Here is a 144,179-nt window from a genome sequence, read left to right as displayed (position 1 = left end):
TTTTAACAAAATTTGTTGATTATTGGAGATCCTCACACTCTTCCTTTTGGATCTAGTGTCTTGGATTTTGCACCTTGGGACTGAGGTGAACTGTGAGTGAATCTCCCTACTATTTACTTAATATTTTTTTGTATTTAGAGTGGTACCACTTATATTGAATATTTGTCCTTGTGGCAGCACACACTCCCATTTTTCTCTTCTTGTTTGTTCCCCAAATGAGGGACAATCGTGTACATTCTGAGCTTCTGAATAAAATGAAATGAGCCGATTATAAAAATATTCCATACAGTAAGATTTTGAAATTCTGCTAAAAGAAGCTTTTCTATTTATCTTGCATCTTACTCAGCGGTTTATGTTTTACAACGATATGATTTGTTTTTCTTTCCTGCAAACATAATTGGGCATGTTTATTACAAGTGAGGAAACTATCGAAATTAAAAGAAACTAGAGGGAGATAACTCTGAGAGAGCTATCATTGATGCAGAATAAAAAAGGATCTAGGAGGCAAGAGCAAATATTCCCATTTACAGCAGCGCATTTTATTGAGCCATTATGGCACGGCAGCTTGGGTAGATATTTCCTATAATAAAAACCAGAAGGAAAAGGCAGAACCTTTAAAAATAATAGATGCAAATTAATGAGCAATTACTTGTGGGGAAAAATAGGATAATGGAGTAATGGATAAACAATTATCCAACAGTGATAATTTTAAAAATGTAGGAGGCTGTATTTTTTTTTAAATAAAATAATAGGAAGAATAAATTTCCAAGCACAAATCTTATGTACTGTGCACAGTGATGGGCTAATCTGTCCCATTTTACTTTGCTGAAAAATTTGCAAAATAGCAAAAAGATTGCGAAATGCATTGAAGTCAAAATAATTTTGACGCGCAACAATTTTTGACATGGCACATTTTTTGTATGCACATTTTCATTGCGGTTTTGCAAAAAACATTCATCGGCAGCGAGACGCAGAAATCCATGCCTGGCAAATTTATTCACCCATCACTACACATGTTAAATAAAGCTGTAGATAGGTGTGTGCTGCCCTTTTATTGGTGCACTATTCACTGCATTAAAGGGGCAGATTTATCAAGGGTCGAATTTTGAGTTTATGGGTGTTTCTAAAAACTGGGACAAATTTGAAATTTATTTAAAAAATTATTTTTTTTTAAAAATGAATGAATAGGGTCCAACTGCAAATTCAAATCTAATTCGATTGAATCCAATTCGATTTTTTTCACCAAATTTATTTATTTATTTTTTTTTATTTTTATTTTTTCAAAAGTCCACCAAACAACTACACATTAATTGCAGGAGGCTAAAACACCAATTCGGCAGGTTTTAGTTGGCGAATATCCGCATTTGATTTTGATAAATTTCGAAATTCAATTTTTTTTTTTTAAATTCAAATAAATTTTGGACTATTCCCTATTTGAATTACACTAAGGGGCAGATTTATCAAAGGTTGAGGTGAATTTTCAAATGAAAAAAAATTAGAATTTCGAGTTATTTTTTGTGTACTTCGACTAGGGAATAGTCCGAATTCGATTCGAATTTGAATAAAAATCGAAAACTCTAACATCAAAATTTATCATGTACTGTCTCTTTAAAAATCTGACTTCGACCATTTGCCATCTAAAACCTGCCAAATTGCTATTTTAGCCTATGGGGGACCTCCTGGAACCCATTTGAAGTCAATTGGTGGATTCTGAAAAATGAAAGTTTTTTGGGGAAAAACCTAGAATCAAATTCAATAGAATGCACTATTCCTTCATATGGTATTCGTACGATTCGAATTCGGCTGAAGATAGACCTATTCGATCGAAAACTGACCTATTCAACCCAAAAAAAAAAAAACCCTTAATTTCGGTTGCTCTTTTTGAATTCGAATTTCAAAGTTTTTTCAATTGGAAATTCGACCCTTGATAAATATGCCCCTAAAATAGACTTGAAATTCGAAAAAAAATTCTAATTTTCAATTTGACCCTTGATAAATCTGCAGGTTGGTGGGGCAAAGCTCCACACAGTGAATAAATGTTTCGGATGTTGAAAATAGTTTCCCATACTAGTAAGATGGATTACTGTATGGAAATGACTACGTTGGACCTGCATCGACTCAACAGGCAATTGGCTTAATCCTGCAATGAGAAATGTAATAAAATCTGCAAAGTTTGCTACAATCTAGTTGCCAATAGGAATGAATCAGCAAATAACATATAAAGACCTAATTGATTGCTATGGATTACAATACCTAAGCAAAAGATTAGCAATATATTGTTGGACCAAAACTGGGCACCAGTTATATAGATGTCAGGTGGCACCCTAGATTCCAGACCTAACAGCACCCGCAACTTACAGAAGTGACATTTCTATTCTATGTGTACTGTATATTGTGAGTGGCTCCCTAAGCTCAGTAAGTGACAGCAGCACAGAGCATGTGCAGTGAATCAGTTGAAAAGAAGATGGGGAGCTACTGGGGCATCTTTGGAGACACAGATCTTTACTGCTAAAGGGCTGTGGTTGCCTTGGGCTGGTACAGAAGCACAAACATCATGTACAACATTTCTACCAACTTCTTTAGTTAGGCTTTAGTTCTCCTTCAAGATGTGGTAGCAAAACAGTTGATGAGATATATGTTTCTAAGACACAAGTGAGACGATGATAATTAATGTGCAGAATTTGAATGAGCAGAATTTGCTGCTATCTGATGATTGCTTTACCAGGGGACCTTCTCTACAATGGACTATTAAACAGATGTGCTCACATCTGGTGTGGTCAAAGTTGCCATTTCACTAATGGCTGAATTGATGTGCAAATCAGAACTGTATTAAAAATCAATTAAAGAAAAGACATTATTCAAGTCCTGAACGTTCCAGAAGTTTCCTTTGTGAATAAGACAACCGTTAAATCTGTCCACGCAAACCATTTCCGTCACAGTTTTACTTTAATGCATAAAATAAAGAAGATATTCCCCTTTCTCAGTTCACTTTTTCGTGGACTTTTCTCCCTGAAAAAACGGAATCCATTTTAACACCAATTGAAATGTGTAAACTAGACGGTCAGAAATACAGAAGTAAGAAACAGTTAAAAAACACTAAAACCTAAATGTTCCTGATGCGACTGGATCTGAGATTAAAGAAAATGAAAAAAGTACTGATGGATTAAATGACCAGCTCCCTGAGACATCTGATAAGACTATCATATATACCCAGGCTACGCTTTGGCTGCCTAAGCATAATACATTTTTTCTGGCTCTGAAGTAAGGACTTATATTGTGCCAAGAAAAATTAAAACCTTATCCCAAGTTTGCCTGGTCTTCTTGTTTGAAGAATCATGATAAATCACTATAAAGGGCCATTTATTTGCTGGTGTTTATCATTAAAGGGATACTGTCATCGGAAAACATATTTTTTTCAAAACGCATCAGTTAATAGTGCTACTCCAGCAGAATTCTGCACTGAAATTCATTTCTCAAAAGAGCAAACAGATTTTTTTATATTCAATTTTGAAATCTGACATGGGGCTAGACATTTTGTCAATTTCCCAGCTGCCCCCAGTCATGTGACTTGCGCCTGCACTTTAGGAGAGAAATGCTTTCTGGCAGGCTGCTGTTTTTCCTTCTCAATGTAACTGAATGTGTCTCAGTGGGACCTGGATTTTACTATTGAGTGTTGTTCTTAGATCTACCAGGCAGCTGTTATCTTGTGTTAGGGAGCTGTTATCTGGTTACCTTCCCATTGTTCTTTTGTTTGGCTGCTGGGGGGGAAAGGGAGGGGGGTGATATCACTCCAACTTGCAGTACAGCAGTAAAGAGTGATTGAAGTTTATCAGAGCACAATTCACATATGTCTAGCCCCATGTCAGATTTCAAAATTGAATATAAAAAAAAATCTGTTTGCTCTTTTGAGAAATGGATTTCAGTGCAGAATTCTGCTGGAGCAGCACTATTAACTGATGCTTTTTGAAAAAACATTTTTTTCCCATGACAGTATCCCTTTAAAAAGTAAAACTTCTAAATGAATGATCAATGTACTACATAAGCAATGAAATAAAAGATGTACACGTTCTTCTGATGACTTAAAAGAATGGCGGTTTGGAGCATATCAGGAAAGGTGCGGGGTATAATTGGTCGCTTAGAGATTTGTGGTGAAATCACTAAAACAAAAGAAATCCATGTGAAACAATAATGTTAAATTATTACTCTGAGCTCAGATGTTTATGACAAAGCTCTTCTGGACAATAAATGCGAGCAAATAAAAATGCACCGGGTTTTAACATCCTTTTTGTAAACGAGTGCCTTCATCAGTAGTGATGGGCAAATTTATTCGCAGCAAATTTCCGTGTTTCAAAGCCAGCGAATAAATTTGTGAAATTGCTGTGAAAATTTGCATTTTGCAAATGTTTCGGCGAAGTGAAACAGGAAAAATTCACCCATTACTATTCATCAGAACATCAAAAGGACCAAACTTGGGGAGAAATGCACATAAGCATTAGAAGCAAAGCCAAAAGTTAAAAAATCCCTACCCTTTATAGACCCCTGATCCCTCCTCTCCCCAGTCTAAGGGGCAGATTTATCAAGGGTTGAATTTCGAAGTAATGGGAGTCTTTTTGAACTCCCATAACTTTGAAATTCGAAAAAAAAAGACCAACCGAAATTTATTAAAAAAAACATTTTTTTTTTCAGGTGAATAGGCCATTTTCGTTCGAATTTAAATTGTACAAATCGAAGTAACATTGTGTTCGAATTTGATTCAAAGTGTTTTTGAGTCCACAAATTGACTCCAAATGGGTTCTAGGAGGTCCCCCATAGGCTTAAACAGCAATTCAGCAGGTTTTATGAATGTTTGAAGTCGAATTTTTAAAGAGAATGGTCAATATTCTAATTTTTAATTTTTTTTTCAAATTCTAATCGAATTTAGACTACAGCCTAGTCGAAGTACACAATAATAGCTTGACATTTACATTTTTTTAATTCAAATTTAGGCTGGGGAGAGGAGGGGGTCTATGTAGGGAAGGGGGGTAGTTTTTTTTAACTTTTGGGTTTGCTTCTCCTTTAATAATTGCACCACATATTTAGCACTGACAGAGCTTCATTGTTGCTTCATACTATCTGTCAGCAGCTTTAGCAGTAGTCTTGTAATGATAGGAGAGCTACAGATTATTGATGAGGAGGTCAAAGTTGACTACAGTTACCCACACTTCAGTTTGGTGTGGGATCATAACACAGAGATAATATAATAGAAATGACTATAGAACAAATTAGTTTATCAACACTTGGCAAATTTGCACCATGACAGTATCTCACTGATGAGCTCGAATGCATTTCATTTTCAAATAAAATTGTTTGAGTCCACTCTTTCTGTTGCTACTTGGGGTTGTTGCAAGAGTAGAACATGGGTTGGTTCCAACTAGGGTTGGGGCCTTGAAGGAAGGAGACTTGGCAGAGGGTGGAGCATATAACAGTAGGGACTGGACAAGTATTTCAGGGGTGGAGTCAGGGGTGCTTCGCATATGAGGCAAGTTGCCTCAGGCGGCAGCGCCCCACTAGGTACTAGGGGCAACAAAAATGCTGCTCCTGGTACTTTAAGAGCGAATTTCCGGGGGAGGGGGGGCAGCAGCAACTGCTGCTGCCTCAGGCGGCAGAGGGGCCAGGATCGCCCCTGGCTGGAGTGGGAGATGATTCAGGGTCAGGAGGAAAGGCTATGACATTGCAATTGCGATTGACTGCCCACTGCTCCATTAACTTCAAAGTCTTGTCCAGGTTTCCTAATTTGGAAATCCAAACATGCAGTTTTCACTTGGAGAACCTTTCCAAAAACCAGGCTGTCCAGGTGACAATTGGCAGGTAACAACCCTAGTTTCAAAACTCGGAGCTTTAGACTTCAATATGTTATTAGTCCACACTGTCTTCTCCTGTGTGCTCTCCTCTTCACACTGGTTTAATCATAAGACAGAAATGGGGGCCAGACCCAACTTTTTAAAGTGAAATGTAGCAATATTACAGCATTTTCTTAAAAAAGTTTTTTCCCTTCCCACCCCTAATTTGCATATGCAAATTAGGATTTGGATTTGGTTTGGTATTCAGATGAATTTTTCAGGAAGGATTTGGGGGTTCGGCCGAATCCAAAATAGTGGATTTGGTGCATCCCTAGTATATAAAATATGGCATTTCCAGCCATATTAATTTTCAGGGTTTAATTCTCCCTTAATAGTACACCTGCCTGATGCTGTGTTGTTTTGCAGCTGCTTCTCATAACTTTGCTGGGTTTTAAACAATGAGGTCCCATGTAACATACAGCACAGAAATGATACATTTGCTTTTTTAATAAATACAGCCCATATTAACACTTGGTCATTTGGTTTCCATTCATGTTCAGTTTAATATTAATTTAGCCATGGGAAACTCTATTGAAGTTTGAGCACAGGTGCAAGAAAAACCTAATGATGGATATTGTTTGTCCGCTAGGTTGTTCAGGCAAATTCTCTTTCTCCTTCTCAGAGATCATTATCCACGTTGGGAGGAAGCGCAGCCTTGTGGTAAATTATACTTTGTTTGATCTTTGCCTCTGCCAATAATATTCCTTCATGAAACTAAATTTCACCAGTAAAAACCCATTTTTCCATTCCGTTGCACTTTTGCATAACGCAGATAACTTAGCAAAAAATATCAAAGAAATAAAAACAGCAAATCTTACACATTTTGAGTACGGAAACCGCACACGATCATCTTGCATTATATAAAGGATTTGCCAGGGTAGGAAACATAGTTAGACCAACAGCAGTTTGCTCTCCTTTCACATTAATTGTTCCTCTCATACTCATCTGACTTGTACAGGTATGGGATCCGTTATCCGGAAACCCATTCCAAATTATGGAATGGCTGTCTCCCATAGACTCTATTTTAACCAAATATTCAACATTTTTAAAAATGATTTCTTTTTTCTGTGTAATAATAAAACAGTAACTTGTACTTGATCCCAACTAAGATATAATTAATCCTTATTGGAAGCAAAACCAGCCTATTGGCTTTATTTCATGTTTATATGATTTTCTAGTAGACTAAAGCTCCCCATAGGCGCGACGATTCTTCTTGCCGAGTTTAGCGAAGTCCGACCAATCCTTCGAAATTATCGTGCGGTTAGTGGGATTTGAACGATCGTACATCTTACGATTTTTCGGTCGACATCTGTCAGGAAATTGATCGGCCAGGTTAAAAAATCTTTGTCGGCCCCAGTGCAATCTATATATGTTTGCAGGGCCAAGCAGACAGCTCCCCTTTGTTTTCCTGGCAAATTGGTCTTTTTAGTTGATGGTAAATTCCTACAATCGTTCCGAGAAAATCGTGGTCTCATGATGACGATCGGATATTTTAAAAATCTTTACATCTATGGCCAGCTTTAGGGGGTTATTTATCAAAGTCTGAATTTATCTCAATATTTTCTGCTACAAACTCCAATCAAATCCGCTCGGGTTTTTTTGTGCTTGTTTATTATTAACTTTTCCCGAAAATTTGCTTTGCGGGAATAAATACCATTTTCAAGTTTTTTTCAGAATTTTCATCCGATTTTCACAATCTTTTTAGTTTTTTCACCTGAAAACTCGGATTTTTGACCAAAAACTTTGGGTATTGCACGAAAACCAGCGCACATCAACAAAATCATTTTGATTTTTATGCAACCTCGACAGGTCTGAGACGCCAGATTTTCAGATTCTGGCTTTTCCATCCTCTGGGTTTAATAAATTCTGAAAAGTTGGGATGTTTTAAAAGTCAGGTTTTTTGTGTGATTTTTGCATTCGGAGCTTAGTAAATAATCCCCTTAAGGTGGGAAGATCCAAATGATCTGTTATCCGGAAAACTCCAGGTCCCAAGCATTCTGGATAACAGGTCCCCATACCTGGTATTTCTATTTACTCCTTAGTAGTCATGTAAGTCATATTTGTGGTTATGAAGAAAACGGCAAGCACTCCTGGAACCACTCGTAAGTAAAATCAGCTTTTATTCAGTCGGTTAAAAACATGGAATCCTGACGCGTTTCGTATCTCACCGATACGTAGTCATAGGCATAATGAACAGAGTAACATGTCGGCTTATTTAAATTGTTAAACCGGAAATGACATATAAGATGACACTATATTTAAATCTCAAATAGGTTTCATTAACCATTTCGTGTACATCCATTTTAAAATGTTAAATATAAAACAAAAATTACCCAAAATGTTTTCAAATTAACTGAAGAAAAATTTTCAAATTTTCTTTCAACTTGTCTAGCTATATAGCCAAATAACCTACTGCTGCAATGTTGCTCAATCCATGTTTCCAAAATGTGTTAATCTCTTAAACAAATGTTGCATTTTTTTAGAGCAACTAGTTACAATTTTGTTTGTTGCATTAAGACTTTTCTGAATGCTAAAATTAGCTATACTTTCTTTTCAAAGGAAACAATATGTTGAAAGTTGAACTATAACCTTCACTATGGATTGAAAACTAGAATATATACACCAGATAATAATATATCATAAACGAATGGAAAATTATGAAAAATATGAAAAGCTGAAAACTCAGAAATTTAGAAAAATGCAATAAATGAAAAATGCAATAAATGAAAAATGCAATAAATGAAAAAATTGAAAAAAAGGGGGGGGAAAAAAATAAGTAAAGACAAAATACACAAAATATTAATACAATAAAGACAGACACTTCACATATATTACTTGTTTATGTCCTATTATGTGAAGTCAAACACAGCAAGAGATATCGAACCTACAATTCAAACCCACTGGCTGTCGCGTTCCCAAAGAGAATATCCAAAAGGCTTCCCTATGGAGGAGTTTGTCCATTAGACTCCCTCCTCTATATGCGGGCTCGACTTTCTCTATGCCTTGTATGGTAAGTTTTGTGACATCACCGCCATTGCACTCTAAAAAATGTCTAGATACTGTCGTTAATTTACTTTTTGATATAATTTGATTAATGTGCTCTCTCATCCTATCTTTTAATCTTCTTGTTGTACAGCCAACATATTGAATTTTACACTTAGTGCAATTCAAAAGATACACTACCCCTTTACTATTACAGTTTATGTAGTTCTTAATTTTGAAAGTCTTACCCAAACTATTGCTCACAAAATCAGTAGAGGTCGTGATCCTTTCACACGTAACACATCTATTAGAACCACATTTGTAGGTCCCCTTTACATCCAACCAAGTCCTGTTTTTTCCTTTTCTTTGAACAACACTTGGGGCCAACAAATTCCCTAAAGTAGGAGCACGACGAGTAACAAACTTACAACCATTACCCAAAATGGCTTGCAAGTCCATATCGCCATATAAAATAGGCAGGTGCCTCTTTATTATTTTTTTAACTATGGGATATTGTTTACTGTAGGTGGTAATGAACATCGGCATTTCTTTAACCCCTTTTTGCTCATTCCGGGTTTTGTTACTTAGAAGAGTGTTTCTATCGAGTTCTAGCGCTCTTTTAAAAGCTGATTTAAGTGAGTCTAAGGAATAGTGTCGAGCTAGTAACCTGTCCCTAAGCTCAAAAGCCTTATTTATGAATTCGTTATCTGTACTGCAGTTCCGGCGAAGTCGTTGGAACTGGCCAAAAGGTATGGCCTTAAAGACATGAGGTGGATGACAGGAATCTGCTCTCAAAATGGTGTTACCAGCCGTTGCCTTCCTGAAGACAGTGCTCATAATCTTGTTACCTTCAAAAGATAACTCCAAATCCAAATAACTAATTTTTGTTCCTCCGAACTCACTAGTGAACTTTAAATTACAATTGTTGATATTTAGATCAGCAACAAAATTGTCGAAGTCTAACTTCGTCCCATGCCAAATAAACAATAAATCGTCCACATATCTTTTGTAAAATTTAATATTTTGCAGTTGGACAGAAGTACCTCCAAAAATGTGGGTTTCTTCCCACCAACCCATGTATAGGTTGGCATAGGTAGGTGCGAATTTCGCACCCATCGAAGTCCCACATTTTTGGAGGAAAAAGGTACAATCAAACTTAAAGAAATTATGAGTGAGTAAATACTGAAGAGCTCTCAGAATAAACTCTGCCATTGCTACCTCATAATTACTGTAAGTATCTAGATGGTATTTTACGGCTTCTAAGCCTTTGTTGTGAGGAATACACGTATACAAACTAGCTACATCGATCGTAGCCCAGTTTAAAGAAGAACTATCCCAAGGAAAACTATCCAAAATCTGTAAAACATGCTTAGTATCTCTCAAATACGAATCCAAACGTTTAACCAGTGGTTGCAATAACATATCAACTAATTCAGACAAGTTTTCATTTAAAGATCCGACACATGACACTATAGGTCTGCCCTCTGGAGGAATTTTTTTCTTATGTATCTTGGGCAGATGATGAAAAATGGGAATATTAGAGTTTTCAGGCACCAGATGTGCCTTCACTCGATGATTGTATACTCCATTCACAAAGCCTAACTCCACTAACTGTAACAATTCATCTCTAAATTTCTCTTGTGGATTGCCCTTTAAGACCTGATAGGCGTCCACATCATACAATTGTCTTTCCGCTTCTTTTATATATTCCCCTGTATCCAAAACAACCACCTTACCACCCTTATCGGCTTTCCTTATTACTATATCTGAATCAGATCTTAAGTCAGACAACATTCTCTGTTCATTTTCAGTTAAATTTGATGGAGTTCTCTTAACCGAAGTTCCTAATCTTATTAGTTCCTGTTCTACCAGATCTTGAAAAACATCTACACAAGTGCCTCTAAAGTGTATGGGATAGAAATCAGATCTACCTTTAAGGTTATTTAAATCAGTAGCATTTACACCGGTGACTTTTTGAAAACCCTCATCTGTATCCATCCTTAAAGATCGTAAAGTAAAAAGGGTTCTTTCATCCTGAAAATCAAAAGGGACTTCTGGTATGACCGTATTATGGTTAAAAGCCTGTACCTCAGATACCAATGTAGGGACCTCACCATCAGAAATACCACTTAGACCCTGATCAACTGTCTGTTGGGAGGCATGTTCTAAAACCCCTGCTGCATCAGCTTCTAAAGCCCTTGCTATGTCAGCTTCAGATTTAAAGTACTTTTTCAAAACTATTTTACGAATAAATTTATTAACATCAATGAGAGTCTCAAACACATTAAAGTTCTTCGCAGGAGAAAAGGATAAACCCTTAGCCAAAAGCGCATAATGATGTTTTGTTAAATGTTTCTTTGAAAGATTCAATACCGATTCTTTTTGAACTTCTTCTTCTGACTCTTCTCCATGTATTCTGGATGTCCATTTCTTACTTCCCCTCCTCCGTCGAATTCTAATCTCTGGCCTTGAGTCCGCGTGTTGTATTTCTTGGGATATTGTTGCTTCATTTGTGATGGCTCGTTTTTTCGCTTTGAAAGTCCGTAATTCAGATCCATGTCGTTTTTTGTCTCCTTTTCTCTCACACTAACTTCTTGTCTCCTAATATCCGAAAAGGCTTCCAAAGCCCTTGTATTACGTTCTTTCTGTGAAAATGTGGAGGAAGAAGGAGAAGAACAATGGGGAGTATCCGTTTCCAAACAATATGAATCATCAATGCTAGAAAAACTGACATGCTTAGATTTTTGTGGCGGCTTTAATATGGACCTCGGAGTTCTGTATCTGTAATTTGTTTGTACCTTTCTTATATACACAGTACCCTCCTCGTAATCCTTTCTGTCTCTATTAAACTTTTTTACTTTACGTAAGATTATCTGATCTTCCTCCTTTTTCATTTTATCATTATTCTGATGATTTAACTTAACACTAACTTCCTCATTAACACTTTTTTCAATTTCATTCCGCACAGATAGAATATCTTGGTTAATATTAACTAAATGCTCCTTTTTATATTGTATTAATAAATTTATTAGAACACATGAACAATCTGTTAATGCGGCATTCCATCTAATCATAAATTCATCATTATCTGGTGTAAAAGTGGGATGTTTTCTAATTCGTAAGCCACGTGGAATCATTTTCGCATCCAAATATTTTTCCAAAGTGGCTATGTCCCACCAAGTGCGTAATTCCTTAACAGAAAACTTTTCTAAGTCTGAACTCAAAATCTCAAAAGTTTTGTTAGGCTCAAGCGACATATCTTTCTCAAAAGCCTCATGCAGTCTTTGGAGGCGCAGACCTTCTGTATTAGTCGCTTGACCAAAAGAAACTTCATTTGTATGTGACATAATAAGTATTACTGATTCAAAAAGAGTTCAATTAAAAATGCCTAAATTTAGATGTGAGGACAACTGCAAAAGGAAGCCGACAAAGCTACAAATAATGATAATTAATACAAAAAGAATTTTTTGTCGGCCCAAATAGTCCTGTATCTATATATAAGAAACGGGAAAAGACAAAACGTCTTGTGCATGTACAAAATTAATAAAATTATATTCAGAGGAAGGTGAGAACGAAAATCTGTCTCAAATGAGCTCACCCTTGAACTCTGTTGACCCAGGTGTATAGGGAACCCTGGGTCCTGCACATGAATTCAATCCTTACTCACCCCAGCTACGGGTTCGGGGCGATGCACCCGGGCCACCCTGCATATTTGGTGAGTGCTATTTCTATATTAAGCCGTGTTTGAGTTAATTGCGGGATTGAATTCATGTGCAGGACCCAGGGTTCCCTATACACCTGGGTCAACAGAGTTCAAGGGTGAGCTCATTTGAGACAGATTTTCGTTCTCACCTTCCTCTGAATATAATTTTATTAATTTTGTACATGCACAAGACGTTTTGTCTTTTCCCGTTTCTTATATATAGATACAGGACTATTTGGGCCGACAAAAAATTCTTTTTGTATTAATATTTGTGGTTATCCTTTATTGTTCAATTTAACATTATCTTTGTAGCAGAATCAAGTACAAGTAAAGGAAAGTTTTAACTTTAAGCGAGTTGAAATTGTATTTCTTATAATTAGGGATATTATTCTTCCCTACAATATACTGGGTACTGATTTGTTTTTGTGATAAACTACTGGATCAAGTGCTGTATGTTGGCAATAAACTCAATCCAGCAGTGTCAAGTGAGGAAGATTCTGTCATTTATTTCTGGGCCCAATTAAACTTGTTTCCGTGTTATCAGTGGGTTATAAATGTGGACGCAACTATTTCCCTCTAAATGCTTTATATTGTTAATGGAATATATACATTTGTTCTGTCGGGCTGATTACTTGCTAACACAACAAGAGAGATACAAATAAACATGCAATTTGTTTTATAGCCGTTCGGTTTTCCCCAGAGGCAAGTGCACTTAAGAGATATCATAAATCACAAGGTAGATAGGGAGAATAGAATTACATTTACACAGGACGCGCATATTCTAATATTAGCCAATAATTGCAGAAAAATACATGAATTATTTAGGAATAAGGCAGCTTGTTTAATACATTGGATTTGGAGGTTTCTAGTTTATTAAGCCCTTTACTAATGTACGGCTGATAAAAGTTAATAATAAAAATATGTTTTGCTACAGAAACAATACATACGGTATTTCATATAATACAGATATGGGATCCATTATCTGGAAACCTCTTTATTCAGAAGGTTTCAAATTATGGGAAGGATTATTTTAATAAAATAATACATTTTTGTTTTCTGTAATAATAAAACAGTAGCTTGTACTTGATCCCATTTAAGATATAATTAATCCTTATAGGCAGCAAAACAATCCCGTTGGTTTTAGTTAAAGGGATACTGTCATGGGAAAAAAATGTTTTTTCAAAATGAATCAGTTAATAGTGCTGCTCCAGCAGAATTCTGCAATGAAATCCATTTCTCAAAAGAGCAAACAGATTTTTTTCTATTCAATTTTGAAATCTGACATGGGGCTAGACATATTGTCAATTTCCCAGCTGCCCCTGGTCATGTGACTTGTGCCTGCACTTTAGGAGAGAAATGCTTTCTCAGTGAGACATGGTTTTTTACTATTGAGTGTTGTTCTTAGATCTACCAGGCAGCTGTTATCTTGTGTTAGGGAGCTGTTATCTGGTTACCTTCCCATTGTTTTTTTGTTTGGCTGCTGGGGGAAAAAGGGAGGGGGTGATATCACTCCAACTTGCAGCACAGCAGTAAAGAGTGATTGAAGTTTATCAGAGCACAAGTCACATGACTTGGGGCAGCTGGAAAATTGACCATGTCAGATTTCAAAATTGAATATAAGAAAATCTGTTTGCTCTTTTGAGAAATGGATTTCAGTGCAGAATTCTGCTGGAGCAGCACTATTAACTGATTCATTTTGAAACAAATGTTTTTTCCCATGACAGTATCCCTTTAATACAGCAAAGCCCAGGTGCCAAATCTCAATTTAATAAACAACAATGGCAGCCATTCAGCCACCCCTCATGAACATGACCAACCCACCACACTGGAACATAAACCCTTTAACACAATTATAAATAACATTTCATTTAACAACATATCCATGCACAGCAGCTTGAACAACAAACAACCAAACTAGGACAAAGAACTAACAGCCCCACTTCAGAGACTCTTATTCCTCCACCCATTGACTCATGACCCCCAGTTACTGCACCTTCCACCAAGTTCTTATGCTCCCATGACCTCAACTCCAATGACTCTACTAAAAACTTTTAGGGGATTTGTTTTCCATTTTTAAAACATCTTATTTTCCCATTTGAATTACTGTTTTGTTCCTGGCTCTCACTTTATATTACAGAATAGGTCAGATTCCTACTGAATAAGTCCGATTAAGGCCATGCCAGTGATGTTATATCTGCACAACATAAGAGAATATTTTTCTGAGTAGAGACAAGTTAATTAAGCAGGTGCTCATGAAACAAAAGTCAGATCAGCACAATTTAAAAATGTATATGTTATATGAATTCATTTAATTGATTCAATAAAAATATTCTGTTTGCCATCTTAATGTCGCTTCATTGTTGTAATAAAGATTGAACCTGTTGTTGAAAACTAACTGTTGACAAACACAGACAAATGTTAGATTTTTTTATTTATTATTAAGGTTAATATTTTCAGCTATTTTCTATCATAAAAGACACACGGGCAGATTTACTGAAGCGCAAAGAAGACGTCGCTAACGAAAATTCTCCAGAAATACAATCCCCAGGGATATCGCCAATTTACTAACAGGCGTAGAGGACAATTTGCTTGCGGAAGACACCGTTGCTCGAGCAGTTTTACCAGGAGAATTTTTGCTCAGGCGAACGATGGTTACACCACAAATTCGCTAAAGTTTGAATTTTTCCATTACGTTACCCTTTTTGTCAGAGAGTAAAAAAAAAAAAAACTTTAAAGGGGTGGTTCACCTTCAAACAACTAGTTGTTTTCAGATAGATCACCAGAAATAATTACTTTTTCCAATGACTTTCTATTTTCTATATGTCACCGTTTTTCTAATATTGAAGCGTAAAGTTTCATTTTTCACCTTCTAAAGCAGCTCTGGGAGGAGGGTCGCCGATCCTGTAGACTGATCTGAATTGATACATTTAGTTGATACATTTCTTATCTTTGTCCCCATTTCTTATCTGAATTGATACATTTAGTTGATACATTTCTTATCTTTGTCCCCATTTCTTATCTTTTCATTACAGGCAGCTTTTGGAAAAACAGTAAAAAATGAGTGCTGTTGGTAAAACCAAATAATCAAGGGGCAGATTTATCAAGGGTCGATATTCGAGGGGTTAAAACCCTCGAATTCGACCATCGAATAGAAATCCTTCGAATTCGAATATCGAATTCAAAGGATTTAGTGCCAAAATAAGCATTCGATCAATCGAACGGTTAAATTCTTTCAATCGAACGATTTTCATTGATCGAGCAAAGGATTTTTATTCGATGCCAAATACTAAGAAAATGCTTGTAGAAGGTCCCCATAGGCTTATAATGCAATTCGGTAGGTTTAACTTGGTGAAGTATTGAATTCGAAGGATTTTTAAAGAGACAGTTCTTCGACTATCGAATGGTCGAATGATTTTTAGTTCGAATCGTTCGAATCGAAGTCGAAGGTCGTAGTAGCCTATTCGATGGTCAAAGTACCCAAAAAATTACTTCGAAATGCCAACTTTTTTAACTTCGAAAATTCACTCGAGCTTAGTAAATCTGCCCCAAATGTATCAAAAGTATTAACTCTTGTCTATTTAACAATCTCAACATCATGCTATGGCATTTGTGTATGTATCTGTTTAGCTCTTTTTACGGTGTCTGTGGGACCACCTAGGGTTATTATTAATTTTTGGCAATCTTCCGGTAGTTACAGAGGAGTAATTGTAGGAGCTGCAGACAAGGTTGACCTTTGTCTATATCGCAAGGGTTTTGCTTAGTTTATATTTACAAATAATTGAGACAGAATTATCTAATTCATGGCCATGTGATCTCTTGTCTAATCAGTTAGAAAAAACCTATGTTGTTGCCCATAGCAATCAAACAGATTTTTCTGGCATCGTCTAGTTGATGTGGTCCTTGTCCCGTCAGCCCTCAATGTTCGGATTAATCCTTTATCTCCCTGCCGTTGGTGGGCATATCGGGGAAAGACCTCGCCAAATGAGCAGATCTTATCGTGTACGACCACCTTAAGAAAACAAAAACAAAGATCTGATAGGAATCTATGGGCAACATCAACGGTGATTTTGTCTTCGATGTTATTAAATAGGCCACTTGTATTTATGTAAAGGTGAACTTCCCTAGAAAGGGTTGATCTGGTCCACGTGCCAGACTGCTAATTCCTAATTAGGTTATACTTTATCCTGAAGTGTCTTCTGTAGTAAACAACTTTTGTGGACATTTTGGTTGAGGGCATTCTATAGCTTTATGATTCATTTCCTGTTCCTGTTTCCCTGTTCCTGTCTAAGCTCAGAGCAAGTGCGGAGCAAGACTGCACGTCGATATTCTGAACGTGAACCCCATTATATTTAATAACTTCCTTACAATAGATGCACAGGGACAAATTCACTAAGATTCGAAGTTGCGCCAGGCGCAACTTTGTCACGCTTCGCCGCACTTCGCCAGGCGTAGTTTCGCCAGCGCTCCGCAAATTCACTAAAATCCGAAGTTGCGCACAGGGGATATTCGAAGTCGAAGGATTTCAATTCCTAGTCGAATATCGAGGGTTAATTAACCCTCGATATTCGACCCATAGTGAATCAGCCCCTAAATGTTTAAAGATCGTTATAGAAGTCGAATTATAAATATCTCATTCCCCTCCTTTATCTAAAAGAATAAATACAACCCCCAGCCTCCCTCTGCCTCCCTTCATATTCCGTTGTGCTCAGTGTGTATAATGATTAACAAATTGCTATAGTTTTGCGCACTGTTACAATATGTGTAGAATAACTATTAACTTTTATTTTTGCCCGATTTATAGATCGCCTGTTGGATAATCTGCAATGATTCTGGCTACTTTCAGTTTTCATCTGTTTCATTCTTTTATTAATGCTCTTAGGGGCCAATTCATTAACTTCGAGTGAAGGAATAGAAGAAAAAATACTTCGAATTTCGAAGTGTTTTTTTGGCTATTTCGACCATCGAATGGGCTACTTCGACCTTCGACTACGACTTTGACTTCGAATTGAATTATTCAAACTAAAAATCAGTTGGAGGAAGGATTCGAACTAAAAATTGTTTGACTATTCAACCATTCAATAGTTGAAGTACTGTCTCTTTAAGAAAAAACTTCGACCCCTTAGTTCCCCACCTAAAAGCTACCAAACTCAATGTTAGCCTATGGGGAAGGTCCCCATAGGCTTGGCTAAATTTTTTTGGTCGAAGGATAATCCTTCGATCGTTGGATTAAAATCCTTCGAAACGTTCGATTCAAAGGATTTAATCGTTCTATCGAACGATTATTCCTTTGATCGCTCGATCTAAGTATTTGCGCAAAATCCTCGACTTTGATATTCGAAGTCGAAGGATTTTCATTCCCAGTCGAATATCGAGGGTTAATTAACCCTCGATATTCGACCCTTGATGAATTTTCCCCTTAGTGTTGATCTATAGTCCAATTGCTATTTTGGAGTAAGGAAGGAATTTTCCCCCTTTGCATAAGAGGTTTTTTTTTGCCTTCCTCTGGATCAACTAGATGTTATGTAGCATTTACTGGAGCACAGATTTGAATATGATGGAGGGACGTCTTTTTTTAAAACCTTTAATTGAAGACTTTAATAAGAATTCTTACGTACTGTATAAGAAAGAAACCATCATCCTAAATAATATAGCTAAAATATATTTTAGTGTTTTTGTGAGGTTTTTTCCTTTTTTTTGCAATTGACAAATTTATTTAGAAGCACAATTAAATTACTCGTGATATTGCCACCTTACAGCAATCTGCAGATAATCACAATCAAATGTAATCGTTGTATGAAGTGGTGTTTGTAATTTTTGAGATTTTTTTAGTTTGCTAAATCTCAAGAGTCTGAATATGAAAACCACAGACTCAAATATATAACTCCTGAGATTGAATAGTTTCAAAGCTTTATTCCATGGTGCTCTTGACACAGTTCAACAGATCAAACGTTTCGGGACCACAAGGCCCTTCATCAGTAAAAAACTTTATGGTAGACTTGGAGATGGAGACTCTACCTCCTGGAGAGTGTTGTTCACTTGTTTGGCTCTTGTGAAGGGCTTTCTCTTCACCATGAAAATGATTCTGAGATCATCCACCACTGTTGTCTTCCGTGGACGACCAGGTCTTTTTGTGTTGCTGAGTTCACCAGTGATTTCTTTCTCACGATGTACCAAACTGTAGATTTTGCCTCTCCTAATATTGGAGCAATTTCTCAGATGGGTTTTTTCTGTTTTTGCAGCTTAAGGACGACTTGTTTCACCTGCATGGAGAGCTCCTTTGTCCTCATGTTGTCTGTTCCACATACAAGCGCCCCCCTCAAATCAACTCCAGGGTTGTATCTGCTTCATTGATATTGACATAACCAAGGAATTGCCCCCACCTGCCCATGAAATAGCATTTGAGTCAATTGTCCAATTGCTTTTGATCCCCTGAAAAAAAAAATGATTTTGTTAAAAAAAGGCTTTAGTTCCTCACATATTTATACAATCTTTTTGTTCAACCCGCTGAATTAAAGCTGAAAGTCTGCAGTTCAACTGCATCCGAGTTGTTTCATTTAAAATTCATTGTGGTCATGTACAGAACCAAAATTAGAAAAAAGTTGTCTTTGCCCAAATATATATGGACCTAACTGTTTAATCCTCTATTATTAACTGGTGCATACATTATTGTAATATCTTCATACTGTACATAGCAGTGTAAACTGTGTAATATAAATACAGTGGAAACAGATTGTCAAAAAACAGTGATAAAATAATTTAGATGATAGAACAGTTGACATGATGATATTTACATTAAAGACAAATAAAAGAGATTGTTGTTTTTAACGACTTGCTAAAATATCCTGGAGCAAAAAAAAAAGAAACAGAACTATGAGCAAATTATTTCCTATTGCTATTTACAAATTAGAAAACGTTTAACAGCTACGTCAGTGCATGATTCGTTAGGACTTGAGATAAGATAATGAAAGCATTTGATTGGCTGATTATTGTCAGTCCAGTTTCATTTGCATATAAACCTTTTATGGTAGAACTCCATGGGCAACTCTCAATGCGATACTGACCGTTCCGACGCGTTGAGACTAATCGCAGGTGTCATGCCGGATGCGCTGAATCTAAGGTAAATAATAGAAATGTCGGATGTTGTCACTGCGTGCGTACGACATGACTGTCGGATGCGAACGCTGCATGTTGCATCTTCATGCGACAGTCGCGTTGTGTTGGATGCACGCAGCGACAACATCTGACATTCCTGTTACTTACCTTAGATTCACCTAAGATTCACCTGCGATTAGTCTCAGTGCGTCGGAACAGACGGTATCGCATTGAAAGTCGCCCGTGGAGTTCTACCCTTAAAAAGGCGGAGGTCGTTGGAGTTATTCAAAGCAGCACAGAAGTTCAAGCAAATAAATGAGCGACATTAACAATGGCAGAACTACAGAATCAATAGACACGGGGTTATGACTGTCTGGATTTGTTAGTGGTTGACAAATGCCGCCATTATTATACATTTTTTGTGTACAGAAATTGTGCATGAGTCAATATCATAGCGAGAGTTAATTGCAGTTAAAAAAAAATGTTTTATATTACAGCCAACATAAAAATGGCTTTATGAGCATTTCTCCAGGGTTGATGGTCCATGCCCAGTGTTACCAGTCTGTAATATAAATCTATTGAGAGAACTGCTGACACTCTCTTCGTTTTCTGCTTCACTGATTAATTCCGCAGATATCACGAGTGTTTGATGGTACAACATCATTTCAGTTTTTTTATTATAATGTTTTAATATGACAAACTCTACCGGCTTGAGATAAGAAGTAATCGCAAATACATTTACCATTGTCTGATCTATGCCAATAAAAATTTAGGGGGTTCATGACAGGTTCCCACAGAGGGTTTTGGGCAGCAAAATCTCTTAAAGAGGTAGCAAACAGGTAATAATAAAAGCAGTTTTCTTTCCAAAACAACAGAAATGTCTTTCAACAGCAGTATAAGTAACAATAACAAAAAGGCAGTCAAATTCCAGAACTTTCATGGCCGTTACTGTGTGTGTACAGGTAGGTAGGATCCTTGGGGGCCAATTCACTAAGGGTCGAATATCGAGGGTTAATTAACCCTCGATATTCGACTAGGAACTAAAATCCTTCGACTTGGAATATCGAAGTCGAAGGATTTAGCGCAGATAGTATGATCGAACGATCGAAGGATTATTCCTTCGATCGAACGATTAAATCCTTCGAATCGAACGATTCGAAGGATTTAAATCCAACGATCGAAGGAATATCCTTCGATCAAAAAAAGTTAGTCAAGCCTATGGGGACCTTCCCCATAGGCTAACATTGACTTCGGTAGCTTTTAGATGCCGAACTAGGGGGTCGAAGTTTTTTTTTAAAGAGACAGTACTTCGACTATCGAATGGTCGAATAGTCGAACGATTTTTACTTCGAATCCTTCGATTCGAAGTCGTAGTCGAAGGTCGAAGTAGCCCATTCGATGGTCGAAGTAGCTCAAAAAAAACTTCGAAATTCGAAGTTTTTTTACTTCGAATCCTTCACTCGAAGTTAGTGAATCGGCCCCTTAGTGTCAGGATCCCAGACTCAGTCAGAGCTGTTCAGACGTTATTATTTACTAAACCTTGAATTCATCTTATTTGGTTGGAGTTTTTGGGGCAAAAACTGGTATCTTCAGTGGAAAAAAAACTCACATTTTTTGAGATTTATTATACCCCGGAGTTTTTCCTGAATTGCTCGATTTTATCTGGCTTTTTCTCAAAAAGCCTGAAATAGTTAGATTTTCTCACTAAAAATTCGGATTTTTCACGTTTTTTTTGATTCGGACTTTGATAAATAACCCCCTTAAAGTAAGGCTGAGAAGGAAATAAAAAGACTGCAATCCCATAGATAAAATGAATTCCTTAGCTCTGACATTAGCACAAATGATTTGCTTTTGATAGGGAAAGTTCTCAAGTACAAAATAAATCACATTTCATCAGTGTCCATACAATGGTTACAGTAGAAAAAAAACAAGAAATAATTTTGTGAACTACACAGTAGTTTTTATCGCAGTCTGTACATATAAAAGGAGCCCCTTTCCTCAGTAAGTGCTGTGACTGCTGTAGTCTAAAACCCCTTTTTTGAAGAAGAGAGAGAACTTGGTGTGTTTGAAGAGGGTGTTTCCCACCTTATCGATATACAGAGGGGACTTCAGCATCACAGAGAAAAGGTTTTCGAAAAAAAAATCTTATAACGGGAATAAACCAATGTGAATAATACTTATTCTGCATGTGCATGGATAAAGCCAATCACGGTGCGGGTGGCTGGCTATTTATTGGGGGCTGTTGTACATCAGGCCAACAGAGGTGATACATTTCCAAAGAGCTAATGTGTATAGAGGGCAAGCTAAATAAAGAAGCGACAGTCAGGTGATAAATGTCTTTATTTCAAAAATCGTTATAAAAATTCAGAGCCAAGACCTGTCAAATCATATTCACCAATGACAACAAATGAATTGGCTTTCCTGAGCATAGTGGCCCAGACGTGACAGCTTGTCATTCTTTGGACGGGCTCCGTCAAGCACTAGCCAAACGGTTTGACATGAATTATCCTCAAAATCAGCTGGACACATCAACAAACCGGAGCCTGAGTGATTAGCTGGAGTTATAGAAGCAAATAGCTGAGCCGCAATGATATCCGTGGCTTCTTTTTAGCGCACAGACATTTCTTAAAAAAAATGTAACATTTAAACACATTATTATCAAAGATCCCCAAATCCCCAAATTACATACATGTACATATACACACACATAAATATACACAGGCACATTTCACCTCAGAAAATGGCTTTACAGATAGCCGGAGACATCTTTTACTTTACTTTTGTTACAAAGTCAAAACATTTCCTTGTCAGTAAGAAACACATTGAAGGTGAAGAGTTCTTCTCCCAGCATGTCGATATAGATTGGTGGATAATCTATTTCAGTTATTTTGGATTAAATGCAAGTCAGTTTAGACAGCAACATTAATATTTCATTCATCTGGTTTCAAGACTGTTACACCCTTCTGCGTGGATTTCACAAAGAACAAGTTATACAATGGAAAATGGGACAGTTCCACAACAAACCAGTGTTAGATGTTTTACTAGCAAAAGTGTAAATGAGAAACAATTTCAATCTTAATGGACTTCATAAGCCATTGCACTGCATAATCAAGTATGATTTGGGCCCCAGTCCGTAAGAGGGGTATAAATGAGTTGGAGAGACTGCAGAGACAGGTAACTAAATGGGTAAAAGTGATGGAACCATAAAACTATGAGGAAAGACCGTCAAGGATAGGTTTGTTTTCTTTGGTAAAAAATACACTTGTATGATTACTGTTTACAAGTACATTAGAGGACATTATAGACAAATAGCAGGGGACCTTTTTACCCATAAAGAGAATCACGTACCAGAGGCCTCCCCTTCAGACTAGAGGAAAAGAAGTTTCATTTAAAGGAACAGAGTAGGGGGTTCATCACAGTGAGGACAGTGAGGTTGGGGAATGCACTGCCGGGTGATGTTGTGATGCTGATTCTGTTAATGACTTTAAGGGGCACATTTACTAAGCTCGAGTGAAGGATTCAAATATGAAAAACTTCGAATTTCGAAGTATTTTTTTGGGTATTCCACCATCGAATAGGCTACTAAAACCTTCGACTTTGATTCGAACGATTTGAATAAAAAATCGTTCGACTATTCAACCATTTGATAGTCAAAGTACTGTCTCTTTTATAAAAAACTTTGACTACCTACTTCGCCACTTTAAACCTACCAAGCTACAATGTTAGCCTATGGGGACCTTCCCCATAAGGTTTCGAAGCTTTTTCGGATCGAAGGAAAATCCTTCGATCGATGGATTAAAATCCTTTGAATCGTTCGATTCGAAGGATTTCATCGTTCGATCGAACAATTTTACTTCGACCGCAAATGGCCAAATTCGATGTAAAAAAACTTCGAACGATCAAAGTATATTCAAAGTCGAAGGATTTTACTTCGAGGGTTAATTAACCCTCGATATTTGACCCTTAGTAAATGTGCCCCTAAGAGTGGCTTGGATGATTTCTTGGACAAGTATAATATCATGGGCTATTTAGTGGGGCAGTTCATTTTGCGTATGTATTTGTAGATATGTTAGACATAGTAGTCTTTGTCTTACATTGACATATTTAAGTCAATAATCAGCTGAGATTAGGTAGCAAAAAGTTTGCTCAAAAATGTAAGTCTTTTTTTTTTTTTTTACAAACCAGAACTTTACTTGAATGGTTACTAGTTACTTACTAGTTATGTGCACGTGGGTTTGGGCCAACTTCCACACGCAGTTTAAACAGGGGAATGTAACCTTCTTGGGTTTACCCATAGAGATGGGTAAACCCAAGAAAAGTACATTCCCCTATTTAAACTGCGTTTGTTGTGCATCAATTATCAAAGTTGATGTGATTAATCACCCACTGTACGGGTTAATGAACCCTCGATATTCGACCATTAGTAAATGTGCCACTATATGTACTATATATAATATAACAGAAAGATATACTGTAAATAAGTGTTAGAAAACCTACATTTCCCACTGTACTCGGCATTGTCTCTGCCCATCTACATTTATGGTAAAACATGATTATGTGGGCAACATAGAAAGCTGCCAGGAAATTATCTTGAGGGGGAAAAAAATGGTTGGAAAATCTATGTAATAAATTACTGTCTGGCTCGAAGCATAAATTCCCCATTGATTAATCACTAAATGGCACTTGATAAAGCCGCGTAATTGCAGATGCATCTTGTTCTTCCGTCACCATCATTAACAAAGCTCAGTTTTACAACGAGGATGCCATTCTGTCTAAACTCGTTCCATTTCATCTTTAATGCATTAAGTCTCAGATAAATAAGCCGACACCAATTTCGCAGTGAGCGTATAGCGCCTCTGTATCCCATCCCCAGCCTCCGACTGGTTTTTATTAGCAAGCATTAATCAGCAGAACTCCTGTCTGATTAGCTGAACGTCACATTTAATCAAACAAAGCTATTGCTAAACCAAATTACAACTACTTCCGAATTAATACAAGATCTGCCCTGACATCTTAATTGTAACAGGTTGAGGTTGTTCCTTAAACAGAGCGGTTTTACTTACTGAAATAAAATGATTAAAAATGAACTTTACAGGTTTCCACCCTCTCCCAAGGCGATGGCAGTGGCATTGGTCAGTATATTAGTGGGAGCTGCTATTGCAAGTTTGAGTGACTGTACTTGAGTGGGACCAACATTCTACACCCAGCAGCCCACACTTCCATCAACTTTCATAAATAAACTTAAACTTGCATGTTGCTCTTGCTCACAGACAAGTTAAGCCCCATGTTTATTGTATAAATATAAATCTCAAAAATTGGGCAACTTTAGTGTCAAATTGCAATGCATTTATCAGCGACATTTTTATAAATAAACAATTGCATCAGCCTACATCATATATGATTTTTAGAATGCCTTAAAGGAGAAGGAAAGGTTAAAAGTAAGTAAGCTTTATCAGAAAGGTCCATCTAAATACACCAGTAAACCTCCAAAGTAATGCTGCTCTGAGTCCTCTGTCAAAAGAAACACAGCATTTCTTTCCTTCTATTGTGTACTCATGGGCTTCTGTATCAGACTTCCTGCCTTCAGCTTAAACCTCATTGCCCTGGGCAAGAGCATGCTCAGTTTGCTCCTCTTCCCCCACCCCCCTCCCTTCTCTACTGTAATCTGAGACCAGAGCAGGGAGAGACTCAGGCAGGAAGTGATGTCACACCACGTTAATACTGCAGCTCCTATCCTAAACAAACAGAGAGCTTCTAGAGCTTTTTACTGAGGTATGGTAAAACATTCTACAGAATAAATATAGCATTCTAGCTTGCACTATTGCAGTTAATCTATTAGCAATAAAATGCCTCCGTAGCTTTCCTTCTCCTTTAAAGGGGCTCCCCTTTAATTATGTTATAGGATGGGTAATTCTAAACAGCTTTTCATTTGGTCTTCATTTTTTCTTTTGTATAGTTTTTGAATTATTTGCCTTCTTCTTCTGACTCTTTCCAGCTTTCAAATGGGGGTCACTGACAAATGATCTTCAAAGCTATAAATTTATTGCTACGGTTTATTACTCCTCTTTCTATTCAGGTCTCTCTTATTCATATTCCTGTCTCTCGTTCAAATCAGTGGGGGTCATTTATGAGATTTGGGCAAATGTGCCCATGGGCAGTAACCCATGGCAACCAATCAGATTGCTGCATTCATTGTTCTACTTGCGGCTGGCTTTAAAAAGCTAATCACTGATTGGTTGCTATAGGTAACTGCCCATGGGCAAATTTGGTCAGTGTTGATAAATGAGCCCCAATGCATGGTTGCTAAGGTAATTTTGCAAGTTGGAGAGCTGCTGAATATAAAGCTAAATAACTCAAAAAACACAAATAATAAAAACAGTACTAACAGTTAATTGAAAGGTGAACAACCCCTCTAATAAAACATTTTATGGAGATTAATATGCATGGATTACTTTGGTGTGCAGAACTTTATATTTGAAAAGTGAGTTTACAAAATCTCTTTCTGACCCTTTGTTGCAGTAAATAAACAGTTAAAATGTTGGCATTAGGAGTTCTATAAAAAAAAACTCTCCAATTTGCCTCAGAGGGGAAAAAATTCCTTCCTGACTCCAAGATACAATGGGACCAGTCCCTGGATCAACTTGTACTATGAGCTATCTCCCATATCCCTGTATTCCCTCACTTGCTAAACACCATCCAACCCCTTCTTATACCTATCTAATGTATCAGCCTGTACCCCTGATTCACTTCCCAGCTCTCCCTGTAACACCCCTTTCCCTCCTCTAATCTCATTGGTTCCTGTCTGCTGGGAGGAGCTACTGGTGAATAAAGCATCCAACCCCTTCTTATACCTATCTAATGTATCAGCCTGTACCCCTGATTCACTTCCCAGCTCTCCCTGTAACACCCCTTTCCCTCCTCTAATCTCATTGGCTCCCTCCTGTCTGCTGGGAGGAGATACTGGTGAATAAAGCATCCGACCCTTCCTTGTACCTATCTAATGTATCAGCCTGTACCCCTGATTCACTTCCCAGCTCTCCCTGTAACACCCCTTTCCCTCCTCTAATCTCATTGGCTCCCTCCTGTCTGCAGGGAGGAGCTACTGGTGAATAAAGCATCCGACCCTTCCTTATACCTATCTAATGTATCAGCCTGTACCACTGATTCAGGTGGCCAATAAAAGGGCAAACAAGTTGTGAAACAAATTGTTTCGATCTAACAAATCAGTTTAAGAAAAAATCTCGAAAACTCACATTGAAAAATTTGACTGATAAAAGCTAGCGAGGTTCTTATCCCATTTTTTTTTGAATGCCAGTAAATCTGCCTCCCAAGGCTTGAATTATTATGGATGAGAACTGTTAAATAAAAATCTAAATAGCTCAGAAGCCACAAAACATCAAATCAATTGCAAATAGTCCCAGATTATCAATCTCTACCTCATTCTTAGGGGGTTATTTATCAAATTCTGATTTTATCTCAACATTTTCTGCTCCGATCAAATCAGCTCGGGTTTTTTATGCTTATTTATTATAAAATTTTCGTGAAAATTTGCTTTGCAGGAAAAAAATCTTTTTCACGTTTGTTTTCTGATTTTTCACCCGAAGACTCTTTTTTGCCTGGAAAACTTCAGGGTATTGCACGAACCCATCCTTGGGGTTTAATACATTCCGAAAAATTTGTGATTTATGAAAGGTCCGATTTTATTTTAAAAAAATCACACATTTTTTAGATTTTTAGATTTTTAGTAAATAAACCCCTTAAAGTAAATTTAAAAGTGAACAGCCCATTTTAAACCAAGTCATTCACATGCAGTATAAATTAAATTTAGAATAGTGTAAATTAATAAATGAAAAAAGTAATAGTTTCTACATTCTGTTTGGGGGCAATATACAAGATTTACTTTTTTATTATTTTCAAAAATGTTGAGATATTTGCTCACAGCAATTTCTATGTGAATATATTTTATGCCGGATACAATTTCAGCCAGCTCCTGTATCATAAGGTTAAAATATTATTCAGCATTAAAGTTTACCTGACAATATGATTCAAAGTGAAGATAAAGGGGAGAGTCTATTTCTTATCTGGCTATAACGGTATCATAAGCTATGAGTTCACTAGCTTTGTCTATACGACTAGTAAAAGGCTGATTCACAATCTCATTAAAAAGGAAAATATTGGTAAAAGATGAAATACCAAGAATATTTCCAATGTAACTTTTATTCAGAAAGCGATGCCATCTTATACTGAGTTAATTACTTCACCTTCAAGGCTGCAATGGATTACAAGACGTTTGTCGCCTGTTTTTGACAGGGAGTTCAAATGTAGCTAAAAGAATAAAGTGCAGCAGACTTCGTCTACAGCCGTAGGAAATGTCTGGCTTTGCTTTCTTGTCAGATATGAAAGAAGGAGCTTTGCCGCAGTTTTACTTTTTGAAGACTTGACAAAAGTTACTCCCCAAAACCTTTGGAAATATATAAAACCTCAAATTTTCTAAGAAAATAAAACTGCCAGCAAATCTAAGATGGAAGAAGAATTCATAGTGCTATTGCTATGTTTTAATATTTATTAAAAAAAAAAAAAAAAAACTCTTTGAACACATTTATGAAAAAAAAGTTGTATAGTCCATAAGCTGAGCTTGAGAAACATCAAAAGAAAAGTTAGTATGAAGTTAATATCATGTAAATAGATCAAGGACAGATCTTTTTTTTAAAAAAAATCCAAGTTGAGGTAAATGCTAGTCAAAAAGTAAAGACCAAAGACTATGCTCTATGCTTGGCAACTAGTTCAGTTTTGTCATTTAACTCATTTTAATTGATACAGGTATAGGATCAGTTATCCAGAATGCTTGGGACTTGGTGTTTTCTGGATAAGTGGCCTTTCCATAATTTGGATCTCCATACAGTACCTTAAGTCTGCTAAATAAACTTGATTTGAGTGATCCATTGATGTGCCTGTTCATTAAATTAACTGTATGTGTGTCTCCACCCAAGAAAAATTAAAAACTCTGTTATTTAGGCATCTGATGAACAAAAACGTATTGGTTGCTTACTGAAATAGCTAGAACCGTATTCTAAAATGTAGTATTCTTTATTTCTCTAAAACTGTAAAAATTCAAGACTTATCAAGGAGCAGATTTATCAAGGGTCAAATTGGAAATTTGAATTTTTAAATTTGAATTTTGAGTTTATATTACTGTAATTCAACTAGGGAATAGTCCAAATCTGATTCTCAAATTAAATTTGCTCGGATTTAATTTGAGTTTGCTGGTCCTTCCTATTCGCCTGAATATTAAAAAATTTATGGGAGTTTTTATAAACTCCCATAAACTCTAAATTCGACCTTTGATAAATATGCCCCTAATATGCCCCTAAGTGTAAAAATCCTAAAAAACTGTAATATGAAAATGAGTTTAATCACGATTAAAGATTACACTCATTTTCCATAAAAGCAGAAATGCAATAAAAGTTATTAAAAGTTCATACTATAAAAATTATGAACGGAAAATAAAGGTTAATGATGTGCTAAAAAATATGAAAACCTCTAAAAATTTGAGTTTTTTAGATAATCAGAAAACATTTAAAAGTGTGAATTGATTAAAAATTAGTCCAACAGGTTCAGCACAGCTCCCACTGACTTGGTGCTGTTTTTTTTTCATGGCTTTTAAGCTTAGGGGCATATTTACTAAGATTTACTAAGGTTCAAACGGTAAATTCGAATTCTCAAATAAATTTTTGGTCAAAACTCGAATTCGCACAATTCGAATTTAAAACCACCAACTCCAGTTTGAATTTGAATGTGAGATTTATTACATCTTGACCCTGGAACAGTTCTAATTTGACTATTTTCCACCTAAAACCTGCTAAATCCATGTAGAAGTCAATGACAGAAGTCCCTTGAACTATTTGAAGATGTTAATAGTAGTGATGAGCCAAATGTCTGCCAAGTTTCGTTTTGAAAATGACACCCCATAAACTCCAATCGGAGAAAAATAATGTTGCGCGTCAAACACATTTGATTTGAGTTTTCGGATGGGGACTAGTTGATTGAATTTTTTCATAAATAACATACCATTCAAATAACCCCCTTAATAAATCACAATTTTTTTTGTGGTGACCTGTTTGTGGCATCTTACCTAATAATATAATGTCCATTGCAGCGGTTATTTTCCATGGGTAAAACTCTGTATAATATTAAAATGTTATCATGCTGCACAGAAAAAAAATCATTAACCTTTTGAGGGTGGTGGGGGATGGTTCCTTCCTGATAGGAATTTGATATGCTTTCAGTGTCATCAGTCTTTTGAGGATGACAGTTTAAAGGTTGAGTGTCTGAGTCACTAATTTTTCATGATGATAAACCGTTTCATCCGTATTCATGATTTAGAATATGAACATACAGTCACTTTTCATCTAAGCTGTCAGCAGCCCTCTTGCACTGGAATAAAATCTCACAGATATGATAAGGAAACCGGTTATGGTCACGACTGAGATAGATACAGATCGCTGCATCATATAACAGACATGTCACGGGCTTCAGTAAAGGAGACAGCTGATTTGTCAATCCTGCCCTTTATAAATCACAAACGTCAATGAATTGTTATAAACATAGAAAGGGTACAGAAAAAATCAACCTAAACTTCCTGGATAAAGAGAAGAACAAGCAACATAACTGGATACTCATGGTGTTGCCGTTACAAGAAATGCAGAAGGTTCTAAGCAGAACAGAGTTTTCCATCATTTCAAAACTAGCCAAAATAGCAACATATGCTACTTATATTCAAAGCCCTTCACTCCTCTGCTCCTCACTACATTTCTTCTCTCGTCTCACTATTCATTCCTGGTCGTCTTCCCTGCTCTTCTCAGAGCCCCTTCTCTTCACACCATCCCCATTCACTGCCCCCTCTCATCTCAAACCCTTGTATCTTGCTGCTCCTTACCTCTGGAATTCCATCCCTGAATTCATCCATAAGGAATCCTCTCTTAATCTCTTCAAGAAAAAACGAAGGGGCCCATTTACTTAGAAGGTCCCCATAGGCTTCCTAACAATTTTCTGATCGAAGGATAATCCTACGATCGATGGATTAAATTCCTTCGATCGTTCGATCATAGGAATAGCGCTAAATCCTTCGACTTCGATATTCGGCATATTGAGGGTTAATTAAATGTCAATGTCACTGTCTATAGCCTTCAGGGATCCAAGGTATTCCACAGTACGCTATAGACAATGTTAATGATTTTTTTAATAAGTTCTTCTTCCGGTTTATTCACACTGATATTGATAATGATCGGTATGAACCACTGCCTTGTTTTGCAATTTTTTTATCTGAATTTGATAGATTTAGAACAATTGAGATAAACAGTAATCTGAATACATTGATTGATTCAAAAACATTTAAAGAATATCATGAATTAGTCAAGAATCCATAATGATGTTTAGTGAATCTGACTCATATAGTGTAGTACTGTGACCATTTTCATATCTAACATAAAGGCACTAAACATGAAGATATTCACAGTAAACAAACACCCCAGCACAACCAATAAATGTCATTCACTAGATATTATAAATTAAAGGTATGCATTGAATGTCAACCAAAAAAGATGCATGGTAAATCTACATGGATTTCATATAAGAACTATCCAACAAATCCAAAGAAGGTTTATTTTTGAAACAACACTTGATAAAGGGCGTGCAGCCCGAAACATTTTGTGGGAATAAAGCACTATTTGCAGCAAGTTCTGCTCATATCTAGTATAAGTAATTCTAAAACAACTGGACATGCTGAGTAATCAAGAAATTTCAGCTTCTTCAGTTAAACTGACTGGTATGGGAAGTACCTGGAATATAAACTCTTCCACTAATCCAATCACAATGGCACATTGTAACTCTTCAGAGAGGTGACAGTTGAAACTCACAGAGGTGTGATTCTGTGGGGTTACTGTGATAGGATTACCAAGGTAATTAAAAAGAAAATTGAATTTCCTTGTAGTTTAGGGGCACATTTACTAAGCTCGAGTGAAGGATTATACTTCGAATTTCGAAGTTTTTTTTGGCTACTTCAACCATCGAATTGGCTACTTCAACCTTCGACTATGACTTTGAATCGAACTAAAAATCGTTCGACTATTTGACCATTCGATAGTCGAAGTACTGTCTCTTTAAAAAAACTTCAACTACCTACTTCGCCACCTAAAACCTACAGAGCACCAATGTTAGCCTATGGGGAAGCTTTCCTTGCTTTTTTTGATCAAGGGAAAATCGTTCGATCGATGGATTAAAATCCTTCGAATCCTTCGAAGGATTTAATCGTAAAAACGAAATGCGGTAAATCCTTCAACTTCAATATTCGAAGTCGAAGGATTTTACTTCGAGGTTTGAATATCGAGGGTTAATTAACCCTCGATATTCGACCAATAGTAAATGTGCCCCCTAAGTATCCATTCGCTTTACTCAATCACTTTGAATTGTGAAGAGGTATAATTAACAACCAGTATAATTATTGACAGAGAAAAAGGAAAGCCACAAACTCCACACTCTCCAAACTTCCTAAAATTGATTTTAGAATAGTTATAAAATTACCAGATTTTTCTTAAAGTGCCAATATCATCCAATGCATAAATCAACTTTGTGCCAGCACACCAATCAATTCATTAATAAATTGTTTTAAATAAATTTAATTCATTAAGTGTATAATAAATGAATTCAATAAAGTGCCTGTGCTTATATATAAATATTAAAAAGTGAGTTTATAATTATATCAATTAAAAACAGTGCCAGCAATTCATGACTTAAAGAATGGAAACAGAAAATAGTGTAGAGGTAGAGTTGTCCCGAAGGTTACTAGCTGCTGATATTTTTAAGCCCTGGGGCACCACAAGAGGAGGAAGGCAGGACACTGAGGACTGTGGTCTTTTGTTTCTGCTTATCTATCCCTTAGTAAGAAGTCTCCCTTCCCTGAAAAACCACAAATCTCCAGTGCCTTGTACTAAAAGTAGACAGTAACTGTAGACAGATTAGCTGGGGGCCAGGATTAGCGAATTGTTCCAAACCATCAAAAATCATGAAAAATCTGCATTTTTTTTAATTGATGTATATTGCAAAGTTGCTTGAAATTATGTGTACTTTTGTTTTTGTCGAGTTCCCCTTTAATGATACAATTCACCAAATCAATCTCCATGAGAAAAGGAGCACTGGCTATCCCAAATTCAAGGGTATTTATTTGATCAAATGACTTACTGGTAACAATAAAGTATATTAAACCTTTTTTTTTTTTAAAGAATTATCTCTAAGGCGTTTTACACATGTTTTCCCCCGCATTCCCCTGGAAACAGGTTAAAATGTCGGTAAGAGGCTTAAAGAATTCATTTGACCTTCAGAACCTTAAATAAATAGAACGGAGATAGCCAAAGTTATCGTAAGACAATAAGATAGAATAAAAGTGAATTTTTACCAGTCCAAAGGGAAAAGTGATGCCAAAAAAGCATCTAAAGCAATGAAACCCATTGTTTCAAAAGCAAATTATTTTAGTGAAGACCAATATTGAATAGACTATTGCTAAAGAGGGTAAAATAAATACCTCAAGTGTATAAATGGCAAAATGAAAATGAAACTTTCAATAAAAGATCAGGAAAATAGAAACTGTTAATGGGAATAAGGAAAGATTAACTTTTATGAGTATTTTGAGAGTATAAAAGATAGATAAAAGGATATATGTGTTTCCTGTTGAGGGACATCAATTCTAATCACCTGTTCAATGCAGGAAAATAATAAATAAGGTTTAGACTGATAAAGCACCTGGGCCCTTGTTTAGCTCAGAACCATGACATAAAGATGCACAAAGGACTGTCCAAGTGCTAAGCTGAGCAGATAAACTTCACTTATAGGCCAATATTTTTATTTCTATTCACTCCATTTTATCAGTGACACAAGACTACTGTAAAGCCAATATATTTTCCCTTCAAAAAGTAATAATACAACTGCCAGGAAATTAAATATTCAGGGAGGTCCATTGCACACAAACACAATTTTATGAGTTATGTGTGTCAAACATTCAAAGCTACAGGGAAGATTTATCAAAATTCAATTAAAATTTTTGCCACAAATTTTGAGGGTCACAAATTGTGAATTTGAATTTGTCTCCAATGTATTAAGCACAAGAAACATGAAAACGTGAATATAAAAATTCAGCATCTAAAAGATTTTACATCAATTTCTATTGGAGTTGTTAGCAAACAGCTAAAAAAAACTATTTTTCAAGATCGATCAATGCAAAACAAATTGTACTGGCAGTTCATTAACAAAAAAATTGATTGATTCAGAAGATGCAGACCTAGTCCTGTATATGTGAAATAATCGGTTACACCATAATTTAGCAAGTTAGAGCCTAATTTGTTGTTTCGGAGCAAGAGATCAGATTTTATAATGGTGTATATGCTTGAGAAAGTGGAGTTGTAAGTAGGAAATGGGAGAGGTTATCAACTGTAGAAATATATATGATAATAGAATCTATGAGGACCATTTGCTAACAACTGAATTACAAATCTTAAAGCATTCCTGGTTTTCCTATATTTCTAAAAATTTTAGATTTATTAAGTCTAAAAACCACGAAAACCTCAAAGGCTAAACTTCACCAAGTAAAAGTTTGTCAAGGTGTTATAAAAGTCAATGGGAGCAGCAGTGATCCTATTGGTACAAATTGTCCGAAAAAGTAGAATTTTTAGAGGTATTTTTTTCAGATTGTCAGGGCTCTTTTCGTTAATACTTTTTGTGATCAGAACTTTTTAAAATCTGAGTTTAGCCGTAGTTTCTATCTATCCATCCATCCATCCATCCATCTATCTATCTATCTATCTATCTATCTTCTATCTAACACATTCAAGGACTTAAAAAATTCATAGTATAATTATATATCTATAAGCTGAATTCGACATACTTTTAAAATATGTTTCAATCATTAGAGCTGAAGAGCAGTGTATGGCAAATACATTTACTTTATAATTAGGTTACATGAACAGGTTGCAAAAATATCAACTTCCTACACTGTAATTTACATATAAAACAAATAGGGATAAAGTAATAAAAGCGGCAAAGTTGCCCTACGTCTAATAACCCATAGCAACCAACCAGAAGGAAACACTGAAATGTCACGTTTGGAAAAAAAAAACATCTGATGCTCTGGGTACTAGTTCTAGGGCAAACTTTGTGAATTTATTAAATACCCCCGAAATCTTTATATAGTGTTCTGTTGTGCTTTGCCTTTTATTACAACCAAATATTCAGAGTATATTTAATAGATAGGTTTCATAAATAGGACTATTCCTGTAGTTAAGTTAATGATTTATTTGTGAGTCCCTCAACCTAACCTTCTTACATCTACTTGCCAAAAACAACAATCAATGAGCCACTGACAGATTTTACTTTGTCTGATTTAAAGGACATGTAAAGGCAAAAAAATAAAATCCCGTTTTTACTTTCATTAATGAAAAAGAAACCTATCTCCACTATACTTTAATTAAAAAAATGTGTACCGTTTTTATAAGAAACCTGACTGTATGCAGTGAAATTCTCCCTTCATTTACTGCTGTGGATAGGAATTGTCAGACGGTCCCTAACTGCTCTGCAGGGAAACAATCATACTTATGAACAGCAGGGGGAGCCCCCGCCTTACTTCCCAGCCATGCAGAACTCAAGCAGCTTTGTTTATGACGATCCCTAAGCAGCCCAGACCACACTGAGCATGTGCACAGTCTTGGTCTTGCAAAGATGTATAACAAAGCTACAAGATGGTGACTCCCTGTAGCCAACTTTGAAAGCATAAATTATTTGTTTGATTAGGCTTGTGGTGCAGTAAGTTCATGTTTATGTTAAGTATACAAAATACAGCATTTTTAGCCTTATTCTATTTTATACTTTACATGCTCTTTAAGCACAAAAAATTTGTAAAGTCCAGCGTCCAAACAGCATGGCTGAGTTTTCTCAACACAAAATAAAATATTAGCTTAATTAACCACAACAATAAACCATTCATATCTCAAAAACAATAAAAAGAAATTACCACTGTATCGTGAAAAAGAATGACCATCCATTATAATGTGAGGATATGTTTATAGTAACAAGAGTTCCCCGTTATGGAATTTTGTTTGTAATGTGATCGAGTCCTGCATTATGCCATTTATTACTTTCAATTTCAACAAATCATTCAAACCTCTTGCAGTTTAGGCTGTGCATTCATAATCAAACGGGATATGAAATTATAATAGCAACCAGTAATTATGCTTGTGTTGTGGGATAATGTGAGAAAACAAAATGATGTGCAACGTTTACAGCATCAGCTCTAAAAAGAAGAGATAGATTAGTATGTTCAAGAGTAATCGTCAAAGTCATTTACTCTGCCAGAAGTACTCCATCGAGGGAATAGAGTTTGCGCATGAGTTGGAAATGCTTGATTTAATTCTACGTGCTTTTATCACAATGTGTCAGAGTGAGCCAAAGGAACAGAAATAGTACACAAATATATTAGGATAGAAAGGGATGAGCACTTTTTTTTTTTACTTATCAAGCTTGATGTACAGCAACACAACTCAAGATTAAAATAAGCTTCTGTAGGAAAACACCAATAATTTGCCAACTATATAATAAATAAGATCAGCATTGATGAGGATGTTGAGTACTATTTTGCAATGTTTAAAAGACAAAGAGATTAAGAAAACCTTGTGAGTTTGTATGTAAACGTTGTTGAATACAAGGCAATTAAGTATTGGGTTCACTCCATCTTAATTGTGTCCAAGGAATGCAGCAGCTACATTCATTTAAGCATCTCCATTTTAAAACACACAGAAATAATAAGGCCTGGCAGCATTGTGTGTGTGTGTTCTGAGGTATACAATAAAAAAGAAACAGCCCAAGCATGTCCACTTAAACCATGTCCATCCAAACAATACACTCAGTTTCATCCAGATAGATACCCCATATATATTTTAGTTTCAGGATAAAGTAAACATAGATTTCTGTGAATTCACATTCAGATATAAAACAGGCATTAACTACAGTATTTTTATTAGAATACTTAGGGGCTGATTCACTATGGGTCGAATATCGAGGGTTAAGTAACCCTCGATATTCGACTAGGAATTGAAATCCTTCGAATATCGAAGTCGAAGGATTTAGCGCAGAAAATTCGATCGAACGATCGAAGGATTATTCCTTTGATCGAACGATTAAATCCTTCGAATTGAACGTTTCGAAGGATTTTAATTCAACAATCGAAGGAATATCCTTTGATCAAAAAAACTTAGGCAAGCCTATGGGGACCTTCCCCATAGGCTAACATTGAGTTCGGTAGCTTTTATCTGCCGAACTAGGGGGGTCGAAGTCTTTTTTAAAGAGACAGTACTTCGACTATCGAATAGTCGAACAATTTTTACTTCGAATAGTTCGATTCGAAGTCATAGTCGTAGTCGAAGGTCGAAGTAGCCCATTCGATGGTCGAAGTAGCCCAAAAAAACCTTCGAAATTCGAAGTTTTTTTACTTCGAATCCTTCACTCGAAGTTAGTGAATCAGCCCCTTAATATAGGAAGAGGCACCTAATTAAATGTCCTTTTGAAGATTGCCATTACATAAACATAATTCCACTGTTAGGACTTTATAAAGACCCACTAGAAAAGGGGGCCTACAAAATCTTGCCCTAAAGGGAAACATTATATTAAAGTCCAGTATATAGATTGTCTATATGGTAGATGTGATTCTACTTGACTTTTCCAGTATGTCTTGTAAGATGAAAAGAAATGGATTTTGCTAGGAATTAAGGATATTCATGTTTCACTCACCTTAACAAGTTTAGCAAAGTGAGTGAGATAAGAAACAAGGTAAAAAAAATAAACCCACTCTGCACTAGTTTCAAAATAAGCAATTTTATTAAAACTGTATATACTTCTAGCTACAGAAAACTGTACAACATGAAAAAGAAAAAAAAGGACATTTTGAGATGCTGTTATCCCTTAAACCTATACAGTGAAGTATTATTTTTGTAGTGTGTTGTCTGTGAGCTCAAAGCTGTTTGATTACTGCACGTTTTCAAAATAACCCACGATAATTTATAGGGAATACCTACATTATTTTGCAGCACACGCTCCCATACAATACAGACGGAACTAGGCAATCTAGATAGTGTACTTGCTTTTTACATCTAAGGATAACAAAAAATGTATTAGCTTAAATATCCCTTTAGAAAGCTTTGTGGATTGTCTCGTTGTTACTCTTTGGACATATGAAGAGTATATGATGATAGTGGCTATCTTGCAAACCTGAGATACATTTGACTGGCACTAACATCTGTATACACATATACTCGCCATTCCATGTGTCATATTCCTTCCTATTCTTTTCCATATTCTTTAGCTGAACTCAGATGAATTGGCCATTTGTCCATTTCCAATGGAAAAAGTTTTTGGATGGAAGTTGAACACTATGCTGGGTATTTTACATTTAGACTGTGATTAGTATTTTTAGAAAACATAATGTGTTGGTAAAATCTATTTTAGAAACGTATTGGGAAAATCTATTACATAAATATGGCTGTCAAACAAAAGCATGCATGCGGGCTGAGGCTCAGCCTGTGAACAGTTAGTGACACAAAGCCAATAAGCACATTTGAATGGTCTCTTTTCTATTTTCAACTCAGGCAAAGTATGTGATAAGCAGTCTAATAAGTCTACAGGGAGAACATTCTGAAGCCCATTCAACAATTACACAAATGGATGCCTAAATACTTTCATATTTCCGCACACTTCTTGCCAATTCTGGTCACTGATAGTCATCAATGTCTCTTTCCTGGGAGAGAGCTCAAGTATCATGGGCTGGTCTGGTTCTGCTGAAACCATATGTGATGGGACAAAGGTGTAGAGTTTAACATGTTTCAATGAATGACGTTCTGTTGCGGCACATGGGTCACCAGTGTTTGTCATTGGCAGGTGCAAATATTTTGAAACCTGGATGTCTTTAATTAGAGAAAGTACTTGACTGAAGCTGTCCTAATAATTGCATTAGTGCTTTGCTTGGTCCGCAACTTCCTTTATTGTTGGCAAGTGTGTGTTTTTATAAAGATAGGATCATTTATTAGAAAAGACGTTGAACACTGTATTGTCCGGCATGAACTTATCCGCTTCCTCTAAGTTAACTTTGTTACCATAAAATTCCCTTTTCTCGTAGAATACTTGTAGGACTTTGGTAGAGAGAGAGATATTTTCTTTAAAATGATTTTCACAAAGCATATCAGTCTCTGATAGAGAACAATGACTTTTTTCCATTAAGTCTGGATTGCATTGTATCAGCAATTACTCTAACAGGGGATGGAATGTATTGCACAGAAGTCCAGTCAGATTCTGTTTTCAATAAATCCTGGTGACAAAGTAGGTTATCTGAAAGCTTTACTAGTGTCTGGTGACAACATGCACATGAGACACTTTCATGAGTCCTCTGACGCAAATTGGAGAGGCTTCAGATGGTTTTTTTTGCCTTCCTCTGGATCAACTAGCAGTTAGGCAGATTAAAAAAAAACTAAAAGGTTGAACTTGATTGACGTGAGTCTTTTTTCAACCTTACTTACTTACTATGTTACTATGAGAGCACTTGCTGTTGGAAACGTTTTTACTAAAGAGTTGACTCAGTTCATATTCTGTGTCAGCCAGAACTTCAAAATATTCACTAATGGATGATCTGTATCTTCCTTTCTCATTTCCTTTGCTGAAATATTTCTCTTGAGAGTCTGAACATGTTTTTGAAAAGTCAGCATGTGCATCAGTCACTGGAGTTAGGTGTGGATACTCTGTTCTCGTCAGCTTTGGCAACTCAGAAGTGGTTTTAGTTCTAGGCATAGGCACATTAAGGAATTTCTCACAATGTTGTACATTCTGTTTAAAAGTTGGAAAATGAAACAATCCAATCTGCTCCCCTAGGTAATGATCTGAGTTTATTCAGAATATGCTCAATTCCAGACAAGTCACCAAGTGATTAAACAGATTAAGAAAACATTGTTCCCATTGCTTTATTTGTAAACACTGTAAACCACCAGCCAGCAATGTCAAAAGATAACTTGTGTGGTAATAAAATATTTATTAGTAGTAATTAAAAAAATTATGTTAAAGGACAACATACTTTCAAACATTCTGTGCACTTACACGCTGTGTACCTTGCAATTTGTTAAATGCCCACTACTACCTGCAAATCCAATCCTTAAGTCTGTTGTACCTTGGTTCTCCTCCTATCTCTTCAATCATGCAAGCAGCATCTTTCATTCAAAACCACTTCCCTGTGAAGAGATGCCACATGGCAAACCATAGCATTATAGTGTATACTTCCCTGACTCTCAAAATATACTCCATTTCACACTTTTATTCAAGACATTGTCTCTTTTTCTTTTGCTTTCATCTGCTAAATCTGGGACCTCATTTCTGGGAAACCAAAAACATGTTTACTCTGTTATGCTACAAAACCAATGTTGTTCTACAGATGTCCTAAATGCATACATGTTGGGTCTTCTTTGTGATACAAATTTTGGATGGCCTCTTGAGCCCAAAATATTGTTGCCTATGGTTCCAGGAATATCCAAAACAATAAATAAGTATTTATTCCCAAACGTAACCCTAATTGTCCCACCCCATCCGCTGCTTTGCACACCTTTAAGGAGAACAATCTAAACACTGTTCTATGAAGACTGCATTCACCTTACAAACTACCATTGGCTCCAGAAAGGACCAAAAGCAAACCCTACCAGATATATTAAGACAATAGGTGCAATTTTTAATGACTGAGAATATTAAAAGGAAGGCACAAAAATATTATGTCCATTAAAGACATAAATTGCAGGGAAATATGGCTGACCTGACGTGTTCCAATTTAGAGAATTGCAAAAGACTCCTCAAAAAAACCCCCAAATCAATATTTTTAAAAGTAAAAACATTAACATTATGGGGCAGATTTACATAGGGTCAAATATCGAGGGTTAATTAACCCTCGATATTCGTCTGCCGAATGTAAATCCTTCGACTTCAAATATCGAAGTCGAAGGATTTAGTGAAAATAGTTCGATCCATTGATCGAACGATTATTCTTCGACCTAAAAATTTATAGAACGCCTATGGGGACCTCGGTAGGTTTTAGGTGGCAAAGTAGGGGGTCGAAGTTTTTTTTAAAGAGACAGTACTTCGACTATCGAATGGTCGAATAGTCGAACGATTTTTTAGTTCGAATCGTTCGATTCGAAGTCAAAGTCGTAGTCGAAGGTCGAAGTAGCCAATTCGATGGTCGAAGTAGCCAAAAAAAAAACATTCGAAATTCAAAAATTTTTTTATTCTATTCCTTCACTCGAACTAAGTCAATGGGCCCCCAAGGTTGCAAAGTGTATTCAAACCCTTGTCCAGTTCTTTCATTTTACTGATTATTTAAAGGTTGGTTTCTGAGTTTTTATTTTAAAACAACAAATGTGCAATATACAAACAAAGTCTGTTTTGTTTATGGATAGGCTTAATATAGAAGGATGAGTGGAGAACTTCTGGAGGAGATTGTTATACATCACTGATTGTTATACATAAATAATTTCCCATAATGGATCAGATAAAACGCTTATATTTGATACATTTTTAAAAAAAGCAATATATTTTTTTTAAAAAACTGCAAAGATTGAATGGTTCTGAAACATGCAGGATCCCTCATTTGATCACTGATAAATATTAGTCTCAATTTCTTTATGTAATTATATACTCTACCAGTGAACACAAAAACGTTTTTTTCTGTTAATACTGTGTATATAAAAGATAATGCAATAGGTTCTCCTATGCAAGGAATCCGTTCATAATGAGCTGCTTTATATGGAAGAAAGGCAGTGAGCATTTATTTCTGAGAACCCATTTATGACAAAAATATTAATTAGTGATTCTTCAGAAATGTTACAAGAAATTAATAAATGCATTACCATTTCAAGTAATTTAGAAGTGAGAGAACAAAATGTAACAAAGCGATATTTGATGGAATAATGCTTACCTCTCTCTGTCTTGCTCCAAAGCCTTTTCTTTTGCTTCTAATGTCGCCTGCAGACCGGCCTGTTCCTTTCTGTTTTTCAAAGCGGCAAGTTTGCGTTTTTTTTGTTCCTCAATTTCCACATCTATAATTGAATGTCGCTGAAGTGCAGAATGTTTTCTCTCCGGTTTAGCAACAGCTTGTTCTAGGGCTTCTCCGTACTGTTTTTCTCTTGATTCAAGAATATCTTTTTATTTCCCTTAAAGAAAAAAAAGTTTCTTGTAGCTGTTGTAATTGGTCCCTGCTTGCTCTAAACTGGGTGAGCTGATCAGCTTTTTCTTCAATCTCCTTTTCAATTTTATATAATGTTTTATCCAACCCAAGCAAGCCACTGTTAAGCATCTCAGATGTCCTCTGCTTTTCATCTAATAAGGCGGGTAAATGAGTTTGCTTTATGTGATTAAGCTGTCTTTCTTTATAATGAATTTGCTTTTCAATCTGTTTTATCATTTCCAGTTTGTCTGCTATTTGTGGTGTGACCATGGAAGACTCCTCATCTGTCTTGTGCAGTTCTGTGTTTTCTACATTTGAAATGTATAGTCTTGAAAGAGTATCATGATCAGCTTTGATTTCTGGATCTTCTTCCCCCTCTGATCTGGCTTCTTTAGCTCACAATACATATTCTTTAACATCCTCTAAAACACCAATCCCTTTTACTAACCTTGACACGTCCCCTCTTTTGAAGAGTTGAATCATTTCTTGTTTTTTCCTGAAGCTGCTCTTCAAAATGGGCCACAAGCTTAAGTTGTTCTCTTTTTTTGTTCTTCTAAACTCTTCTTTTCTGCTTCTTCAAGTATTGACCATCCTTATGCTTTTTTAGTTTTCCCAGTTCTCTGGATATTTCCATTTTCTCATCTTTTTCTGTAGTATGAAATTCCGGAAGTCTTTGAGGTTCTTCTTGAACTATGATAAAACATTCTTGTTGTTGTTTCTTTTTTGCAGTTCAATCTCTTGTTGTTCTCTCAACCTCACCTCCTCAAATTTACTTTTTCGGCTAGTAAATCTTTGAGCCTGAAATCAATGTCTAAACTACAACATTTTAAACTTTCTTCCTGCTTACGAATTTGCAGCTGAACAATTTCTGTTTCTTTTACGCTGAGATTAAACTTCTTGTTGCATTTTTTCCAGTTTGGCTTTTTCATATTTTTGTTTCTTATCCATTTCTTTAATTAATTTTCTGTACAAAAACAGAAAGACATTACTTCAGATGATAAAAGTTTAAAGCAATTTATGTTAAGAAATTCAAACATATATATACAGATGTGGTATTAAAGGGATGGCAAACTTCTAGACTCCATTTCCCAGAATGCCATGCATCTCTGATTAAAATACCTATAAAAAGGATAATCATTGTAAACTCAGATAATCCTAGTAGTGTACACAGCATTGTGGGAAATCTGGTTCAATGCCTTCAGAATATACCTAGCAGAACACAGCTATAGGGATATTTGACAATAAGATTGGTTTAATTTATCAGCCACAGGAGAAATGATGCTCAGGTAACTAACTAGATTTCATATATTATGGCACCCATGGAATTGTGACTCCCAATAGCAGCCTCAATTTTTTTTGTCAACATCATATTATGCCTTATAATTACTAGTGAATGACTAATAATACCAATCTATATTCAGCTCTGTATCATTTTATGTTCATTCATGTTCATCCACTTATGGCTGGTAACATATATTTTTCTTTCTGCTTCGATTTATTAGACTGTACAACTGGGTATGAACAGTTTCAGTAGATTTATATTGTGAGCCATTTTATATACTATTTATTTTATTTGCTCATCTTTCCCTTTTTCTTTTTGTTGATGTGCATACATGAATATCAATTTATGTCTTTAAGAGGTATAATTATTTTTAACGGGTGTATTTTTTATAAATAAAAAGGTGCAGGGAGCCCAGTATCTTTTTAAATAGGATAATAGTGTTTCTTAAACTTGATATAAACCTCCGGAACATTGGATAGTGTTAAAGTCAGTCAATAAGGAACACATTCATCAGAGGTATGAAATAATGTGTATTACATATATTATGCAACTGTTTTAAGGGGCACAAGGCAATGTTTTGAGAGTTGATATGTTGAATGCATCTGTGCAACTGTGCCAACCACTGCTTACTGTAGGGCATTTTCAAGTAAACATAGATATACCCATACCAATAGCTATGCCAAAACAATGGTGTAATAATCAGGGAGGCACTGAATCCAGGATTCAGTTCGGGATTCGGGCTTTTTCAGCAGGATTCGGGTTCGGCCGACTGAATCTGAATCCTAATTTTCATATGCAACTTAGGCATGGGGAGGGAAATCGCGTGACTTTTTGAAAGAAAACAAGGAAGTAAAAATGTTTTCCCCTTCCCACCCCTTATTTGCATATGCGGTTTCGGTTCGGTTTTCGGCCAAATCTTTTGAGAAGGATTCAGGGATTCGACCGAATCCAAAATAGTGGATTCAGTGCATCCCTAGTAATAATAAAATGGGGGGTATTCATTTAATTGCTATTGCTGCCTGTAATAGGTCCCAGTCTATTGATCTCACTAGTCTTGTGCTGGTGCCTTGACACCATCAAGAACATTTTTGTAAACACTGAAATGAGCTGACAGGACAAGCACAATCACATACACTTTCAACCTTGATGTTTTATGTTTATGGAAATGTACTTTTTATTTTCCAGTTTTTCTAGCTCTTCTCTTTGCTGCCTCTCAAACTCCAATCTAGTAACAAAAGACAACACATATAATAACCACAGAATATATGCATTGTGCGTGAAATGAACGAAGACCATAAAAAATGTATTCATGGAAATTATAAAAACAAGTGGTTTTGTTTCCGTTTCAAAGAAATAAAAAATGGTTTGACCGAGGATACTTATTGGGTTTCCAGCTGCTGGGCACATCTATTAGAAAGTTGAAGTGTAAATGAATGAAACTATTTAAGTGGTAATGTTAAATAAGATAGATAAATGATTAGCAGAGTCTTTGCGACTTCACAACATTCAGACATGGCAATCAATACAAAGAAATTGAGTTTCTCTGCCTTGGTCCTTTTACAGGGAAAAGGCTGAGTTAGAGAGAAAGAAAAGTGGTAAATTAAAAAAAGAAAAAAGAAAGAACATGACATTTTAAAACAAATTATAATCCCCCACAGGAGGAGCAGGAACAAAACATACAGGAAATATTGGGCAACACAATCTTGTATCTGAACAGTATTACTGTAAAGGTGTAATAAGGTCTTCAGATTCTCTTTCTGCAAAATGTACATATTAGAACTTGTATGGATAAGTCTGGCAATACCTTCTCGTGAAGACAGCCACACATATTGCTGCATCAGTTATTCCATATTTTTATTATTCCTATTTTTTCATATTTGTCTTATTGCTGCAGATCCAAGGCAGATATGTAGCAATGAATACCTCTTGTCTTGTGCTCCCTAATACTGCATTTCACCCAAAGAAGTGCATTGTAATGTTTCACTTGGGTGTAACAATAGCTCATGAACCCTTTCTCCAACTGGCGGCATCAGAACCAATTAGTTGAGCAAAAAGGGGCCAATTAGAGGCCTATTTACTAAAATTCAGATTTCTGGGTTATTTTCTGTTTGTGAAGATTCTTATTCATCCAGGCCATGGTATATCTTTAGAAATAAGTCAAATCAACTGTACTTGCTGTGTTTCATCAGTCATCCAATGACTTTCATAATTCCAAATTACTTGTAATTCCAGAAAGATCTTATTTACAAGTCATTCAAAATTGAGAAAGTCAGTCGGATGACTGGTGAAATGTCTTCAAGAAAAACAGCAAGTCGAGTCGATTTGACTTATTTCTACAGATTCTATTTCTATTTTTTTACTAGATATTTGTGTTTTTTTAATTTCTCTAAAACTTTTAAAATGTGAGATTTCTAAATTATAAAAACAACGAAAAACTCTAATATAAAACTTCTCCAAGCAGAAGTAGACGAGGTCCTATACAAGTCAATGGTTGCTGCGCTGATCCTATTGAACCTCTTTTTTTTAGTCTTTTAACTCAATTTTTTTTAATCATTCAGTCTTTTAATTCTAGGTCTTAGATAATATTCAGGTTTTTTTCCATTTATACTTTTCATATTCAAATCTTTCAATTTTAAACTTTCATGGCATTTAGGATTTTAGAGAAATAAGAGTTTCAAAAAGATCTAAAAAACACTAAAATTCGACCTTTAATAAATGGGCTTTTAAGTGATATTTTGTTTTTCCTAGGATTTCTTATATAGTATTTTGCTACATATTTCTTTTTCCACTGGTAAATTATGGGGCTGAACTGAAGTTATTGTTCCCCTGAATTAAAAACTAAGAGCATTTCCTATTCACATAGTCCACTTTGCCAACAATTCTAAATTACATGGAAATTTTTTTTTACCATTTTATAAAATGCCTAGAGAAGTAGTGTTAAATCAACATCACAAAGAACCATACAAAACATGGTCTTGGGTTTTAATTTGATACACAGAAAGTCATTTTTAATCTTTGCTCTGTAGTAGGCGATTTAAAACAAGAGAGTAATACGAGTAATATGGATTTTACTTTGGTTTTATCTAAAAATAGCAGTCTGTACTAATCTTTTATAAGCTACTATAGCACAAATTATGTTATTGAAGATAACACCTTGAAATACTGATACTGGCCAAACGTCTAATTTCTTTCACCACAATGTATGCATGTTTTCTTTACTATTTGTAACAGGTGAGTAATACCCCTGCTCCCCTGCCACATTAAGGGGCAGATTTTCAAGGGTCGAAGTGAATTCGAGGTAATTTTTGAAGTAAAAAAATTCGAAATTCAAAGTAATTTTTTTGGATATTTCGACCATCGAATAGGAAACTATGACTTCGATTTGAAGTAAAATTGTTCGAATATTCGATAATCGAAGTACTATCTCTTTAAAAAAAACTTTGACTTCAATACTTCGCCAAATTAAACCTGCCGAAGTGCTTTGTTAGCCTATGGGAACCTTCTACAGCATTTTTCTAAAATTTTTAAGTCTAAGTAAAATCATTCGATCGTACGATAAAATCCTTTAATCGTACGATAAAATTCGAATTTGAAGTAGTTAAATTCGATGGTCAAATTTCAAAGTACTTTTAATTTCGTAATTCGACCCTTGATAAATCTACCCCTATATACAGTGCATTAAAAGTTACTGTTATAATATATTAAATATATAAAATTAAACAATTTTATATATTTAATATACAAACACAGTTTTACACATTGCTAAATTAGCATTTTCTTAAATTAAATTTAAAATTCAGAAAACGGGACAACTCTCCCCCAACAATCATACAGGACGACTTGATTTGGGGCAAAAGAAAGTTACTGTAATACCCCAAGTACTCTTTTGTTCAAATTGTGAATTTCTCAATTTTTATGGGTCCAAAAACATTGAGCAGTTAAGAGTACAAAACATTATAATAAAGAGGAAAATATGTGTGTCAGTTCCAGCAGCGGTCTATGCACATAGTTTAAATGGTTGGGAGAAGTTTTTCTGATAATAAATTTTTTAGGGAACTTATATATACCCTAATACATTCAGATATATGATAATACATAATTTTTTTGTTTGTTAACCTCCATGTTTTACATATGTGAATGTATACAAGAGTGGTCTATACTGGGGACCGTGGCTTCGCTAATTCAGAAAAAGCAGCTCTATGAGTGGTCATAAAGAGATGGAGAAGTTATTATTGTTGCTCATGAAAAGGACTAACCATGGCAAACAATATAGTAGCTTCACTTTTTATTTCAATGTGGATTCATGTGTGTCTATAAAATACATAGCACACAAAATGTTGGTTTTTTCCTATTTAAAGAAAAAATATTTGTAGAAACCTTACCGATAGCTGTTCATTTTCTTAAATATAAATTACCTATTGCTTCAAAAACTGGTAATTTCTTGATGCCCTTCCGCCCCTTTAAAATGAATTATCCTTAATAAAACCATCTGCACATGTAAAAAAAAATAGTTTGAAAACCACAAATTGAATAACCAAAGCACAAACAATACTTGAATATATTCAACACACAAATATGCAATAATCCATAATAAGCACCATTGCTGATAACATTTCTGTTCATACTGGGAGACTAGAATCCAATTTGAACAATCAACCTTAATAAATGCAGTTTGGGTCATGTTATAAGTTATTTATCTTAAGCTTTGGATAAATAATATGACCTGCTGGATAAATAATATGACCTACTGTTAACCCATCCTAAAAGGTGCAGTGGATATTTGAAGTAGCAAAATAAATATGATGAAGCGATGCAATTAGCTTTGCTAAGATCTTCCAATTAGTATTAAATATAAACATCTACAAAAGCCAACCTTTTCCATTATTTAGTGAAATGCAGCGATTCGAGTTCTAGACCAAATGTTAAAAACTCATGGATACTAACAAATCATGGATTAAACTTGTTGACTATCAGGCTCGAAAGGCATCATCATTTGAAGCAATGATGAAAAAGAATGTGGCTATCCTAGGGGCATATTTTTTTTTGGTCGAATAGGTCTGTTTTCAATCGAAAAGGTCCGTATTCATCCGAATTCGAATCGAAGGAATAGCTGTAACAGTACCTGTGTAGCGGGGTCGCCCGCCGCGCCATCGGCGGGGACGCCCACCACATGGTCCGTCTTCCCCGCTGCCGTCTTAGGCCGCGCTAGCGTGTTTTCGCTGGCACCGGCTCTCTAGGGCACGCGCGGCTGCTTTCTATTTAAAAGCGTAGTGACACCAGTGCGCAACGCCGTGAATTTCAAACGGTATAAATAGCTGCCCAGCATTGCGAATGGTTGCCCGTGATAGAACTCTGTTTCTAGTGGTTTCTGAGCCTAGTGTGTCTGATCCTGTTATTCTGATTATCTTGATTATCCGCGTTCGACCCTGCCTGTATCCTGACTACTCTGAACTCTGAATCCTGATCCAGCCTGAACTTTGACCTCTCTCTTGCCTGATCCCATCTGTCTGATTTTTACCCGGTTTTGACCCATAGCCTGTCTGACGATCCTTGATATCCGCCTGCCTCGACCCAGCCTGTCTGACCATCCGCCTGCCTAATCCTTTTGTACCGTGACCTTCGGCCCAAAAGACTCTGCTAACAGCCGTGCCCCTTTTGCCAGCCAGAACATCTCGCCTTGTACCCCTCGTTAAGTCCAGGTGGCACCCAAGTAAGCTGAGGGCTCCTTCCGAAGCCCAACAGTGGTCACACTTCTGGTGAAGCCAAATCTCATTTTCTTAGACTTTGCTAAAGCATTTGATACAGTGCCACACAAAAGGTTACTGGTTAAATTAAGGAATGTTGACCTGGAACATAGTATTTGTACCTGGATAGAGAACTGGCTAAAAGATAGACTACAAAGAGTGGTGGTAAATGGAACATTTTCTAATTGGACCAGTGTTGTTAGTGGAGTACCGCAGGGCTCTGTACTAGGTCCCTTGCTTTTCAACTTGTTTATTAATGACCTGGGGGTGGCCATTGAAAGTACTGTTTCTATTTGTGCAGATGATACTAAATTGTGCAGAACTATAGGTTCCATGCAGGATGCTGCCACTTTGCAAAGTGATCTGTCTAAACTGGAAAACTGGGCAGCAAACTGGAAAATGAGGTTCAATGTTGATAAATGCAGGTTATGCACTTTGGCAAAAATAATATAAATGCAAGTTATACACTAAATGGCAATGTGTTGGGAGTTTCCTTAAATGAGAAGGATCTTGGGGTCTTTGTAGATAACACGTTGTCTAATTCTGGGCAGTGTCATTCTGTGGCTACTAAAGCAAATAAAGTTCTTGTATAAAAAAGGGCATTAACTCAAGGGATGAAACATAATTGTGTCTCTTTATAGGTCCCTGGTGAGGCCTCATCTGGAGTATGGGGGCAGTGGACTCCAGTCCTTAAGAGGGATATAAATGAGCTGGAGAGAGTGCAGAGACTAAGTGCAACTAAACTGGTTAGAGGGAGGGAAGAGTTAAATTATGAGGGGAGACTGACAAGGTTGGGGTTGTTTTCTCTGGGGGAAAAAAGGCGCTTGTGAGGGGACATGATTAGACTTTACAAGTACATTAGAGGACATTATAGACAAATAGCAGGGGACCTTTTTACCCATAAAGAGAATCACGTACCAGAGGCCTCCCCTTCAGACTAGAGGAAAAGAAGTTTCATTTAAAGGAACAGAGTAGGGGGTTCATCACAGTGAGGACAGTGAGGTTGGGGAATGCACTGCCGGGTGATGATTCAGTTAATGACTATAAGAGGGACTTGGATGATTTCTTGGACAGACATAATACAAAGGCTATTGTGATACTAAACTCTATAGTTAGTATAGATATGGGTATATATCATTTATGTGACAGTAGGGAGGGGTGTGTGTATGGGGCTGGGTTTTCATTTGGAGGGGTTGGACTTGATGGACTTTGTCTTTTTTCATCCTGATTTAACTATGTAACTATGTAACTGTGTAACTATGCCCTATTGGATGTATTTATTACGTATATTACGTAATATATTTTACAAGTTCACAGCTTCTGTTTATTCGGTTCACTCATCCACAGACTTTACCACAAAGAGGAGTAGAAAATGTTAGGGTTATAGTTGGTTTCCGCAGCCTGTCGAAAACAAACACAGATTTTTGTCTGGCTATTTGTATGAGCCTTTTCCTTACACATAAATTGATCCTAATTTGCTTTGTGGGACAGTGGCAGCTAACAACAACGATTCAAGTGCCTTATAGTTATTTAAATATACTATTCCCCTGAATTTGTGCAACTTTCTGCTTACTAAAAGGGCAATGGAAAACAGGACATTTTGCTCACCACTTAGGGGACTGTTTATCAAAGGTCGAATTTCAAATTGAAAAAACTTTGAAATTTGAATTCAAAAAGACCAACCGAAATTAAGTCGAAAGTTTTTTTTGGTCGAATAGGTCCATTTTTGATCGAATAGGTCCGTATTCATCTGAATTGGAATCGAAGGAATAGCGCATTCGATAGAATTCGATTAGAAGTTTATCCCAAAAAAACCCTTCGATTTTTCATCCACCAATTGACTCCAAATAGGTTCTATGAGGTTCTATGAGGTCTCCCATAGGCTAAAACAGCAAATCGGCAGGTTTTAGATGGCAAATGATCAAAATCAAATTTTTAAAGAGACAGTACATGATAAATTTCGATATTCGATTTTTTTTTTCAAATTCGAATCGAATTTGAAATATTCCCTAGTACACAAAAAATATCTTGAAATTTGGATTTTTTTCATTCGAAAATTCACCTTGACTTTTGATAAATCTGCCCCTAAATGTTGCAGTAGTCAAACCACCCATCCTTGCAGTAGATTGCATCCCTGACTAAAATAGGAGGCATCATGAGGCAGGTACAGCAGCCAAGCTCGGTTTAAAAGAGACCAGCGGCACCGCCCATCACTTATGGTACAGTTAGGTATTTTGATAACCACTGTCAAATACCCAGTGAACAACATGAGCAATGAGGAATATTTTATTACATAAGTGTTAATGCACTTGGGTCAGGCAACATTTCCTAATCTTAACTCATCTCAAGGGTAAAAGCTTTCCTTAAGCCTAACAAGGTCTAAATTACTTTGTCCATATTGATCAGGCACAAATTATATATATTTATATGTCTGACTGTACTTTTGTTAATGTTGTAATTGCATATATTATGTATTCACATATAAGACCATGTAGGTATCACGGATCTTAAAGGAGAAGGAAAGGCTAAAACTAAATAAGCTTTATCAGAAAGGTCTATATAAATATACCAGTAAACCCTCAAAGTAATGCTGCTCTGAGTCCTCTGTCAAAAGAAACAGCACATTTCTTTCCTTCTATTGTGTACTCATGGGCTTCTGTATCAGACTAACTGTTTTCAGCTTAAACCTCCACGGCTAGGGCTTGAGCATGCTCAGTTTGCTCCTCTCTCCTCCCTGCTGTAATCTGAGCCCAGAGCTATGAGTGAGCAGGGAGAGACTCAGGCAGGAAGTGATGTCACACCAAGCTAATATGGCAGCTGCTATCCTAAACAAACAGAGACAGTGTCTAGAGCTGATTACTCGGGTATGGAAAAGCATTCTAAGTAATAAAAATGATGTTCTAGCTTTCACTGTTGCGGCTAATCTGTTGGTAATAAAGTGCCTTGGTAGCTTTTCTTTTCCTTTAACATGTTATGATGACCAGTTAGTCTGCTCTTAAGTAGACATAAGACGGACTGGGGGAGTCAGGGTCCACCGGGGCTGCCACATCAGGGCCCCCTCCCCAGTCGCAAGCTTCCCTCCCCAGCAAACCCCCCTCTGTCCTCTCCTGCCCCCCTCACGGTGCTACTTCACGCTCATTTGTGAGCGGGGCAAGTGGGCAGAGTGGGCAGGACAAGAGGGTGGAACTTGCAGAGCAGGCCAGGCAATCGGGCCGAGGTCAAGAGCTGAGGGAGAGGAGGTCACACTATATGGAGTGGGTCTGGGCCCACCAGGTTTTTTCCCGGTGTCCCGGGGGCCCAGTCCGATGCTGGACATAAGCTGTTTGCCATATTTGTACCATGCACACAGCAAATTTCTTTTTAGTGTATGAAAACATTAAAGTCTGACTGAATCTCACTAATCAACAGAAAATTATACTAAGCAGCTATCTTAAGCCTAAACTAGATGTTGTCTTGGTTTAGTGTTTTAGTCAGATGTGTCTCACAGCTCAAGGTGGAAACACTTAAATCTGGAATGAAATCTCTGAGGTTCTCTATTTATTGTCCGTCAGTACCACCATTATGTGATATGTGACTCGACTTGTAAATTCTGTCATTAGAGAACTTCACAAACCTTCTCTTGATATTGACTTAAAAGGCTAAACAGTATATTATATGATATTGTCTCTCTGGGTAAAGAGATCTTGTTTCATCCGTATTCCCAGCTCACAAACCTTTGGAGACAATCAAACTTGGCTTCAGCACAAAAGCAACTGTATCTTAAACCTGAAGAAGATTTTCTGTTCAAACAATGTACTGGAGCGTGAACCTGCTGCATCTCTTTTCTCTTTCTCTTCCAGGCATGTTATACTGATCATTTACAGCATTTATTGCTTTTTATACCAAGTAAAACAAGGCTACACCTGGGAGATGAAATAACTATTCACATTCTGCAAACGAGGCTTCAATCTCTGACAAGAAATTATAAAATGGAGGTTTTAAATAAACAAAACAAACTGAATAACTAATGTTTCATTGATAATCTATAGAAATACAACAGTAATATTAACAACTTGCAGTCTGTGTTTTCCCGACCCACTCAATACTGATGTCTATTCCCATATCAGAATGGTTCAGTGCCTTGAAAATGAACTGATTTTAGATCTATAATTGTGAATATTCAGCTTTTTTACTCTCTGCAATAGGTTTTGCTGGTATACTCTGATGTATATTCTATTATTTTACAGAATGACATTACAATTAACCAGGTAATCATCTACCATAACTATACCATCACTTATATTTCTAATGAACATTATTTCAGTAAATTTGACAGCAGTTTTAAAGCATAAGTAAACCTTTTTTTCCATTCTCTCTCTCTAAAATTACTCTATTCTCCCTCCATTTAGTTTTGTTACAAGCAGCTAAACTGTAGCTATTTCCTTGTCTAACTTGAAGTTCCACCTCTTGAGCTCCAGACTATGACCTGAAAGAAGTGCCTACTGAGCATGCTCACTGCCTCTTAGTGATGTGGGGGCTGGCCCAATACCCGCGGGTCGGGTGGGTTTGGACTGACCTCACTCACTACAACATTTGCCGGTCACTGGCGGGTTCGGGTTGAGCTCTTCTGCCTGCTCTCCCCACCCATGAACTTACACTGACAGCTTTCAGTTTAACAGGTGTGCGACTGTCCACTCCACGCCTTTTGTGATATCATCAGTGGGGCGGCAGGGCGTCTATAAAAGGAAGGCAGACGTCCGGCCGATCAGGAACATGCAAGTTAGGGCGCAGGTCAAGTTTTTATCGACCTCCATCACTACTGCCTCTGCTCCAATGGAGAGGGAAGGAGCACTCAGGGTGGAGCTTCACACTAGACAAGGAAGTAGCTAAAAAGACTGAAATTCAGTTGCTTGTGATACAGAAATTAAATAAGTGCTTTTATTGGCTCAAAATAGACATCAACGTTTCAGCAATGTTTCCGGCCACACTGAGCCCTTTATCAAGCTTAATAAAGGGTCCAGTGTGGCCCGAAACTTTGCCGAAACGTTGATGTCTACTTTGAGCCAATAAAAGCACTTTTCGTGCGTTATAAAACTGGACTGATGTGCTAAAGTATTCTTGGATTCCTATGATTCTGGCTGACCCTGAGCAGGTGGTCTTATAGAAACCTGAAAAGGTTCATTGGTAACCGGTGTGCACTCTAATTTTGTGTGGAACAGAAATTAAATAAGACTAAATAGAGGGAGAAAGGTATGTTTTTCGGAGTGCTATTTAGAGTAATTTTAGGGGAGAAAAAAAAAAGAGCTTACTTTTCCTTTTAATTCAGATATTAAGAAACAACTACTTAGCACTTCGTGCCAGCTATCTCCTCACATCCGGCATTATTGCTTCCCTTTTTTGTGTCAAGCACACTAGACAAATCAAATTAATGGAAGTGACCACCAGAAAACCCCCTTCTTACATTTAAGGACCCTCTCAGATATGGGTTGTAAAAGGAGAATGACTAACTCAATCATGAGCACAAACATTCTGCTTAGGAAATGGACACAAAAACCAGTACAAATGCTTAGGAAATAGAATAAACTTTTTTTTTTTTTTTTTTTTTTTTAAACTGGCCGTCTACTGGCCAAGACCATCATGCTTTCAATAAATGTGTAAAAGGGAGTTTGATGAGGCCCACTGTCTCTCTATCTGTCTCTAAAGCCACTATATCCAGCTCCTCTACTCGAGCCGTCTTCAGGAAGTCCTGAAGACGGCTCGAGTAGAGGAGCTGAAACGTTGAAATAAACTTTTTTTTGTGTTTATTTGAAGTCCTTGGCGTGCGGTTTGTGATTATTGATATATATATATACATATATACACATAGTTGTGTACATGTCACAATAAAATCGGTACGGAGAACATAATCCCATTTACACACCTCTAAGCATAGTGGCCCTATCAAAAAAGTGAGCTATTTATACAATTGTTTGTGGAGTTTTTATTTTATTTACTAGAACAAAAATATTTATCCACACCATAACTGAAACTGAAGAGCACTTGGAATTTAGCAAGAACAGAGGGCATCAATCTGGAACAATACCAAGGTTTTTTTTTTTCTTTTTTACCAAAAGGGCAACAAGATTATAAATATATGAGCTATTTCAGAATCAGGCAAGAAAGCAATTTATCAAGTGTAGGTGTATTAAACAATTTAGGTTTATCTGCTGAAGCCAAATGAAACATAAATCCCAAAACAATGAAATAAAGTCCATGGAATTGCACATACATACAAAGCAAATAAAAAATGCATTTACTCAGTTTTCTTTTATATATTTTACAAAATGTGTTCTCAGAATCTAAGCCAGAATCACAATACTGTATGTGAAATAAAAAATGGGAAACAGCAGATGAACATAGAAATAAATAGAATAAATAATGAGATAAATTCTGCTCTTTCATATGTAACACACCATCATTTACGTAGGTGGCATGGAGAACTTTTCAACCAATTACTTCTTGTGTAGAGGATTTAGAATTCAGTTATTTCTATACAGTACGAGTGCCCAGACTGATCTACTTTTATTTAAGTTATGGAATTAGTTTCTACTACCTTAAATCTCCACGCTGCCATGGAACAATAAGGACTCTGTCCAAACAAAGCCCACAAACTGTAATGGGTTTTACAGAGCTTAAAATAATCATGATAATTCACTGCACAAAATGTGAGACCAAAAGCCCTTCAAAACAAAATACAGCCATATGAAAAATTTGGGAACCCCTCTTAATTCTTTGGAGTTTTGGCTGAGCTTTTAAAGTAGCAACTTCCTTTTAATATATAACATGCCTTATGGAAACAGTAGTATTTCAGCAGTGACATAAAGATTATTGGATTAACAGAAAATAAACAATATGCATCATAACAAAATTAGACAGGTGCATAAATGTGGGCACCCCAACAGAGATATTACATCAATACCTAGTTGAGCTCCTTTTGTAAATGTAACAGCCTCTAGACGCCTCCTATAGCCTTTGATGAGTGTCTGGATTCTGGATGTGGCTATTTTTGACCATTGGTCCATACAAAATCTCTCCAGTTCAGTTAAATTTGATGGCTGCCAAGCATGGACAGTCTGCTTCAAATCATCCCATAGATTTTCCATGATATTCAAGTTGGGAGACTCCAGAATATTGTACTTGTCCCTCTGCATAAATGTCTTTGTAGATTTCCAAGTGAGTTTAGGGTCATTGTCTTGGAATATCCAACACCTGCAGCAGAACTTCAACTTTGCGACTGATGCTTGAACATTATCCTGAAGAATTTGTTGCTATTGGGTTGAATTCATCCGACACTGGACTTTAGCAAGGGCCCCAGTAGTCCCTGAACTAGCCACACAGCCCCTGAACTAGCCCCATAGCCCCACAGCATGATGGGACCTCCACCAAATGTGACCGTCGGTAGCAGGTGTTTTTCTTGGAATGCGGTGTTCTTCTTCCGCCATGCAAAGCGCTTTTTGTTATGACCAAATAACTCAATCTTTGTCTCATCAGTCCAAAGCCAAATTTGACAAATAAAAAGATAAATCAATAGTGAGACTAGTTACTGAAGTTACCAAGTGATTTAAAATAGAGCAAGACTTGAAAAAGTAACCACTGATGTGTATGGCTCAACAAACCCCCTCATTGGTAACACTAGCTCTTCCAAATAGCCTAATATACACTTGTTGATTTTCCAAGCTACTGAACTCTCAAATCTTTTTGTTAGTCATAACCAATTATAGCTCAAGCCCGGGGAAGTGCTGTTAAGCTATCTGTGCTTTCAAATGTTCCAAGAAAGACCTAAGATCAGTTCAGATATGTCATATTAAAAGACTTTCTGGATATGGAAAAAGAAAATGCCCAAGGGCAGGTATCAGAATTACAAATGTAAAACAGCTAGCTGACCAAAACAATTAAATGTGTCCCTAAAGGTAGAAAAATAGCTTGATTATCAACCTTGCATGATAGTTTTTGAATCTATTTTATGAGCGAGGCTTCATTTCTTGTAAACCCTTGCAAAGAATCTCAATGAACAGGATAATGCTCCTTCTTTATACAGTTTACAGCTTTAAACAGGTTGGAACAGTTACATGGAAATTAGGGATGCACAAATACACTATTTTGGATTCGGCTGAACCCTTAAGGTATTCGGGATCAAGTACAGGTATGGGACCTGTTATCCAGAACACTCTGTACCTCGGGTTCCTGATAAAGGTTCTTTCCATAATTTGGATCTTCATACCTTAAGTCATCTAAAAAATCATATAAACATGAAATAAAACAAATACGCTGGTTTTGCTTCAAATAAGGATCAATTATCTTATACATAATGAAAACTTTACCCCCTTAAGCAACAGATAGTTTATATCAAATTAAGTGGCATATTAAAGAATCTTACCAAACAGGAATATGTATTGAAGTAAATATTGCTCTTTTACATCTCTTGCCTTGAACCACCATTTGGTGATGGTCAGTGTGCTGCCTCAGAGATCACCTGACCAGACATACTGCAGCTCTAACTGTAACAGGAAGAGATAACCAGACCAGAAATACTGCAGCTCTAACTGTAACAGGAAGAGATCACCTGACCAGAAATACTGCAGCTCTAACTGTAACAGGAAGAGATCACCTGACCAGAAATACTGCACCTCTAACTGTAACAGGAAGAGATCACCAGACCAGAAATACTTCAGCTCTAACTGTAACAGGAAGAGATCACCTGACCAGAAATACTGCAGCTCTAACTGTAACAGGAAGAGATCAGCTGACCAGAAATACTGCAGCTCTAACTGTAACAGGAAGAGATCACCTGACCAGAAATACTGCAGCTCTAACTGTAACAGGAAGAGATCACCTGACCAGAAATACTGCAGCTCTAACTGTAACAGGAAGAGATCACCTGACCAGAAATACTGCAGCTCTAACTGTAACAGGAAGAGATCACCTGACCAGAAATACTACAGCTCCAACTGTAACAGGAAGAGATCACCTGACCAGAAATACTGCAGCTCTAACTGTTGTCCTCAGCACAATACAGTATCTGTGTACGTACTGTTCTCAGCATAACATGTTATTCTCTGCAGTTGTTACTACTTACTGATAAGCCATGTATCTTTTCGCAGGATGTGTCTCGTTTCTATGCCTTAGACCAAATACTTCTTGTACGTCAGCACGTTGGAATGTTCTTCGTCCTTGTACTCAATATAAGCTGTTGTAATACTACCAATCAACTGAACTTGTTATGAGTCTCACTGCCTGCTAGTGTCTCTCTGTACAAGCTCCTGGATCAGAGGAACGTACGGACGTGCTGTGAAGGTGACCCCGGGCGTCAGTAGCAGGTTACCCCAACAATGCCTATGGCTAAAATATAAATGTATATGTAAATGTCTGATATCCAACCATTATACGTTCAGCTGTTGCAAATCTACAACTCCCAACATCATCTGGAATGTCAAAATCACTGTTATGAAATGACTTATTAATTAAAAAGATTAATGCAATCCCAACATTAAATGGCTTTCTAACCTTGCCTGGTATCAGTCATCTGAGGGCTAAACATTACCTACCCTAAAATGCAGAGAAAACAATAGCCCTTTGGCAAGGGTTACTAACACAGATTTAAAGTACAGTTTATTCTGGATAATGGATCTTTCCATAATTTAGATCTTCATATCTTAAGTCTACTAGAAAATCATGTAAAAATGAAATAAACCCAATAGTCTGGTTTTGCCTCCAATAAGGATTAATTACATCTTAGTTGGAATCAAGTACAAGCTACTGTTTTATTATTAAAGAGAAAAAGGAAATCATTATAAAAAAATGTGTATTATTTGGATAAAATGGAGTCTATGGGAGATGGCCGTTCCATAATTTGGAGCTTTCTGCATAACGGGTTTCCAGATAATGGATCCCATACCCATACAGTATTTCATAATTCTTCTTGGAGTTACAAGAAGACAGAGGAAAAATACTTTAAAAAACATGGCAGTCTACACATGTGAAGAGTATAGATGGCAATAAACAGGTTGACATTAGTTGTCAATCCAGACTGAGCCAGCAATTTACTGGAGTGTGTATGGGATCAAACCAAAAGTCCATCTCTCCCAACTGGTTGGCATAATCCTGTTACAATCCCATCATTGTTAAAATTAGCCAAATTAAACTAATCTGGATGGGAAAATTCTGCAAATATCAGGTTATTTGGCTATTTCACTATTAGATCTTTATGTGTGTGACCAGCTGTAGAATATGAGGAGTGTTCTGGGTTGGCAAGAATTTGGGATGAAGTGCAGGTTTCTAGCTCCCAATGTCCAGAAGCCAATACTTCTGTCACTGCCTATTTGTGTCTTATATCCTGTGCCTTCATCAGTCCTCCCTATTTGTCTCTTCCACTTTTTTCACTTACTCAACTCTGTCTAAGAAATTTCATGGTGCGTGCTGCAAGCTTTATTTTTTAAAAACACAAATCTGTAGAAGATTAGAAAATCCAGTTCTCCAAATAAAAGTGAACTGGGAACAGAGCAACACTTGAAAGCCGTCTATAAATCACTGTTTGGCCTGTCACAGTCAGCTTCTCAGTGGCCCCACTAGGTCGATTACTTCCTCTATCTCAATACTCTGAGAAGCAATGAAATGTGTCATTCCAAGCAACAGAAACGCATATATCCAGGCAGAGCTTTATTCACCAGTAAAGTATCCCACTGCAGATTATTATGATTCAGAGATTACAAAAAATAATGAGGTAAAAAAAAAAAAAATCTTCATTGATTTTAGGCGCTTTCAAAATCTCAAAATGGAAAGATCAAAAATAAATGAAGAAAGAAAAGGACATTTGGGGAAAGCATTTGCTCAAGCTGCAGTAGAGTGAAATTGAATAGTTGAACACCTTGAACACCTTCAACGATCCAGTCTGCCAAGCACAGGAGATATTGCATTATCCACATGATTGGGCATGATAGATTTTTCGGAGAAGCAATGTCGCATCAGATTTTAAATGCTTTCCTACTACACCTTCAGGAAGAGAGCAGCAAAAATGAAGAATATTTCCATGATGAAGGAGGTAAGAGCATTTGTGAAAAACAATTATGTTGCTTATATGGAGGAGATTAATTACATAAAAGCACCTTGAGTTGATTTTTAACTGTGATATGACACAATAATTACCTTTTTGGCTACAGAAAAATAGATTGGCATAAAACAAACCTGTAGCTTTTCAACTTTGATTGAACTACATATTGGAGCATCAAAACCTGGATGCCCACAGGTGAAACAGCCCTGGCAGAGATTGTTATAGTACTGTGTTATGGTAATATCGGTCAAATTAATAATTATTTGGTAATATGAGACCCAATTCTACCAATGACATGATTAATTTACCCACATCTCACTGTTGAACATGCTTGGCAAAGGGAATTCATGGCCAAGACCCCTTAGATTAGAATGACCATCCACTTTCAGCAATAAATCATTACAATGAAACTGATACTTCACATCATGACAAAATGTCCTACAATTGTTCCCTCATGAAACTTTACAAGTTCACAAAGTAGTAAAAGTGGATGATAACCTTAAGATTATTTTTTTTTGTATTATGAAAACTGTAATTATCTGCACCAGTTGGCACCCGCCTTTCATGTTCTGTTCATTTTTTATTTTCCATTCTACCTCCCTACAGCCTGAACTTTAAACTGCTTTGCTGACACGAAAATCAGAAGAAGTTTAGCAACAAACAATGAGGCAAGAACAAAACACATAGCATGCAAAGGTTTCATCTGTTTCATACCAACTGCAACACTGACCCATTCTCAGGCCGGATTTGTGGGCAGGCCACAAAAGCCTGGGCCTAAGGAGGCATACCGCCCCCAAAAGCCGAATCCAGTGTCGGAATGGGATGCCAGGGGCCCCCCAGAAAACCTTAGACCATGGACCCACCGGGAAACCTTAGAGAGTGGGCCCACTTTCCAAACTATTATTCCTCCTCTCTCAACCTCTTTATTCTGCTAGTCATTTATATATACTTACTATATTTTTCCATTATTAAGCATTTTTCCCCATAAAGGAATAGGTAAGGACCATGAAATATACTAAATGGTAAGAAGCAAGAGGGCCCACTGACACCTTGGGCCACTGGGAGTTTTCCTGGTATCCCGGTGGGCCAGTCCAACACTGGCCGCATCTGAACTAGGGACCTGGACAGGACATTTTTAAAGACGGTTGTAAGCGGTGTGTGAGGGGTGTGCAAATGGGTCAGGAACTGGGGGGGAGCCCTGTCCATTCTTAGGCCCTTACTTTTCATATCATCTTAAAGGAAACTCTTTGCTGTGGACAGTTATTTGCTATATAGACTCCCTCTGGACCGCTACATTTTTGTTTTCCAAAAATGCTCAAATCTGCTTTCTCTTGCCTCAAAAGTTATTCCTCATTGAGCACTTTGTGACTTCCATTTTTTTCAGTCATCATTTCCCCACCCACTGCCCCTGCACTGCAACAATCCCAAGTTAGACAGAACGTACATCTTAAAGGGAACAGGACAAAACATGTGTGTGCATGTGGCAGGTCTTGGTCTAGCTCAGGACTTGAGAGGATATTATATAGCTAAACCCTTTAAATGCAGATGATTAAATACTGTGATGCTGGGGAACAGTTGTACACAGTAACTAAATGGTGAAAGCACAAACTCTTTATTTGCTCTTTCAGGTGAACATCATTCATTTTTGGGGTTTCCTTGTTCTTTAAATACCTTATTCATAACCTGGCATGAGGCCATAAAAAAGTGACGGCCATTTCAAATTAAAATATTCTTTCCAGTAGTGAAGAATGTTTTTGGTGCAATTCAAGTGCATATTATGTACAAATACATAATCATCACTTTTACAGTTTCTTATCTTTCTATAATTACTATAATCTAATGAAGTAAAGCAGGGTATTTAGGACAACCTACAATAGGTAAGGCAATATATTGTGAAGTATAATATACGCATACAAGACCTGTTATCCAAAATGCTCGGGACCTGGGGTTAATGGATCATTCCATAATATGTCTATTTAAAATCATGTAAACATTAAAGGACATGTGAAGGCTACATTTTCCTACCATGTATATAAGTTGGGCACATCTTCTCCACCCAAGCCACATCATTTGTACTGCGTATACCCCCTCCATTTACCAACCTCATCACATTTTCCTAAAACAATAGCAGCTTTCACCCGGCGGCCATTTTCCTTTTGACACATCATCAGTGACATTGACTTTATGCAAGTTTATGCAATGCAGAATGCAGGTGTACACAGGCACAACATACTTAGATAAAAAGTTATGCTGGGGTTGAACTCTACAATGGTTAAGCTGAGCTCAGAAAAGGTGGTTAGGAGAAAAAAATAGGATCAGACCGCTAGAGTTTATATGGGAACCAGCAATGCTATCTTTTCCTTGGCTGTTAGACTGGAGGTTGTGTTTAGTAATCTTATCTGAGAAAAACGGTGCATTCTCATGAGCCAACAGCCAAAGTCAATTTCTGTGGGAGAGTGGGTTAGAGGAGGAGAAGGAATTCTAAGTGATTAAGGTGATGCTGCAGCCTAACGGTTAACCTTTTAACAACCAAAGTGGCAGGTATGTAAAGATTTTAAAGAGACTGTTCACTGATTAATTTTTTGTGGGGAGGATTTACGTGTCCTTTAAATAAACCCAATATGATGGGTTTGCCTCCAATACGGTTTAATTATATCTTAGTTGGGATCAAGTAGGAGGAACTTTCTGAATAATGGACCTTACAAACAAACAAATCCTACTACAAAACGTGTGCCATTTAGAAATGTTTGTACTAAGGCAGAAAGTAAACATTGTTCAATCATCCAAAAAAAATGAAATGTCTGCGGTTGACTTTATCTTGGAAGAATTAAGTTATTTACACAACATTATATGCACTCTTGAAAATATCCTGCCTTGAAACAAATTTACACCTGTTGCTGTGATTACCTATTAATTTTACAGATTGAAATGAAGGTCAAAAACTAATTAATGTTGTCAGGTGCGTGTACTTCTGAGCTTGAGTTCTATTTTCAAGCAGGATCACTGGAACAATTTCAGAAAAATAATTACAGCATAATTACAGAATGTTTTGTTCATTTGCTGCGCCGAGTACTTCTAACTGGAGTTACAAAACAATTAAACCAAAGCAGGTAATGTCACCCGTTTATCCTTGTCACTTTTGTAATGACTAATCAAAAGAAAATATTAAAATTAAAAAGTTCAAAACAATGGATAATGTCGCCATATTTATTTTTTCTCTCTCCCAAAGAGCGTAACTGAAATAAGCCTACTGCAGGCTGTATCCATTCTTTAGCAGAGTGTATAAATTATACAGCATTGTATTTTTGGACAACTACACAGTTTACAGTACTGTAACAGGAGAAATGAATCAACATTTGACTTGTTTAAGAGAAACGGTAGGATGTGATGCAGCAGGATAGTTGTTTTTCACTGGAATGCAATTTTGGATTTAGCTAATGACATTTGCTTCATAGCAATTTACTTTATATACTTTCCTACCTCTGCAAATACTGCTGACCCCTACCAGCCAACCAGTAGAGGTGGCAACATCATAGAGATACATCAATAAACATGTAATCTGCTGTTTCTCACTTAAATACCTAAGGTTATTCTCAGCATAAGGCCATTATAATTCTGGTTCAAAATGCCCTGCACTCACGCTGGATCAAAGACTGCTCCAGAGTTTTGTGTGCTAAATGCTCAACGCAGTCCAACTACTGTCATGAATAGCAACTTGGCCAAGGAAACCAAGGCCATACATAGCAATGCAACATTTTTGGGGCATTACTTTCACTACTTTATAAATGGGACAACTCTAAAATTAGCTGAAATTATTTCCACTTTTGGTCCGCTACGGCACCTCTGAAGACTGTTCATCACCAAAAGAACCTCAACTACATCTATTAGCATATTCAAAAGGGCCCCATTTGCTAACCATAAAGTTGAGATTTTGAAATTTCACAATCTCAAAAAATTCTAAATTTAAGTGAAAAAAACCATGAAAACCTTTTATGCCAAACTTTGCCAAGTAGCGGTTGTCAAGTTGTTATAGAAGTCAATGAGAGCTGTGTTGATCTTGTTGGATTTGTTGGATTTTTAAGTTTGTCCATTACATTACAGTCATTATAGAGTGTTCAACAATGGCAATGTTTTATTTGTCTAGATGCAGAGATTTACTTTCCCCTGTGTTCTGATTAGGTCAATCCACACCTGAGCACATTCCTACCCAGGTTACACCTTATGAATACTGTACTTTCAGAGAATGTGCAGGTCAGCCCATTTTTCAATATTATTGGAACTTCACTTGAAGCTTGCATGAAGTTGTTTTTTCCTAAGAAAATGCGCATTGACAGCCGTTTTAAATAGGTTTAATTTAGGCAAAGTATTGTCTTGATTCCCACCTCCAGTTTTGAGGATAAGCAAATGAAAAGGAAGCCCAAGGAACTCAAGTTAACAGTTAAAGGCTGAAATTCACAAATTAGAGGCAACAAAAGATTAAACAGGTCTTGCATGAGTAACAGACATGGTAATATCTGAACATGAGAAGTAAAGGTTTTTGTCAATAAAGAAAACCATACACAGGCCATGGTCAGGTTGGGATAGATATCAGCAAGGGCATTATCCAGCACCAGTGTCAGGGCCCAAAGGCACAATTTGGAGCGCAGACCAAGGAGGAAGCAAATAGGCAAACACAGTTCGCGGTACAATGGATTAGGCAGAAGAATTGTCAGTTCAGGCAAAGGTCGGTCCAGGCAGCAAAGAATCAAGGTTGAGGTTTCAGGCAAAGGCCGAGAATAAAGAATCAATATTTAGAAAACACCCAGGAACTCTAGATAGAGGAACCTATACTCGGGCGCTGAGAGAACCTTCTGGTGGATTTTCGCAGGACGTGTCTGCACGTTTTAGACACCAGCGTCTGCACGTTTTGGACACCAGCGTTAATACGCTACACGAAAACGCCAGCGTCACACTGGCGTCTGACGGCCGCATGGCCTCTTCTGGGCGCCGCCATCTTGGACGCGCCGAGGACGCCATACAACCGGAAATTAAACAGACACTGACAAACAGGAATTATTAAGGACAGGTCAGAAGAAGGACTCTAAAAGGGAGACAGAAGTGTAATGGTAAAGGAACAGATAATGCAGAATTACTCTCAAAGTCATACTTACAATGGGGATGGGTTAATGGTAACTGAGGTGCACATGGAGAGGGCCTATTGTTAGGGACTTGGGAATGAGCTGCAACTGGTTTGAGAGAAACATGCATATCCTACACCAACTTAATATAATGAAACCATTAGTCTGTTTCTATACATTTACATTTATAATTGACACATACATTAAGGTATGTCACAAAGCATTCTACTTAAAGGACCAGTAACATCAATTTTTTTCGCATTTTCTGAAGAGCAGCACAAGTGGAGTTTCGGTAAGTTATTTCTTAATAAAGACTAAGTGATTTCAAAGTTTAAATGGCTGCCCCATGGCTACACAGCACCTTGTTTATATAAACTATAGTAGTACTTATCTGTTATCTACTGTGTATCCTGTGCTTGAATGGCTGCCCCATGGCTACACAGCAGCTTGTTTATATAAACTATAGTAGTACTTATCTGTTATCTACTGTGTATCCTGTGCTTGAATGGCTGCCCCCATGGCTACACAGCAGCTTGTTTTTATAAACTATAGTAGTAGTTATCCGTTATCTACTGTGTATCCTGTGCTTGAATGTCTGCCCCCATGGCTACACAGCAGCTTGTTTATATAAACTATAGTATATAAACCAATACTGTTTAACCAATACTGTGTGTGTGTTATTACTGTATTCCCAGTGGGGGCACCCGTAGGTGCATTCCCGGATCCCACTAGGTGGAGGCACTGCACTAGTAAGTACCAAGTACCCAGTCTCTCTCAATATCACTGCGGAGTGGCTCAGGTTTGTCCCGTGTCATCAGGTAAGCGCCACACGTGGAGGGTAACACTGACAAAGGGGTATCGAAAGGGCTACAATTCTTATGGCAGAGAAGTACTTTATTATGCCTATTATCTTTAAAATCGGACATTGCATGTTTTTTTTAATGCTATTAGGAGTCAGAGTCAGTAAATTTTTGGCGACTCCAACTCTGGATACACAAAGGGGCCCATTTACTTAGTTCGAGTGAAGGAATAGAGGAAAAATAGTTAAATTTTCGAATGGTCGAATATGGCTACTTCGACCATCGAATGGGCTACTTCAACTTCGAATCAAATTCGACTATTCGACCATTCGAATACCATACTGTCTCTTTAAAAAATTCTTCGACCCCCTAGTTCTCCACCTAAAACCTACAAAGGCCAATGTTAGCCAATGGGGAAGGAATATCATTCGATCGATGGATTAAAATCCTTCGAATCGTTCAATTTGAAGGATTTAATCGTTTGATCAAACGATTATTCCTTTGATCGTTCGACCCTAGGTAAATGTGCCCCTTCAGACTCCGAGACTCTGACTCCAACTCCACAACTCAGGCTCTGCTACTATAACTTAATCGTAATGCTCCTCACAGGAGCTTACAATCGAAGGGTCCGGTAAAACAAATGCTCAACAGTTATGTGATTCACATCAGAGGTCTTGTTTTTTTAAAAACATAGCGGAAACTGAATAAATCCAACATTCAGATTTCACCACCTGTTTCACAGAAGCCGTGACGATTTTTTAAGCAATTTCTGGAAGAATGAGAAGCATCTTTTGCAGAGATGTGTTACGAAAGAGTGCTTTTCAGTCACAATTTTAAATGATAAATAGTTAAGATATGATTCTCCGTCCAAGAAAGTATAATGAAAATCAGAAGTATACATTGGAAGTCTTGATTGCAGTTATATCACTTTCTAAAACTCATTTTTTAAATGCCACAAAATCTAATTGTCTCTGTGAACTTCTTCATCACAGCCACTCCTAAATCAAGCTTTAGTGAAATTACCATCGCTGTGATCTTTTATATCATGTACACGGACTGAACGTGATACCGTTATTAAACCATCATTCTGCAAAAGTTTAGTTCAAGACCAAAATAGCAGCAAAGGAGAAAATGACTCTGTGGAGCACTGATAGCAGGTCTGGTATAACTAGAGACTAAAAGGGGATTGCAGGGGCGCTCCAAGGCTAATTAAAGTATAAGTATGTATATTTGTGTTGGACTGTTCCCAATGCTATGGTCCAAAATATGCAACTTAGTTAGAAGTTGTAATGAAAAAAGCAGGTATGAAATGTAAGATTTCCATATGGACTTAAAAGGGTGGTTCACCTTCAGGTTAACTTTTAGTATATTATAGAATGGCCAATTCTAAGCAAATTGGTCTTCATTATTTATGTTTTATAGTTTATGAATCATTTGCCTTCTTCTCCTGACTCTTTCTAGCTTTCAAAAGGGGGGTCACTGACCCCATCTAAAAACGAATACTCTCTAAAGCTACACATTTATTGCTATTGCTACTTTTTATTACTCATCTTTCTGTTACGACCCTCCCCTATTAATATTCCATATTCTCATTCAAATGAATGCATGGTTGCTAGGGTAATTTGGACCCTAGCAACCAGATTGTTGACACTACAAACTGGAGAGCTGCTGACTAAAAACCTAAATAACTCAAAAAACAGAATATCAGAATATCGCTCCCTATATCATACTAAAAATTAACTCAAAGGTGAACAACCCCTTTAAGACATCTTAGTACAGGCATGTGCTGAATTTTGGGAAGGCCACCTCTCATAGAGCTCATTTTAAGCAAATAATTAAACATTTTTTAATGTCCTTGTTGTCTGTAAAAAAAAACAGTAGTTTGTACTTGATGGTAATTAAGATGCATCAATCCTATTGGGTTTATGTAATGTTTAAATGATTTTAATTACTTAAGGCATGAAGATCCCTTATCTGGAAACTCCCAGATCCCAACAATTCTGGTTGATAGATCCTATACCTGCACAGAGAACTGCACTTTTTTCCCCTCTTAAATTCCCCTCTAAAATTGCAGGGAATATTTTCAAGTGACGAGTCTTATATTATAAAAAGTGATAATGGACATCCCTGTCTGGTAATGGTCCCTGTCTGGTCGTATCTGATATAAGGTGTTAAGATAATCATTAAAATTATATTATTATGCCATTTCTTCCAGGGTTGTCTCAAGCCTATTCTATTCAAGGCTTTTTTCAACCAAAAAATGAAAGCCTCAATTTTCCATTTGTTTCTATTCTAGTCTGTTTTCTGTTCTCTACGTGGCACAATGTCTGCCCCTTTAAGTCACATAAGTACGGTTCATACTGGCATCTTTCTGTGTGGCCAAGAGCAATAAAAAGGAAAAGGAATGGAAGGAAGTAAAGAACCATGTACCTGTGTGTGTGCGAGAATTTAAAATAATGTAAAATTATTTTATTTTACATGTATTATCAGCAAGGTCTGTATTTGATTTGATTCTTCTAAACTGCATGGGATCTAAAGGGCCTACTTATAAAGGTGATGTTACATTTTCAGAAAAACTACAAAAATCAGGGTAAAACTGATCATATTATTTATTAAGTGGTGGTGGAATTTTTATGCAGAAAAGAAGGAAGTTAGGAAGTTTCCTTTGTGACAAAATTCAGAATATAAAGAGGCAGATATTGATGTGAATGATGACATCTGCAAAGCTCTAAAGAAACATGAAGGTGCTATATAATAAAAAAGAAATTTAAACAAAATCTCCCATTCACAAATTTATAATGGAAAAAAGGCATGTTTTTATACCTCTATTTTACACTGCTCTGGACTTGGTAAATCCCACTGAAATCAACGGGACCAAACTTACAGAAAAGCACTAATGTAAAGTGTTTCATATTGTGCAAGTTCTTTTTACACAAATATTCCAACAGGGCCGGCTTACAGGACAATTTTTATATTTAAAGCAAATCTAAATTTAAAATTGTAGTTATATGATGTTAAAAAATAATAATTACACCTCTTTACAGCTACATTACTTTTTTTTTTATTACCAATTTTAACATTCCTGCTCTATAGCACACTAAAATGAATCAAGAACTATTTTACCTGCAAAACAGATAAGAGACAATCATTCTAACCTTGTAATGACTTATGAGTAGCGATGGGTGATTCTGACCTGATACGCTTCGCCACAAATTCTCAAAATGGCAAACACAATTGAATTCAATGGGCGTTTTTTTAATCACCAATTTTTTAAACGGTGTGACAATTTTTTACTCTCCATTGTAGTCTATGGGCGTTTTTTACTCTGCAATATATTTCGTTCATCTCTACTTATGCGGTACCTTCATGTAATCAACAATGTTAATTAAGTAAACACACAGCAATGTTTAGGGCAATGCCGCTAAATATAAAAATAAAAATGGGTACTGCAAGCTCTGTTCAAATGCAAAATAACAACAATTCTTTGGGGCAGATTTATCTAGGGTCAAAGTGAATTTGAAGTGAATATTCAAAGTTAAATACTTCGAATTTCAAACTATTTTTTGGGTACTTCGACCATCGAATAGGCCTAAATTTGACTTCGATTCGAAGTGAAAATACTTCGACTATTCGACCATTCGATAATCGTAGTACTGTCTCTTTAAAAAACTTCGACATTTAGCTACGTTTTTAGAAGTCAAAGTATAATCGTACGATCAGAGTACGATAATAGGATGTTAAAAATCCTTTGAATTCTACTTCGAATATCGAAGTATGCAATTCGATGGTCGAATTTCGAAGTTTTTTCCACTTTGAAATTCGACCCTTGATAAATTTGCCCCCTAATGTTCTCTAGAGAAACATTAAAGGGCAGATTTAAAGGGAAAAATAGTACATTGAATAAATAGCCTTCCTGACATTAGAAATGTTTTTTTCGTTGATTCGTACAATTTGTATACGATTCGAATACATTTTGAATTTTTGGATCAGAATTATTTGATCGAGTTATTGGACGTTCAAGTTTTTCTTAAACAACCTCACAGTCGAATTGTGAGTATATTTGAGCTTAAAAAAATTCACATGAATTAGAAATTCGACCTTTGATAAATGGGCCTCAAAAAGATTGCGCATACTCCACAAAGTGGCACTGCAATGTTATCTGTGCTGAAATGTCTTTATTATAAAGAAAGGTATTGTGAATGCAAAAAATACCAACATATAACCTGTTCAGGGTTTGTTTAAATTTCAGTGAATGAACACAAGGTTGAAAATAATTGAAATAAGCATTCTGTTTGTTTGTTTTTTATTCCTTGCTTTTCATGCAAGTATATCAATACAGCGTAAGTACAGGTTCCTTGACTTCTGGTCAAACAGATGATATTTTTTGTATGAATCTTCTTTGCAATTCAGGCCAACACAGAATATTTAACAGAGGTCTATATTTCCAAAGAAAGTCCTCTACTCAAAACGTCATCCTTTTTATCCCCATATCTATACTATAATCCTTCTAATTTAATATATACAGTAGGACAGATATACATCCATACAGGAATATGTGTTGGGCATTTGCAGTTCTGGTAGGTTGTGACGGTAAGGTTAGACAATGCTTATTACCAGGTGTCTCCTCTCAAAATTACTTTCCACTTAGACTTGTCTCTGAGGGATTTTGAATGATAAGACTTCAATTAAGGCTGTGAGATCTCTGGCAAGGTCATTCCTATATCGTGTTAAAAAGTCCATCTTTCTAAGGGCAGAGACACACGCTCAGATTCGGGGAGATTAGTTGCCCAGCGACAAATCTCCTCTTCTTTGGGGCGGCTAATCTCCCCACACTGCCTCATGCCGGCTAGAATGCAAATCGCCGGCAGGATGGCAAACGATGCACTTCGGGCAACTTCGGAAAACAAATCACTCCGAGTGCCATCCCGCTGATGATTTAGATTCTAGCCGGTGAGAGGCAGTTTGGGGAGATTCGCCCCAAAAGAAGAGGCAATTTATCGCTGGGCAATTAAAACTCCCCGAATCTGATTGTGTGTCTCTGCCCTAAATCTGGCCATAGATGCAAAGATCCGATCGTACGAATCATCGTACGATCGGATTTTCCCATCTCCCGACCCGCCACTAACCATTCAGATCAAAGTCTTACCAGTCAGATCAAATAAAGTAGTTAAAGAACAGATCAGCAATGTTCTGCCCCTGACAGTAATCGTACGATATCTATGTCCAACCAAAGCTGGTGACAGTCTCCCACTGAAAATCGTACGATCGGCAATACACGCAGAGATATTATCCGCAGCCGACAGAAATTTTCTAACCTGTCCGATCGACCAAACGACCGATCTCCGCCGGACGAAAAATGTCGGGACTCTCCACACACGGTTCGAAAATCGTATGAATCCTCGATTCGTATGATCAGATCTTTGCGTCTATCGCCAGCTTAAGTATATGGGTCATGCTCTATATAATTAGATTGTTCTGTGCCTTGTTTATATCATGTTAGCTAAATACATTGCAGTTGGCTTAACATCTAATCCTGTTAATACAATTATCTGGCAAATTAGGCTTTGTAAAACTCATTTGTTAGCAACTTTTCTTGTACTCGCTTCTCTTTCCAGCCTGTTCCTCAATTCTAATGACCAGAATACACAAACCACTTAAAGAAAGGAGACAACTAATAAACAAATTGCTTATTAATAGGGATGTAGCGAACTGCCGATTTGGTGTTCGCGAACGCCGTTCGCGAACACCGGCAAAAAATGCGAACGTTCGCGAACAGTTCGCGAACTTCGAACACCCGCTAAAATCGTTCGATTCGAACGATCGAAGGATTTTAATCATTCCATCGAACGATTTTCATTCGAATCGAACGATTGAAGCATTCCATCGAATGCTTTTCATTCGATCGAATGCTTACAATCGTTCGAACGAATGGAAATCGTTCGATTTTTAGCGGTCGAAGGAATTCGAATGGTCGAATGGTCGAACGATTTGTATTCGAATCGAACGCGAACTCAAAATGTCGCGCGACGTTCGCGAACATTCGGCGGACGCGAACGGTCGAAGTTCGCGCGAACAAGTTCGCTGGCGAACAGTTCGCTACATCCCTACTTATTAATAATGTGATATAGTATACTGGTATGGAACCTGTAATGCAGTATGCCCGGGACATGCAGTTTTCCGTAATTTGAATCTCCATAGCTTGAGTCTACTAAAATTGGTTGTTAAACACAATAGGATTGCTTTGCATCCAGTAAGGATTAATCATATCTCAGGTAGGATCAGATACAAGGTACTGTTATATTACTACAAAAGAAAAGGAAATAAAAAAATGAATTATGTTATTGAATTGAGTCTATGGGAGATGGTATTCTTGTAATTTATTTTTTGATGCCATAGGCTTCTTTCTAAGTGCTAAAGACTACCTGTCCTTTTTTGTTGTTAGCTGTTATAAGGGGTTTCTATTTCAGCTCATTGATTTATGGATCCTGAATGTGATAAAAAGTGCCTATATGGGGATGGGACCTGTTATCCAGAATGCTCTGGACCTGGGGTTTTCCTGATAACGGGTATTTTTTGTAATTTGGATCTTCATACCTTAAGCCTTCTAAAACAATAATTTAAACATGAAATTAACCCAATCGTCTGGTTTTGTCTCCAATAATTATATCTTAGTTGGGATCAAGTACAAGCTACTGTTTTATTATTACACAGAAAAAGGAAATCATTTTTAGAAAATTCAATTATATGGATAAAATGGGGTCTATGGGAGATGACCTTCCCGTAATTTGGAGCTTCTGGATAACAGGTTTCCAGATAACGGATCCCATACCTGTACTGAGACAATGTTATAGAGCAAATTCAGAGGTCAAAGAAGTGGTTTTGCTCATACACAAAATTAAGGCAGAGGCTGTATGGGTGTTTTTTTTTTTTTTCTATCAAAATGGTTTATTTTTAAAATGTTTATTTTGAAGTATAATTTTGAAACAATGTATTAATAATACACATTGCCCCATTATTATTTATTTTATAAGCAACTTCTATATCTAACACTCCCTTTTAGAGAACTGGAGCATTTGATGAATTTAATTTACATTATAATACATTGAATTAAATCTTTCCCCTCGTATATTAAGCAAAGAAAAAGTAGAGGCATTGAAGTTTTTCTTACCGGATTATGCATATTTAGTCGAATAAAAACGAAAAGTCCCAATGTTCCGCATACCCTGGGGAATGGGTAACTTGGCAGTTGTAGTGTTAAAGCACTTTGCAGTAATTTGTCAAGAATGTATTTCTCATACTGCTCCTGATGCAGTACTTTCTATTCAATGGCCTAAAAAGCCTAATTATACATTACAGACATTATTACATTGTGTACAGTATTCTGATTGGAATAGATGCATATTCATGAAACTCTGACCTATATGTGTTGAAAATGAATTGGGCTCAAATGCTCATAAATTACAGCTGCTTCTGAGCTAGAGGTGCGGATCCAACTGCGGTGTGAGCTATAAGTGCAGAAGATCTTCATATCATTATGTGAAATAGAAGCATTTTTCTATACAATCCCAGGCGATAACATAACAGGATAACTAAATACCTTGGGGCAAATTCACTAAAGGGTGAAACAGCCGTCGCTAGAGAAATTTCACCAGAAATATAATCCATGGGGACATCGACAGTTTACTAACAGGTGTAGAGGACAATTCACTAGAGAAAGAGACCGTCACTAGTGTCGTTTCCCACCCTATTTCCAATGCGAATTTTCACTCAGGCGAACGATCACTACTCTACAAATTCACTAGGGCAAATTTCAATCTTATGTCAGTGACATCATATCCTGTATGCTGATAAAATGAAGCTACATCCTCCTCAATCTTATGTCAGTGACATCATATCCTGTATGCTGATAACATGGAGCTACATCCTCCTTAATCTTATGTCACTGACATCATATCCTGTATGCTGATAAGATGGAGCTACATCCTCCTCAATCTTATGTCAGTGACATCATATCCTGTATGCTGATAAGATGGAGCTACATCCACCTCAATCTTATGTCAGTGACATCATATCCTGTATGCTGATAAGATGGAGCTACATCCACCTCAATCTTATGTCAGTGACATCATATCCTGTACGCCGGAAACTCATAAAAGTTCTAAAAAATGCTCTTTTTTTCATATTTTAAAGCAGGATTGCCTTCAAAAGTACTAACTATTAAAGATTTTAGTGTTAACATTTTTTCCCCAAGTATTTGAGGGGCATGCCACATTTGTTTTAGGGTGGGCTCATGTCTTGGGCATTAGAGGATCATTTGTATTTATTTTGCTTCCTAAGACATGTGTAATAATAAGTGGCCACTTCAAGCATTTGCACCAACATCTCTAATAAAGACATACAGTATATATGACCTATATGTACCCGCCCTATTCAAATTGACCTAAGCGTACGAGTACTAACGAAGACTCACTGGGCAGAATTGAATGCTAGTGAAAGATTACTAAGAAATGACAAATTAATGCTAGAGAATCTTCGTCAGCGTTCAGCTGCTGAGACACAACTTCACATTTTTGTGAATTAGAGTAGTGGTAACATATGTACACATGGCAAAGTGGTGTGAAGTGTGGCGGATCAATCGCTGGCGAAAATTTGCCCTTCAGTGCCCCCTTGTCTTGAAATAAACACAGTTCCCTGTTCTTCATTCTGTCTCTCAGTTTAAACAGTGCTGCTAATATGTGCTGCTCAGCAGTGATGTGTGGGCCAACCTGAGGCCCGCGGGTTTCGGGCCGACCCCTGGACAAAATGCGCAGGTCGAGGGCCGGTGTGGGTCAAACTCTTCTCTTGCTCTCCCCGCCCGTGACCTAGTACTGCCAGCTTCCGGTGCCGGAATTTATAGACTTCTGCCTGCCCCGCCCCTTTTGTGACGTCACTGCGGGGCGAGTCCGGCGCAGGTCTATAAATAAAGGGGAGCAGCGGGCCCGGGTCAGGTGCGGGTAGGGAGCGGGCGGGTTAGGGTCGGGTGCGGGTCGAGAATTTCCCGACCCGCACATCACTACTGCTCAGGGGTCAGAGAGAGAAGTTACGGCAAGAAAGAGCAAAACATTGCTCAAAATGCTTTATTCCAATCCAACGGGGTGTTTGACTAGCATTGCATTAGCAGGCAGAAAGCAACCATAAGAATGTGCTATATGCAAAAAAACTCATGTCTTTTGGGCAGATTTATCAAGTGAAAATTCGAAGTTGAATTTTTTTAGTTTTATTATGGCCAAAACTGTCAAATTCAACTAGGGAATTATTACAATTCAATTCGAGTTTTTCTAAAACCTGAAATAATGGAATCAATTTGGAGTTGTTTGCAGCCTTCCTGACATTCAAATTTTTTTTCGGGGGAAAAACTTGGGTTTAGGGGGGTTTAATTCTCCTTTAATATGACACTGGAATATAATCCTACCTAGAGAGGGTCACCGTTAGAAATCATGTGGCCCTGTACAAGTTAAAAGACCACACAGACATCAGCGCTAAAAAAGTAACCCCCCATACACACACAAGTTACAAAAAGCTATTAGGGACCAGGGCCCCCCCATAAGTTTAAAAAAATATTGGAGCCAGGGCCCCTCATAAAAGTTTTTCTTAAAAAGCGTTGGTGCTAGGGCCCCCCTTACAAGTTAAAAAAAATTAAGGCCCCAAAGAACATATTTTTAAAAAAACATTGGTGCCAGGGCCCCCTTACAAGTTAAAAAAAAAAGAATATTTAAAAAATAAAACATTGGTGGCAGGGGCCTATAGAGTATTAAAATAATACATTGGTGGCCAAGGGATTAAAAAAAATAAAAAACACACACATTGGAGTTGAGAGGAATTGAACTTGTGGCTTCAGGACTTCAACTTCGCCTTCTTTCGTGACTTCGGGTCTTTTCACCGATTCAGGACTTCAATTTCGGTTGTTTTCGAGACTTCGGGTCTTTTCGCCGCTTTGGGACTTCGGCTGTAGGCGACACGGCTTCGGCTCTGTCAAGGGGGGCCTGGCTCTTTCGAAAAGTTCAGCACTGCCGGGCCCCCTTCAGGCCTGGTCCCGGTACACTTGTACCACCTGTGCCCCCCTGATGGCGGCCCTGTACCTCGAGTCAGAGTTCCCAAGAATGTTATGTGCAACAAACAACATGGTAACTTGTGACAACCAGTGGAACCCTGTGACATGAAAGGGTTAACCAGCATTGTATTTCCTAAGTTAACTAATCTACGGACATTGTGATTAGTGAAAGATCCCCGAGCCACGCAGGCTTTCAGGATGAAATCATTCCACTGCTGAGAATATGTAGAAAGTTGCAGACTATAACGACAATCATAATCATGATGCTTTTGAATAAATCTACATAAACAAGTAAATGGTATAGGCAAACGCTATCACACCACCGGCCTATTATTGCACTGTGTAAATTGTACTGAAGGAATAAACTTTTATTTGCCTCTGGTCAGTGCTTATTTTATTATTGTTTAGAATTGCATATATTATGGGATATTTATCCGTACAGCCGCCTGAAACGCTCACAAGCTAAACAGCCATCAACTAACTGGCGTGTGCTGCAAGTGCCACCTAGTGTTCAGTAAGGGGAAAGGATTCCACAAGCACAAGTGAAATTGAACATCTGTTGGTTTATATTATATAGGTCTACAATAACCCAAATTGCTCTCCATATAAATAAAGGTGCTTAATATTGAGGAAAATGGCCCATTTTGCCTTTCACATCACTGATTTCCAGCCAGCCATGAGCCCATGATCGTTCCTCTGTCTGTTTCTCTGCCATCTGGTGATTTCTCTTTTTTTTTATTAAATGCAATGTTAAAGGGGAACTCCGGCTTCCAAACTAAAATTTGATAAAGAGGCCACATAATACAGAAATCCCTAATATACTCATCACAGTTACCTGTTTCTTCAAAAAGTATGAATAAATGCTATTTTCTATGCTGAAATCCAGCTGTGTAACAGTTCTTCTCTTTCTGCATCATTTGAAATCCTGGCAGGGAAGGAGGGACTAAACACTGATGTTACACATTGTAACAACTTCTCCACAGCTTACAGACAGCATGCAGGAACTACATAACCCACAATGCATTGCACTGGGATCTTCCTTTCCTTATTGAAATCACGTGTGCAGGGAATTGTGGGGTTTGGAGGATGCAGGCTGAGGACAGATGGCTGTTGATACAAAGTAACAGTAGTCAGACAGCTCAACAAAGTAGTCAGACAGATTAGCAGGAGAGCAGGGGGCTGGGCTTAGGGAACTGTCAGAAACCATTAAAAATCATGAAAATCTGCATATTTTTTAAATGATGTATTTTGCAAAGTTGCTTGAAATTATGTTTAAAAAAAGCTTAAGTTATGTTTTTGTGGAGTTCCCCTTTAATAGAAAACTTTCACAGGGATGGGATCCGTTACCTGGAAACCCAAATAACCAAAATGCTCCAAATTACAGAAAGGCACATAGGTCTCCCATAGACTCCATTATAATCAAATAATCCAAATTTGTAAAAATGATTTCCTTTTTTTCTCTGTAATAATAAAACAGCAGCTTGTACTTGATCCCAAATAAAATATAATTAATCCTAACTTGAAGCAAAACCAATTTATTGGGTTTGTTTAGGGGGTTATTTATTTAAATATGTATGACAAACACTCAAATAATTCTAGGGGTTTTTCAGTATAGAATATACATTTTTAATGGGGGAAAAATCTAATTTTTTGAGATTTATTAAACCCAAAGGATGCAAAGAGTCTAAATCCGAAAATCCTGCATCTCAGACCTGCAGAGTTTGTATATAAGTCAATTGGAGAGGTCCCTATCCTATTTGGAAGTTTCTGTTGTCTGTGCTGGAATTAGCTCAAAAATAAGAACATTTTGGGCATTTCAGGAGAAAGCCCGAAAAACTGATGTTTCAGGAAAAAACCCTGAAAAAATTATACAATTCAGATTTTTGCTCGCTTTTATTGAGTTTGTCACCAATCTGATAAAATTGTGCGTTTTTTATTCATTAATAAGGTCAAATTGTGGATTCTAGTTTGGTCTGACTTTTCTAAAGTATGAAGATCCAAATTATGGAAAGATCTGTTATCTGGAAAATCCCAGGTCCCAAGCATTCTGGATAACAGGTCACAAACCTGTAGAAATTTGATTTGTTTTTACTAATAGTTTAATGGATTTTGAAATCTAAATTGGTTCTTTCCTGCTGTACACAACCAAGCCGTATTTTTTGGCGGCTGGGATCCGATGTCACACCAAGGAAATACCAATAGTAAGGGATGCATATGCTTCATTTAATCAACGACGTATCTGATACCACCAGTCACTACTCTATTATCTGTTCTGTTAGTCCGGGACTCGCAGCGAGTGGATTTCTGTATACAGAAGGAAAACTACTTTTGGAGATACTCACTAAAACACATTAAAGGTGGTAATAATAATAATTATAGTAACAGAAAGTTCCTGATGCAGCTTCATTAAGGGGGTTATTTATTAAAGTCCAAATGCCAAAAACTCGAAAAATTCTAGTATTTTTTTACTTTAAAATCCGAAGTTTTTGTGGAAAAAAAAAACATACATTTTTCAAGATTTATTATACCCCGAGGATGGAAAAAGTCAGAATCTGAAAATCCAGCATCTCAAGCCTACCGAGGTTGTATATAAGTTAATGGGAGAGTCCCTTGTCCTATTTGGAAGTTTCTGTTGTTTGTGCTGGAATTAGCCAAAAAATTTGGGCAAAAATCTGAAAATGCAGGCTTTTCGGAGAAAAATTCAGAAAAAAATCGTATGATTCGGATTTTCACTCAATTTGTTTGTGATTGTCCCCGATCCGATTAAATGCTTTTTAAATAATAATTAAGGTCTAATTGTGGATTTACTTTGGTCAGATTTTTTTTATTTAAATAGTCAGAAAAATATGGATTTTGTTAAATATAGCCCCCCATGTTATGTAGCTTTCTTCTCAAAATGAGGCTCATATGCTGCAAAAGTATGGAAATGATTCTCATCTCTACTTACAAGCACACAACAGAAAAATCTTTAATAATTGTGTGCTTAGAAAGAATTTCCCCTATGCTATGCAGACAGGCTGGTTAAAGCTAAAAGGCAACAAGAAAACCAAAAAAGTTATATGGCTCACCTCCAGGAGCTTTCTGTAATGACATTTTTGCCTTCAATAAACACAAGAAAGTGCATTTGAGCTCCCACGAGCACACAGTTAGTGGATGGCCATACAATGGCGATGAAAAAGGTCTCAAGCATACTGTATATGATTTATAAAGATCTGAAAAAGTGAATTTATCAAAGTCGAGGTGAATTTTCAAATGAAAACATTTTGAGCTATTTTTTTGTGTACCTCGACTAGGGAATAGTCCAAATTCGATTGAAATTTGAAAAAAATTTGAAAATTCAAATATCGAAATGTATTATGTACTGTTTCTTTAAAAATTCGACTTCGACCATTCGCCATTTCTGTTTTAGCCTACGGGGGACCTTCTAGAACCTATTTGGAGTCAATTGGTGGACTTTGAAAAATCAAAGCTTTTTTTGGGAATAACTTTGAATCGAAATTCGGTTGAATGCTCTATTCCTTCGATTCGTACAATTTGAATACGGACCTATTAGATCGAAAACGGACCTATTCGGCCAAAAAAAAAACCATTTGACTTAATTTTGGTTGAATTAGAATTGTTGACGTTTTTTCAACTCAAAATTCGACCCTTGATAAATATGCCCCATTGTGTCCATGCAAACAGTTTCATTTCCTGTCACTAATGATATAATTTCCAGTGACAATTTCACTAACAATGTTCCCTCTTATTCTTTCTTACTTGTGTGCGCAATAAAATTTATTTTGTGAGCACATTATTAAAAACTGTGTGCGCAGGTCAGAATAAATGCAAAATCCATTAGTCACTAGACCAAGGACTAATGTCACTAATGATGTAATTTTCAGTACCTTTCTTCTCCTTAAGCTTCAAAGTGGTTGTTGGTGCATGCGAGTCTCTGCAAGAAGCATTCATGGATGGAAATAAGTTTGGCTAGTTGAAGTCTATTTCTTGGCAGAGGGATTCCTTAGAGGAAGGAAATGGCCAGTGTGTGATTGTGCTGTACAATAATCTGCCCATTTGTCCAGACTGATCCAAGGGCCAATGACCGGATTATGTTCAGGAGCCTACAAAGCTCGGTTAACTAAGGACAACATTAACTTCCTGCTGCGATCCTTGTCTGATGGTTTTTTAAAAATCTGGACAATTTTCTTTCACTTGTCATTCAGGCAGGCCCCATACACAGATTAATAAACTGCCAACTCAGTCTGGAGGGACCTACTCAACAGCTTTTATCACCACCTTAATACAATGTTGGAATTGCAATATATATTGCAATATCATTTTCCACTCTTCAACTCCACAGATAAAGGAGCTGTACCTGAAACATTTGGTGACTATAAACAGATAAAGATTCTGTTTATTAGAATGCCTTAGTGACAGCACTCACATATTGGAGAGTATTTTATTTCAAAACAATTTGCATTTTAATGTAACAGCATTAAAAAGGGTTATCATGAACACAAATATTGGACTCCTACCAAACGAAGTCATGTGTAAAACTCAAACATTATCAAAGCGTCTCATTAGGAGTTCAAAATGAACGATTGCCAACCTTGTGCTCAATACACGGGTGAAGTTCATTTAGGATTAACATTTAATGCAGTTGAAGACAGTTGGTACAGTGTGACAGAAAGCTTAATAATCCAACACTATCAAACTATTCAACAAGGAGCGAAACTTGCCTACTAATTTCAGACTTTTCATGGCAGCTAACAAACTGGGATTAGGGAAATTGGTTGGAGACAAAGAAGCCAGAAAGTCATTTTAGTTTCCTAGTGGAAAAAGAATGCTCGGATACTTTTTTCATTATCTCACACAAATTGGGTTCACGTATCACCACAAACTGGAAAAAGCTTTCAGAAATGGAGATGGTTTGGTAATTTATTATAGCAACCAAACTGAAACTGACTGTACCTTAATCTACGTTTAGAATGGAAAATGTGTTCGCTGTTTTATACTGAATAGACCCACTATGGCGGTATAATCGATCTTCAGCGCTGAAAAAATAAAACAAAATTATGGCGTTTGCTAAAAATGGCAGAGCAGAATGCTTTTTACAATGGAAGAAAAATCTATTCTGATTGTAACCTGTAAATATCCCGTTGTACTTTCTTAACACGGGCTTTCTGCTAATTACTACTCTACGTCTCCAATCGAAGCTGCAATCTACATTTGCTTGTCTGCCTTTATCTTACTCGTGTTTCAGCTGAATAACTTGTTTTGATTTACCGTGAGAAAGTTGCCAACGGGGTTCATACAATCAGTGTATCTTTTGTAAAGCAAAAAAAGGTGAGAAACATTTCGGAAAGAAGAGGGGAAAAAACCAGGGGATGAGAATGTTCAACGAGCAACGCTCATTTACTGCTCCGTCATGAGTCATTTATAGAAACAGCAGATAATCACAAACCTGGCTCACAGAACAAACTCTCTGGAGCGTCGGAACACTGAGCCAGGTATGTTGTATAAATGAATAGACCATGAGAAATAAAGAACGTGTGAACTGAGACTTTAGAATTTGAGAGGACAACACACAAACCAATATAACAGTGTAATCAGCAAGAACACATAGGGCCATTCTACATAAACTCAATATAAGGGGCAGATTTATTAGGGGTCAAATTGAAAATTCTTATTTTTGATTTTTTTTTTTATGGTCAAAACTTTCAAATTCGAATTGTGAATAATCCAAACTCAATTTGAAGATTTATCAAACCTTGCCCCTTTAAAAATTAGAATTTGACTATTTGCCACCTAAACCCCACCAAGATCATGAATAAGTCAACGTATATTTAAATTCATTAGTTAAAATTCACATGAATTCAAAATTCAACCTTTGATAAATGTACCTCCCCATGTCATATCCAGAACCATAAGGAAAGATGATACAAGCTCATACAGGGATGGGACCTGTTATCCAGAATGCCCCGCACCTGGGGTTTTCCTGATAATAGATCTTTCCATAATTTGGATCTTCATACCTTAAGTCTACTAGAAAATCATGTAAACATTAAATAAACCCAACAGGCTGGTGTTGCTTCCAATAAGGATGAATTATATCTTAGTTTGGATGAAGTACAAGCTACTGTTTTATTACTACAGAGAAAAAGGAAATATGGACCTATTTGATCGAAAACTGACCTATTCTAGCAAAAAAAAACTTTTTAAGTTTTTTCAATTCGAAATTCGACCCTTGATAAATATGCCCATTTATCAAGGGTTGAATTTCAAATTGAAAAAACTTCGAAATTCGAATTCAAAAAGACCAACCGAAATTAAGTCAACATTTTTTTTGGTCAAATAGGTCCGTTTTGATCGAATAGGTCCATATTCGGCCGAATTGGAATCATACGAATCAAAGGAATAGCACATTCGACAGAATTCAATTCAAAGTTTTTCCCCAAAAAAACTTTGATTTTTTTTTTTTGATAGGTTCTGGGAGGTCCCCCATAGGCTAAAACAGCAATTTGGCAGGTTTTAGATGGCGAATGGTTGAAGTCAAATTTTTACAGAGACAGTACATGATAAATTTCGATATTCTAATTTTAGAATTTTTTTCAAATTTGAATCAAATTTGGACTATTCCCTAGTCGAAATACACAAAAAATAGCTTGAAATTCAAATTTTTTTCATTCGAAAATTCACCGCGACCTTTGATAAATCTGCTCCTAAATGTCTGGTATTTATTTAGCAAAAACAAACATCCTTGCTGTAAAAAAACGGCACCTAAAAGCTGGCGAGTTCATGTAAATGTCAATGGGAGGTGTCCTGGGCAAAATTTCAGGTTCAAAATTTGAGCTTTCTAAACCTATAAACTCAAAAAATTCTATGTAATTGCATTTTTTTCATGATTGTATTCAAGCTTTTTTAAATAGTGAGGTTTTTCTAATAGAAATAAACTCACAAATACAAATTTTGATAAATAGGCCTTCAGAAGTAAAGCGATTTGTTTCAATAGTATGAGAAGACCCCAATGAATAACTCTCAATGTTTCACAAGGTTATTTTTTTTATATCTTTATACTTAACTTCTCTTTCTTTGTGCTTCCTTTATTTCTATTTTCTTCCTTCACTTAAAATAATGAAAGATTACAGATACTTCACTGACAGTGCCACTGGTTTGAATCAAAAAAGAATTCCAAGTCTACAGTATATTATCTGCACATGGTACTGTTATGCCAGGGCTGTAGAGCCTACAGTGAGAACTTAAAGGGTTAAAGTGGAGTCTTTTCCATGTATGAATTTCTACCAGACAAACTGAAATGTTTATTGTTCCATTTTCTTGATTTGTTTATGTTTTAAACCTGTCAAATATTAAAGTGCTTGCCATTTGCTGTGTGTAACCCTGTGTAGCAGTTTGTGAATAAATCACCTGCACCATGAAAGCCATGAATAATATCAGTATATAAATGCCTCTGTATGTCACACCATAATAAACAACATTTAGAATTCCATACTGGATCAGCACTTCATTGCATCAACCTTTTAATTCTATCTACTGGATTACATCTGGCTTGTACTTTACTAATACCATTATCACCAGTATCATGTAGGGGCAGATTTATCAAAGGTCGAGGTGAATTTTCGAATGAAAAAAACAAAAAACAAATTTTAAGCTATTTTTGTGCACTTCGACTAGGGAATAGTCCAAATTCGATTTGAATTTTAAAAAAAATTAGAAAATTTGAATATCAAAATTTATCTGCACTGTCTCTTTAAAAATTCGACTTTGACAATTCATCTAAAATCTGCTGAATTGCTGTTCTAGCCTATGGGGGACCTCCTAGAACCTACTTGGAGTCAATTGGTGGACTTTGAAAAATCAACGTTTTTTTGGCGGAAAATTTTTGAATTGAATTCGCTCTAATGCGCTATTCCTTTGATTCGTATGATTCGAATTCGGCCAAATACGCACCTATTCGATCGAAAACAGAACTATTTGACCAAAAAAAAAAACTTTGACTTAATTTTGGTTGGTCTTTTTGAATTAGAATTTTGAAGTTTTTTTCAATTCGAAATTCGACCCTTGATAAATATGCCCGATAGTCTAATAACTCATTAATGAGTCTACAAATGTATACAAAATGTACAAAAAAACTTGAATTGAAATAATGACAAAGCTTTTACATGAACTTGAAAGCTTATAGATGTTGACGTTTTACATTCATTTTACACTAAATAAATATTGAACATTTGCGTTTTGGGAACCCTAATTCTAATTTATGAATTTTAGCAAAATGGTGGTAAACATATGAATCCGAACTTTGATTAAATGCACTTTGCTCACTGCACTCGCAGATGTAAATGACCCGGGGAGACACATTTATCAAGGGTCGAATTTTGAATTCATGTGAGATAACGCCAATCTATCCAGACCACAGATAGTTAAAGTGTCCAGCTATTGGTATGGGCATTGGTTACATTGGACTCACACATCAGGATCAGGGCCTTCACTAAATGGAAGCTATCCCTTTAAGGTGCAGTGCAACTACAACACTCAGGCTACTGTGAATAAAAAATGATTGGTCGCCAGGAGGTTCTTATGGTGCAAACAAAGAAACTGTTTATTAGTCATAGACAATGTCCCCTAAACTTCCATAAATTCGAAATTCGACTAGTTCAAATTTATTAATAAAATCAAATTTTTAAAACTCGAACGAATTTAAACAACCCGGAAACTCGAATCCAATTTCGGTTCGAATTATAAAAACTCGATTTGTTTTTTTGTTCTGGACCTCACTCACTGACTTATACAGTAATTCGGCAGGATTTAAGAGGCCAATAGTCGAATTGCGAGTTCTTAAAGGGTCAGAGTATGATAAGTCTCAAAATTCGAATTAAAACTCAAATCGAGTTTGGATAATTCACAAATCGAATTTGAGAGTTTTGACCCAAAAAAAAAAATAGAAAATTAGAATTTTCACCTTATCAAGGGTCGAATTTCGAATTGAAAAAACTTCGAAATTCAAATTCAAAAAGTCCAACCGAAAGAGATCCGAAGAGATCCGTATTCGGCTGAATTGAAATCATACGAATCGAAGGAATAGCGCATTCAATTGAGTTCCCGGGTTTTTAAATTCGTTAGAGTTTTAAAAATGTATTAATAAATTTCGATCAAATAGACTAAAACAGTGATTCGCCAGGTTTTAGATGGCGAATGGTCGAAGTCGAAGAGACAGTACATGATAAATTTCGATATTCAAAATTTTTGATTTTTTTTTCAAATTTAAATCAAATTCGAAGTACCGTATATACTCGAGTATAAGCCGAGTTTTTCAGCCCTCAAAATATGCTGAAAAACTCAACCTCGGCTTATACTCGGGTCAAGCGCAAAAACGGTCGCCGGCGCCTAAGAATAGTCGCAGGCTTCCAAGAATAGTCGCAGGCTTCCAAGAATAGTCGCAGGCTTCCAAGAATAGTTGCCGGCGTCCAAGAATAGTCTCCAAGAATATTCGCCGGCGTCCAAGAATGGTCGCCGACATCCAAAAACGAGACGCCGGCACCTCCAATGGGAGCAGAAACCCTCAATTTTTTGATTGAAACTTACCAGAAGCTGCTGCATTTCTCACCCTAGGCTTATACTCGAGTCAATAAGCTTTCCCAGTTTTTGGAGGTAAAATTAGGTACCTCGGCTTATACTCGGAACGGCTTATACTCGAGTATATACGGTACACAAAAAATAGCTCAAAATTTGGAAAGAATTTTTTTCATTAGAAAATTTACCTCGACCTTTGATAAACCTGCCCCTTGGTGTCATGGAGCTTTGTAGATGCTCTCCCTACAATTGCACCTAAAGCAGCAAATTGAAAATAACAAGGACAAATACATTAGTCATAATCGGAGCCGTATAGAGTCATGTGAGAGGGAAGTGATGAGCCAAGCAGGGTTGTAGGCGATTTATTGGCCCAATTGGAACTGCAGACCAGAATAAAAGATACAAGAGACCAAATTCATGATATATTACTGCCTATTAAAGACTTATTGAGTTAAATTAAGATAACAATAAATTGTATTTCTAAAAGTATTTACTTTCCCTTTAAATCACAGCTGCTTGGTATTGGTAACATGTGTGTAGAAAATAAGTCTCATCAGAATGATTTCCCATGCAAATGTGCAATGAACTTGGTAGGCATACTTCATAATAAATCATTTTTTATCTCTCTCCAAGCAGTCGCTTATAAAATGCTGAACCTTAGTAAATAGAGCCATACATTATTCAGGATGTCGTGGAACCAATAATGTTTGCTCTGGCTTTTGGGGCTTTCCTAGAAGCTTTGCGAATACACGACTGCACTTTCACAGTGAAAAAATGGGGTTAATAATAAATGTGATGAAAGAACATTTTAAAATGTTGCTTCATTTAATTTCTATGAAAATGTTCGCACAGAGGGTCTTGTTCATAAACATATTTCTATACATTTGCTATGGCCATGATTTCTGTTAAAGGGAGACTGTCATGGGAAAAACTTTTTTTTTTTCAAAACACATCAGTTAATAGTGCTGCTCCAGCAGAATTCTGCACTGAAATCCGTTTCTCTAAAGAGCAAACAGATTTTTTTATATTTAATTTTGAAATCTGACATGGGGCAAGACATATTCTCAGTTTCCCAGCTGCCTCCAGTCATGTGACTTGTGCTCTGATAAACTTCAGTCACTCTTTACTGCTGTACTGCAAGTTGGAGTGATATCCCCCCCCAGCAGCCTATCAACAGAACAATGGGAAGGTAACCAGATAGCAGCTCCCTAACACAAGATAACAGCTGCCTGGTAGATCTAAGAACAACACTCAATAGTAAAATCCAGGTCCCACTGAGACACATTCAGTTACATTGAGTAGGAGAAACAACAGGCTGCCAGAAAGCAGTTCTATCCTAAAGTGCTGGCTCTTTCTGAAATCACATGACCAGGCAAAATGAGCTGAGATGCACCTACACACCAATATTACAACTAAATACACTTGCTGCTTCAGGAATGACATTTTATATTGTACAGTGAATTATTTGCAGCGTAAACAGGGTCATTTAGAAATAAAAACTACATCATAAAAATCATGACAGAATCCCTTTAAGTACCAATTTGCATGCATTTACATACATTACTGTTCAGCCATGCTGTCTTATTGATACAGGTATAGATCCATTATCAGGAAACCCTTTATCCAGAAAGTTACAAATTACGGAAAGGCCGTCTCCCATAGACTCCATTATAATAAAATAATCCACATTTTTAAAAATGATTTCCTTTTTCTGTGTAATAATAAAACAGTCGCTTGTACTTGATCCCAACTAAGATATAATTAATCCTTATTGGAGGCAAAACCAGCCTATTGGCTTTATTTCATGTTTATATGATTTTCTAGTAGACTTAAGGTATGAAGATCCAAATTACGGAAAGATACGTTATCCGGAAAACCCCAGGTCCCGAACACTCTGGATAACAGAATTAAAAGATAAAATATTAAAAGATAACAGATAACAGAACCTGTATTGTTCTATATAAATATATGCGGATTGTACTGCTATACTTCCAGCTAATTCTATTAAAAGTCGTTTTTTTTTACCTTGATTTGCACCTGCAGAGTAATCACAAATAAGCACACGTCGGCAATCTTTTACTTGATGGCTCTTCATAAACCAAATGACCTTTAATTATCAAGCTGTTAAACGTTATCTGAGGGAACATTGTATTCTAGAGGTATCTAGGTGGTGCGTCAATCCTAAGGTTAAAATTACATTGTTGGAGAATTTACCCCAAAATCGTAAAAATCGGCACGCTACCGGGACTCTGTGAGTCGTGAAATCGTGAAACTGTGAAAATCGGTTAAATGCTGAGATTCGGTGTGAGCAAATTCTGAGTTTTGCGCTACACAGTGGAACGCACACGCTGAGACACATCAGGGGGCCGATTCACAAAGGGTCGAATATCGAGGGTTAATTAACCCTCGATATTCGACTAGGAATTAAAATCCATTGACTTCGAATATCAAAGTCGAAGGATTTAGCGCAGATATTTCGATCGAACGATCGAAGGATAATTCCTTCAATCGAACGATAAAATGCTTCGAATCAAACGATTCGAAGGATTTTAATCCAACGATCGAAGGAATATCCTTCAATCAAAAAAGTTAGACAAGCCTATGGGGACCTTCCCCATAGGCTAACATTGAGTTCGGTAGCTTTTAGATGGCGAACTAGGGGGTCGAAGTTTTTTTTAAAGAGACAGTACTTCGACTATCGAATGGTCGAATAGTCGAATGATTTTTACTACGAATCCTTCGATTCGAAGTCGTAGTTGTAGGTCGAAGTAGCCCATTCGATGGTCGAAGTAGCCCAAAAAAACCTTCGAAATTCGAATTACCTTTGAATCCTTCACTCGAAGTTAGTGAATCGGCTCCCAGGTGTCATCTTGGATTTTCGGAAAGAGTTACTTGTAAAGTGGAGACATCACGAAAAGGCTACAATGTACGACTGACAAATGGTTGAGTTGTTTGCACTAGAAAACACATTTTAGGTTAAAGGGGTTGTTCACCTTTGCATTAACTGTTAGTATGAGTAGAGAGGGATATTCTGAGAATTTGAAAAAAATTCGAAAAGTCGAATATCGAAATTAATCATGTACTGTCTCTTTAAAAATTCGACTACGACCATTCTCCATCTAAAACCTGCCGAATTGCTGTTTTAGTACCTAGAACCTATTTGGAGTCAATTGATGGACTTTGAAAAATCAAAGGTTTTTTATTCGGAAAAACTTTGAATCAAATTCAATCGAATGTGCATTTCTTTTTTAGATGAGGTAAGTGGAAAGAGTCCATTTCGCATAAACATGGTCTACGGGCTGCAAGATATTTTATGGAGACTGAAAGCAACCGGGACAGCCAATTTATAGATTTCATGGCGGATCTACTTGAATTCTGTTTAAACCATAACTTTTTTGTCTTCCATGATAAATATTACTTACAAACTAGAGGTGTAGCAATGGGGGCTGCATTTGCACCCACCTATGCAAACCTCTTTATGGGTTGGTGGGAAGCCTATTGGGTTTTTGGTAACATAGGGGCACATTTACTAAGGGTCAAATATGGAGGGTAAATTAACCCTCCATATTCGACCATCGAAGTAAAATCCTTCAACTTCGAATATCGAAGTCGAAGGATTTACCACATTTACTTGAAGGAAAAATCGGTCGATCGAACGATTCTAAGGATTTGAATCCATCGATCTAACGATTTTCCTTCAATCAGAAATTGCTTAGAAAGCTTATGGGGAAGGTCCCCATAGGCTAACATTGGTGCTCGGTAGGTTTTAGGTGGTGAAGTAGGCAGTCAAAGTTTTTTTTAAAGAGACAGTACTTCGACTATCGAATGGTCGAATAGTCAAACGATTTTTGGTTCGAATAGTTCGATTTGAAGTCGTAGTCGAAGGTCGAAGTAGCCAATTCGATGGTCGAAGTAGCCAAAAACAAACTTCGAAATTCGAAGTTTTTTTCATTCTAATCCTTCACTCGAGCTTAGTAAATGTGCCCCTTAATGTCTCATTACAGCCAATATATATCAGCTTGGTATCTTTACGATCTTATGTTTTTCTGGACAGGGGACCGTGAATTGTTGAATGAATTTCTCAAGTCACTTAATGACAACGACCTCAATGTCAGGTTAACACACAGTATAAGTGACCATCATAGTGAATGAGGATGGCACCATTTCAACAGATTTATCAAGCCATGGCCACCAGATCTATCCTACATTTCCAGAGCCACCACTCAATATCCACTAAAAGAGGTTTTCCAGTGGGGGAGTTTATAAGACTCCGACGCAACTGCTCTGATTTTGCCACTTTTAAAAAACGATCTGCGGAACTCACAGAACATTTGAATGCAAGAGGTTATTCCCGCACTTTGATCCGCAAAGTTTATTCAAGGGCCCTTGTGACTCCAAGGGACAACTTGTTTAAGAAATCCAAGGGTAATAGCAGCATGGACCCACAACCAGTTGGGTTCATTGGTACTTATTGTAAGCAATGGCCAATGATCAATTCAGTACTGAAAAAATATTGGCATATACTATTAACTGATCCAACCCTGGCTGCATTACTGGGACCACATCCATCAACATTCTGCCGTAGGGCACCCAATCTTTGTGACTGTTTGGTAAGAAGTCACTATACTAAACAAGTCAATAAATCAACACGCAGGGACCACGTCCATCAATATGCTGCCGTAGGGCACCTTGTGGAAAATGTAGGGCATGTGGCTACATGTTTAACCAATCATCTGTTATAGATAGATTTGGCAAACAACACAATATCATCCACAATTTTAACTGCAACACAGACTGTGTAATCTACAGTATATTGCAGACTAGATCTATATTGGGAGGACCAATCGTGCTCTCAAGAAAAGGATCTTAGAACGTGTAGCCATCGTCAATAATGCACCAGAATGGATTGAATCAAAAAAGAAATTGCCCCCAGAAAGTAGACACTTTTTTGAACATCATAATAATTCCAGCAAAGGATTAAAAGCCACTGGCTTATCCAAAACATCCTTAGGAATCAGAGACCTAGAATCAACTCTCTCAGCCAAGGAGATTGAATGGATTTTTAATCCCTAATGGGCTAAACCAGTGACCCCCAACCAGTAGCTCGTGAGGAACATGTTGCTTTCCAACCTCTTGGATGTTGCTCCCAGTGGCCTCAAAGCAGGTGCTTATTTTTGAGTTTTTTTGAATTCCAGACTTGGAGGCAAGTTTTGGCTGCATAAAAACAAGTTGCACTACCAAACAGAGCCTCAATGTAGTTTGACAATCCACATAGGGGCTACTAAATGGCCAATCATAGCCGTTATTTGGCAACCAGGACCATTTTTCATGTTAGTGTTGCTCCCCAGCTCCTTTTACTTCTGAATGTTGCTCACGGGTTCTAAATAGGGATGGGCGAATTTTTTCGCCTCGTTTCGCCGAAAAAATTACGCCCATAGACTCGTATGGCAGCGTGCGTCAAAACAAAAAGACGCGTGTCAAAACAGTTTCGCCACGCAACGAAATTTTTTTGACGCCCATAGACTTTAATGGGCATCTGCGACATTTCGCCGGCGGCGAATTTTTGGCGAAGCGAAACGGGTCAAATTCGCCCATCCCTGGAAAGGTTGGGAATCCCTGGTCTAAACAAAAGTATCATTTTGAATGTAGTTTGAATTGTCTGGCAATTAAGATCAGACAATTAAATATAGATGATCCCTAATGATCCCCATACACATATCATATGTTCATTCATTTTTAGCACGCATTATATATTTATTATTTTCATATCAGTTGGTTTCTGGGGAACCTATATTTTTGTAATAAAATCCTCTCTGCAATGAAACTCCATCTCTTAACTTTTGTGCTGCCTTGGTTATTACTGTTACACAAGACATATGTATTCATTCTTGTCGCACAACATTGATATATTTGTTACACAATATACTGCTTTATCACAAGGTATGTACAACATTGTTGCTTTTCAACATATCCTCAAGAGAACACAGCTTGGTAAGAATTAATGGGGGTGACTAACCCATCCCTTGGCTCCAGCTGTGGCTTCCCCATTGGCTGACAACTATATGACGCTGAATGTGCGCCTATTTATACCTGCAGTCTCGGCCGCGCCACATTATGCCTTTGACAAAGCTCGCCGAGAGAACGAAACGTGTGTCAGGTGCTTGATTCTTTTTAGCTCAATTAGGCAGGGTTTGTCCTCAAAAGCCGACACCGCGGGGCTGACCCACTAATGGGGGGGGCTGGTACGGGGTAGAAGCACGGCATAACTGGCTCTGTGGGAGAGAGAACAGAATGCCTCTGATTTAGGCACACTAGGTAAGTGCGGCTGCACTTCTGGGTCTCTCAACTCAGCCAAACCGACCCGAATGCAGGCTCCTGGGGGCAGTTGGGGTTGAGTTTGCTGGTCTACACGGGCTGCTCCAAGTTCATAACAGGGCACTAGTTGATCCTGGCGAGGGGACATTTCAGGCAGGGTGTCAATACCGATCAGATTAACCCCTCAGATGGCAGCTTACACCTCAATATTTAGCCCTGAATTAACCTGTGTCCTAATTGTAATTTTAATAATTTGCTAAATTCCTGGACATTATTTTTAACTTTCTAACAATAAAAGTTACGTTTTATTTTTAATTTGTTCAAGGGAATTACTTAATCCTGAATGGGGTGGTGCAATCTTTAGGGTCTCTCTTTCTCTCCAGAATATTACTTCAGCAGTAAAGAGTGATTGAAGTTTATCAGAGCAAAAATCACATGACTGGAGGCACCTGGGAAACTGACAATATGTCTAGCCCCATGTCAGATTTCAAAATGAAATTAAAAAAAAATAAATCTTTTTGCTCTTTTGAGAAACGGATTTCAGTGCAGAATTCTGATGTGCTTTGAATTTTTTTTTTTAACCATGACAGTATGCCTTTAACTTGTGTTTCATTACATGTATTTATAAATCAATTTTTTTAATGAAATGACAAAAGCAATGTTGTTTTTGCTGCATCTGACAAACAATGGGGGCTTCTGTCAGCTTGCAACTGGATATGAACAACAGAAAGGCTTAGTAAGTGGCTTATTAGAGTCTTGTTGCTGTCTTATTTATCAAAGAGGCGCGTGCTCCGTCTAAATCAAACAAGTGATAATGATCGTATTAAGAGCCTGAAACAGATGCCGTTACTCAAAGAAAGTTAATTATAAGTTGAAAATGAAAAGCACTAACCTGATTCCCTCGAGCAAGCAGAGCTTTCAAGCGAGTTATTTCGGCTGGAAGCTCACGAATTAGCTTGACATTAGCATCGTCATTAATGGCGGGCTTGTTGATGATGTTTTTGGCTCATTTGCATAGCGAAGTGTACGCAAGGTTTCTCCATAATTGATATCAGCAGGCGAAATAGCTGTGAAGAAAGAATTCAAAGACAAATTATTCAGCACCTCGGGCTTCAATGAGCAGGAACGTGGTTTGTAATTTAAAAGGCAAATAAATGATTTGAATGTGTAACCTAGAAACATAGACAAGTTTGATGGTAGATAAGAAGCCCACTGGCCTCTTTAGCCTGCCCATTGCTTATCTCAACAGTTCAGCCTCTATAGAAGTTTCACCTGATTTCACTCTCAGGGTTGTCTTCTGTCTGTTCAAGGTATTATTGTAACTCCACGGAATTCTCTCCAGTATCAGAATTAAAGGGCCACAAAAACAAAGTCTTTGAATGTGTGCTTGTATATTTTACTATGTCATTTGGGCCTTCTATTTAAAGGGGTCGTTCACCTTTAAATTAACTTTTAGTGTGATGTAGAGAGTGATATATGCGTAGTGATGGGCGAATTCATCACTTTTCGCTGAAAAATACGCAAATTTCCCACGAAATACACGACACACGGAAAAACTCGAAAACACGCGAAAACATGAACTTTGCCGATCGCATAAATTTTGACGCCGGCGTTAGTCGGCATCCACATAATGTTAACGTGCAACGTGTAGCATGTCTACAATTTGCCGAATTTTCACACCAGTTTTGAAAATGTATTCGCCTGTTTTTTCTTGGAAAAACTTTGAACAGAATTCGATCGAAATGTACTTATTCGGCCAAAAAAACCTTAAATTTAATTACTTTTTGAATTCGAATTTCAACGTTTTTGAAATTCGAAATTCTACCCTTGATAAATCTGCCCCTTAAAGAGGACCCGTCACCCAAAAAAATTATTCAAAATCCTATTTTATCACATTAGTCAAGCAAAATGAACTTTAATTACACTATATAAATTATTTGAATCTTGTTTCCTTCAGTCTGGGATTTCAAAATTATAGCAAGCAGGCAGCAGCAGTAGTGATCCTAGAGGGGGCGGGCCCTGGTGCGTGACGCGCAGCCGGGCCCCGCCCCCTCCGTACGGCCGCATTTGTATATGGCGCACGGACCCCCTGCTCCCCCGGTAGTTCCGCCACTGGGCAGCAGCCATTTTGTGGGACACTGTTTTTTTGAGACAAGTCTTGTATCATCTCAGAATCTTGTTTGTGCACCAGAATGGGGGAGCTGATGTCCATCCCCATGTCCTGGCTACACAATTAAATGGTGAAGAGAACGGGGGAATGTGGGGAGAGCAGTGACATGTAGGAAGTGCTGAATGGAAAGTGAAAGTAATTGCCTAAGGAATAGAGGAGGGGCAGACAAAAATTGATTGACAGCTGAGATTTTTAAATGAGCTTACATCAGCTATGAATGCTTTAATAAAAAATATAAATTGGATTTCATGTTTAATTTGAAAAGGACTTTTATTATACAGATTTTTGTGTCTGGGTGACAGGTCCACTTTAAGGTATGAAGATCCAAATTACTGAAAGATCCATTATTCAGAATGCTCAGGACCCGGGGCTTTCCGGATAACAGGTCCCATACCTGTACTTTGTACTTGATCTCAACTACAGGTAAGGGATCCGTTATCCGAAAAAGCTCTGAATTACGGAAAGGCTGTCTCCCATAGACTTCATTATAATCAAAGAATCCAAATATGTAAAAATGATTTCCTTTTTCTGTGTAATAATAAAACAGCTTGTACTTGATCCCAACTAAGATAAAATGAATCCTTATTGGAAGAACCAGCCTATTTAATGTTTACATGATTTTCTAGTAGACAGGGAGGCACATCGATAAAAACTCCCCTAACTCCCATACATTTGAAATTTAACAAATCTAAATTTATTAATAAAATCAATTTTTTTTTAAACTCGGACCTGAAAACTCTAATCAAATTGGAATCTAATTTGATGCGAATTTTAAAAACTCCATTTGAGTTGTTTCTCAGAATGTCAGGAAGGCTGCAAACAACTCCAAATGTACCCAAGGACCTCTCCCATCGACTGCAGAATTATCAAAGGTCGAGGTGAATTTTCGAATATAAATAATTTGATTTTTGAGCTATTTTTTGTGTACTTCGACTAGGGAATAGACCAAATTCAATTCGAACTTGAAAAAAAATCAAAAATTAGAATATCAAAATTTATCATGTACTGTCTCTTTAAAAATTCAACTTCGACCATTCGCCTCTAAAACCTGCTGAATTGCAGTTTTAGCCTATGGGGGACCTTCTAGAACCTATTTGGATTCAACTGGTGGACTTTGAAAAACCTATGGTTTTTTGGGGAAAAAATTCTTATCAAGTTCAATCGAATGCACTATTCCTTCGATTCCTTCAATTCGTATGATTCTAATTTGGCAGAATACGGATTTATTAGATCAAAAACAGATCTATTTGACCAAAAAAAACCTTTGACTTAATTTCAGTTGGTCTTTTTGAATTCTAATTTTGAAGGTTTTTTTTTAATTTGGCCCTTGATAAATATGACCCTAATTCAGGTTTTAGGTGGCTAATAGTTGAATTTGAGATCTTAAAGGCTAGAGTATAATAAATCTTGAAAATCTTGAAAATCAAAATCGAATTAGAATAACTCCCTAGTCAAATTTGACAGTTTTGACCATAAAAATATTTGAAAATTCCAATTTTGAATTTTGAATTCGACCCTTGATAAATCTGCCCCTTAAAGTGTGAAGATCCAAATAACGGAAATACCTGTAATCCAGAAAATCCCAAGCATTCTGGATAACAGGTCCCATTCCTGTACCAACATGAGCTGGAAAAAATACCATTTTGGAAATGAATGCCTTGTTTTGCTCGATTGTCTAATTTTTTAATTATTTGGGCATTTCTTCAGATGTTTGCCAGAAGGACCCTAATATCCTCAGATCACGCCGGCATTTTGAGACCATATAGGATCGGACATTATTGAATGTTTTCAGCAAAAATTTTCAAAGGCAAGTAAACAAATCTGTCATTGGGTGAATTCAGCAGTAAGCCTCCAAAAGTTAGATAAGAACTAGAGGAAATTGAAATTCTTACTGGCAATCATTATGGTCTTGGAGTTTCCTCCCAGGCTATCTTTTAAGAGCCAAATCAGAACAGAATCCCGCTAAGGCACGAAGACTTGCTTTATCTTAGCTAGATGGTTGGCTGCATCCTGAGATAAATCAGCTGCAAAAGAGAGCAAGAAAATGAAATGATTGCAAATATTTCTCTTCCCTTTTTGGTGGAAAAAGAACACCCCAAGGGTATTTTTACAGTTATAAACTGAGAGTAAGATATTAACCGTGAAGCTGCACAGAGAAGAGAAATGTGCCTACTCACTGCAATGCCAAGTGAAGGAACAGTTAGAGACCTATTTATCAAAGGTCAAATTTCAGATTCAGTTTTTTTTTAACTCTAATACATTTAAATATACTTGAAATTCAATTGGGAGGTTATTTAACAAAAAAATTTAATATTGAACGAATATTATCGAGCCAAAAACTAGAATCAAATTAGACTAAATTTGAATCAAGTTTTTTCTCCAAAAAAAACCCCTCAAATCTCAGGAAGGCTATTTACATCTTCAAATTGATGACTAGATCTCTCCTTATACATGAACTTGGCAGGTTTAAGGTATACAGTCGAATTCAAATTATTCCCAGGGTATAGGTTTGATAAATCTCAAAATTCTAATTTGAATTAAAATTCAAATTGAGCTTAAATAATTCACAATGGGAATTTGTGAAGGAAAAAAAATTGAAAATCTTTGAAATTCGAATTCAAAAAGACCAACCAAAATTAAGGGGCAGATTTATCAAAGGTTGAAGTGAAAATTCTAATTAAAATTTTTTTAATTCCGAGCAAATTTTTCTGTACTTCAACTAGGGAATAGTCCAAATTCGATTTAAATTTAAAAAAAAAATTGAATATTGAAATTTATCATCTACTGTCTCTTTAAAAATTCAACTTTTGCCATCTAAAACCTGCCGAATTGCTGTTTTAGCCTATGGGGGACCTCCTAGAACCTATTTGAATCAAATTCAATCGAATGTGCTATTCCTTTGAATTCGAATGATTCGAATTTGCCTAAATACGGACCTATTCGATCGAAAACGGACCTATTCAACCCAAAAAAAACTTAAACTTAGGGGCAGATTTATCAAGGGTTGAATTTCGAGTTTATGAGAGTTTCTAAAAGCAAAATTTATTAAAAAATATTTTTTTTTTTAAATTCGCGGGAATAAGATTGACCTGCAAACTTGAATTTTATCAAAAGTCCACCAAATGGCTCCAAATTGATTGTAGAAGGTCCCCTATAGCCTAAAACAGCAATTCCGCAGGTTTTATATGGTGAACAGTCTCATTAAAATTATTAAAGGGACAGTACATGTACATTTCAAAATTCGAATTTAGATTTTTTTTTAAAAATTTGAATCAAATTTGGACTATTCCCTAGTCAAATTACAATTAAGGGGCAGATTTATCAAGGGTCGTATTTCAAGTTTATGGGAGTTTCTAAAAACTCCCATCAACTTCCATAAACTCAAATTTGAAAAAAATGACCAATTGAAATGTATATAAAAAAAAAAAAATTTTTTTTAAAAACATATGAATAGGATCGAGCTGCAAATTCGAATCAAGTTTTTTCACCAAAAAAAGTCACCCAAATTACTCCAAATTGATTGCAGGAGGTCCCTCATAGGCTAAAACACTAATTTGGCAAGTTTTAGATGGTGAATAGTCGAATTTGAATTCGTAAAGGGACAGTGCACGATAAATTTCAAAATTCTAATTTCAATTTAATTTTATTCTAATCGAATTTGGACTATTCCCTAGTCGAATTACACTAAAATAAACTCAAAATTCAAATTTAAAAATTCGAATTTTCAATTCGACCCTTGATAGACCTGCACCTAAAATAAACTCAAAATTAGAATTTAAAAATTAGAATTTTCAATTCAACCCTTGATAAATCTGCCCCTTAAATACCCTCATCCACAATTCCTGTACCTACCCACATGCATTCACAGTATAATACTTTCATACCAACACTTAGGGGCAGATTTATCAAGGGTCGAAGTGAATTCGAGGGAATTTTCAAAAAAATTAAAAATTCAAAGTAATTTTTTAGAAACTTTGACCATCGAATAGGATAGTACAACTCCGAATTCTTTTCTAAGTAAAATAGTTTGAATATTCGACCATTCATTAAACGGAGTACTGTCTCATTAAAAAAAAAGTTAAATTTGATACTTCGCCAAATTAAACCTGCTGAAGTGCTATGTTAGCCTACGGGGACCTTCTGGGGCAGTTTTCTAAGTTTTTTAAAGTTGAAGAAAAATAGTTCTATCAATTGCTGAAATCTTTCGAATCGTTCGATTGAACGAATTTACTTCGACCACAAATGGTCAAATTCGATGAAAAAAAACTTCAACTTCGATTTTCGAAGTAATTCAATTCGATGGTCGATAAATCTGCCCCTAACTCATACAGTGCCAGCTGAACTTACACTCAAATGATTTTCAGGTTGTCAAAGGTAAAATTAAAGGGATACTGTCATGGGAATTTTTTTTTTTTTTTCATAATGAATCAGTTAATAGTGCTGCTCCAGCAGAATTCTGCACTGAAATCCATTTCTCAAAAGAAAAACAGATTTTTTTTATATTTAATTTTGAAATCTGACATGGGGCTAGACATATTGTCAATTTCCCAGCTGCCCCAAGTCATGTGACTTACACTCAATAGTAAAATCCCATGTCCCACTGAGACACATTCAGTTACATTGAGAAGGAAAAACAGCAGCCTGCCAGAAAGCATTTCTCTCCTAAAGTGAAGGCACAAATCACATGACTCGGGGCAGCTGGGAAATGACAATATGTCTAGTCCCATGTCAGATTTCAAAATTGAATATAAAAAAATCTGTTTGCTCTTTTGAGAAATGGATTTCAGTGCAGAATTCTGCTGGAGCAGCACTATTAACTGATGTGTTTTCAAAAAAACACGTTTTCGGATGACAGGATCCCTTTAAGGAAGTTACTAATATTAATGGCTGGCACAGTTCTCTATACAAGTCTAATGGCAGATGCTGCTTCCCCAAAGTCTACTGCAAAAAAACCGACCATCCCATTGTAAAAGAAATTATATTATTGTGTTATGATGGAAATGAATGAACTATTTTAGCCTAGATACAGATTCATTTTCTCTCACGTAACTCTCTGCTGGACAGACACATTTTGAAAATGCATAAAAAAAAGAAAAAATGCCAGCGTTTTTTGGGACTTAGAAAATTTTTTCACTTTTTTTGAAGCAATCCCTATCTACTCTATTGCGCTTCACCTGGTGTGAGGTGGTGAAGGAAGTAGCGTTCAGAAAAATGCGTGCGGCAGTGAATTTGCGTAGTTACGTCCGTTGCGCAAATTCGCCAGGCGTAAGGGTGCGAAGTAACACTAGCGAAGTTACGCCAGCGTCCGTTAGTGAATCGGCGAATTAACAAAAATGCGCTACACCAACGAATTAACGTCCTTTAGTGAATTTGCCCCTAAGACTCAATTAATCCTTATTGAAAGCAAAACCAGCCTATTGGGTTTATTTCATGTTTAGATAATTTTCCAGTAGACCCAAGGTATAAAGATCCAAATTAAGGAAACATCAGTTATCCAGAAAACCCCAGGTCTAAGCATTCTGATTAACAGGTCCCATACCTGTATTAGTAGGACTTGGCAAAGCTGAACCTTGTATTGTTTATCCTATTTCTTGTATCACATCGCAGCGGCTCCTTCCATGCAAACAGGTTTTTTCACATAATGAAGGAAAATGTGCAGCTTTAGCAGTAGAGGTTTTCCACCAAGAATTTTTTTTATTATTTCTACCAAAGATGTTTTCCATGAACTGAACTGGAATATAGAATGATAAAAACCGATCTAATTGAGCACTGTAAGAATAACACAATTATATCTAAATTATAGGCCCTCAAAAGAAATATTTGGCAAGACTTAAACCGACCACAGAATCATTCTCGCGAAGTCTTAAGACAATTATTTCGGCAGGATGATAGAAACCATCATTCCATGTGAAATACTCATTACTTTAATGTTTCTGCATTTGCTGCCAACCTGCTTTTTCTCATTCCGACACCGATGAATCTTATTCCATGCTAACATTGCATTACTAGCGCAGTCTTCTCTAGGAACCGTTGCCAGGGAAGCTTTTCGTGGCCTAAAATAGGGATGCACCGAATCCACTATTTTGGATTCGGCCGAACCCCCGAATCTTTCGTGAAAGATTCGGCCGAATACCGAACCGAATCCGAACCCTAATTTGTATATGCAAATTAGAGGTTGGAAGGGGAAAACATTTTCTACTTCCTTGTTTTGTGACATGCGATTGCCCTCCCCGCCCCTAATTTGCATATGCAAATTCAGATTCGGATTCAGTTCGGCCGGGCAGAAGGATTCGGCCGAATCCGAATCCTGCTGAAAAAGGCCGAATCCTGGCCGAATCCAGAACCGAATCCTGGATTCGGTGCATCCCTAGCCTAAAATGGAATCATAAAAGGATCTCGGATACAGCATCCAGGCTATTACAGGACATAAGATGTGAAAAATGTATAAATGCAAATAATTAATAGTTCAACTTGAATTGAGCACACTAAGCAGATTCCTTTTAAGTTTAGCAAGGTTGCCTACAAATCCATAATAACTTTATGGTTTATAATAAGTGGGTTCATGCTGACATTTTAGCTTTTTGGTTTGAACCATTTATCTTCCATGGAAGTTCACACTTCCACTGTGTAAAGAAATTTAAAATAACCGCACACCCTACGTTCCCAAATCTCTCCTCTTGGTGATCAGTGATGGGGGAATCGGTAACCTCCAGTCTAATATATGATGAATATCACCAGCACACAAGACATGCGTTCAGCAGGGCAAGCCCTTGCGATTTTATTTAATGCATGGTGCAACATTGACTTCAATACCTGTTGGCTGCTCCAATGGCTACAAAGAAGCTTTTTTATATAAACTATAGTAGTGCTTATCTGTTATCTACTGTGTATCCTGTGCTTGAATGGCTACCCCCATGGCTACACAGCAGCTTGTTTATATAAACTATAGTAGTACTTATCTGTTATCTACTGTGTATCCTGTGATTGAATGGCTGCCCCCATGGCTACACAGCAGCTTTGTTTATATAAACTATAGTAGTACTTATCTGTTATCTACTGTGTATCCTGTGCTTGAATAGCTGCCCCCATGGCTACACAGCAGCTTTGTTTATATAAACTATAGTAGTACTTATCTGTTATCTACTGTGTATCCTGTGCTTGAATTGCTGCCCCCATGGCTACACAGCAGCTTGTTTATATAAACTATAGTAGTACTTATCTGTTATCTACTGTGTATCCTGTGCTTGAATGGCTGCCCCCATGGCTACACAGCATCTTGTTTATATAAACTATATTAGTGCTTATCTGTTATCTACTGTGTATCCTGTGCTTGAATGGCTACCCCCATGGCTACACAGCAGCTTGTTTATATAAACTATAGTAGTACTTATCTGTTATCTACTGTGTATCCTGTGATTGAATGGCTGCCCCCATGGCTACACAGCAGCTTTGTTTATATAAACTATAGTAGTACTTATCTGTTATCTACTGTGTATCCTGTGCTTGAATAGCTGCCCCCATGGCTACACAGCAGCTTTGTTTATATAAACTATAGTAGTACTTATCTGTTATCTACTGTGTATCCTGTGCTTGAATTGCTGCCCCCATGGCTACACAGCAGCTTGTTTATATAAACTATAGTAGTACTTATCTGTTATCTACTGTGTATCCTGTGCTTGAATGGCTGCCCCCATGGCTACACAGCATCTTGTTTATATAAACTATATTAGTACTTATCTGTTATCTACTGTGTATCCTGTGTTTGAATGGCTGCCCCCATGGCTACACAGCAGCTTGTTTATATAAACTATAGTAGTACTTATCTGTTATCTACTGTGTATCCTGTGCTTGAATGGCTGCCCCCATGGCTACACAGCATCTTGTTTATATAAACTATAGTAGTACTTATCTGTTATCTACTGTGTATCGTGTGCTTGAATGGCTGCCCCCATGGTTACACAGCAGCATGTTTATATAAACTATAGTAGTACTTATCTGTTATCTACTGTGTATCCTGTGCTTGAATGGCTGCCCCCATGGCTACACAGCAGCTTGTTTATATAAACTATAGTAGTACTTATCTGTTATCTACTGTGTATCCTGTGCTTGAATGGCTGTCCCCATGGCTACACAGCAGCTGGTTTATATAAACTATAGTAGTACTTATCTGTTATCTACTGTGTATCCTGTGCTTGAATGTCTGCCCCCATGGCTACACAGCAGCTTGTTTATATAAACTATAGTAGTACTTATCTGTTATCTACTGTGTATCCTGTGCTTGAATGGCTGCCCCCATGGCTACACAGCATCTTGTTTATATAAACTATAGTAGTACTTATCTGTTATCTATTGTGTATCGTGTGCTTGAATGGCTGACCCCATGGCTACACAGCAGCATGTTTATATAAACTATAGTAGTACTTATCTGTTATCTATTGTGTATCCTGTGCTTGAATGTCTGCCCCCATGGCTACACAGCAGCTTGTTTATATAAACTATAGTAGTACTTATCTGTTATCTATTGTGTATCCTGTGCTTGAATGTCTGCCCCCATGGCTACACAGCAGCTTGTTTATATAAACTATAGTAGTACTTATCTGTTATCTACTGTGTATCCTGTTCTTGAATGTCTGCCCCCATGGCTACACAGCAGCTTGTTTATATAAACTATAGTAGTACTTATCTGCAGTAAACACAACAGTTGCACCAACGCAGAGCACCAGTTTTTGGTGTGACTGTTCATTTAAAGTATACTATCCATAATTAGCATCTCGCAGCAAAATTGCAGTTAAAGCGATACTGACACTATAAAAATCATAGGAACGTGTCAGTATCAAGTAAATTCTGCACCCGGAATAGTTTCCCGCAAAACCCCTTGCAAAGCTGCCCCCCAACCCCGTGGACCTGTATGCAAACCGGCTGACACTACTAACAGATCTTCCGCGTTGCTTCAGCGACACTGGGCTGGGGGCGGAGCGATCCTCCCATAGGCTGAATTCCTGTTTTCATTTGTAATCGGCCTATGGAAGGATCGCTCCGCCCCCAGCCCAGCGTCGCTGAAACGCTACAGAAGATCATTTAGCAGGGTCTCGTGAACGCAGGTTTGTTGGGAACTATTCTGGGTTCAGCATTTACTTATACGTTCCTATGATTTTTATAGTGTCAGTATCGCTTTAAAAACACAACATGGCCGAAAATTGAATCAGGGAACAAATAACATCTGTCTTTCTTCTGCTTTTTTGTTTAACAATGGGACACATAAAACAAAAGGGACGCAGCAGTATTCAAATTGATAACACTTTGCCCCCTTCACTAATGAGCCCAGCTTTGCCTCAATTACATGACTAGGGTTGCATAAAATTTGCATAACTAGATTAAAATATTAACATTTTAAATAAAAGAGGAGGTGGTGGCCTAAGAGAAAGGCGATGTTTTTTATATGTTTGTTATAGAACAGGAGAGATGTGATTGATCTACTCAGAACCTCCTTTTATACCCTGATGTCTAAAAAGCAAAAAAAAAAGCATGTTTCGTGGGAAACATGACTTGTCATTTAACATTGATAATCCTACCTGCTCGTCTTATAAACGCTCCTCGAAACAGGGAAATAAAAAGGGAATTATTTAACATTTATGGCTGCTGTAACTAATTCCTCACAAATGTCAAGTCGTTACAACTTAATTAATTGCAGCTCATTTAACCACATTAATTACATATTCATATTTTAACAACAAAGCAGCTATGTGCGGATTTTTCTTTTTTTTTTTTTCAAGACAACAGTCAGTTGTTTTCATTAAAATGACAAAGAACAGGGGTATTTAACATCAGATCATTTATTTCTACGGCGCCGCCATGTCTTGTTATGGAGCAAAACAAAAACGGAAACAGTGGACAAGGCACAAACATAAAGGGGAACTCCAGCCAATAACTCTGACAAAAATGCAGTTTTGGATAAGGAAAGGAATGTCATTTGAAGCAACTTTTCATGTACAGGTATGGGATCTGTTATTCGGAAACCCGTTATCCAGAAAGCGCCGCATTATGGAAAACCCATCTCACTTAGGGGCCGATTCACTAACTTCGAGTGAAGGATTCGAAGTAAAAAAACTTCGAATTTTGAAGTATTTTTTGGGCTACTTCAACCATCGAATGGGCTACTTCGACCTTCGACTACGACTACGACTTTGAATCGAAGGAATTCGAACTAAAAATCGTTTGACTATTCGACCATTCGATAGTCGAAGTACTGTCTCTTTAAAAAAAACTTTGACCCCCTACTTTGGCAGCTAAAAGCTACCGAAGTCAATGTTAGCCTATGGGGAAGGTCCCCAATAGGCTTTCCTAAGTTTTTTTGTTGGAGGGATATTCCTTCGATCGTTGGATTAAAATCCTTCAAATCGTTCGATTCGAAGGATTTAATCGTTCGATCGAAGGAATAATCCTACGATCGCTGTATTTGCGCTAAATCCTTCGACTTCGATATTCGAAGTCGAAGGATTTTAATTCCTAGTCAAATATCGAGGGTTAATTAACCCTCGATATTCGACCCTTAGTGAATCAGCCCCATAGACTCCATTTTAACCAAAAAAACCCGAAATTTTGCTTTTTTTTTTGTGGTGACCTCTAGCTTCACTCTTTCAAAAAACATTAGGGGGCAGATTTATCAATTAACCCTCGAAATTCGACCATCGAAGAAAAATCCTTCAATTCGAATATCGAATTCGAAGGAATTTAGAGCAAATACTCCGAACGATCGAATAAAAATCGTTCCATCAAACGATAAAATCCTTCGAATCGAACGATTTGAACGATTTTAAGCAATCGATCCAAGGATTTTTATTCGATCAAAAAAAAAAAAAACGTAGAAAAGTGCTGGGGAAGGTCCCCATAGGCTAACATTGAACCTCGGTAGGTTTAAAGTGGCTAAGTATGAAGTCGAAGTATTTTTTAAAGAGACAGTACTTTGACTATCGAAAGGTTGAATAGTTGAACGATTTTTACTTCAAATCGTTCAAATTCGACCCATTCTATGGTCGAAGTACCCAAAAAATACTTCGAAATTCAAATTTTTTTTTCATTCGAATTCTTCACTCGAGCTTAGTAAATCTGCTAGGTATTCACCGAATCCACTATTTTGAATTCGGCCGAACCCCCGAAAACTTTGCAAAAGATTCGGCCGAATACCAAACCGAATCTGAATCCTAATTTGTAAATTTTTTTTACTTCCTTGTTTTGTAACAAAAAGTCACCGATTTGCATATGCAAATTAGGATTCCAATTCTGCTTCCTTCATTTCTTCAATTCATCAACATCAACATCTGCCAAGTGTTCCCATGCTGGAGCTGACATGAGGGTTTCGGCCATGAACGAAGAAGAGGATTTTGCTCACAGTGAGGGATTGAAATTGGGCTGCTGATTCCCACCCCGTCTGACCCTGGCAAGAGAATGGGACTTTTAAAGGAATTGTTCAGTATAAAAATAAAATCTGGGTAAATAAATAGGCTGTGCAACATAAAAAATGTATCTAATATAGTTAGTCAGGCGAAGTATTGAAGTCGAAGTTTTTTTAAAGAGACAGTACTTCGATTATCGAATGGTCGAACGATTTTTACTTCGAATCGAAGATCGAAGTCGTAGTAGCCTATTCGATGGTCGAAGTATCCAAAAACTACTTCGAATTTCGAATTTTTTAACTTTGAAAATTTCCTCGATTTCACTTCTACCCTTGATAAATCTGCCCCTTAGTGTGGTCTTGTTGCACTTAAAGGGATACCTTTTTTTTTTTTATCAAAACACATCAGTTAATAGCGCTGCTCCAGCACAATTCTGCACTGAAATCCATTTCTCAAAAGAGCAAAAAGATTTTTTTTTTATATTTAATTTTGAAATCTGACATGGGGCTAGACATATTGTCAGTTTCCCAGCTGCCCCAGTCATGTCACTTCAATCACTCTTTACTGCTGTACTGCAAGTTGGACTGATATCACCCCTCCCCCCAGCAGCCTAACAACAGAACAATGGGAAGGTAACCAGATAGCAGCTCCCTAACACAAGATAACAGCTGCCTGGTAGATCTAAGAACAGCACTCAATAGTAAAATCCAGGTCCCACTGAGACACATTCAGTTACATTGAGTAGGAGAAACAACAGGCTGCCAGAAAGCAGTTCCATCCTAAAGTGCTGGCTCTTTCTGAAATCACATGACCAGGCAAAATGAGCTGAGATGCACCTACACACCAATATTACAACTAAATACACTTGTTGGTCTTGCTAAGAACAAAAGGTGAGAACTCTACTCTGAGAAGCCAAATAGAGTTGATAATCAGATGAGAATTAGTTTCTCAGTTCCCTGGCACATCTGTGACTGAGGTGGCGGTGAACTAACACAAAAGAAATGTCTTTATTTTATGTTTTCTAATGTTTTCTAACAAACGTAAGAGTTTTCAGCCGGTGAAACGCACGTTGTGCGCAGCTGAAACGCACGTTGTGAACTAGCCGCCCGCAGAGTTACGTCGCCACAGCTGGATACTCCCGACCGTCGGTTACGTCTTGCGTCACTGCGCTTACGTGTATTAGTGACGCCAGTCTCGCGTGGCGGCGGGATTTTCTGTAACACGTCTGGTGGAAGGATCTTGTAATTAACAGCTTTGCGGGAAGTGTAAGTAGCGGTCGGAGACTGTGAGCAGAGTTAGGAAAACCGAGCCTCTGTTGGGCGGCGCGCATTTACTTGGATGCGAGGGTGTAATGTGATTTTATCTAGTCCCCACGCGGCGGAATGACACAGGATGTAGTGGGAGCGTTGTATGTACTTGTACCTGATCACGTGGAACAGCAGAGACGCGGCGGGATTCACTGAGTGATGTTCTTCATTCAGTTTCCCTACGGTGTAACTTGCTTTTGCTATAAACGTGTCCCTGGTTTTCCCTCAGGGTCTGATTCCTTTCAGCTCCTTACTGTGTGTCTGGGGTAGTGATAAGATACACACGTCACGTGACTGGCACCCATTCATTAAAGGGGAACTCCACACAAACATAACTTGAGCTTTTTAAAAAGTAAACATAATTTCAAGCGATTTTGCAATATACATCGATTAAAAAATACTCAGATTTTTCATGATTTTCAATGGTTTCTGGCAGTTCCCTAAGCCCAGCCCCCTGCTCTCCTGCTGATCTGTCTGACTACTTTGCTGAGCTCACTGACTACTGTTACTTTGTATCAACAGCCATCTGTCCTCAGCCTGTATCCTCCAAACCCCACAATTCCCTGCACACGTGATTTCAATAAAGAACATCCCAGTGCAATGCATTGTGGGTGATGTAGTTCTTACATGCTGTCTGTAAACTGTGGAGAAGTTGTTACAATTTGTAACATTAGTGTTTAGTCCAAAAGATGCAGAAAGAGAAGAACTGTTGGATTGGAAGCCGGAGTTCCCCTTTAATTCACTTTCCTCCCCCGCCCCAAACACTTGAAATAAACGATAATAACAATCCTGGTCACTAGCAAAGCCAGGGAATTGTATTTTTCTAACAAATTTCCCTAATGTTGAGGTGTTTTCTATTTGTATATTTCATATTTATTGTAAAATCAGCCTCTTCCTCACAAATCATCTTCACTTAGCTGCACTGCTGAAAATGTATATATATATATATGTGCTCTAGAATCAAAATGCGTTATCCATTTATTTGGATCCATGCAGCTTGCGCTTCAGTTGCTAATTCTGTACGGATGTGAATCACAGTTGGGGTTGGGGCTACTAATTTAAATTGGGCTACTAATTTAAAGCTCAGGTGGGTTTCAAAAGTAGAAACTAGCCAAGGTTTTGAGCTACCTTTTGGGCCTCTGTCTGCTTTGTAGTTTGGAAACCAGCCACATTTTTTCTTGCCCTAATGCATGTTGGGTAATGTAGTTTTTGTTGAACAATTTGCCGAGTTGAATGTAAGACTACAATACCCAGCATTCAATGGGACTGACTTGTGTAGAAGTCGGGAGTTAACAGATTTTGGCCTCTGTAGCCCTGACTCTGCTGACCACCAAAATGTCTATAGAGGTTGAGCTGTTTTACTAATATTTATTGAAATTGTATATGAATTAGGGCCTTATGGGGCCCCTATACCCCCTTGGCCCCCCCTCTGTAGTTACGTCCTCGATGACGGGCGAATTTGTCCCGTTTTGCTTCATTGAAAAATTTGGGAAACTGGAAATTTGAAAAAAGACGTATTTTCAGATATCTATTTAGAAAATGTCCCCTTATAGCAGCAACGTGTATAGAAGTTTGGCTCCGGAAACCGCGCAGTAGCTTCGCCAAGTCTACTTCAGTGTCGCCTATAAACAAATGGTCCACTGGAGAACAATTAGTTGAAAGTAGGTTTTTTTCTTTGTTTTATTTATAAATGGTCCGAAACATGTAGTGGTGTGCATCTCAAATAAAACAAAAAAAATTACTTTCAACTAATTGCTCTACAGTGGACCATTTGTTTATATTTTCACATATATTCATTTATTTTTTTTAGACTATTTTTTTCACTGCACATATTGTGCTATTTTTTGGCTACTTTTGAAGTGGCTCTTGGTTAGTTTTGGACTGGTTTTGTAGCTGATTTTGGCTAGTTTTGGACTGGTTTTGTAGCTGACTTTGGTTAGTTTTGGACTGGTTTTGTAGCTGACTTTGGTTAGTTTTGGACTGGTTTTGTAGCTGACTTTGGTTAGTTTTGGGCTGGTTTTGTAGCTGATTTTGGCTAGTTTTGGACTGGTTTTGTAGCTGACTTTGGCTAGTTTTGGACTGGTTTTGTAGCTGACTTTGGTTAGTTTTGGACTGGTTTTGTAGCTGACTTTGGTTAGTTTTGGACTGGTTTTGTAGCTGACTTTGGCTAGTTTTGGACTGGTTTTGTAGCTGACTTTGGTTAGTTTTGGACTGGTTTTGTAGCTGACTTTGGTTAGTTTTGGACTGGTTTTGTAGCTGACTGGCTAGTTTTGGACTGGTTTTGTAGCTGACTGGCTAGTTTTGGACTGGTTTTGTAGCTGACTGGCTAGTTTTGGACTGGTTTTGTAGCTGACTGGCTAGTTTTGGACTGGTTTTGTAGCTGACTTTGGTTAGTTTTGGACTGGTTTTGTAGCTGACTTTGGCTAGTTTTGGACTGGTTTTGTAACTGACTGGCTAGTTTTGGGCTGGTTTTGTAGCTGACTTTGGCTAGTTTTGGACTGGTTTAGTAGCTGACTTTCGTTAGTTTTGGACTGGTTTTGTAGCTGACTGGCTAGTTTTGGGCTGGTTTTGTAGCTGACTTTGGCTAGTTTTGGGCTGGTTTTGTAGCTGACTTTGGCTAGTTTTGGACTGGTTTTGTAACTGACTGGCTAGTTTTGGACTGGTTTAGTAGCTGACTTTCGTTAGTTTTGGACTGGTTTTGTAGCTGACTGGCTAGTTTTGGGCTGGTTTTGTAACTGACTGGCTAGTTTTGGACTGGTTTTGTAGCTGACTTTGGTTAGTTTTGGACTGGTTTTGTAACTGACTGGCTAGTTTTGGACTGGTTTTGTAGCTGACTTTGGTTAGTTTTGGACTGGTTTTGTAGCTGACTTTGGTTAGTTTTGGACTGGTTTTGTAGCTGACTTTGGCTAGTTTTGGACTGGTTTTGTAACTGACTGGCTAGTTTTGGGCTGGTTTTGTAGCTGACTTTGGCTAGTTTTGGACTGGTTTTGTAGCTGACTTTGGTTAGTTTTGGACTGGTTTTGTAGCTGACTTTGGCTAGTTTTGGGCTGGTTTTGTAACTGACTGGCTAGTTTTGGGCTGGTTTTGTAGCTGACTTTGGCTAGTTTTGGACTGGTTTAGTAGCTGACTTTCGTTAGTTTTGGACTGGTTTTGTAGCTGACTGGCTAGTTTTGGGCTGGTTTTGTAGCTGACTTTGGCTAGTTTTGGGCTGGTTTTGTAGCTGACTTTGGCTAGTTTTGGGCTGGTTTTGTAGCTGACTTTGGCTAGTTTTGGACTGGTTTTGTAACTGACTGGCTAGTTTTGGACTGGTTTAGTAGCTGACTTTCGTTAGTTTTGGACTGGTTTTGTAGCTGACTGGCTAGTTTTGGGCTGGTTTTGTAGCTGACTTTGGCTAGTTTTGGGCTGGTTTTGTAGCTGACTTTGGCTAGTTTTGGACTGGTTTTGTAGCTGACTTTGGCTAGTTTTGGGCTGGTTTTGTAGCTGACTTTGGCTAGTTTTGGACTGGTTTAGTAGCTGACTGGCTAGTTTTGGGCTGGTTTTGTAGCTGACTGGCTAGTTTTGGGCTGGTTTTGTAGCTGACTTTGGCTAGTTTTGGGCTGGTTTTGTAGCTGACTTTGGCTAGTTTTGGGCTGGTTTTGTAGCTGACTTTGGCTAGTTTTGGACTGGTTTTGTAACTGACTGGCTAGTTTTGGACTGGTTTAGTAGCTGACTTTCGTTAGTTTTGGACTGGTTTTGTAGCTGACTGGCTAGTTTTGGGCTGGTTTTGTAGCTGACTTTGGCTAGTTTTGGGCTGGTTTTGTAGCTGACTTTGGCTAGTTTTGGCTGGTTTTGTAGCTGACTTTGGCTAGTTTTGGGCTGGTTTTGTAGCTGACTTTGGCTAGTTTTGGACTGGTTTTGTAGCTGACTTTGGCTAGTTTTGGGCTGGTTTTGTAGCTGACTTTGGCTAGTTTTGGACTGGTTTAGTAGCTGACTGGCTAGTTTTGGGCTGGTTTTGTAGCTGACTGGCTAGTTTTGGGCTGGTTTTGTAGCTGACGTTGGCTGGTTTTGAAAATTAGACCTGGCAACCCTTATCCCACTCTTATCCAAAATTCTATCAGGTCCTTGCAGTATGCCAGGCTTTTGGAGATTCATATTATTTAGTCTGGCTGTTGCTATGCACTAGGCTAGTGGAATCCTCTGTTTGAATAATATTTGAGATACAATTGTTTTCCAGATATTGTTCAGGTTCAAAGACTCCCAACTAACCCCCAAGAATGACAGTGGCCCAGTCCTGGATTACTTTTTGTTAACCCCATTTCCTTTTCCTTAATGCAGGTATGGGACCCGTTATACAGAATACTTTCCAGATAATAGATCTTTTTTTTAATTTGGATCTTCATACCTTAAGTCTACTAGAAAATCACATAAACATGAAATAAAGCCAATAGGCTGGTTTTGCTTCCAATAAGGATTAATTATATCTTAGTTGGGATCAAGTACAAGCGACTGTTTTATTATTACTGGTATGAGACCTGTTATCCAGAATGCTCAGGACCTGGGGTTTTCCACATAAGGTATGAAGATCCAAATTATGAAAAGATCCATTAAGTCTACTAGAAAATCATGTAAACATGAAATAAAACCAATAGGCTGGTTTTGCTTCCAATAAGGATTAATTATATCTTAGTTGGGATCAAGTACGAGTTACTGTTTTATTATTACAGAGAAAAAGGAAATCATTTTTAAAAAATGTGGATTATCTGGAAAAAATGGAGTCCATAGGAGACAGCCTTTCTGTAATTCAGAGCTTTCTTGATAATGGGTTTCCGGATAATGGATCCCATCCCTGTACAGAGAAAAATAAATCCGTTTTTTTTAAATGTGGATTATTTGAATTATCTGGATAAGATGAAGTCTATGGGAGACAGCCTTTCCGTAATACAGAGCTTTCTTGATAACGGGTTTTCAGATCATGGATCCCATACCTGTAGCTTGAAATAAGTTGTGAAAATGTGTAGAGGTGACCATTTTCAGCTTAAAGGAACAGTCCAGTATAAAAATAAAAACTGGGTAAACAGGCTGTGCAAAATAAAAAATGTATCTAATATAGTTAGTTAGGCAAAAATGTAATGTATAAAGACTGGAGTGAGTGGATGTGTAACATAATAGCCAGAACACTACTTCCTGCTTTTCAGCTCTCTAACTCGGAGTTAGTCAGTGACTATAAGGGGGGCCAACATGGGACATAACTGTTCAGTGAGTTTGTAATTGATCCTCAGCATTCAGCTCAGATTTAAAAGCAACAGTTATGACCCCCTAAAGTCACTGATTGGTTACTGCCTGGTAACCAATCAGTGGAAAGCAAGAGAGCTGAAAAGCAGGAAGTAGTGTTCTGGCTATTATGTTACACATCCAGTCACTCCAGTCTTTATACATTACATTTTTGCCTAACTAACTATATTAGATACATTGTTTATTTTGCACAGCCTATTTATTTACCCAGTTTTTATTTTATACTGAACTGTTCCTTTAATGGCAATGCATGGCATAGAGTTTGCCTGTGACCTTGTTTTGCACATATAAATCACAATGGATTTTCCTTTATTCTCATGGCAGAACATTCCACGGCTGCAACATGCTGGATTCTCACTAAACCAATTTCACTGCTTTCAGACTGAATACAGCCCATGTCTGTGTTGTGCGTAGTTTATAGGGTAAACTTATCAACATCCGTCCTTATTGCTTCAGTGACACCAGTATGTAATCAAAGTACAGTGAAAACCAAACAACATTCCCATATTTGCAGAAGTGAAAAACATGAAGTAAAGAAAAAAAAATGTTTCCGCTTATAATAATAACAGTATATTAACAATATTACAGCACTGAGTAATGAGTACCGAGTAATGTTATTTTTTTCTCTCTCTAATGTTTTATTTTATTTTACATCTCTTAAGTATTTAGCATATTACAAGCCATGGATATTCGGCCGAATCACACTGTCTACATCAACAACCTCTGTGATAAAGTTAAGAAACCAGGTAAGCGTGAAGGATGTTGTGCTTCTGTACCAGCCCAAGGCAACCACAGCCCTTTAGCAGTAAAGATCTGTGTCTCCAAAGATGCCCCAGTAGCTCCCCATCTTCTTTTCTGCTGATTCACTGATTCACATGCTCTGTGCTGCTGTCACTTACTGAGCTTAGGGAGCCACTCACAATATACAGTACACATAGAATAGAAATGTCACAATATAAGGCTGATTAGTAATTAATACAGTTCCCGTCAGCCATCTTCTTTTCTTCGGAAGCAGACCTTCGTTTTCGCGCATGCGCAGTTTGAGTAATTATGCCCTAACAACTGCACATGTGCCGAAAGTCACTTAATGTTTTAGGTTGTTCGGGAGCGGAAAATTACAACTGCGCATGCGCCGAAAACGAAGGTCTGCTTCCGAAGTTTAACGAAGAAAAGAACATGGCTGCAGGGGACAGAATCTGCACTGAGGGATAAGTAGAGACTTAGGGAGGGACGGGGGTCTACAAAGGGTAGGGGGTACGGGTTTGTTTCTCCTTTAATAAAGAAAGGGATCAGCCTGTTCTGCCTCACTACTTTGTAGGCCAAATAAGACAAAAATCCTCTTTGCTTAGTCACCTTATTAATCCCTGTTATACACATAATTGCTCCCTGTGCTAAATATCCCACTTTTGTTTTCAATATTAAGGGGCAGATTTATTAAGGGTCGGATTGAAAATTCCAATTTTCTCGAATTTTTTTTATGGTCAAAACTCTCAATTTGGAATTGTGAATTATCCAAACTCCATTCAAATTTTAATTTCGAGATTTATCACACTCTGGCCCTTTAAAAATTCGAATTCGACTATCCGCCACCTAAAACCTGCCGAGTTCACGTATAAGTCAATGGCAGAGGTCCAGGGACCAATCTGAAGATGTTACTAACCATTTCGGAGGAAAAGAAACTCCAGTCAAATTCGATTTGAGTTTTCAAGTCGGTAACATTTTTAGCTATTCCATTTTTTTAAAATCAATTACCCCTGCAATCGAATTTCGAATATATTCGAAATTAATAGAGTTTCCAAAAACTCGCATGAATTGGAAATGCGACCTTTAATAAACGTGCCTCTAAATGTAATATTTATTACAGACATTTATTTTCAGTTAATTACCGTATATACTGGAGTATAAGCCGTCCCGAGTATAAGCCGAGGTACCTAATTTTACCTCCAAAACTGGGAAAGCTTATTGACTCGAGTATAAGCCTAGGGTGAGAAATGCAGCAGCTTCTGGTAAGTTTCAATCAAAAAATTGAGGGTTTCTGCTCCCATTAGAGGTGCCGGCGTCTCGTTTTTGGATGCCGGCGACCATTCTTGGACGCCGGCGAATATTCTTGGAGACTATTCTTGGACGCCGACGACTATTCTTGGACGCCGGCGACTATTCTTGGGCGCCGGTGACTATTCTTGGGCGCCGGCGACCGTTTTTGCGCTTGACCCGAGTATAAGCCGAGGTAGCGGTTTTCAGCATATTTTGGGGGCTGAAAAACTCGGCTTATACTCGAGTATATACGGTACATGTATATTTTTGCTGTAACGTCATTGTTTTGTTCTTTTGTACATTCAGAGCTGAAGCGATCGTTGTATGCGCTCTTCTCACAGTTTGGCCACGTGGTTGACATTGTGGCTTTAAAGACCATGAAAATGAGAGGACAAGCGTTTGTGATATTCAAAGAGTTAAGTTCTGCTACAAACGCTCTCCGGCAGTTACAGGGCTTCCCTTTTTATAGTAAACCAATGGTAAGTTATTCCTTGTCACAGTATTTCTCATGATAAATTCCTTTTTCATGACTCCGTTTTAATCATCTAATTAACATTTTGAAAATAAGTTTCATTGTTCACTGTAATAAAAAAGCAGTACTTGTTCTTTTTGGTAACTAAGCTACATGAGTCCATATTGGTGATGCACCGAATCCGCTATTTTGGACTGAATCCTTCGCTAAAGATTCGCTGAATACCGAATCCTAATTTGCATATGCAAATTAGGGGTGGGAAGGGGAAAACATTTACTTGTTTTTTTTTTTACAAAAAGTCACGCGATTTCCCTCCCCACCCCTAATTTGCATATGCAAATTCGGATTCGGTCGAATCCTGCTGAAAACGGCCGAATCCTGGATTTGGTGCATCCCTAGTGTCAACACAATCCCATTGGGTTTAATGCTAGAAGAAACTTTCTAAATATAATGAAAAATTCTGTACCGTTTCTGAAATAATAAAGTTTATGTTCACTATTCCTCTCTCAGCGTCTGTTTCTCTTCATTCTCTCTTCATGCAGCAGTTGGGTGTCAGATATTCACTGACAGTTAGATCCAATATATCTTATAGGGGGGCTCCTTTCCTAGCAGATGTATTAGAGCTCACTCAAATAACTGATTCCAGTACAAACAAAATAACTGCCTTTTGCACAAATCCTGCATGTAGAGAGACATGATGTCTGCTGAGTTTAATAGAGTGACCTCTAATTCATCTTCTAGGCAAAAGGAGCCCCCCTATAAGATATATTGGATGTAACTGTCAGTGAATATCTGACACCCAACTGCTGCATGAAGACAGAATGAAGAGAAACAGATGCTGAGAGAGGAATAGTGAAGATAAACTTGATTTCAGAAACAGTACAGAATTTTAAATTGATTGTATTTAGAAAGTTTCTTATTTCAGTATGATGGCGCTTATATTTCATTTTCGTGATAGTTCCCCTTTAATTTTTTTTTTTTTTTTTAATAATACTTTAGCAGACTTACAGTTTATCCAAATGATGGCAAGACCCCTTATCTGAAAAGCCCCGGGTCCCAAACATTGTAGCTAATTTATTATAACCAGATTTATTAAACTAGGGCCACATGCAGGTGTGGATAACATTGCTCCCCTGGATTCTGTCTCCCACAGATTAAACCTGCTCAATATAACAAAGTGACACAATGTAACAAGGACATATGAGGCTTACATTGCCAACCTTCTGCTTCTGTTATAAGTAGGGATGCACCGAATCCACTATTTTGGATTCGGCCGAACCCCCGAATCGTTCGCAAAAGATTTGGCCGAATACCGAACCAAATCCGAACCCTAATTTGCATGTGTAAAGTAGGGTTGGGAGGTCACACAATTTCCCTCCCCACCCCTAATTTACATATGCAAATTAGGATTCGGTTCAGCCAGGCAGAAGGATTTGGCCAAATCCTGCTGAAAACGGCAGAAGGATTTGGCCAAATCCTGCTGAAAACGGCAGAATCCCAAACCGAATCCTGGATTCGGTGCATCCCTAGTTATAAGGGCGCAAAATGAAAGTTATAATGAAAATCGCAGACGGGGTGGCACTTGGAGCGATTCGTTTTCCAAATTTGCCAGAAGTTTTCTCGTGATGCGACTTCGGCAAACAAAGCTCTGAGTGCCTTCCCGCCAGCAATTTTCATTATAGCCGGCGGAAGTCAGTTCGGGGAGATTAGTCACCCCGAAAAAGAGGAGGAGATTTGTGCCGGATGACTAATCTCCCCGAATATGCCCGTGTGTCTCTGCCCTTAGTTTTCAGCAGGATCTGTAAGATACCAACATGTATTGTACTGTAATAATCAATTACACGGAGTGATCCTTGGAGACCTATTTGCTCTAGTTATGTTTGTATTCTCATTTCTAGCGCATCCAGTATGCAAAGTCCGACTCTGATGTTGTACTGAAGATGAAGGGCACATTTGCTGATAAAGAGAAGAAGAAAGAGAAGAAGAAGGCCAAAGCTCAAGAACAAGCAGCTAATGCTGCAAATAAAAAGTCTGCTCCGGTAAGATAATGAATATGATACAAAGTTCTCCTTGATCTTGACCGTTTAAGGAGAGTCAACTCTTTGCATATTTGCGGGTCCAAAATGACCCCCCGCTTTATCAGTTTTATCACCTGGTCATATTTATAATATACATATATTAGGGATGCACCAAATCCAGGATTTGGTTCGGAATTTGTTCCAGTTCTTCTGCCAGGCCAAACTGAACCCAAATCCTAATTTGCATATGCAAATTAGGGGCGTAAGGGAAACCTCAAGTAAAAGATGTTTTCCCATTCCCACCCCTAATTTGCATATGCAAATTGGGTCTGTTATTCAGCCAAAGGATTCGGGTGTTCAGGCAAATCCAAAATATGGATTTGGTGCATCCCTAATATATATATAGATAACTATATTTATATATAGATATATAGATGTATAGATATATAGATATATATATCGATATATATATCGATATATATATAGAGATATATATAGATAGAGATAGATAGAGAGAGAGAGAGAGAGAGAGAGAGAGAGAGAGAGCGAGACATAGAGAGACATAGAGAGAGAGACATAGAGAGAGAGACATAGAGAGAGAGAGACATATCTATCTATCTATCATCTATCTATCTATCTATGTATCTATCTATCATCTATCTATCATCTATCTATCATCTATCTATCATCTATCTATTATCTATCATCTATCTATCATCTATCTATCATCTATCTATCATCTATCTATCATCTATCTATCATCTATCTATCATCTATCTATCATCTATCTATCATCTATCTATCATCTATCTATCATCTATCTATCATCTATCTATCATCTATCTATCATCTATCTATCATCTATCTATCATCTATCTATCATCTATCTATCATCTATCTATCATCTATCTATCATCTATCTATCATCTATCTATCATCTATCTATCATCTATCTATCATCTATCTATCATCTATCTATCATCTATCTATCATCTATCTATCATCTATCTATCTATCTATCTATCTATCTATACATATACAAAAACTGGTGCACTCAAAGACTCTGTCACTGCCCTGGTGCTGGTCAACAATATAAATATCAAAATCGCCAAAACACCGCACTCATAGGACTTTGTATAGTGCAAAGAAACTGTTTTTTTTCGACGTTTTGGCTCACAACTCAAGCCGTCATCAAAAAGAAAAAAAAAAAAAATATATATAGTGAATAAAGTACCCCCTCTTGTAAAATATAAGGATATTATAAGTTACCAAGGAGTTTCATGACCATATAAAAGTACGAGGCCGAAGGCCGAGTGTTTTTATACAGGTCATGGAACTCCGAGGTAACTTCTAATATCCTCATATTTTACAACTGGGGGTACTTTATTTATTATAATACACAAGTTTCAGTGAGTCATGTGACAGAAATGACATCAGAACTCACCGTTTATAACTGATGACATCAGAACTCACCGTTTATAAGGATATAATTTACAGGATATTCATGGCTTTTGTGTATTATATATATATATATATATATATATATATATATATATATATATATATATATATACTGTTTTTCCTTTGAAACAGATTTGGGGGAAAGGAGAAAAAGTTTCCTATAATCCAAAATGGATTTACATAAAAGACATGAACCAGTTTATATGTGCTCTATAAATAAATTATGATCATTTTTATTCAATTTTCAACTGACCTCCCAAATTAACTTGTCAATTTCTCGTTATTTGTAATATTTCTAACTTAATACTTTTTCAGATTATTTAATATCACCTCTGCTACGACTGGTGATTGAGGAAACCAAGTAGGTGGTGGGCAGCTGACTAATTAGACTACATTGCACCTTATTTTGTATTAACTATGAATTTTGTTTTTTTCATTTCAGGCTTCAAATGCAAATAATGCCCCAGCAGCATCCCAGAATACACAGGTGAATTTATTTTCTGAGGCTTCAATTATTATAAATACACATCCTTTGTGCGTATTCCTTCTTCTTTCCTTGGAGTTCAACTTTGAACTTTATTTATTTAAAGGAGAAGGAAAGCTACGGAGGGATTTTATTGCCAATAGATTAGCTGCAATAGTGCAAGCTAGAATGCTATATTTATTCTGTAGAATGTTTTACCATACCTGAGTAAAAAGAGAAGGGAGGGGGGGGGGGGAGAGGAGCAAACTGAGCATGCTCTTGCCCAGGGCAATAAGGTTTAAGCTGAATGCAGGAAGTCTGATACAGAAGCCCATGTGTACACAATAGAAGGAAAGAAATGCAGTGTTTCTTTTGTCAGGGGACTCAGAGAAGCACTACTTTGGGGGTTTACTGGTATATTTAGATGGACCTTTCTGATAAGGCTTACTTAGTTTTAACCTTTCCTTCTCCTTTAAAATGCCATTCATTTGGATTACACTGCACTACAGTTTTGCAGATGGTTATACACAACATATTTTTAGCCTTACCTTTGTAAACCTTTTATGTTTCCAACCCACTGATATAAAAGAGGTTTGCTGATATACTGTGACACCGCTTAATTCCTTCAGCTCTTGAATTCGGTTGGCTGAGTTTGCCGGGGGAAGTGGTGGGCAACATGAAGGAATGGGCTGATTTAAAGCTACTAGGAGAATGGGAGAAGATGTGACCATAACCTAGGATTGAGTTAGAGAAACAGAAGAGGAAGAAAGCATTTGATGCTGCTTAAAATATTATGGGAGGAAGGAGTCAATGAAAAAGTGACAGTATTGGGCATTAGGAAATCGCCAAACGAGCGGATCTCTCCCCGATATGCCCGCCTTGAGGTGGGCAATATCGGGTTAATCCGATCGTGGGCCCTAGGGCCCAACAATCGGATCCTAATGAATAGTAATGGGCGGTCGGATCACGGGACAGAATCAACAAATAGATGCGGCCGCGATCCGACGGGATTTTTCGTCCGATCCGACTTTCGGCCAGATCTCGATCGGGGAAGCCCGTCGGGGGGCCCCATACACGGGCCAATAAGCTGCCGACACGGTCTATTGGGCGCCCTGAGTTGCATTCTCTATGGATCTTGGGCAACATATAGGAGGTGTCTATTTTGAGGGATTCTGGCACCAAGTGCACTAGGTTTGTATGTGTTGCTGGAAATGCTTTGATTAGGTTTTTGAGTTCTTTGATACAGGCCTCTGTGGGGTCACTGTCTAATCAAGTGTAGTGGTTTGGGTTAGACAATATTCTGTGGGCCTTTGTGATATTATGAGGTTTGATATTTGATAAATGATGGTAACAATAATTTGAACAACAAACCTTATCTATTGTTTCTTTTCCTTTAGGTGCAGGACAACCCTCCAAATTACATTCTCTTTCTTAATAACTTGCCTGAGGAGACCAACGAGATGATGCTTTCCATGTTATTCAACCAGTAAGTCCATTACTTCTATTTACTTTTATAACCAACCCATTAATAGTAAAGGCACAGGAACAACACTCCAATAAACGGCCTTTGATGTCAATTTTAGTTGTTTTGAGCTTGTCGCAGAAAAACCCATTCTAATCATTCCTAACTGAAATGTATTTATCAAATGTTGAACTCTAACTTTTACCCCTTCATAAGTATGCTTCTAAAAATCACATAGGATTGAATAGAAATTGGGCCAGTTTTTAGGTGGTGAGCTCTAATCTCACATTCTGAGAAATCTGCCCCCCCCCCCGCCGTGTCAATTGGTCAATCCCAACATTTGTCAACTATTGCCCTATAGGCTTCAGTCAAATTAACGGGCAGATTTATCAAGGGTCGAATTAAAGTTTCAAATCTTTTTATGACCAAAACAGTCAAATTTGTCTTGGCAATTGTTAAAATTCGATTAGTTTTTTAAACTTTTTTGAATTAGATTTTCGAGATTTATCATACTCAGGCCCTTTAAGAATCAAATTAGACTATTCGCCACCTAAAATCATCAATTTGGAGTGGTTTGCAGCCCCCCTGAACTTTTTTTTGGAGGAAAAACTGTAATCGAGTTTTCAAGAATCTAATTCGATTCGAGTTTTCGGGGCCCTTCTACTTAGCTCGAGTGAAGGAATAGAAGAAAAAATACTTCGAATATTGAATGGTCGAATATGGCTACTTCGACCATCGAATTGGCTACTTCGACTACTACTACGACTTCGAATCGAACGATTCGAACTAAAAATCGTTCAACCATTCGATAGTCGAAGTCTCTTTAAAAAATTCTTCGACCCCCTAGTTCGCCACCTAAAACTTACCGAGGCCAATGTAAGCCTATGGGGAAGGTCCCCATAGGCTTTGCTATCTTTTTTAGGTTGAAGAAAAATCGTTCGATCGATGGATTAAAATCCTTCGAATCGTTCAATTTTAGGAATAGCGCTAAATCCTTCGACTTCGATATTCGAAGTCGAAGGATTTCAATTCGGCAGTCGAATATCGAGGGTTAATTAACCCTCGATATTCGACCCTAGGTAAATCTGCCCCTTCGTGTCGATCCTATTCACCCGAGTTGACAGTTTTTTTTTTTTGTTTTTTTTTTAATAAATTTCGATTTTCCACTGAATTTCCACCGGCTCCGATTGCAGCTGGATGGACTCCAATGAGAATGACCCATTAAGTTGTAGACCAAATCTTATGGCAGTTAGAGCAGTTTCTTTAAAGACTGTCGTTGAAAATCAGCGTTTTTTTTGTAGAAGCGTTTGAAAATATTTTTTATAACCAGTTCCATGTGTGATGTAAATTATACATTTTTGAGCTTCATTTTCATTCTTTTTCTTACTTCCTTTACAGATTTCCTGGCTTCAAAGAAGTGCGTTTGGTCCCTGGCAGGCACGACATCGCATTTGTGGAGTTTGAAAATGAAACGGAGGCAGGATCGGCTCGAGATGCACTTCAGGGATTTAAAATTACGCCTTCTCATGCCATGAAAATTACATACGCTAAAAAATAGAAGGAAATCACTGACGGACTTATTTATGTTTTGGTTCTGTCCCCACGACTTTTTACAGGTGAAGATAACAAGGTTGTTTTATTTGTTTTTGGTTTTTTTTTAGACTCTCGCAATAAAAGCCACGTTGCAGTTTTTTAAAAAAATTAATAAAAAAAAAAAATGAGTGTCTTTATCTGTTTAATACTAGGGATGCACCAAATCCACTATTTTGGATTAGGCCGAACCCCTGAATCTTTTGTGAAAGATTTGGCCGAACCGAATCCTAATTTGCATATGCAAATTATGTGTGGGAAGGTGAAAATTTTTTTACTTCCTTGTTTTGTGACAAAAAGTCACTCAATTTCCCTCCCTGCCCCTAATTTGCATATGCAAATTTGTCTTCAGTTCAGCCGGGTAGAAGGATTTGGCCAAATCCTGCTGAAAAAGGCCGAATCCTGGATTGGGTGCATCCATGTTTTATATATAATAGTGCAGAGATGTGTATATGCTGTCTGTTGACTTGCCCTTGACTCACCCTCATCTGACCAAGTCTGCAGTTTAATGGTCTCTATGGGGTCAAACTATCACTTTCAGGGGGTTATCTATCAAAATCCTAAACTTTTTCACTATTTTGTAAAAACCGCTCCGACCAAATCTGCGCTGAGTTTTCAGACTATTTATCAATACATTTTCCCGAAAAAATTTTGTGCGTGAAAAGACCCGATAAAATAGTGAAAAAAACCCTGAATATTTACACTTTTTTTTTGGATTTGGCACCGAAAACTGCGACTTTTTCGGATTATCACCTAAAAACGAAGAAATCTTTGGATCATTGAACGAAAACCATCGCAGATCAGGATTTCTACCTTTTGTAAATTGGATATCGGCCATTGACTTCTACATGAACTCGGCAGGTCTGAGATGGAGAACATTTTTATTCTGACACTTGATACTATTGGGGTTTAACAAATCACAAAAAGTTGTTTTTCTATGACAAATTGTGTTTTCCCCTTTAAAAGTCCAACCAGAAAAATCGAACTTAATAAATAACCCCCTCAGTGTGAGATTGGGGCCCTTTCAGATAGTGATCGGGTAAACTGTCAAGTCATGCAAGACTGCGACTGACTAAGCTTGTTGGAGTTTTCTTTGCTATCACAATTTGATAACATGATGTCACAAATACAAACTTATTATTTTTTGTCTCAACTTTACTGTGCTACATTATTTTTGAGTGCAAATGCTGAACAGAAGCAAATAAAAAAAGCACCGCTTGTGTGATTTTGGTAGAGGAAAGATTCTTATCCATCCCTCCAAAGCCCAGGTCTGTTTAGGGATATAGGCATCTTACCATAAAACTGGAAGAGAAAGTAACAAATTCCCCTGAGTACTCTTGCTTATATACATTTAAAGGGATACTGTCATGGAAAAAAAAAAATGTTCTCAATTAATCAGTTAATAATCAGAATTCTGCACTGAAATCCATTTCTCAAAAGAGCAAACTGATTTTTTTATATTCAATTTTGAAATCTGACATGGGGCTAGACCTATTGTCAATTTCCCAGATGCCCCAATTCATGTGATAAATTTCAATCACTCTTTACTGCTGTACTGCAAGTTGGACTGATATCACCCCCTCCCTTTTCCCCCCAGCAGCCAAACAAAAGAACAATGGGAAGGTAACCAGATAACAGCTCCTTAACAGCTGCCTGGTAGATCTAAGAACAAAACTCAATAGTAAAATCCAGGTCCCACTGAGACACATTCAGTTACATTGAGAAGGAAAAACAGCAGCCTGCCAGAAAGCATTTCTCTCCTAAAGTGCAGGCAGAAGTCACATGACCAGGGGCAGCTGGGAAATTCAGGTACAAGAGGGGGGTTGTGGGTGCACTCCTAAGGCCATATAAAAAATATTTAAATACAATAATCCCCTGTCTAAAAAGAGAAAAACAGGGTTTTTTGTTACAAAGTTATGATCATAAAATTGGTAAGCCGCCATACCACGTCAAGGTAAACCCCATACGGCGGTCCCTAACCTGTTTACCTGTGATCAAAATTTAAAACCTTGGTTTCAATCTGGACTAGATCCTCCCCCGCCACCTGCATATGCGGCTTTTGAAGGGGAGACTGCCCAGACCAACGCCCAATTAAAAAAAAAAATGTGATTGTGAAGAGACTATAATGAAGGAAAAGTAAAGTTGTATATATAAGTGCACACTTGTGTGTGAGTATAAGTACAGGTGTGAGTATAGATTTAGAGGGAGATGAAAAAGGAAAAGCTAAATGTGGAGTGTGATAGGTGTAATGTGTGTGGGTCTGTGCAAGTGTTACCTAGTGATAAGTGCAGCAAATATAATGAGTGTCTCACAGGCGTTGGTAATAAAAAGGCCAAAGCCTCCCCAGCCGCTAGCATTTGTGGCTTTTAAGGGAGAAAAATTGCCCAAACCAAGGATTAATTAAAAACCACAAGGACATAGGGCCACCGTTAATTTAAGGGGGTGGGTATGAGGGTGCACTAACCACATGAAGCTTAGCCACAGCTTCCGGCTACATTTCAGGTAGCGGCTGGGGAGGCTTTGGCCTTTTTATTACCAACGCCTGTGAGACACCCATTATATTTGCTGCACTTATCACTAGGTAACACTTGCACAGACCCACACACATTACACCTATCACACTCCACATTTAGCTTTTCCTTTTTCATCTCCCTCTAAATCTATACTCACACCTGTACTTATACTCACACACATACACACACAAGTGTGCACTTATATATACAACTTTACTTTTCCTTCATTATAGTCTCTTCACAATCACATTTTTTTTTTTTTAATTGGGCGTTGGTCTGGGCAGTCTCCCCTTCAAAAGCCGCATATGCAGGTGGCGGGGGAGGATCTAGTCCAGATTGAAACCAAGGTTTTAAATTTTGATCACAGGTAAACAGGTTAGGGACCGCCGTATGGGGTTTACCTTGACGTGGTATGGCGGCTTACCAATTTTATGATCATAACTTTGTAACAAAAAAACCTGTTTTTCTCTTTTTAGACAGGGGATCATTGTATTTAAATATTTTTTATATGGCCTTAGGAGTGCACCCACAACCCCCCTCTTGCAGCTGGGAAATTGACAAAATGTCTAGCCCCATGTCAGATTTCAAAATTGAATATAAAAAAATCTGTTTGCTCTTTTGAGAAATGGATTTCAGTGCAGAAATCTGCTGGAGTTTAACTATTAACATGTTTTCTGGTGACAGGATTCCTTTAAAGAATGACATTAATAGAAGTTGTGCTCAGTTGTCCAGGAGAAAAGGTGACTGCGAAATACACTTTGTATGTGGTAGCAACTGTTGGGTGCACATCCAATTCTGAATTGTAGAGATTTAATGAACTGGTATCGCTTTAGCTGTTCTTGTTTAGTATTCTGCACACAGGATACTACCTATAAATCCATTTTTCAAGAGAGCAAACTATTTCTTAAATTTAACATGGGCCTAGACATGTTCTTAGTTTGCCAGGTTCCCTCAGCCATGTGACTTATTCTCTGATAAACGTTTGTCACCTATTACTGCTGAGCTGCAAGTTTGATTGATATTACCCCTCCTTTTCCACTGCAGCAGCAGATCGGAACAATGGGAAGGTAGAAAGATAACAACTCCAACACCTGCGTTGCTGAAAGCGCTCCCCACCTAGTGCCAGACATGACAATAGCACTCAGTAGTAAAACACTCAAACCCAACCGCAGAAGGAGCGGTAGAAACAATTGCTTATCTGAAAGCTCAGGATCTGTCCAATGAGCTGAAAAAATGTATTGGTTCAAGAATAAAAATGGTAGAAAGAATTACTTGCAATGCATACTATATCATTTAGTAATAAAAGCTATACCATAAAAATCATGACATAATATTTTTAACTTAAAGAAGGACAACTACTGAGGAAGTTTTTTGCCAATAGATTAGCCACAACAATGCAAGCTAGAATGCTATATTTATTCCGTAGAATGCTTTACTATACCAGTGTAAACCGCTCTAGAAGCTCTTACTGTTTGTTTAGGATACCAGCCAGAATGGCTCACAACTGTATTTGTCCTCCTTCTCTGTAGGATTTGCTTGGTAAGTGTTTACTGTTTTTTTCCAATTAGATGAACTGTCTCTCACTAAAGCCGAAGATGATTACAATGCTCCCAACTAGATTTATTAACATCAAAAAAAGGAGAGCTGGTTTAGGTGTATTCTCATTGAATTCCAAACTAATAAACAGGAGGACGGAGGAGAGGTCTGGTCTGGAAGTAGAAGATCACATGGGACTTTCATCAACAAAAAATAACATTGTTTCTCTGTTGGCATGAACACAACATGTATTTCTTCTTGCTTGAGAAATAAACCCAAATCTGTTATAGAGAGATAATTCAATGAGAAAACATTTTCACGTTGCTGATAAATATTCCGTATGTATTTAATGTCAGATATGGGAAACAGTAGGTTGGATTTTCTACTTTGCCGCAGATAATCTTTTTGTTCCAGTTTTCAAAGCTTTAATCCATGCAACTTGGCTCTACCCCAATGTCTTCTGAGTATTCCACTTCTTCAAACAGGATAGCTAGTTCATGCATGAGATTGAAGAGATCCGGTAAAGGAATATAAAAGCCTAACAGAGCAGTGGTGGAACTAGAATTGAAAAATTCGAAATTTGACCATCGAATTGGAATACAGGTATGGGACCTGTTATCCAGAATGCTCGGGACCTGGGGTTTTCCGGATAACGGATATTTCCGTAATATGGGTCTTCCTGCCTTAAGTCTACTAGAAATTCATTTAAACATTAAATAAATCCAATAGGCTGGTTTTGCCTCCAATAAGGATTAATTATATCTTAGTTGGGATCAAGTACAAGCGACTATTTTACTATTACACAGAAAAAGGAAATCATTTTTAAAAATTTTGATTATTTGGATAAAATGGAGTCTATGGGAGACAGCCATTCCGTAATTCGGAGCTTTCTGGATATCGGGTTTCCGGATAAGGGATCCTATACCTGTACTTCAACTTCGAATATTGAAGCCAAAGTTTTTTTTTACATCGAATTTGGCCATTTGCGGTCGAAGTAAAATCGTTCGATCAAACGATGAAATCCTTCGAATCGAAAATGCTCTAGAAGGTCCCCGTAGGCTAACATAGCACTTCGGAAAGGTTTCATTTGGCGAAGTATTAAAATGTAAGTTTTTTTTAAAGTGACAGTACTTCGATTATCGAATGGTCGAATATTCAAACTATTTTACTTCAAATCGAATTCAAAGTCGAAGTCATAGTATCCTATTCGATGGTTGAAGTATCCAAAAAATTACTTTTAATTTTAATTTTTTTTACTTAGAAAATTCCTTCGAATTTACTTCGCCCCTTGATAAATCTGCCCCTAGGTGTTAGTAGAAAAACATTTTGACATTACCCAATGTTGACTTGTATTATTGCTGTGTCTCTACTGAAAAAAAAACCTGATAAAACTGATAAAAGCTGAAATCTTCCTATTTCCCTTGTGGATGGTTCAGATCCGGATACAAATAAATTTGGATGCCCTGTATTTTCTATTTGCCACTTCACAGTGTTCGGGGGTAAAATTGCACTTTGCTGTTCACCAATAAAAATACTATTTTCATCCTGGAAATCCTTTTCTTTTCCAATCTCAGTGAACGTTTGGGATCGGTGGGAAACTATTTATAGCAACAGGAAATGAAATGGAACATATTCTCCACTTCCTTTAGGTCAAGAGCAATAAAGAAGGATTTAAGAAGGTCTTATAGTCTTCCATGTGCAGCTGATCTGTAAATATGTTTTACTATAGTTCTCTCAACCCCTCTAATCCACTTTATTGGAGGAAATATTAAATTATATGTTCAATATACAATATATAACATACTGAAAAGGTACTTAAAGGAACAGTTCAGTGTAAAAATAAAAACTGGGTAAATAAATAGACTATGCAAAATAAACAATGTATCTAATATAGTGAGTTACCCAAAAATGTAATGTATAAAGGCTGGAGTGAGTGGATGTGTAACATAATAGCCAGAATACTACTTCCTGCTTTTCAGCTCTCTAACTCTGAGTTAGTCAGTGACTATAAGGGGGGCCAACATGGGACATAACTGTTCAGTGAGTTTGTAATTGATCCTCAGCATTCAGCTCAGATTCAAAAGCAACAGATATGACCCATGTGGCTCCCCCTCAAGTCACTGATTGGTTACTGCCTGGTAACCAATCAGTGGAAAGCAAGAGAACTGAAAAGCAGGAAGTAGTGTTCTGGCTATTATGTTACACATCCACTCACTCCAGCCTTTATACATTACATTTTTGCCTAACTAACTATATCAGATACATTTTTTATTTTGCACAGCCTATTTACCCAGTTTTTATTTTTATACTGAACAATTCCTTTAAAGGAGAACTAAAGCGTAACTAAAGAAGTAGGTAGAAATGTTGTACATGATGTTTTGTGCTTCTGTACCAGCCCAAGGCAACCATTCGACTAGACGCGAGCCAAAGCATAGACAGTTTCACAAACTGATTCCAAATTCTCATTCCTAGACAGGCAAATATTCCGCTAATTGAATAACTGCAGAGTAACCTTTCTGTTTCCCCGGAGAATTACAGTTCTACACAAGCCAGATAATGTAGTCTCTGTTGACAAAGCAGATAGTTTATAGATTTAAAGGTGACGTTAACCCAGGCTAAAATAATGTAATATACAGAGGTTGGTGGGTCTCTACTGACATCTACTGGAACTGTATAGAATTTCTTTTGTAGGATTCTATTTTATCATTCTGACTGACCAGGCTGCAGGAACAAAATTATTTTTTTAGAAAAAGGTTTTTGCAATTAAAGGAGAGCTAAAGCCTAACTAAAGAAGTAGCTAGAAATGTTGTACATGATGTTTTGTGCTTCTGTACCAGCCCAAGGCAACCACAGCCCTTTAGCAGTAAAGATCTGAATGGCTGCCCCCATGGCTACACAGCAGCTTGTTTATATAAACTATAGTAGTACTTATCTGTTATCTACTGTGTATCCTGTGCTTGAATGGCTGCCCCCATGGCTACACAGCAGCTTGTTAATATAAACTATAGTAGTACTTATCCGTTATCTACTGTGTATCCTGTGCTTGAATGGCTGCCCCCATGGCTACACCGCAGCTTGTTTATATAAACTATAGTAGTACTTATCCGTTATCTACTGTGTATCCTGTGCTTGAATGGCTGCCCCCATGGCTACACAGCAGCTTGTTTATATCAACTATAGTAGTACTTATCTGTTATCTACTGTGTATCCTGTGCTTGAATGGCTGCCCCCATGGCTACACAGCAGCTTGTTTACATAAACTATAGTAGTACTTATCTGTTATCTACTGTGTATCCTGTGCTTGAATGGCTGCCCCCATGGCTACACAGCAGCTTGTTTACATAAACTATAGTAGTACTTATCTGTTATCTACTGTGTATCCTGTGCTTGAATGGCTGCCCTCGTGGCTGCACAGCAGCTTGTTTATATAAACTATAGTAGTACTTATCTGTTATCTACTGTGTATCCTGTGCTTGAATAGCTGCCCCCGTGGCTACACAGCAGCTTGTTTATATAAACTATAGTAGTACTTATCTGTTATCTACTGTGTATCCTGTGCTTGAATAGCTGCCCCCGTGGCTACACAGCAGCTTGTTTATATAAACTATAGTAGTACTTATCTGTTATCTACTGTGTATCCTGTGCTTGAATAGCTGCCCCCGTGGCTACACAGCAGCTTGTTTATATAAACTATAGTAGTACTTATCTGTTATCTACTGTGTATCCTGTGCTTGAATGGCTGCCCCCGTGGCTACACAGCAGCTTGTTTATATAAACTATAGTAGTACTTATCTGTTATCTACTGTGTATCCTGTGCTTGAATGGCTGCCCCCATGGCTACACAGCAGCTTGTTTATATTATAAACTATAGTAGTACTTATCTGTTATCTACTGTGTATCCTGTGCTTGAATGGCTGCCCCCATGGCTACACAGCAGCTTGTTTATATTATAAACTATAGTAGTACTTATCTGTTATCTACTGTGTATCCTGTGCTTGAATGGCTGCCCCCATGGCTACACAGCAGCTTGTTTATATTATAAACTATAGTAATGTTGTATTAACGGAGCACAACATTACAATATATTTTCATTACTTTAAGACACTTTAATTGTTCGGTGTTACTATTTCTTTAACAAGCATTTCCTCACTGTTAACTATAAACTCTCACACAGGTGTCCCCTGGGACGGGGCCCAATAGTTTCCCCTTCCAAAAATAAAATATGTTGCGATGAAAAAAAACATTTCAGATATTTATTTAATACGGTTGTAAGTGTATCTGTAAATATACTAAAATCAGTATCTGTCTGGCCATTGCTTTGCTCCGTATGAGTGGAATTGACTAGGGGAACAATGAAGTCAGCTGATTGAAAATTACGAGCAAGTGTAGGGAAGTGTTACTTACCCTTTATCCTAAATACACAAAGTGGTGGTTCACCTTTAAGTAAACTTTTAGTATGTTATAGAATGGCTAATTCTTACCAACTTTTTAATTGGGCTTCAGTAGTTTTTTTCTTTATATAGTTTTTTAATTATTTGCCTTCTTCTTCTGACTCTTTCCAACTTTCAAATGGGGGTCACTGACCCCTTCTAAATAAACAAATGCTCTGTAAGGCTACAAATGTATTGTTATTGCTACTTTTTATTCCTCATCTTTCTATTCAGGCCTCTCCTATTCATATTCCAGTCTTTTATTCAAATCAATGCATGGTTGCTAGGGGCATTTGGACCCTGGCAATGAAAATTGCTTAAATTGCAAACTGGAGAGCTGCTGAATAAAAAGCTAAAACCACACATAATAAAAAATGAAAACCAGCAGGCAAATTGTCTCAGAATATCACTCTGTATGTCATACTAACAGTTAACTAAAAGGTGAACAACCCTTTTAATCTGGGACAACAATAAATATGGCTGCCGCTTGTACTGCAGTGAGACAGTTACAGCTACAGACTGACCAATCAGCATGAAGGATTTGCTCCTGACCTGATTGGTGTTGGGAAAGCCACCCGACTGTACTTAGGGCTCTTATACGCGGCCGTTTTTGCCTGCATTTCCCTGCGTTACGATTTCTTCCGTTCAGCCGCAGGGGAGCGCAGGAATAGACGCAGTCAATTATTCTGAAGGGGGCTGTACTCACCCAGACGCATGTAAGCAGGAGACGTAGGTGGGACGCAGCATGTTGCATTTTACCTGCGTTCGGTGCATACATGCGTCTGTGTAAGTACAGCCCCCTTCAAAATAATTGACTGCGTCTACTCCTGCGCTCCCCTGCGGCTGAATGGAAGAAAGCGCAACGTAGGGGAGTGCAGGCAAAAACGGCCGTGTGTAAGAGCCCTATAGCTGGCCATAGACTCAAAGATCCGCTCGTTTGGCGACATCGCCAAACGAGCGGATCTTTCCCCGATATGCCACTAACGTTCGGCCGTATGGTCGAACTATTGGATTACGATATTGGATTACGATACGCCAAGGGGCTCCCACGGGTCAGTCGAGTAAAAATCAAACCTTCCTGATCGATATCGTGGCCAGATATCGATCGGGAAGACCCGTCGGAAGCCCCCAAACATGGGCAGATAAGATGTCGAATTGGTCTAAACAACCGATATCAACAGCTTTATGTGCCCGTGTTTGGCCACCATTGTTTTGAGCCATCGCCCTTGTGCAAGGGTTTATTTTCCCTTGTTTTCTTTTCTTTTGTTTGCTTGTTACCAAAGACTGCGTAACAGAATATACACACACACATATATATATTGTATATATTGCAACAGAACTTCCTGACTATAAATATAAACTGAATTATGGTATTAACCGAAGAAATATATGTTACCCCTAGAGGGTGGTATTGTATTACAAAATGTGCTCTTATCCGCAGAGAGTACACAGCCACATCTATCTATGTATTTATTCTTGAACTATATTATTGTCTGAATCCTTCAGTTCACATTACGTTACCTGCCTTTATTATTTTTATTATTAACATTTTCCATTTAAAATATTCGTACAGGTACGGGACCTGTTATTCAGAATGTCTGGGACCTGGGGTTTTTCGGATCATGGATTTTTTTTCACAAGAAAATCATGTAAACGTTAAATAAATCCAATAGGCTGGTTTTGCTTATATTACCCATACTTACCAATAAGGTTAGGAAGGAAGAATATACTGTACTTATGGGGAAACCAAGCTATTGATGCCAACCCACATACCAAATGTTAGTCCTTGAAGTGGACTAAGTATATAAGTGTCCCATGAAAAGATTCCTTTATTGTTACTAGTGGGGTATCGCAGGGCTGATCCTATCAAATGTGGGGCCCAATTGGGACCATGTTGGCGGGGCCCCTAGACAAAGTGTTGCTGGCTACTGACACACCAAGTATGTAGGAAAATAAGGGCATACAGGCACAAAATAGAAAGGAAAGGGGCAGACAAGGTAAGAGAGTGAGAGGGATGAAATAGGGGCACATAATAGGGGCACACAGGGTAAGAGAGAGAGGGAGGAAATAGGAGAGTGGACTGGGCCAATTAGTTTGGGGCTGGGCCGATTCAGCTTGGGAGCAGGCTTGGTTGGATTGGGGGCAGGCAGGGCCTATCAAGGTTGAAGGAAAGCTGGGCCTATGAGAGTTGGGGGCAGGCTAGACCTATGGAGTTGGGTGATAGACTGGCTTATCAGAGTTGGGGGTGGGCTGGACCTATGGATTTGGGGATGGGCTGAACTCTCAAAGTTGGGGGCAGGCCAGGCAGCATCATGTGCTGAGGGAAATATTATCTGTGCTGCCCTGTGGTGCTGGTGCGGGGCCCCCAGAGGTGCGGGGCTCCCAGAGGTGCGGGGCCCTATTGGGCCCAATTGGTCCAATAGGCCTAAGGCCGGCCCTGGGGGTATGGGTCAAAAAAATTGCATTGTTATATTGGCTTCTTCCCCTACATACTGTCAGGGCCGAAGGCTCTGTTGTAGTGTGGACCAAGGAGGAGACAACAACACCAAGTTCGCGGTACAAAAGGATTTATCAGAAGAATAGTCGTAATCAGGCAAATGGTCAATACAGGCAGCAAGGATCAGAATCAAAGAAACAGGCAAGAAGTCGGTACACGGTTTAGCAGAATATCAAGAATCACTCCCAGGAACTATACAAGATAGACCTATAATTGGGCAAAGACAGAAAGGGAACTTGGGAATAAATAGTCCAAAAGTTGGCGCCAAACTTGACGCAGTGACGTCATGATGCCGGCGTCTTCACGTTGGCGTTCTGACGCCGGCGCCCATTCTGACGCCGGCGTCCATTCCGTCGCCGGCGACCAATCCTAGGGCGACACGTTTCTGACGCAGTCATACTACGACCAGGAAGAACCGCATGGTGGAGCAGGAGGTCGCCATCTTGGATGTCCCGTGGGGTAAGTTCACTACTTTCCATTACACATGCCAGTTATGGGTCATCAGAGATGTATCAAGGGAGCCAAACCTTCTGTACAAGGAAGTCTGGAATTAAGAGGCAGTTTTGCACTGATGAACAGACTGAACTAGTCAAAGTCTGACATCCAGCGAGATATCCATTTATCACTAGTCTTAGTAGTGACCTCACTATTAAAATTATTCAAATTCATTCAAGGTTTTGTCTATTTTGCCAAAGCTTTATCTGGAAAATCCATCACAGCCCATGATTAAGTACCTTGGAGGTATGAAACGCATAGGGCCTATGGAGATGCATTTATACTTTTAATTATGACCGATAAAGACTTTTTTTAACTTATACTTTTGGCCCTGTGGATTCCGCTATGTCGACATAATTAGATCTCATTATATGGGAGAGTAAAGGTGGCCATAGATGCACCAATAATATTGCACAAAACTAATTTTCATATAATATTGTGTGTGTGGTGGGAGATGAGCCAACCACTATTGGATATCAGTCGGCTCATCGATTGGGTTTCTTCTGGCACTATAACCATTTTGCAACCAGATCAACATCATTTTATGGGCAGGGTAAGAGAGACACTGTGAGATTATTTTTACTCCTCTCCTTACTCAACCCCTTGATTCTTCTAGCCTCTTTCTTTAAAAACAATTACACTATAATCTATCCTCCTATCTACTGTATTTCTTCCCTTTGTTCCAATACAGAAATAAGCAATGACCATGAAACTGGTCAAATGGTCCAGAATAGGAAGGTAGTATATATGGCACCGCTCACAAACCCTGGCCTGGTGCTCGGTGATGGAGGGATCAGCACCCTCCTAATGAAACAGTTCCAAAGAATTCACTGGCACTCAGAGGCTAATGCAAGCAGGGAGAACCCCTTATGTGTTTATTTGCAGTTGTGCAATGTTTGAGGGTTGTACCCCTTTGTCAAGCATACAACCCAGAAACATTGCACAACTGCAAATAAACACATAAGGGGTCGTCCCTCATTGCATTAGCCTTTGAGTGCCAGTGAATTCTTAAGAATAGGAAGGCCCAGTGACACTTTGGCCCACCAGGAGTTTTCCTAGTTTCCAGATGGCCCAGTCTGAGACTGGAGAGAGAAGACAATTCAATGGACTGGAAGTGTTTGGATATCACAGATTCCAGGTTGGAAATGATAAAAGTGAATGAAATGCGAGAAACACATTGTGGCAAGTTAAGAAGAAAGGACAATGGGAAGAGTGAAAACAAATCATATAAAAAAATAAAAAATAAAACAAGACACAGCTGTTGTTCTGGGACAAGGCCAGGGGTCCCCAACCTTTTGAACCCATGAGCAACATTCAGAAGTAAAAGGAGTTGGGGAGCAACACTAGCATGAAAAATGTTCTTGGGGTGCCATGTAAGTGCTGTGATTGGCCATTTGGTAGCTCTATGTGGATTTTTAACCTACATTGATGCTCTCTTTGGCAGTGCACTTGGTTTTATACAACCAAAACTTGCCTCCAAGCCTGGAATTGAAAAATAAGCACCTGCTTTTGAGGCCACTGGGAGCAACATCCAAGGGGTTGGAGAGCAACATGTTACTCACGAGCTACTGGTTGGGGATCACTGGACAAGGCTTTGGATCCAGAAATATAATGTTTCCAGCAGTTCAATTTGTTTTTAATTGGGAGCATCAGATTTGGGACTTCAATCCACAGACCATTATCATTTTTACAGTTTATTTAAAAAGCGACATTTTCTACAGCGCTAAGAAGAAAAGTGGACAAAAGAAACAGACAATGCAGCGAAACAAACAGAGCGAAACAAAATGACCAGAGAGATGTAACAGCTTCCGTTATAATAGACATAAACACTATAATTCTGCACCCACATTGTACGGCTTCCACACTCAAAGAGTTCCATTCTGTTGCCAGAGATCACAAACAACTACAGCTTGCCATCTGGTTTCCGACTGCACCTCCTGAATTAGGACTTACCTGCTAGTTACGTGTCTAAATAGCATTTCCCATTCTGCTTAAAAGACATGTTGGTGCTTTGTGTAAGATATCACTGAGCAAACCGCAGCTGTTTGTGCTCAAGGCTCTTCAGGGAACGAGGTGAGTCATCTCAAATGAGATAGTTGCTGCCTACTTCCAAATGTGTTGTTGTGAGTCTGCTAATCTAGTTAAGGGAATGAGCGATTTAGTGGAGAAAGTTGTACAGTAATGAGCCTCCACAAAGAATGCCTGGCAAGAAAGCTGTTAGTTAGCTCATTGGGGATTTTCTAATATATATATATATATATATATATATATATATATATATATATATATATATATATATATATATATATATATATATATATATATATATATATATATATATATATATATATACATTCTCATAAATAAGCTTTTTTAAGAGCATTTCTGTGCCGCTGATTTTAAAGGATGCGGGTGCTGCATTTCCCTACTAGAAATGTCCTTGAATCAAAGCTTACTGATGTACTTTATGTGAGAATACTACCATAAAAGGATCGAGAAACATAAAAGATGCTGACTGTATAACGGATGGGGTCAGTTATGTTAGGGTTTCAGATCATTTAAAGACAAGTCAGAATTACTTTACAGTGTTCTACTATTTCCTACAGAAGTCTAACTAACGTATATACTCGAGTATAAGCCGAGTTTTTCAGCCCCCAAAATATGCTGAAAAACTCTACCTCGGCTTATACTCGGGTCAATCGCAAAAACGGTCGCCGACGCCTAAGAATAGTCGCCGGCGTCCAAGAATATTCGCCGGCATCCAAGAATGGTCGCCGGCATCCAAAAACGAGACGCCGGCACCTCCAATGGGAGCAGAAACCCTCAATTTTTTGATTGAAACTTACCAGAGGCTGCTGCATTTCTCACCCTAGGCTTATACTCGAGTCAATAAGCTTTCTCAGTTTTTGGAGGTAAAATTAGGTACCTCGGCTTATACTCGGGACGGCTTATACTCGAGTATATACGGTATTTACCTGCAGTTCCTCAGAAACTAGGGGTAGGAAGAAGAGGAATGTGCCTAGGGAGCAAAGCATGTACCTCATAGTCCAGGCACTTTTTCCCTCACCACCCATAAGGTTTTTAAATCACCCATCCCTATCGGCAACCCAAGTGCATGGAGGGGGGGAGGTAATTGTCTGGTTAGCCTAGGGCTCCCAGCTGGCAAAAGTCCAAATTAAAAAATCTGCCATCTCGGACCTGTTGAGGTTGCATATAAGTCAATTGGAGAAGTCCCAATGATTTTTTGATGTGCAGTGGGTTTCGTGCCATACCCCGAAGTTTTCGGGCAAAAAAAGCATAAGAAATAAAAGTTTTCAGATGAAAAATCCCCAAAAAATCTTGAAAATCTGATTTTTTTCCCCACAAATTTATGGAAAAACGTAATGATAAATAAGTGTAAAAACCCCGAGCGGATTTGATCAGAGTTTGTAGCAGAAAATGTTGAGATAAAATCGGACTTTGATAAATAACCCCCCTTAGTGATGAAATTGGGAGAAAAAGTCAGTGTGGATTTGATCAGAGTGGCTTTCCAAAAATAGTGAGATAAATTTTGGATTTTAATAAATAACCCCCCTAGGATTTTAGAGGTTCAAATGCCTGGTATTAAATCACCTATAAAATTAAATACCCAGTGTTATAGATATAGAATTTATTTGTACACTGTTTTTCTGGTGTGTCATTTTACCCAGCTTAAGAAATACAGTTGCACAGGCTGAAACTTAAACATGGAATTAAACACAGGAAAAATCCTACTCTCTTGAATACACGACAAAGGATTTAATAAGCTTCATTTTTTTAAAATGTGTGTTTTCTATTAGCCTGTGCAGAATGGGGATTATTGAGCAGATATTAAATGCTTTGCATAATTTTCACCTAATAGCTTTTTAATCAAGTTTCCAATTTTTGACGTGCATTTTACTGGCAGAGATTTTTTTCAACCTTCACCTGACAATTTATTTTATTAAAAACGCAACCTGGATTTTTCCATTCCAGCCAATTCTTTTAATAATAAGACAATGAGACCGAATTGAATACAATGAATAATAGCATTTGTTAAATTTTAGTCTTTCATTAAAGATTTTTATATATTGTGCGTGATAATATATTCATTTTTTTTTTAAAAGAGGGTATGACAAGAGCCTAATGTTTTGTATACATCACATGAAAATAATATTTGTAAAATGTTTTTTGTTATTAAATACTAACATTCGTAAGATTTCTTAATTTGTTGAATGATTTTAATTCTAGGTAAAGTATTATAGCAGCATAAAACAATAAGCAACATTTTCAACTAATAATACTGTATATCTAAATCTACCCACAATTCTTACCTGTTAATCATTATTCTGCAGCAGTGGAACCAGATCATGATACTCAACTAGACCCTCGAGCCTCTTCATTGGTTCATCCTTGCTTGTAGTGAATAAATAGTGAGATAACTACATGTAGGGGCAAATTCACTAAGATTCGTAGTTGCGCCAGGCGTAACTTCGCCGCACTTCGCCAGGCGTAGTTTTGCCAGCGCTTCGCAAATTCACTAAAATCCGAAGTTGCGCTCAGGGGTAGCGTAAGGTTGCGAAGTTGCACTAGCGTTGATTCGCTAAGTAAAGCGAAGTTACACTAGCGAAGGCTAATTTGCATACAGCGCGAAATTCAAATTTCAATGGAGGAATACGTATCTGCACTACAAATGCCTAGAAAACCTTCAAATCATCAAATAAAAATTGTATTTTGCCCTACACATGTGCCCACTGTATAGGTAAGTTGCCATGAGTTAGGAAATGTAGGGGGGAAGGAGGGGAGCCCCAAAAACATTTTCGATCTTTTTCAGCCTATCACCCATAATGTAGAAAACACGCCAGCGTTTTTTGGGACTTAGAAAAATTTTTGACTTTTTTTGAAACAATCCCTAACTACTCTATTGCGCCTTGCCAGGTCTGAGGTGGCGAAGGAAGTCTAGCGTAAAAGGTAGCGTTCAGTACACTGCGCAAGTTAGTGAATTTGCGTAGTTACGTCGCTAGCGAAACTTCGCCAGGCTTAAGGGTGCGAAGTAACACTAGCGAAACTACGCCAGCGTTCGTTAGTGAATTTGCGCAGTAACGAAAATGACAAACGCTAGCGAAGTAACGCTAGCGAAGTAACGCTAGCGAAGTAACGCTAGCGAAGTAACGCTAGCGTTCGGCGCTTCGGCGCTTAGTGAATTTGCCCCTGTGTGTCTTAATGCTTGTGATTTCCCCATAAAATACACAAATGGTAAGTTGAAGCCATTTTGGATGTAGACCCTATTTGTCAGGTTTGTGTTAAAAATAAGTATATTTTAGCCCATTACCAACCCAAGAATAGATATTGGATATTCTATACTTTATTCTGCCGTCAATCATACCATCAAGCTTCGCCTTGTCATATAAAACTACATTCAATTCCACAAGGCAGCCATCAACAGATTTATAAAATGTGAACTATTAGGTAGGTAGGTAACTATTTGGCCTTGTATTTTCAGAGATAAGAGCACAAATTGCTATACCCTTATGTATATATAAGTATACAATCCTTATTTAACCTTAACTATAGGTAGAGGTCTGACGAGGTCAGATGAGATAAAGGGTTCAAAATTTAGATTAGAGAAAGAAACCCCACCAAATAGTCATTACAATATTGATACCAAGTTAATTGAACCCATAAATTATAAGACTAAAGTGGTTGATGATGATGGTGATAATTAATAAGGAAGTGCTATGTAATAATTTAAGTAAAGTGCTAGTGCAAATAAATACTGTGGAATCAATCAGCCTCAATGGCTGGTAATACAAAATAGTTGATTATTTCCTAAACTAAAAGGGTATATGACCCTACCAATTCATTCAAATTAAACCCCTTAATAGGCAAATTCATTAATTAATTAATTAATTAGCCAGGCTCAAATAATCAACAGAGTTAGCAAGTTAATATCGCAATTAATTTCTACCAGTAAAGTGCAGTGCAATTAATAGGGTAAAAATTAAATTTGGTAATTGATTAACTAGTTAAAAAGGAGGAATTAAAAATTGAGTGTGGGTTAAAAGGTCATCCGGTCACAATCCATAGATAAAATTCATAGAAAATTGAAAAAATTTGTATTTTCTGGCATGCATGGAGTGCCCATGTAAGAGATGAACACCTATTCCCAGCACATATGATGTCACATATGATGTGCATTCAAGTGCTGTACCTGTAGAAAAATATTCCTTGCTCCATGGAAGTACTTACTTACTAACTGTTGCATGGGTTACACAAGAGGAAATTCAAAATAGACTAGAACATGTAACGGTGAACAAAGGTCCAGGACCAGATGGTATTCATCCCAGGGTACTAAACGAGCTTAGCTCTGTGTCTGTCACACCTCTACTTAATTTTTCAGGATTCACTGAGGTCTGGCATGGTGCTGAGAGACTGGCAAATTGCTATTGTGGTGCCTCTATTCAAAAAGGCATCCTGTTCTCAGCCTCAAAACTATAGGCCAGTTAATCTGACATCAGTGGTAGGAAAGCTTTTTGATAGGATATTAAGGGATAAAATATTTTACTTCATTGCAAATCGTAATTCTATGAGTTTGTACCAGCATGGTTCAATGCTTGAGCAGGAACCTCAACTCTGGAGATGGCAGTGGATGTAATCTACGGGAAATATTGGGTTTTGGAGAAAAATATGTCAGGTTGTGCAAATCTTTTCATTTTGCTCCTTGCTTGATCCTAGAAAATGAGGCCTGTGTGTTGTGTGGGTGAAGGAGAGATCATGGAATTCTTCCAGAGAATGAAGGTTAGATAGGGACAGGGAGAAATGTGATGTAGTGCTGAGGATTGCTTAGCTGCTTACATTTAAATATGGCTTTAATTGATACAGAGAAAAAAATAGATTGTGGTTACTTGAGTTATTTCTAAATCATATGCCAGGCTTTGTATGCGTTTGACATATAACTAGGATGCTGTCTTTTTATCCATTCTGGGAGGCCGTTAATTGGTGCATACAACTATAATGGTTGAATGAAATATTGATTGACCCTACAATAAGTAAAGATGTTTCCTTCAAATTGCCATTGCTCCGTCTGCCTTGCTAGACTGGCCAAGTTGATTCTCTGCAGATTTTCGTAATTACCTTTCCACTCTGTTGTTCTAATATAAGTACAGTATGTATTGATACGTTTTTGCCAAGTGATCTATGCAAAAGTTCAGTCTTACACAGTATGTCAATATATTTGGCCTTGTGGTAGAAACTCTTAAAAGGGGGCTGACCACAAGCTCATTATATACATCCTTATTTTCTCAGTAAATAGTTAAATGGCAGATGGGCTGTTTGATAAAAACTGCTTGTCTGATGTATCCAGAGAGACTGTACCCAATGTTAGGAATCATTCACAAAGGATGAAGAGCAAGGCCCAGGCCAACCCAGTCGTACACCCTAGGCAGCCCAGCCAGCCATCTTGCCCCTTCCCTCCCATCTCACTGTCACAATGTGCACACGGGGGAGGAGCATGCTCAGAAGCACCTAACCAAGACTCGGAAGGGGAGCAGGTTCCAGAGAATGGGTAGGGAAAAAGAAGAGGTACGTGCTTGGTGCCTAAGGCATAGAGGAGGGGCAGACAATATTTGTTTGACAGCTGAGATTTTTAAATGAGCCTACAACAGCTATTAATGCTTTAATAAAAAATAGAAATTGGATTTCATGTTTAATTTGAAAATTACTTTTATTATACAGATTTTTATGTCTGGGTGACAGGTCCACTTTAAAGTGGACCTGTCACCTACACATAAAAAGCTGTATAACAAAAGTAATTTGAAAATTAAACATGGAACCCAAATTGTTTTTTTTCTTTAAAGCATCCATACCTGTTATAAAGGTATTTAAATATCTGAGCTGTCAATCAAATATGACCTGCCCCGCCTCTATGCCTGCGGCATAGAGGTGTGGCAGTCAATTACTTTCACTTTCAAATTCAGCACTTCCTAGAAGTCACTGCCTTTGTCACATCCCCCCTTCTCTCCTCACACTCTATAATTGTGTAGGGCAATGTGTAAGGGCATTAGGTCCCCCAATTCGGGTGCATACACAAGATTTTGGGGTGATACACAACTTGTGTTAATAACTGTCAGGGAGCTGGGAGCTCCCTCCAGGGAGGTAGTCGGGATCAGGGAGGAAGCCCTCTTGAGGGTGCAAGGTCGCGGTATCCAAAGGGTTAAGCAAGATACAAGGTCAAAGTCCAGGCAAGAGTTCAATGGTAGGCAGATCAGGATCAAATAACAAGAGTCCAGGCATGGGGTAAAAACCAAGGCAGGAGCAGGAATCAGGATACAGGAATCAGGAATACAGGAATACAGGAATACAGGAATACAGGAACCCAGGTTCAGGGTAGCAGAACCTATTCTTGGGCGCCCTTCTGGCGTCCTGGGCGCCCTTTTATAGTTGAATTTGGCGCCATAGTGACGTCACTGGCGTGCTTGCACTGGCGTGTTTGCGCATGCGTGTTTACGCATGTGTCGGCGTTGCGGCACTGGCGTCCCAGCGTCCACGTGGGCCGACTGGGCGCCGCCATTTTGGATCCTTCGCCGCCGGGAGCAGACGCGTCTCTCCATGCTCCCGGCGGCCTTGACAATAACAGTGTCCAAAAAATGTCTCCTGCCTGTGTACTGTGATTGTGTATGTGAATGAAACAAAATTTCAATAATTAAATGTAGTGTAAGTAAGCTTTATTTTGCTCAACTAACATGATAAAAAATATTTTGGAGTTATTTTTTAGGTTGACAGGTCCCCTTTAAATAGTAATTGATTTTGATGTCCATGCAACTCTGTAGGTGTTGTTGTGATGTTATCTTTGTAGATCAAGTCAAATTGGACTAAAGTTAACAGTAGTTTGCAAGTTGTATTCAGAATACAGGTTTGGATCCATGCAACTGCCATATAGGTACATGGAAGCACAATAATCCAACCAGTCACTGCCTTGTTGGATATAATATTTATCTTCTTTCTAATCGCACTAGGAGGGTCAGCAGTAAAGAGTTTCAGATATTAAAACATTTCCTATAGCCATTCCTTTTTTGAAGCTTTAAATTCCTTTTTTTGATTACTTTATTTTGCAATCTGTATATACTTGTAGGTACACTTCAATAAGAATGAAATCACTTTCCACAATGCTACATTTTACCAGAATATCTTATTAATAATCCCTGACCCTGACTGTACAGCTGCACAAATGGAACCTGCAATTCAATTTGCTTCGTAGCCTTTACAAGTATCTTGCTTGGCTTTTTATCACCATTCGAGTATTGTGTAATGACCACGCTAAACTTTTCTTTTGTATCTTCTAGTTCTGGGTTATTACAGATTATTTTGCTCTTATGGTTTATTGTGTAGCCAGTCTGTTCATCATACTGGTGGCAATAATGATTGTGTTTCTTTGTATTTGTTAAAGATGTCCTTATTACTAATCACCTTCAAAATTCAGAGAAACCCTACAGCTCTTTTAAAATATATTATGCTAGCAGATTATTTTATAGTATAGAATCGATGTTGATCTTGGTGGACTGTCTTTATCTGACCCAACTTTTGGAATCTTTTGAGACATTCTAAGTGGCCGATTCCTTCGAGTGAAGGATTCGAAGTAAAAAAACTTTGAATTTCGAAGTGTTTTTTGGGCTACTTTGACCATCGAATGGGCTACTACGACCTTCGACTTCGACTTCGAATCAAACTATTCGAACTAAATCGTTCGAACTAAAAATCGTTAGACTATTCGACCATTTGATAGTCGAAGTACTGTCTCTTTAAAAAAAAAATTCGACCCCCTAGTTCGACCCCCTAGTTCGCCATCTAAAAGCTACCGAACTCAATGTAAGCCTATGGGGAAGGTCCCCATTCGAAATTCGAAGTCGAAGGATTTTAATTCCCAGTCGAATATCGAGGGTTAATTAACCCTCGATATTCGACCCTTTGTCAACCGGCCCCTAAATGTTAACTTGAAAAAAAAAAGATACAGGTCATCAGTTGAAGTCGATTTTTAAACGCTTGGGTACTGTTCTGTTCCAAGCATAAATCCCATAAACCTCGCCATATTTCTTGCTACTAATTATGTCAGCCTGTCCTAGGTCAAAATGTTTTTGTGTAGCATAGAATTCTTAATGAATCAGATGAAAATTAAGCGTAGGACTGGCCAGATATGGGATGACTTTGACGTAGTTGTTCAGCTTAAATATATTGCAATATATGGACAAACAATCCCTGTGTTGTTTAAAGGGTAAGGCATTTTTTAGTAGCAGTATGCACAAAATGTCGCTGTCTTAAATATATTGATAATGGGTTGAGTGCAGAGGAATCTTGTATTTGTCTATATGTATTTTGTGGTCACAGCCTCATTGCACCCCAGCCTAATGATTTTAAAAATGAGTGCTGAGCACAACTTTCCCTTGTTTGTATCGCATTGGTCATAGCAAGATTGATAATAATGGATGTGTGTTGAGGGAATTTAAACTGAGCTACGGAGGTAGGACATTGGATAGTGAGAATAATAAAGATAGAAAATGAGGAGTGCATTGCGGTAGAGGCTAAGGCTAACCACAAAATGTTTTTTTTTTAAGTGTATTATTAGTAAAGAGAGGCAAGTTGAGAGTATGGCTCCTTTTAAATGATGGTACTAGTATGATGAGATAAGTAAGATGCTGGAGGAGGGGCATTTTTTGTGATCTTTTTGAATTTTGCCAAAGCCTTTGATACAGTGCCCCACAAATGATTGCTTTCTAAACTAAGGCTGTTGTGCTTAAATAAGTTTGCAAATGGATAGGAAACTGGCTACAGGATTGAGTACAGAGGGTGGTTGTTAATGGGACATAGTTACATAGTTACATAGTAACTATGTAACTATGTACCATTATGTATTAGGTTCACTTTAATTGAACTTGTTTTGTAAGTAATGTATCAGTGTTTGCAGACACAAAATGATGCAGTCCAATTAGTTCCATCCAGGATCTTTGCAGTAGGATCTTGACAAACTGGCAATCATGGAATCAAAGTGGTAAATGAAATTCAATGTTGATAAATGTAAAGTCATGCACCTGGGATGTTAAAATATGCAAGTCTGTCTCATACCTGGCCAAGGAGTCATGAGAGATGTGAGAAG

The 144,179-nt window shown here is 37.6% G+C and overlaps 1 protein-coding gene and 1 pseudogene across 1 annotated transcript; one reads left to right on the top strand and one right to left on the bottom strand.

Annotated features, from left to right (window-relative positions):
- Positions 1-37,910: 37,910 nt before the first annotated feature.
- LOC108717372 lies at positions 37,911-99,164 on the bottom strand (annotated as a pseudogene).
- A 7,561-nt stretch (positions 99,165-106,725) lies between these two features.
- On the top strand, positions 106,726-121,693 carry snrpb2.S (small nuclear ribonucleoprotein polypeptide B S homeolog). The gene is made up of 7 exons (NM_001091991.1): positions 106,726-106,752; positions 112,728-112,811; positions 114,406-114,578; positions 116,470-116,610; positions 118,493-118,537; positions 119,911-119,999; positions 121,374-121,693. The coding sequence occupies exons 2-7, from the start codon at positions 112,748-112,750 to the stop codon at positions 121,531-121,533; spliced, it is 672 nt and encodes a 223-aa protein (NP_001085460.1). The 5' UTR covers positions 106,726-106,752; positions 112,728-112,747; the 3' UTR covers positions 121,534-121,693.
- Positions 121,694-144,179: the final 22,486 nt, after the last annotated feature.

Source organism: Xenopus laevis, chromosome 5S (assembly GCF_017654675.1).
Source record: "Xenopus laevis strain J_2021 chromosome 5S, Xenopus_laevis_v10.1, whole genome shotgun sequence".
NCBI classification, from domain to species: Eukaryota; Metazoa; Chordata; class Amphibia; order Anura; family Pipidae; genus Xenopus; species Xenopus laevis.
This window is presented reverse-complemented; position numbering and strand designations above follow the sequence as displayed.

Bases quoted from the DNA above. Each gene is read 5' to 3' on its own strand.
- snrpb2.S (NM_001091991.1), top strand. From the start codon at position 112,748: ATGGATATTCGGCCGAATCACACTGTCTACATCAACAACCTCTGTGAT. The intron at 112,812-114,405 runs GTAAGCGTGAAG...TTGTACATTCAG, and splicing joins TGATAAAGTTAAGAAACCAG to AGCTGAAGCGATCGTTGTAT. The intron at 116,611-118,492 runs GTAAGATAATGA...TTTTCATTTCAG, and splicing joins CAAATAAAAAGTCTGCTCCG to GCTTCAAATGCAAATAATGC.